This window comes from Accipiter gentilis, chromosome 8, assembly GCF_929443795.1.
Source record: "Accipiter gentilis chromosome 8, bAccGen1.1, whole genome shotgun sequence".
In the NCBI taxonomy this organism is placed as follows: Eukaryota; Metazoa; Chordata; class Aves; order Accipitriformes; family Accipitridae; genus Astur; species Astur gentilis.
In genome coordinates, this window is record NC_064887.1 from 10,737,981 (window position 1) to 10,877,559 (window position 139,579).

The window sequence follows — 139,579 nt, forward strand, 5'->3', positions numbered from 1 at the left end:
GAGAGGCTTAAGTGTTTCCAAGACCATAATGAAAATTCCTTTCTGTAGAAACTGTGACCCAGACATGAAACCCAACCCTCAGTGGGAGACTTCTAATTTCATAGGAGACAAAAGCCAAGCACACTAAAAAAAATTGTCACTCTCTTGAAGAATGAGGATTTATCATTCAGGTGTGAAAGTGCTCCTTCAGCCTTCACGCGTTGGTTTACTTAGGGATGTTTTTCTTGGGATTTATCTTAAATCAACAGAGTGGGTTTGGGAACACTTTCTGCCTACCTTGTCTGGACAATGGGACAGCCAACATGTTGGGCAGTTTTCAGCATCCAAATCTCCTTTCCGGTTTCATCCTGAAAGAGTTTATTTGGACTTGAGGACTAGTTTGTTGAAGATTTAGGAGATGGGGTGGTGAACACACATCACTTGCCTAGATGGTGCCTCTAGGCAGAGAAAATAACTGGGGAGAGCACATCCTATCCATAGAGATGGGGTATTCAGCTACCTCAACCATTAGCTCTATTTGTTGCTTACCTGATGGCAACTGCATTCACCAGAGACTGCTCAGTACGTCCAAGAAGCACCTCCATGCCTGGCTTGAGGTCAGGATGTATGAGCCCAGCATCAAAACTTCCATCACATAGAGAAGAGTAAAGATATCTGGGTATAAATTGTTATTTGATTTCACCCATGACAATGTTAGCTCTGATTTACATTTAGGTAGAAAAATATTCCCACAAAGTCTGTGCTTAAGGAAAAAAAGAGCCTGTAGAAATCCTCATCTCCACCCCCATGGGTTACCATGAGCTCAATAGAAAGCAGGACAAGCCAGAAAAGGGGCACGGTGGTACAGTCCCCATATAGATACTGCAGCTTTGTATCTTAGAGGCCCAATTCACGTTTTTTCCGTGAATTTGTCTAGTGACCTCTCTGCTATATCCCTTCTCTAGCGGGGCAGGCAAGAATGTGTCCGTATTCAAAATGCTGTAGAAATGGGTTACAAATTTGGGCATCCACTGTGTCCAACACAAGAGATGCTTTTGTATGACCAGGTTCAGGACTGATCCTGCATGGTCATGCTCAGTATGTTCAGACTGAGCACCACTTCCATGGCTGGATGAGTCCCAGGATCCCACCACATTCCCGCTCCCCTTTCCCCAGGGAAAACAGTTGAAGGGGAGAGTCGGAGGAGCGGGATTTGTGGGCTGCAAAGCGCCCATGTGCCACACAACGTGATCGCAACCACAAGGACGTCCTCGTGCTGGGGAGGCTCTCGCCCTTTCTCCACGCCAGACCATTGCAACATCAGCTTCTGGGAGGACTCTGCTTCTCATTTATTTCTCCTGGGCCTGTCCACGCTTCCCCCCAGTAACCTTGCCAAATTTTAGTTTGTTCTTAAAACAGTTCCAATTAAACAGCTTTTCAATCAGTTTGATCACAAGTGCTCTTGCCAGAAGTGCGGCACACCCGTGAAATCAGGAATTTCCTGCAGGACAGCTACTTTCTGAAAAAAATTTGGATTTTCTCTTGGAAAATGATCAGCTCAAAAAGAGAACTATTTGGCCTCATAGCCAACATTTTCCTTTTTATTTCTTCCAGAATTTGGAGTAGATTCTCCCCTCCCCCTAAAATTTTGTTCTCAAAAAAATGTTGCATGGATAAAAAGCAAACCAAAAGCACTCTGCCCTGGCTCAGAGTTCAAACAGGCGGGAATTTTCGCACAGCCCAGACCTGGGCTTAGAAAGGCTCTGGCTTCTTGGCAAAGCCTGTTCAGTAAAGTAGCTCGGAGTACCCACGTTTGTCCAAGGCACACCTCCAATGACTTTAACACTGGAGAGGCTGACCCAGTTCAAATAATTTCTAATATAGATCTGCTGAGGCCTTCCTTTCCAGTAAATATTAATTTTTTGTTAGCAGCAACTATTTGAGAGACATACTTTCAGGGTTGGTTCTCTCCCCCTTTCTCAGCCTCTTGAGGACCAAGTCACGATTTTATGTGCATCATGTTTTTGCCCTCGTGCAACACTCACCAGTCTAGAGGATTGCTGTGATTTATTCGAACAACAAGGGTGCACCCGGTTGTTTTTTCACCGGACCAGATTGCTGCGAGATAGAAGAGCTGGGCTGTGCTCCCCCCTGCTCCTAATGCTGAGAGATTAGATGGGGAAGCCAGATAGGCTGGCTCTGGAAGCAAGCAAATGAGCAACCCTAAATACCTTCCTAGACCCGGTGACCGTAAGTCCTTGGCGGTGACTGGTCCTTGTGGGATAATGCCAGGAATAGGCATATTAAGCACATGAATGTCAAGTCCTAATTCATCTCTTTAATGTTGTACAGTAGCAGGACTGTACCCCCCTGCTGTGGTGTAATTTCACGCTGAGGAATCTGATGGGGCTTCCTGCAGACTGATCCTTTATGGATCAGAAAACTCACTTTCTCTTTGTGTTACAGGGCCCAGAGATTATCTGATTAACCACCTCCATGCCAGTGCAGATTAAACACCAGGCTCTGACTCTTCTGAGGACTCCTTTTAGTGCTTCTTTCCCCCTCCTATCAGTTCACATCGCAGAGGTGAAGAACTTTAAACGTCCAAGCCTCTACCAGCAGGTTTCACACTTAGGTGAGCAGATGGGCTATTTTGCATTTTCTTGGCTCAGATGCAACACTGGCCTTGCTTGAACCTTAAATCAGTTTAGACAGATTGGTGCATCTACATCAGGGTTCCTGTATCCTCTTTCCAGGTTCTTGTGTCCTCTCCTTTCCCCAAAAGAGGCAATGTTTAAACTACTTCAGAGCGATGCCCTGCGGATACCACCAGCCCCAGAGCTGTTAGCTCAACTGCAGGAGCGGGTCCACCTTAGGCTCTACACTCCATAGGACCTGGTCAGCTGGAGGAAGGGCTTCTTCTCTTCCACCATCTCAGTCCACCAGACTGCCACTCCTGCACTAACTTCGCAAACATCTCCAGACCCTGCCATGGGGACAGCAAGATGCAGCAGTGACCAGTTAGGATGTTCCTGTGGCCTCTAAAGGTGTCAGGCACTGCACACAGGTCAGGAAAGGGCTGCAGGAGGGAAGGCAGAAACCAAATGTATTCTCAGATGCCTCTCAGGATGGGGGATTTTCCAAAAGCCTTCTGCTTTCACCACTAGACCACGACTGCCTCCCCGAATGATGGCAGAGGGCCACCCTGTAGACACGTCCCAGCGTGTAACAGGGGATGATAGTTTATAATCTCATTTTCTGGGCTGGCTGTCCTTCTGGTGCCACTCATGCTCCATGTAAATCATCTGGAGTCTGATTTCTGTGGATCATAGGGTTGTTCTTCTCTTGTCTGCTTCTAACAGGTTCCTGGCTGAGCTGGCAGCTTGTCAGTGAAGACAACCCCAGGATGGTCTCACCAAAAAACCTGCAATTCAGTCTTGATTGGACAAAATGCTGCAGCCAGAGCCAGGCTCCTGTCCGCATGCAGTTTTGGCAGATTGGGAGCGGCTCCAGCATGCTCGCATCTCCCATTCAATGCATATGCGCCTCCCGATCCATCAGCACCGTTTCCTGAATCAGGGTCACCCCATCCCTTTGTTGTTTCACCTGATGCAGTTAAAAAAAGCAATTCAACACAGCCCTTAGTGGATTTCAATTATTTTTAGGATATTGCTTGTATCTGCTCGTGCTGTGTCAAGCTACAGACCCAGTGGCAAGTTTCACCGCCACCAACAGCCTTTTTGCAGCTAATGAAAAATAACCTGCTTTTTATCTGCAGAAAATAGCATCGCCTGGGTCTTATCATGGCGAATTATTTAATGGCTCTCCAAGCATTAAATAGTTCTTACCTGTCTATGGGGCTGTGTAAATCTCTTTCCAGCTGCTATCCTGCTGCATTGCTGAGCTCCCTGACTTGCAGAGCAGAGCCATGGCCTCATGGACTGCAGTGGAAGCCGTCCCTTCCCTCCAAGCAGGGAGCCAGGGTGGCCCCTCACGTTGCCGGAGGCAGAGGGGGACATGAGCCCTCTCCCAGGTCCCTGGCTCTTCTTCTCCAACACAGGGCACTTGTTGCCTGGATGGACACAGGACAGCAGGAATCTGGCTTAGGGAGAAAAATTCTGTAATCCTGCTCGAGGACACAGCAGCATCCCAGTGGGATCCAAGTGGGACCCGGGGGAAGAGAGGCACGTGCTGAGCCTGCAGCCCACCTCTGCTGGGAAACGGTGAAGCTCAGAAAACACCGAGTCCCCAGATTTCCAATCATCTGTCCCCGTCTTGTTTGCAGAGGAGGGAAAGCCACCGATCCTGTTTACATTACAGTCTCCCCGGGAAAGGAGCTGTGCTGGGACCCAGCACCCCACATGATGCTGCAGCACCCACAGAGGAGCCCAGGGCAGGAGCCCAGCCTGCAGCTGCCTCTCCCTCTGCCACGGCCAGTGCCACGGCAGCATGGTCAGAAAAGAGCGACCTGTCAGAGGGAAATTGCTAAGTCAGGGGCTGTTTTTAAGAATTTGATCAATGATAGGGTGGCTGGGTTTTCTTTTCTAATGCAGGGAGAATAGTGAAGGATTAGTTGGTATAATTGCAATATTATTCTCGTTCTTATTTTATTTTTACATAAGGGAAGAAACAAGCTTGTCTGTTCTACCCCAGTTTCACTTAAAGTACAGCAATACAGCAAATGGACAGCAGTGAGAAACCTCTTCTCAAATTCTCTGGGAGGAACTGAACTATTTTTTTTTTTTTTTTTTTTTTTTTTTTGCAAACAACCTACCTAAGAAACCCCCTGGGGGAAATGTGTAACTTGAACCGTTTATTTTTGCATTTACAATCTGACAACTCTCTCCTTTGTCCATGTGAGCTGGGTCAGGTTTGGCTTGGGACTTTTAGGCTCTCTTTCCAGCCAAGCCTATGAAGGTGATGGGGGAAGGCTTATGAAAATGATGGGAGAAAGGTTTTGAATGTGATGGAGGAAGGCTTATGAAGGTGATGGGAGAAGGTTTATGAAGGTGATGGGAGAAGGTTTATGAAGGTGATGGAGGAAGGTTTATGAAGGTGATGGGGGAAGGCTTATGAAGATGATGGGGGAAGGCTTTCGAGGCTGTGTAGTGTCCCGAGATCCCACTGGATGGAAAGCAGAGCTTGCAGCCATGAGGCAGGCTCTCCAGCCACACAAGTGGAGCTGAAGCCACTCAACAGCAGAGATCACCGCAGGTTACGAGTGAAGCAAACCAGACGGCAGCTCCCCCCGGGAGGTGTTAGAGCGACCCAGTGTATGCAGAGCTGCTCACTTGCTTTTGGGCTGGAGCAAAAGCCGTCGGAGAGCTTTTGCCTCCTTGCACTGAAGGAGGGGAGCTGCAGGTGCCCACACAGCAGCGGGCAGAGTTAAGGGGACAAGCGGGGAAGACATCATCCCTGCGGCAAGGTCCGGGGAGCGCCAGGACAGGCATCCGCCTTCACCCTGCAACAGGGGAGATTTTTCAGCCCGAATAAATGCAAAGCCCCCTATTCTGCCTGGCACAGCCGGTTTCCCTGAGACTCAGCCCGTGCCTTAACGAAGGACCCTTTCCAATCCACGAGCCGTCAGATCGCAGAGCAGAAGGGAGGACTGTTTGTTTAGACCTATGTGGGTTAGGCAGCTCAGACTTTATTCTTGCACTTTGATAGGTTCCTAAATGAAAAATCCAATAATATTTTAAGCAGAACGAGTTCCCATGAAAGTCATTTCTAAATCGCCTGGCTCATCCTACCTGTCGGCTGGATTCTCCATCCCCACTGGCCTAAGCCCGGTGTAACATCACTGCTCCCAACGGCGTTACTCCCGGGAGCCGAGTCCGGCCCTGCCGCAGAGAGCACCCGCTGCCGCCTGCCTTTAATGAACATGTAAATAGACAGGAGGCTTCAGAGCAGAGTAACCCTGCAGTCAGGAAGTTCTCCAAAGCAGCTCGGGAGAAATAATACTTTATTCCTGGCGGTGCAAATAAGTGATAGGGACTGGCTAAGAAGGGTTCATGCAAATACTCCCGAATTAAGCTCCATCTGAAGTTAGAAAGGAAAGATGATAAACACACCCGGCTTTAAAACTGCAAAATATGCTTTGCAGGCATGAAACCGGAGGAGTAACAAAACTATCTGACATCATATTAAGCAGCAAAGCATTTCTCATTCTCAGGGCTGCAGTTACCTAAAACCAGAGTCCCATTAAAGAGTCCTAACTATTATTTACATTTCTAAATCTTAAAACCATTAACAAAAGCCACTTAATTCAATTACTTTCCCTGGGCGCCGATGTTATTACATTATTGTCACGAAGCCGAGTTTGGCTCTGGTTTTCTCTTTTTTTCTTTCTTTAAATTCATTCCTCTTTTCTCCGCTCCGAGTGCCTCCCCCCCACCTCCCCATCTTCCTCTCCCCCGATGTCATTGTGTAGAACTAATGGGGTAAACTGAAATGGTATCTGTCCTCATTGACAGGTTTATGAGAATTTAATAAAGCGTGGCGCGGATAAAATGAGATATTACAAGGCCACACAAAGCTGATTGACTTCTCCACGTCAGCATTTTTATTTGGTTATTTATTTATTTCTTTTCAACACAGGGGTGATCTCACCAGTCCTTCGGTAGTGCTGGCCCAGGAGAGATGAGAGGGGGAGGGAAAACATGGGTGGCGGGAGGGACCGATCAATCCATCGACTTGTTTGCTGCGAGCACGGGCCGTGATGCTTTGCAGCTTTCCGATCGCTCCGGGAAGGTGACATACAGGAGGGAGGGAGGGGAGAGCCCCCCCGCCACTGCCTGTGCATGTTCATGCCCCTCGTACCTCCACAATGTTGGGGTGAGCTCGCCAACAACAGCTTGCCCCCAGGTGGGGGTCCCCAACGCTTCTCCATCGGAGGGGATCTGAACCAGGGACCAGCTGCTGGTCGTGCAAGAGGCTGCACAGACACTCGGCGTGGATGGGGCAGGAGGTATATCGGTGTTGTGTGAGTTGTGTGACCCTACGCGGTGACATCTGCGATGACGCTAAAACGGCCTCCCGTAGCCCTCCTGGTGGACCCACTCCAGATCACAGGGATGTTTACACCGATCGACACAGAGCAATCACAGCCTGCAATAGGCCCCGGGAAGTCCTCAAGAAGAAGGATGCCACCAACCAGTTCCACCAAGGCATGGGCCTGCTCTGTGCCTCAGTTTCCCCTCCCGCCCGATGCCCACCCTGGTTCTGTAAATGTAAATCGCGGGTCACCCGGGGGCCTGCACAGACCAAACCTTCCCTCTGGGAAAGTCAGTGTGTATATATAAGTGTGTTTGCTCCCATCCCACAGCAGACAGGGAGAGCTGGAAATTTGGGCCGTGCAGTAACTGGCTGTCTGTCTCCCTCTCCTGGCCTGTTCAGAAAACAGGGCTCGCTCTCTTTATTTTTTTTTTTTTTTTTTTAAAAAAAAAAAAGCAGCAGGGTTTGTGTGCTTTCTTCCAAGCAAGGAAAACCACAGTACCAGTGGCCAAAGAGGTCTGGATTCAGCCCACTCATATCAGACACGCACAAGGGCTCAAGCCCCTGCTACGACTCAGGACCCCGCTTAAATCTTGACCCCAAGCTATCGAATAACATTACTTTGGATGAAGACTGTCAGGAGTAAACTTGGAGCTGCCCCTGTTAGCTCAAAACTTGGCCTGCGGGGCTTCAAACACAAATAATATTGTTTCCCCTTCTCTGCAATATGCAGTCAGAGAAGGTGGAGATGCCCTTGCTCAGTGGAAGGCGCACGGTCCTCGCCACTGCAACAAATCCTGGCAGCAGCAGAGCTTCAGGTCTCTTGAGCACTGACGGTTTGCCGAATCAAGCCCTGCTGGGCCATCCTCCTTAGCAAAACCAACCCGGTCCAGATGAACCAACAGCAAATCTCCCCTCATTTTATAAGAGCACTTTAACCCGTCTGAAATCAAAGCACTGCTCCCCACAAAAGCTCGGGCTGTCCCATCACCCAAAGAGCCAGAAAAGGGCTTTCTGCTTCGTTCAACACTCTTTGCAAGTACAGGGTATACAGTGCAGGGGTTTAGGGAGCAAAAACCTCCGAGAATGAGATTTCTGCCAGGCCAGCAGCTCAATCCTGCTCTCTGGTGGCTCCCATCCGAAAGGCCAAGTGCATCCAGCAGCGATGGTCTGGGGGAGCAGCTGGAGATGCACACCGGGCCTGGCCGGTGTTCCCCCATGGGCTGGAAAGGGGCTGCGCTCCTCTTTTTTTATTAATTTAGCTCACGGTTCAGCTCAGAAGGCAGCTACGCACAAGAAGATGGAGATCGCAGAAGGTTTTATGATTTCCCTGCTTGAGCGGGGCATGGGCCCATCACCGGAGGGGGTCCGGGGTCCCCCAATATCTCCTTGCTGAAGGGTCACAAGGTGTGGAGCAAGCTGGGGAGCATTTCTTCTAGATCTCCTCACCCCATCCCTGCTGGGATGTACCCATGCTCCCAGCCTCACTGATGTGGCAGCACGACGGGCTCGCTTGAAGCGCAGGGCACGAGCAGATGTCTCTTGGGGACACCACCTCTACGGTTCCCAGCAAACCCATCAGTCTCCCAGGGCTGGGCAATCACTGCCTGTGACCCCAGGAATGGTTTTATCAATTCAACACACCATGAGGCAGCATCCCGTAAAGCCTAGGCTCATCACTTGCTATTCTGAGGAGCATTTAACCATCTTCTCCATACTGGCTTCACCCTGTAAAGTTTTAAACACAGAGATGACCCCTCATTCTTCGCTTTGTAATGCACAATAAAAAAAAAGAAGGGGCAAAACTCGTTCCCCCCTCACCAGCTTTGCTGCCCTGGCTCTGCTCCCCCCTCTCTGAGCACCAGAGCAGCTCAGCGTGTAAATGTATGTAAATCTTTGGCGGTATCCACTATAGCCCCCTATCTCCTGCTCTCTTCCTCTGAACGGCTGAAGTAATTACAGTGTAGCAGTGCCAGCATGAGGCATTTCTGCTGATGAATGCACTCAATCTAAGCACAGTTTTATGTATCATTAATTTCTTTAGCATTCAAAAAAATAACTTTTTTGATGGCAGATAATACTGTAATCACTCACAATTGCCAATACAATTATCTTCATTCAGCTGTGTAAAACAACAACTACAGGAGTAATTTTAGCCACTTAAATTTTCTTTCTCTTTTTAAAAATTTCTTATTTTTTAATGTTCACCTGAAATGAAAATCTGTTTGGCTTTAAGATGCTGTAACACATGCAGTACTAGAAATGAGTCCCTGCTCCCCCATTTGTATAGAAATGAGGTTTTCAAAGCCTGAAACTACTTGCTCAAGGTGGCTTCGGCAATCTTAGGGATCTTCCAAAGGGTCCTCCCCATTCTGGGGACCCCACTGCTGTGACCTCTTCAACTTTCCCTTACTCTCCATCAAGCTGCCATGCGATAGCTGCCAGGTACACAAGGAACAAGAAAGCCTGTGCAAGTGCAAGTTGCACATGCAGGTCATGGTCCTCTTCCAGGTCAGCTCCTCCTCCGCTCTGCTTGTGGAGAAAAGAGGGGAGCATTCCCTAATCTGCTTCACAACAGACTCCACAAAGCTGACACAAACCGTGCATTCAATCTGCTTACTCAGGTACTCCAGCTTGAAGCGGATTTGGGAGGAACCAGTCCTCCCACTGGAGCACAGTGAGGAGGACAACCATCTTCTACAGGCAGCGGTGACTACAGAGTGAATAACAAAGGTGTCACTGAGTGAACAGCTTGGTTGAGACATGCAATTTTCTTGCAGGGCCAAAAGGAATCACTCCCACGTGACACTACCTCTTGCCTGAGCTGCTAGACAACTTTCTTGCAGGGGTTAAACTCCAGCTCTGAGAGGAGCTGCTTCACCTTCTTGCAGATCACGTTGACGAATCCCACTCGAGTGCTGGGAACCTACAAGGAGAGAATAAAATTTAGCAAGAGGGACAGTTGGCTGTTGTAAATGAAGCTTGGATCTTCTTTCAGAGGGCCAAATCCCGGGAAGGAGGCGACTAGCAGCTGGTGGCAGAAGCAAGCTGTTAACCTCTGGGAAACGGTCTAAAAGCAGTAGGGTGAAATGGAAGAACAGAAGTATATAAATTCCTGGGTGAGCAGCAAACAATTTCTTATTGCCTCTTCCGAAATAAGGGGCAGCAAATGAAATCAGCTGAGCGTAGCAAACAGGAGATGTCGCTTTCCTATAGTACGTAGATAAACTGTGGATGTCCCTTCTGCAGGACGCGTTGAGTGCCAGAATCAGATTCCTTCACAGCAAAAATATCTGTATGAGCACACAGCTATTAGTCACTGAAACCTAACATCTGGCTTGGGAAGCCACAGCCCTCTGGGTGCCAGGAGACAGCATTAAGGAAAACATTGCTGTGTGTTTGCCATGCTCTTGGCATCTGCTCTGGTGTCAGATGAACAGGGGTTAGCCGGTCCTTCAGCCTGATCCAGTCCAGCTGATCATGTGTGATGTGTCGCAGTTAGAAGATGACGCCTTTCTGCCCCTCCTTTGGTAACCACAGGGTTACAGCATCTCTGGGGTGTGGTGGTACCCACCCAGCCACAGCTCTGTGGACACAGGGAGGGGTGTGGGCAATGGATCCAGATGATTCTTTCTCCCTCCCTCAGCCGCAGGCTGCAGCCCTGCCAGGCAGTGGAGGAGGTGCAGGGGCAGGATCTGTCCTCGTTTCCAGCACCCCAGAATTCAAGCCCCGTTTGCTGCAGCATATGGGCAGCCCTATGGATGTAACAGCAGAAAAGCTCCACTTCCTCATCTGGCAAGGACACACCAGTGTCCCAAGAGGACGCCAGGGCATCACTTGCCCCACAAGCCACCAGTCAGCCCCCCCACCCCGGCTCGTGGGGAGCAAGGCCAGACTCATTTAACGCCTCTTATGTTGTCCCAGGCACATCCTGCTGGATAGGGTGTCCCCAGCCACCACCCAGCTATGCTGGAGCCCCGCCGTCCTCTGCCCTGTCCCATCTCTGCTGGCAGCTGGGTCACAGCAGAGACCCACTGCATTTTGGGGTTTCCCATGCCCTGACTTAGCTTCCTGGAGCTGACCAGCCCCAGCAGATCCAAATCTTGCCACTGTCCTGCCTGATCCTCAACCCCATTTATTCACACCCATACACTCGCCTGGGAGAGAGGAGAAGGGGGTCTCTGACAGCAGCTCCTGGAGGCACAGGTGCTCCAGTCATAAAGCTTGTATTTTTTTTTTCTTCCCTTTGACAAGTTGAATTGCAGAAGTTGAAAATTGTTCCTGCACAAGAGGTTTTAAGCAGGGGAAGAGGGTTAGAGAAGTAATTTTGTCTTCCACCAGAACTAATTTTTAGCTTCTGTTTCTGCAAGTTCACCACTTTTCTTGTTCCCTTGTTAAAAGACTTCAGGTGCACCTGGTTTTACAGCCTGCAGGGAAACAGCCCTATTTTGGCATTGGGCTGCCATGGGGTGAGATCAGTGCAGCTGAGGAGAGCGTGAAGCCTCCAGCATGAGAAAGAAGGAAGCAGGAGATTGGGATCACAGCATCAGCTCTCACCAACCTTGAGCTGATTCCATCCTCCTGGCTCACGGCAAGGGCACCCCCACCAACCCTGCTGCCCTTGCAGTTTCTCGTGTCCTGAACAGTCTGAATGCGTGGGACTGCAGTGTCCTTGGAAGCTCGCATTACGGTATAATCCTCTGAGCCCCACAGTCTGAAAGGTGGGGGGGAGGGAGAAAAAAAAACCCAAACAAAAAAACCCAAACAAAATGGTGGGGGAAAAAGGGCCGTTCTTGCGTGTAATTTCCTTGACCCAGATAACAGGGAGCTGCTCATCCTCAAATACAGAGCAAGAAGCTGTAGGTCACCAGTTCACTGAGGGCTGAATATTTCCGAGGCTTCGACACCCTTCAGCAAAGGCAGTCTCAGTCCCAGGACGCTGCGTACGTACAGCGCAGCATTTCCCTCTAGAGGAGCCAGGCTCTGGCACAAGCCGCTCAGGTGCTGCCAGAATAGCTCTGATGGCTTGAAGGTTGAAGTAAAGCCAGCACCCTGAGCAATAACACCAAGAAAATCAGATCTGGGGTATGTAAGTCGATCGCATTTTCGAGCTCAACATCTGCCTGGGAGCGCCTTAGGCACAGCTCATCTTGCTGGGATGCAGAGGGAAGGAGAAGACATCCCAAACCCTGCCCAACAGGTTTTCCACAAACTTATGGGCAGCATCTAAACTGGATAGCTTGAAATATTTGCTGATGAACTTTTGCAAGCGGTGAAGGTTTTTTAAGGACAGACCTCGCGTTGGGCTGGTGACAGATTATTTTGGAGTTTCCCTCGGAAGGGAGAGCAAGGCCACAGCAAACACTCCCCTGCCTGAGCAGGGACACCAGGTTTCTCTGTTGGAAGTTGCAGCACTTAGCAAAGCACAGGCACACCCATGCTCTTACCAGTGATGAAGTGGACTCCACCGGGCACAGCCTGGGACATTTATTGTTTCTTTTTCCCATACAGCTGCTCGGTCAGGAAACGCAAAGGAGCCGGGTATCGTTGGGACTCCCCCCCCCCCCCCCCCGCCCGCCCCGCCCTGCTTCCTTGATGCTCCCAGCCAAGACTATCCCCAGAGAGGCTGAAAAATTTCAGGGAGATCAAAGCCTCACGTGGGGGACGGCAAAATAAATAAACCTTATCAGAGGGAGACGTGAGTTTCCAACCAGGAGCTTTTCCTGCTCCTACATCTCCTCCTTCCCTACCCGTGCAGCTGCTCGCAAAGCAGCAAACCGGTGTAAAATCCTTTTTCCAGCTTGAACCCAACCCCTCCCGCTCGGGAATCCTCCCCAGGTTTTGCCTCCCTCTTCCCCACCGGCGAGCGGGTGCCCTTGGACCCGGCCCGGGAGCGGGGAGGCGGCGGCAGCGGGAGGAGCGGGGCGTCCGGCCGGTCTGTCCGTCCGTCTGTCTGTCTGTCGGTCGGTCGGTCGTTCAGCCAGCCCCGCCATGCGGGTCCCCCTGCCCGCCCTGCTCTGCTGTTCGGCCGCCAGCCTCCTGCTGCTGCTGCTGCGATGGCGGTGGCGAAGGGGGCTCTGGAAGAAGGTGAAGGAGGCTCGGCAGAGGCAGGAGCGGAGCTTGGTGCAGATGGAGATGGCCGTGCGGCGCTTTCGGGAGCAGGTGGGTGCGATAAACCGCGCTTCTCCCCTCCTTCACCCACCGGGGCTGGAGAGGCTGTGGATGGACAAGCCGCCTCCGTCCGCCCAGGCGATGGCTCCTCACCCCGGTCCCTTCTCCTTACCATATAGCCCCGGGGACAGCGGGCGTGCAGCCCCCCCCTGCGGGCTCTGGGGGGGGGTCTCCCTGCAAGGGGCAGCTGCTGGGCTGCGCCCGCAGAGCTTACCCGCTTGCGAGACGGCATTCCGGCTCCTAATACGGAGCTACGGGGATTTCGTTTTCTTTTTTTTCCCCTTCCTAAATCTACGTTGCACAGCCCCCTCCCCCCTCCCCCCCGGCAATGCAGCCATCCCCTCTGTAGCGGCGGGGGGAGGGGGGGGGCGAGGAAATGCTTCCTGGGGCAGCCGGTGCAGCGGGGGATAACGGGCAGCGGCGCAGGCGCCGGCAAACAGTCCCCGGCAGCGAGAAGAGGGAAAAATATCCCGGCCCCTCGTCTGAAAGCTTCCCGGCCTCTTCCGCCGCGGTCGGAGGCTCAGCCTGGCCGAGAGAAGGCGGTAGGAAAAGGCGAGAGGCAGCGCGTTATCAGCAGAGGCCGAAGTGCAGCCGCGCTGCCCCCGGGGATGGGACGCGAAGCCACCGGTGCCGAGGCGCGGTGCCCAGAAATCCGGCTCGACCGCACCGTGCACCCTGTCATCCCGTCAGACTGCCCCACCTGGGCTTGGAGGGGACTCGCTTGGGTTCAGAGTCCAGCTTGGGGGATGAGGTTTCACGATTTTTTTATTATTTTTTTCCGTGGTATTCAGTAGGTGGCGAGGAAATCTCTGCTGACCCAAAATCTCTGCTGCTCCCTGGTTTGCGTGCTTCCCTGTAGGATATCTTGGTGATACCAGGAGAAGAACTGGTGCCGGGTCCACTTTCGTTTCTTGCTGGAGCAACGTCTGTAACCGTGCCACCAATTCCCACTGTAATTCAGCGGAGAACGTTGCACCGAGCAGTTCCCCCAGGCCTGGCCAAGCCCTGTCTGAACAAGACTGCGTGAAAGGCTTTGTCTTAAGCAGTAGGTGCTTGGTGAGACCGGTCTGGCCAGGAAGAAAAGGCTTTAGAAAGCCTGGATTACTGCTGGCCCTGCTGGTTTCACACCATGCTCACTAGTATGGGGCAGGAGCAGGATTGCAGTCTTGAGGCAGATATTGCATTTGGCCACTAAATGGCAGATGTTTTTTGGATGGGTTACAGTGGGCACCAAGGGGACAAGAGGAGCCCAGCAGCTGAGGTAGAGGTGTGTCATTGCCTGTTCAACCTTTTCCGTAGCATCCTTCCGTGAACATGATTTCCATCCTCTCTCTGCCTTTGCCGGAGCTTTCCAAGAAACTCCAGGGTGGCTCCCTCCCTCTGGAGCATGTCTTCTATGCCTACGTGGGCAAGGTGAGGAGCGAGGGTGGTGGGGCAGCGTCTCACCCACAGTGGGGCTGGCTTTTTGGGGGGAGAAGCCCAGCACTAGGGTCAAGTGCTGCTGAGCTGTCGTTGCTTACTGGTTAGTGCTGGGCCCATCTGTGCTTTTCTGTGAGTGAAGGGAGAGCTGGGCGTCTGGCTGCCGTGGCTCTCAGCTTGGTTTGGAGCAAAAGAGAGCAGCAAGCTCAGCATCTGGAGAGCCCATACCGTCCTAGGGGGGCCTATACCATCCTAGGGGGGCAGGTGTATCTGTAGGGAAGTTGCAGAGTGCTGCTGTTGTCTCCCCTCCACCTCCAAATGTACCGGTAAACCTCAAAGGCTCAGGGTCTGCTTTCATTCTCTACTTTTTCCGTAATGCCCTGATCGCCTCCTGGGTTCCCACTTTGGGGTTATTATTTTATGCCACCCCAGAAGCTCAATCAAGAGAATAGCATTTGGTATTCTGCTGGGCTGAGTGCCTCTCTTCATCATAGCTGGTGCTATGGCCCCCCTGTGTCCAGACAATAGTTTGGAGTTTGGCATGAAAACGTCTTGGAAAGGAACAGAAAGGGCTGCCCCGATACCGATTGTCCAGATGGGGAGGTGGAAAAGGGAGAAGAGGCAGGTGTCCCTTGCAAAACAGAAGGCCGTTGTGCAATACTGCGGGCCGTGTCTCACCTGTGGGCTTTGCCTGCTTTCCCCAAGGCCCTCCAAATCGCCACAGAAACCAACTGCATCACGGAGTATCTGCAGGAAAGCGAGACCCAGCTCCGGAAAGCGAAGCAGACAGGGAAGCTGGGTTTGCTCTATGGGGTGCCCGTCAGCATCAAAGACTCCATCGACTGCGAGGTACTGCCAGCGTGATACTGTGGGTATCCTGACATCCCTGTGGTTTGAACTTTGGTGGCAGGGGGAGGTTTGACTTCAGCATCTTGCTTGATTTTGTCATAGCTGATGTAGGATGGCCTGCCCTGGCAGGTGATGGGGTTTGCTGCCCATCTCCCATATAAGCCAACGGAGAAGGCTGGTCAGATTTACTACCAATATACTATGCAATGTGTGGGTGATGGATGGGTTGTTAGAGGTGCATGCACATGCTTATATCTATATATAAATATATAAAAACGCAGAACCAGGGGGAATTTCCATTCTCCATTTGGAAACCTTGTTGTCTTGTGTTCCCAGGGTCATGATTCCACGTTAGGGTTTATAAAAAACCTCAATAAACCTGCAGCAGAGGACAGCGTGGTGGTGCAGGTGCTCAGGAGACAGGGGGCAATTCCGTTTGTCAAAACTAACGTTCCTGTGTCCCTCATCAGGTAGGTGGGTGCTCCATTTCCTCGGTGTGGCAGCAGTCGTCCTTCCCTCATCCCAAGTGAGGGTTTCTATCAAGTCTAATTCTCATTTCCCACTTCTTTTTAAATAACAACACCTGGTCCCCATCCTTAGTGTCTTGAAGTTTTACTTAAAAAAGTAAGCACATTTACACTAAGGATGAAAATTAACTCTAGTTCCAAATGGAAAAAAAGGAGAAGAGGAGAGAAATCGCTGCCCTTCTTTCCTGTGCTGGGTGTTTTTAAATCACTTTTTTTTTTTTTTTTTATTAAACCCTTAGACATGGTCCTGTTAACTATACAGTGCAAATGCATATCCGTGGCAAGGGAAGCTCATTAGCTAGTTAAGCTAATGACCTTAAATTATCCTGCCCCCAAACCTCCTGCTGTATCTTGGCGAGAGCATGCTTGATGTCATTGATATGGTGCTAGGTCAGGTGCGCTCTGTCAGACAGCCACCCTGCTGCTGTCTCTGGGTACTGACAAGTGAACTCTGGCAAAGCTCCTCCGTGCATGACTATTGCCCAAGCCGTATGAAATGCCTTCCTTAAGGCGACACGGCAATGACTGGCCATGTTTAAAAAAAAAGCCACAGAAAGAGGTTGCCCCAGAGATCATCGGTTTTTGCACCAGTTCCTGGGGGACTCCGATGTTCAAATATTGCTGCAGTTGGCGTTTGGCCTGTTCCCAAGCAGGGGCTCAGCAATGCCCCCCCAGCGTGGAGGGGCCTGGACCTGCTGCAGGTGGGCTGCCTTGGATGTCCTGTGGCACTCGGGACCACCTGAACAGGGAGGCTTTCCAGGAGGCTTGATGTATTTGTTCTGCCAGAGGGTCTGCCTGGGGAAAGCTTGATGACGCTGAAATTAGCTGGCAGTGAATCCAGGACATGGGACTGCCATGAAAAGGCTGGTGGTCTTCATGGGAGCTTTGGGAAGCTCCCTCAGACCAAGTGATGTCAATGTGACAGCTAGTGAATTATCTAATTACTTCTGAAGGTCTTTTTGTAGTGACTGGGGTCCACATCAGCAGATATCTACATTCTTCTCATTTGCAATCTCCCTCTCTCTCTTTAGCTATGACTGCAAGAACTTAATCTTTGGTCAGACGTTCAACCCTCTGCTCTACACCAGAACCCCTGGAGGCTCCTCTGGTGGAGAAGGGGCACTTATAGGAGGAGGTGGATCCATCTTGGGCTTTGGGACAGATGTAGGAGGGAGCCTGCGTTTCCCCGCTGCCTTCTGTGGGATCTGTACACTCAAACCCACCGGGAACAGACTCAGGTACTGCAAGTAATGCAGTGATGTCTCTGGTGAGACTCACCCGCCACCCTACTGACTGCTGTGCTGGGATGCTCCTACACCTGTGGGCAAGGGGAAACTTGGGAGGAACCGTGAAGGGCTTGTTTATCCCTTCTGCCCGGACATTTTCTGGGGCCTGTATGGAGGGAAGTGTTGTTTCCCGCAGAACAGAGATGGGGAAACCTCTCCATCTGCATGCTAAGGGGGTGGTTGTTCCTGACTGACAGGGCATAAACCGTTCTGGCGTAGGATCTCTCTTGGGCTTCCCCTTGGCCCTTCTGCCAACCTCTGCATCTGCAAAGGGAGGGCAGTGTTTTCATTACCACTTGCTACTGCTTAAAGCTTTTCCCTTCGATGAAAACTACTCAGCTGCTGTATTTTGTGTGTCTCTTTTCTTCACAGTAAAAAAGGAATAACTTGTGGTGTCGTTGGGCAGAAGGCAGGTAGGAATTGATGGTTGTCCCCCAGGGAGGGCAGTAGGGCAGGGGTGAGAAGGACCCTCAGCTGGTTATGGGGGACCTTCTCCAACACGTTCAGAGAGAGAAGCAGGTTCCCTTTCAGGGACTTTTTCACAGGGCCGCTCCCATACTGTGATTCCTGAAAAACTGAAATATGCATGAGCCGAGGGGAGCAGTTTGTGTAACGCATAAACCTCAACACACCCTGTAACCCCCAGGTTGCTGTGTTGTCTGCCACTGCTTCATGGGAGGTGTGATTAGCAGTCAAAGGGAGTGTCTTAAGCTGTCCTTGTGTTGTGATCAACAAAACTTTTTGTTTAAATTTGCAAATCAAGAAATGGGGACATCAGGGCACGTATTGATGGATAACAAGTCTGGGTCCATAACGGTGGGCCTGCTGATGGGAAGACACCAGTAGGCATCCCCAGCCCAATTCTCAAAGAGGAACTGTTGTGAAGACTAGACTAAGTCAAAACGATGCCAAGAGGTCCTGCTTTTGCAGGACATGCCCTTGAAAGACCCCTAGCCATGAATGCTCTCTTCTGGTCTCTTCCAGTGGTCACAGCAGTGGGGCCGATGGCAAAAGACGTGGAGAGCCTGGCACTGTGCATGCGGGCACTCCTGTGCGAGGACATGTTCAACCTGGACAGCACAGTGCCCCCCCTTCCCTTCAATGAAGAGGTAAAGGACCTCAAAGGGGGCGAAGGTCTCTGAGAAGAGCTGCCGTTGCTCAGGCCAAAAACGCCAGTGGCTCACGGGAGCCCTCCGGGACCTGTGGGTGGGCATGTGGGTGAGAGAAGTGCTGTTTTCCAGACTCCCCCTGCGGCATGGGTGTACTGATGGCTCCTGACGCTGCTGACATCCTTCCCACTGGCGCTCTCCCTTGCCCTGCAGGTGTACTCCAGCACGCAGCCCCTCCGCATAGGCTACTATGAAACCGATTTCTTCACCATGCCAAGCCCTGCCATGAGACGTGCCGTTCGGGAGACGAAGCAGCTGCTGGAGGATGCTGGCCACACGGTAGGATGTTGCATGAACCCAATAGTCATGTTGCATCTATTCTTCCTTCCTACCGTGTCTTTGGGATCCGTGGGTGAACATCAAGCAAATTTGGCAAGGAAAGGGGGCCTGGAATCCACTCAGCTTGCCACAGGTTTGATGAAAGTAGATAGCTGCTTCTGGAAAAGAAAAATTCTTTATATCGCAACTTTATTTCTCCTTTTGGCAGGGTCTCAGTGCTGTTTAGGTGCTGCTGAACACAAAAGGGAGCCCACCCCAATCCATAACACATGCTGAGGGGTAGATACACTGCAGTATGGCTTGTCTGTAGTGTGGGTGCCTTTGCTCACACCCTGGCTGAGATCCACATTGTGCTAGGTGCTGTACAACCAGGGTCCTGAGGCAGTGCCCGGAGGGAGCTTACAGTTCTGATGGTGTATGATTACTGTCAGGTCAGCGTGTTTCCTGAGCCTCATGGACCACCTCTCTTCAGTGACTGTGACGAGCTGTTGTCCAAGTACTTGTTTAGTCTATTCTCAAGCCAATTGCACCTCTTCTGCATCATATCCTTTAGCAAGCAGTTCCACAGATCTACTGCATGTTGCGTGGAAAGCCACCTCCTGTTTTTGTATCTGGAAACAAGAACCTAAGGAGAAAATAGATAGGTAGTTGCAGATGGCAGATCTTTTATAGCCAAGCAGTCCCCTGTTGACCCAGACCTGTTTCTAGGGTCTCAGGTTTCTGGGGTGCTGAGCAGAGGTTGTCTCCTTCATCCTCTTTGCCATTTCAGCAAGTCATCTCCTGTGCGTGAGGCATGGTCTGCGCACCTTCCCTCCCTGTACCCTTGCAAAAGAACGAGGAGTGAAGCGGGAAGCACAGACTCATGCTCTCTGTCACCCACTGCCAGTTTTGGAGGGACCTTTGTGCCTGCTTGGACTTCAGGGGGCCAAGCCCATCCTGTATCTCTTGACTCATCTGTTTGTTGCTCAAAGGGAAAATGGTGTTTTCAGGGAAGGATGGATGGGATGGAGAGGCCCTCATGGCCTCAGACGCTGGATGATTTCCTGAGGGCTTCTCAGGAAATCCTCTGCCCAGCTCAGCCCACTGAGAGCCCTCGATGGCTTCTCCCACACAGCTTGCTTGTGCCACTGACTCCTCTTCCATTTTCCTTCCAGCTGGTGCCCTTCGAACTCACAAATGTGGACTACGTGGTCTTTAACTTCTGCTTCAGGGGAATATTTGCAGATGGGGGCACCTCTTTTCTCAAGAAATTGTAAGTATAGCCTGGAACAGTTTGATGGGTTCAGCACCTTTCTATGAAAATCCTCCCTGGGGTCTGGCTAGCGTCCAGATACAGGTAGCAGATCTACTGGATGTAGATAGTGGCTAATATGCACTGGGATTTACTGGGAAGCTCACCATCAAGCAGTTCAGCTGAACTTTGGCTCTCTTGGGGGTTGTTACCAGTCTTGACAGATGAAAGGAAACTGGGTGCTGATATCCTATAAATACTGTGAGAATCAGAGGAGCCCAGAGGAATGGAGCAAACCTCTTTTTGTCACTTAGATATGCTGTTCAGAGGGGTTGGCCTTCTGAAAGCTGATCTACTGTGATTGCTTCCCAACACTGCTCAGCCAAACCCCCTTTTCTCTTTCAGCAAAGGGGAGCTGGACAAAAGTGTGAGGCTGTTCTTCTGGTTGGCGAAGTCACCAAACTGGCTAAAAACTGTCCTCTCCTGGATTGCCAAACCCTTTGTAAGGTCCATTTCTTTCTAGCATAGATGGAGTTAAGCAGTAGGTGGTGAAGAACTTGTCTCCCATTGCAGTAAGTCTTCATCACAGAGAAGTCTCTAGGCATTGCTTCGTGGCTGTGCTTAGACACATCTCCAAACTGGAGTCATGCTATTTCTGTTCCTCCTCTCCCCGCTTTGGGGAGAATCCACGAGTCCTTCCTGAGCACTGAGTCAACAGCTTGTATTTGTGATGGAGCTGTCTTGGAGGACAGGGCTGGGATTAATGTAGATTATTTTTCTCCTTCTCAGGTGCCTCGATTTTCAGATATTGTAAGAAGTATGACAGCAAAGTGAGTAAATCTGAGCCTGAGCAAATGTGTGAAGATCTGAGTTTCTCTTTTGGAGGGCAGCAGTGTTTGCTACATTAGGGATACTGCCCCAGCTGCATGCATTTGAGCAAACACAAGGCAGAAAACACAAGGGTGTGAGCAAACTGAGAGCAGTTTATGTCAACACCAGAACCCTGCAGGGTTTGGCAAACTGTTCTAGTACCGAGGATGGGAATGAGGGCAAGGGTTCACAGCCTCTTGCTTAGGAACTGGATGAAGCTTGTGGGAATTAAATATAATGTTGGCTTCAGCACCGGTTAATGCATCTGTCATACCATGAGGTAGGCACCCTGTAAGACAGAAGGAAAGTTAATGCAGAGGGAAGGAGGCTTGCTCTTCCTTGCTGTGATATCAATGTTGGGCAGTTAGTGGTGCGAAAGGACTCAAATCCCGTAGCAGAAAGGGTGTATTTTGTGCTGTGCCTCCAAGGCAGTACGTCTGTCCCCCCATCAAAGGATCAGTCCACCTCACGCAGCCTGGCCTTTGAGGAATCATGTGCCTGGGCTTCCACCTCCTGAGCACAGCAGCAGTAGCAGGGCTGGACACTTGTTAAGCCAAAGCAGCACTGCACCAATCTGCCTTTAGTCATCCCTCCATCATGGGCAGAAGCAGAAATAAGACCCCGAGCCCTTCAGAGGAAAGCCAAGACTTTGCCAAAGTCCTCTCTTCCCTTGGCTGCAGCTCCAGGAGCAGAGCTAACCTGTGCCCATCTTCTCTGCCCCTAAAGCTGCTCTTTGCAGGAGCTCTTGATGCCTTTCTTTGGTTTTGTTTCCCTTTTCAGCACAGTGGATGAAGTCTGGAGTCTTCATCATGAAATTGAGGTAAAGTATTACAATTTAGGGTTAGATAATTTTTGTTTTATTTCTCTTTGGGAAGAGGTAGATTCAGTACCCACCAAAGGTAGATGATCAAGTCACTGGTGATGTGGGGTCACTCTTCAACAGATCTCACTTGGATGTGCAACTTCTCAACACATTTAAAGATTAGGCTGACAGGTAGACACATTCATGATCCCGAATCAGACCTGAATTTGTCACTCCTACACTTGAAAATGTAGGCCATCAGCTGCAGCAGACTTGCCTCTATTTCCATTCTGGTTTCCTCAAGACCCGTGCCCCTTTCCCAGGTTGCCGTGTGCCCCCACACTCAATCTTTCCCCACCTCCGGTTTTAGCAGGGGGGGAGGATGCTTTGTACACCGGGAGGGCTGTTGACCAAGCAGCCAAGGGTTGCTGGGTTTTAGTGGGATCAGGCCTGATGTAGCCTGATGGCTGCTCCTGGGGAAGGGTCGAGAGCCTGGCTGGGCACCCAAGGAGAGCATCAGCCAGCTGCCATGGGACAGTACATCCATCCCACTGACCACGAGCGCGTTTCCTCCTCAGGAGTTTTGCCACCAGTTCATTGCCCAGTGGAAAAAACTGAATCTGGATGTCATGCTTTGTCCCATGCTGGGTCCGGCTTTCGGCATCGGCTACCCTGGGAAGCTCTCAGGTAGGACTGCCAGCGGTGGGGGGGGACACCTTTGCCTCCAGCGTGCCCCTGCTGTGACACTCCACCAGTGTCAATGAGAAGCATTCCTCCTCCTCCTCCCCTCACAGCCCACGGCACTGGCCGGCGGTGGGAAGAGCTCGGCTCTTGGGGCAGCTGCAGCCCCTGCCCGTGGGGTACACCCAGGACAAGCCCCCCCCCGGTGCGTGTGGGAGCCAAGGGGCAGGTTTCCATCCCGCAGCCCTTGAATTCCCAGTGCAAGCGCCCCGTTAGCTGGAAGCTTGCTTACGCGGAGGGGGACGAAGGCTTTCCTTGCTGCGGGCTGGTGCTGTGAGCTCCCCCTCTCCCCCAGTGGCAGTCAGCTACACCGCGCTCTACAACGCCTTGGACTTCCCTGCCGGCGTGGTCCCCGTCACGATGGTGACGGATGAGGATGAAGAGGAGCTGAAGGGCTACCAGGGCTACTTTCGGGACTGGTGGGACCGGACCCTGGCGAAGGTGAGTGGCACCAGGTTCCCCAGGGGCGCGAGCATCCCCATCCCTTCCCCTGGACACCCCCCTGCCCTCTCCCCCTCTGTTTGTGCCACAGGCTTTTCGTGGCAGCGTGGGGCTGCCCGTGGCCGTGCAGTGCGTGGCCTTGCCGTGGCAGGAGGAGCTGTGCCTCCGGTTCATGAAGGAGGTGGAGACCCTCGTCTTGAAGAAAAACAGGTTCGTCTGAGTCCTGCGCCTTCGCCCGGAGCAGGATCCCAGCTAACATCAGCACAGGTCATCCTTTGGTCTGACTCGCCTGCAGGACTCGTGTTCCACTCCACGAGGATGCGGTGATGGCTGGTCTGGCTGCTGGCTTTGGGGTGCAAGGGGAAAGCGAGGTGAGCTCCACAGTGGTGGAGCACTTCCAATCATTGTCTGAATACAGTATTTTTTTGTTATCAGAAAGTCTGTTGTTTCAGGTCTGTGTTTGTGTGGGGGTTTGGGGTGGATTTTAATAACCCTTTCAACACCCCCAAGGGAAGTGCAAAACCACTTTCTCTTACAAGTTGGGAAACTGAGCCATGGGACTGGTTTCGTCCAAGACGTTCAGATTCCTGCTTGGAGTGCTGTAGGAAAAGGGATTTTCCCCTCCATTCTCAGCTCCCTGAGGATGAAATCCAGCCTTTTCCCTGCCACAGACCAGCAATCCAAGGTCAAAGCTGAGCCTGCCTGCAGGCTCTGGCAAGCAGGGAGGGAGCTGGACCGCTTCACACAGCACAGGGCTGCTGGCACCCTGCACGCCATGGAAGGGAAATCTGGAGTCATCGTTAACTCCCATCTCATTCAGACATCTACTCCTGCTTTCCCCAGAGCAGAGATACAAAGTGCTTCAGCTCACGGTATTGCACGTATAAAGCAGCGTGCCAGGGCCAGACAGCCAGCTGGACAGTCTGCCCTGCGCACCCTGTCCTCCTGTTTGGCAGAGGGGGCCATGCCAGGTTTTCCAGGGGGGTTTTACGGCTGCTGGCAGCTGCTGATACCGGGATTGGCAGCCCCGGCTGCTCCCGGTAGGTTAAGGGTGTTCCGGAAAGAGATATCGCAATGCAAAAGCATTTTCCCAATGCAGCAATATCACAAGCGGATTGTAACAAAGCTCTGGCAGGATTTAAGTTTGGTTTTTTAAATGTATTATTGTTGTTTAAACCAGAGTCATGCAAAAGCATGGGGTCTTTTCAAGGGCTGGGCAGAGAGGTTTTTCCCAGCCTAGGAGAAAGCAGCCCCCAGGACCCCGATTCTTTATCAGCAGGCTTTGAAGAAAGGAGGGAGGGAGCTCCAGACATCCCAGGACTGAATGCTATGTAAAGCCAAGCCACAGAAGAGCTTGGGTGGGGGTTTTCACCAGTTGCAGGTGCTCCCTGCCCACACAGAAAATGCTGGACGGGGTTTATCTGTTTGCATTTTAAAATTCAAGCCTGGAGGAGCTTGTCACTCCTCGAGAGCCAAGCACTGCATTACTCTGTTAATTTAACTGCTTTCTCCCTGGCATGGAGCTGGGCAGGGTGCAGGACTCCAAATGACAGACACACCAGTGGACCTGAACTTCACTGGAAGAGCTGAGCGAGGACCTTCAGCGAGCCGTGCCCACTGCCACGGGACAGTGCACCAGGCAGGGCCAAAGCTGCTGTGTGGCTTTGGGGACTTGTGGTTGCCTAAAAGGGCCAGCTGCAGGCTGCTTCCAGGGGAGGTCAGTGTGAATGGCAGCACTGAAGCTTAAGGCTAGGATGGGGCAATGAAGACCACATCCTCACAGTCGGTGGGGAGAGGTTGAGTTATTTGGCTCTTTTTGCTCTCTGTCCTGGCTGAACAGGGAGGATCCTCCTCGCCTTTCCAGTCAGCAGCTAATTTCTCTACAAGGTCTTGCTTCTTCCCCAAGCTCCCTCCCTGCTGCCACAGGAATAATCCCGTGGGACGTGTCTGTAACAGGCAAGGTAACAGGATAGCAGCACAGTCACTGGCTTTCGGTCCCCAAACAAGACCTCTCCACCAGAGAGCAATGATTACCCTGGTTGCAGCCTCCTTACAAGCTCTGCTACCCCACTTCTTGGAGCAGATCCAGCATCTCTCCAGATATGGCAATGCTGCCTTTACAGCTTGGCAATGAATTGTCGGAGACATCTCCTGTTCCTTCCCTGTAGGTTTGCAGACCCTTGACATCTGAGAGAAGTTTGATTTTGCAGCCCTTCCTTTCTGTACTCTTGGGGACGGTTTCATGGGTGGGGAGCACCCGTGGCAAGGGGCAGCTCCTGGGGCTGGCAGGGCTGCATAGTTCAGCTCCTTTGCCTTGTGCTGGCTGGAAGATGGCTTAGAAAAACTGGAGAGCAGATAGGATACTGGGTCCATCAGAGAGGATTTCCCCGAAGTGCTCATCCCCTGATCTGGGTTGCCAAAATACTTTTCAAAAGGGCTTGGCTTGAAAATGACACAGAGCAGTCATGGTCCTTGAGGGCATCTTCAGATAGCTCCTTCCACACCGCCTTTCCAGAGTCACTGTGTCCTTCTTGCACCTTCATACTCTTGGTTCTCCTGAGCTCCCTCTTCTCCGATAGGTGCAATTTCACCCCCTGCACCAGGTTCCCCAGAACAAACAGCAATGTTGTCCCAGGCTCAAAGGGCTGCACATGCTGCTGCCTGAGGGACAGAGATGATGGCTGAGCACCTCTAGTTAATAGGCTTAAGTGCTAATTAATTATTAGACATGGGTATAGTAGGGATAGCCTGATCTGGGTTTTGCAGACTTTCAGCTTTCTAATCAGCTCTGGCCCCTGTGCGTAGCCAGGTACAGCAGCAGCCAGTGGCTTGGGGAGACACAGCCTTGGGGGACACCCCCCCAAACCCAGTGTGAGCTGAGCACACTGTTTTGCAGCCCAACCCACAACACTTCTCCAGCAGGCAGACCCTTGCAAAGTCCATGGTCTAAAAAGTCCATTCTTGGAGTTTGTTAATGTGACTCTGCTTCAGAGCTGATGTTGCACAGCAGGCAATCGCATAGTTTGCATTCATCAGCCCTCCTTAGGAGAAGGTGGGAGACCCAGGTGTCCATGTCTGGACCAAACCAGGAAGGACTGAGAGAGAAATCATGACCCAAGAGTGACTGTGGCAGGTCATAGATCCATCACTGGGAGGCCCTTGCACCCTCTCAGCTCTGCTCCGCAGTTCAGCTGCAGCCGTTGTACTACTGAAACGGCTGGGACGTAGGCAGATCCAGCAGAAGATGGAGGAGGCGAGGAGGAAACGGGATGTGTCCCTGGAGCAAATGGAGAAGGCAGCTCACAGGTTTAAGCAAGAGGTAATTTGGGGGAAAGTGAGTGTGGGAAGAAGGGATTGTATTTGGGGTAACCAAAGAAATGGGGGAGTGCTGGTCAATCAAAGTGAATGGTGGTTAGGGCGTGTGCAAGTTTTGGATCATCACCAATTTTTTTGAGGGTCACCTCCCTCCATTATCACAAAAAAGACTCCCATAAAGACAGTGTAAAGGAAGTATTTCTTAATACAGACCTGTTGAGGGAATCCTGAGGATGAAAGATGGATTGGAGTTGGGGACCTTCTGAATCAGATCACCACCCCAGACTTCCCTATGCCCTTTTCTCCTCATCTGTCCCTACTGTGAAGCCTTTCCTCTCCCATCCTCCTTACCCCTGCCCCTCCATAGGGACCTCCCTACCCCATCATCCTCAAAGTATGGGGAGGGCCTCATGTCCCACCAACATCTCCACACCGATGACCAAAAGCTATTTCTTCCTGCCCATGCCCAGGTAAAGAAGCACCTGGATTTTAGGAGGTCAGGTCCTTGGATTTGGGATTTGTCTTAAACCCCTAATAAATACCTACTGCTATTCTTTTTTGGGGGAGGACGTTGCAAAGAGCCTACATGGTTTTTTTCCGCCATGTTAATGATAAATTCTGTAAAACTTTAGCTGGTTGAACTGCTATTCAACACAATGCCTATGAGTTAGAAGGGGGGTGAAGGCCCGCAGGAGAGTAAACAGAGACAGGTCAAACCTCTCTTACAGGTTCATGCAACGCCCCAGTCAAGAAGCAGTTTTCTGCTTGTTTTGGATCTGGTTTTATGAACTAAGATTCAGCAAATTCCCCATTCCAGTACACGTAGTGCTATGTGGGAGGTCTGCATTTCCACAGGGAATGTCTCCTAAAATTCTCCATCCTAGGTCATTCCTGGGCAGATGTTAAAACTGAGCATTTGCAGCCTCAACACCAGCCTCTTCTGTCTTTTTCTTCCCTCTGTACCCAATTTCTTACCCTTTGCAGAATGCAGGCACTCAGACCGCACATCTTCTCGCTGCTGATGGGGGAGCTGGTGGAGAAGCTGAAGGAGGGGTCCCTGTCCCCAGGAAGTGTCCTCTACTCCTACACAGGCAAAGTGAATGATACTTCCAGTGTGGGATAGATGCTGCAGGGCTCTTCTGCAGTGGGGACTTTCAAATATAAAACCAGGTCATTTGCTGAAAGAACCGGCAACGCTGGGGATTACAATTTGTCAATACTGTGATGTCTAAACGGTGGTTTATGGGCAAATCTGTAGGACAGAGATCCAGGGCAGAAAACTATCCCAGCAAGAAACATCTAAAGTTTATAGGTAAGGTCTAAATAATGAATGCTGGAGGTTTGAGGAGATTGAATTTTCAGCTTGAAAACTCAATTTAAATACTGTTTCCTTCCTTCTCATCATTTACCTGTATTCTCTGTTCTGGAGAGGCTTTGGAGGTGACCCAGGAGGCGAACTGCGTGATAGACTTCATTCATGGCTGTGATGATCAGCTCCAGAAACTGAAGAAAAAGGGGCTGCTCTTAGGGCATTCCTATTAGCATCAAGGATCACATTAACTGCAAGGTACTTCCCTAATTCCCTTGTCTCTTGGCCTGAGGCTGGGAAGAGGCCAGGAGGTCCCATCCTCAGTAGGACTGGCTAAGAGTTCCTTCAGACAAGGATGTTCTGGACCAAATTTTGTGGGACCATCAAACCTGCTCCAAACAGCATCTTTCCTGGTACCTAAAGAGCTTTGCTTCCCATCCCCAAGGGCCACATCTCCTCTGGAGTGATGGTGAAGTTTCTCGGCCAAGTGAAGGAAGAAAGATAGTATCACCATCCAGGTTCCAAAAATCCAGGGGGCAATCCCCTTCATTAAAAGCAACATCCCACAGACGATGATAAAGTAACCGTGTGTTCATCTTCATGAAAATGCTATGACACGTGCCTCTTGCTCTCTGAGAGAGGGTGGGCCTGCATGCACAAGCTCCCACCTTTGTCCAAGCTAACCGTGCACATTGAGTTAATTGCCTCCTCATTTCAACCTGAAATTATTTCTTTTATATTTGATGCCTCTTTCTTCTTAAATTCAGCTGTCCCAACAAATCTACTTCATGCTGATTCTACCTGCTGGGATTAATTCCACACTCATCCCTGCACAGATGCTCTGTGCCCTGTATTTATGGTTTGCAGACAGAAGTACCTCGCTCACCTGCTGATCTTCTCCCCAGCTATGACTGCAGCAATGCCATCTTTGGCTGATGCTGAACCCTCTCAACCACCAGAAGAGCCCTGGGGGCTTCTTGGGAGGGGAGGGAGCTCTGATCACAGCGGGAGGCTCCATCCTGGGCATCGGGTTGGATGTAGTTGGCAGCATCTGCCTGCCATCCAGCTTCTGCAGGCTGTGTGGGCTCAAACCCACAGGCAACAGGATCAGGTAAATCCCAACATCTGTCCTCTTCTTCCACTCGCTGTGGTGGCTGTAAAGTGTCCCCCACAGTGCATCAAACTTCGCGATATCATCCATGGTTTCCTCCAGGCTTAAGTTAGCACCCTAACCTGCCTGTTTGCTTGTGCCAGCTAGGGCTCTATTAATGACATGTGATGCCCTCCATCTGTTAATACAGCAAAGACTTGTTCAACTTTTAATAGCCCTGGCCAGGAAGCTGAAAGCAAATACTACAGCATCATCTCCTCTTCAGATGTTTTCCAGCCCTTGCTTTGCTTGTAAGAGCTTTCTGTTTATCAGAGGTGGTTTGCTCATGGATAAGGAATTAGATGCACCAGGGAAAGGAGATGATAAAAACTGTCACTAGCCCCTAGCAGCTTACCAACCATGGAATTCTTCCTAGCCTAGAAAGGGTCAAATCTTTGCAGGACTTTTTGCCCACCTAGATGTTGACTGGGGGTAAATGGGAAGGCTGCAACTCAGCATGGTGACCTGCCTTACAGCGAGAGCTGCTGCTAATCTGCTTCTCCCATTATGTTCCTAGGAAACTGGGTGTGGTTTCTCCTACCATAGGAATGCAATCGCGTAAATCCATCCAGATGACATGTTATTACTGTCAAACCTTTGCTTCTCACATCTCCTCCTGCTGCTGAAATGCCAGCAAATGTGCTTGCTCAATTATGTGTCTCATGGCCAGTCAAAACCGGTAATCTATTAGACCAGGACCTGCCTTGCGCTATTACCTTTTTGCACCATTTATTCTGTTCTGGATGGTGGTAGGTGTTAGCTGAATCTGAGCAGAACTGAAGCAATACCCATCCAGGCAATGCAATGTGTAGCACTGAGAAATGTGAGATGCGCATCCCAAAGGCCTGGGGTGTTTCACTGGAGATGCTTCCAGGACACTGTGCTGGCTTCAGCTGCTGCCAAGCGGTATTGCTGTTGGCAGGAGGGCTGCAGCCCTCGCTCTTCTTGAGCAGCCCTTGTGCCTGAAGAAGCCTGGCCCAGAAGGTCAGCCTCATTAGGTCACCTCTGCTCTGAGACTTACGGATTGTCCCTGCTGGACCTCCTTGCTCACTTCTAGAACGTTACACTAGTTCCCCATTCCTCTTCCCTGGCCTGACCGAAACTTTTCCATGCTGGGTCCCTACCAGTAACTATGAGACAGCACCAGCCCATCTGCCTGCAGTGATAGGACCTTTGTGCTTGCAGTGACAGGGGTGCTGGGGCCGATGGCGAGAGACATGGACAGCCTGGCCTTCTGCATGAAGGCGCTGCTCTGCGAGGAGATGTTCTGGATGGATCCCACCATGCCCTGCCCACCCCCTCCTTTGATGAAGAGGTGAAGCTCAAAGGCAATCCCATGTCTCCATTTGCCCAGTGAGATCTTGGGAGATTCTTATCTGGTTTCATGTCTCAAGGTAGTGAAGGACCCAGGGAAGCAAGTGTTCTGAACAGAGGGCAGCCAGCATGAGCAACCACCAGAAGCAGCCGCACGGCAGGGTTGTCAGGCCTCTCTTGCCTTGCCTTGATGAGAGCTGCTGGATGCTGACCCCTTCCCTTCCTGGTGACATCCAGAACAAGCTTGTTGGCTCCATCCTGGCCCAATCCCTAAAGGAGTTGATTTCTCCTGATCAGAAGAATTCACCCCTCACGCCTTTAATTAGAGAGCCTGATTTAACAGTCACTGACCTAAGAAATCATTGCCCTTTGCCATTAGCTCTCTGCTGCTACCATCTGATCGTGTCTTTCTGCCTCAGGTCCTAGGATCCAAGGAACCTCCAGTTGTCCCTGACACCCAGACAATACAGACCAGTCGCTTACCCTAGAGGAACAGCCCCTGAACTCTGCCTGTAGCCAGGCATCCCAGGCACGTGGTCTGTACAAGTACTATCACACCTGCTATCTCAAAGCTGGGACATGTTCACATGGCAGAAGGTGGTGTCAGAAAGACCATGCCAAGGACCACTGCTGCTGACCTATCTTCTGGACAATACTGCTTTCCACCAGCCCTGTTGCTCCCATCGTTCCTCCCACCCAGGAGATCTCAGTTGCTGCCTCCCTGAGCCCTGGGAATGGTCCAATTTTGTACGTCTTACGCATGGAAGTGATGGCTCCTCATCTCACAGGTTTACACCAGTTCAAAGCCATTTTGGACTGGGTATTATGAAGAAGACCATTACTTTCAGCCATTGCCCAGCATGAAATGGGCCATCCAGCAGAAAAGAAAGCTCCTCCAGGATGCAGGGCATATGGTGGGTTTTCATGTCTGTGATTGCCTGGAGCTGTTATCCCGCTCCTTACAGAGTTTGGACAAGTCATTTTCTGTCTCTGCTTTTGCTGCCCACAAAACAGGGACCATCCCTCCCTGAGGCAAGTATAATGAAGAGGAAGGCAAATGCAACAGTTTGTTTCCCAAAGCAAAGTGATCTTGCTTATATTCCTGGCCTGGCAAACAGGAGAATGGCCTTCAGATATCTCCAAGTCTCTCCTTTTCTAAAGCACTGTTTTTTCCATCGTATTTGGTGTTACCATAAATACCAAACTCGCGACAGTTTCCATGATTCCTCAGCTGTTAAATGCAGTTTACAGATTTCTCGGTGGGTAAGTGAGAAGGAGGTTGGAGCAGTTGAGCCCCCAGGGACCTCTTATAGCCTAAATTATTCTGTGGTTCCACCAATGGGGATTTTATATGGGAGTGGTTCCAATGATACAGATTAATTAAAAATACTTGGTGTTTTGAAGCATCTAAAAATTCATCTCTAACATCTGGAGGAGTGGAGCCTGTGCCAGGTCACAACATGTGTTGATGCCTTGGAGACAGGAGAGGACAGTGGGCACATGCTGCTAACCCAGATTCCTTTGAAAATGGGGTCTTGCTGTCCTACAGCAGCAAGGAGGGCCTAAGCTTCCTACCACTTTCCACTCACCTCACTAGTGAGGCAGAGAGGTTCACAAAGGGCTCTGTGAATCATTCATCTTTGTTACCTCTTGAACAGGGATGGTTTTCTTGCAGCTCGTTCCCATTGCATCACCCAGGATTGACTATGTGGCAGATGAGCTGTTCACCAGAGGGATTTTAAAGGAGACATCATGGATCCTAACCTGAAATCCCAGTTCAATACTTAAAGGCTTCCTTCTCTGGTGAAAAGGATCTTGGCTATTATTTTGAAACCCATAGTAAATGTGTAGACATGTCCCATCTGTGTTATAGGAAATCTGCAAGGTGGGGAAGTTTCCGTGTGCAGGGAGGTAGGCTGCTTCATGTTAAGTGCCTGATGGGCTTAATAGTGAAATACACTTACATACACTTAGTCCCTAAACCCAGGCTGAGCTTATCAAGTGGTTCTGACAGCCTTTTGTGGGAGTTTTGCATGGGGAGGTTGAAATATGATTCGTTCTCAGGAACACGTGAGCCATACAGCTCATCCAGCAACGAGCTCCAAGAGAGTGGCAAGGGTCTAAGCAGCATCCCTGCATCCAGAAGATGCTCTCCAGGGCTAGCAGTGTGGTCTAGAGCCTTACTGGCATGGGTTGTTGTGATTAAATATATAAATTAATGTGGGAGTAAAACTACTTCGCTGGAAACCATACCTGTTCTTCACACCCACTTCTGCTACGGCAAGAAGTGTGCCCAAAATGCAATCACATGGCAGCCAGCTATTTCAGCTGCACGCATTGCTCTTGACTAATCCTAAATTTTTCTCTTCCCTCTGAAAGTACCCACGAATTGCTTGGGATCTCAGTGCTCTCTGTAGAGTGGGGTCAGATGCACTGAAGTAGCTCTAGAGAAAGGGGATGCACACAGATGTGCCCACCGGTTCATGCAGGTAGGTGCCAGCTCACTGTGCAAACCCCTGTCACAGGGCTATGTAGCAGAGGCTGAGCCAGATGAGTATGTGCTTCCTCGGCACCACCTGGGTTTAGCACCACCAGGGCTATGGAGCCAGAGATTATTTTAAGAGCCCAAGGATCCTCATCATGGCAGGGCTAGGATGTCTCCATGGAGATCAGAACAGAGAGATATGGGCTACTTCCCCCATCAGGTGGATTCTGGTACCCAGAGCATCACGTGCCAAGTTAATAGACAGGTCTCCACCTGCGGGTACGTGTGATGTGAAGTACCTGCCCCTCCAAGAGAGACAGAGACACACCAAAGTGGGAGCAAGTGAATTTAGAAGCCTGCCATGATCTTTTTCTAGGTGCTCTGGCACCTAGACATGGTGGCATGCTTTTAACATAACTTCTTTTGATGTACCTGTAAGAATGTGTGAACCCAGTGGACTCAGCTGGGTGATATTATGACTTGTTCCCAGAAGGGTCATGCTGTTTCCACAACAATGGGCTGTCTGTGCATTTTGTTGATTGTTTTCTGTTGCCACAGTCCCAAAGCTGATTAATTCTGCCACCTTTCCAGGTCTGCCAAAAACCTCAGGGATCAGCATAGAGCAGTGGTGGTAATGTGATTATTTTTTTTTTCCCCTTACTAAATATAGTGAGAGATCGCTAAAGTTTCTAAGCAATTGCTTTGAGCCCTGTGATGTATTTGGAGTTGGAAATGGATCATGTGGAAATAAAGCAGCTAGGCTTTTCTTTGAAAGTCAAGCTTTGCGAGAAGTGCTAAGAGCTCAAGGCAATACACGTTCATGTGGAGGTTTCTACTTACTGGAGGATAGGGAAGAAATATTATCCTTTGCATTTTCTAAGCAGAAATAGCATAAGAACAGCCACTAAAAATGAGGCTTCATTTTTTCTTCTTTCTGTCTCTTGGTGCAAATCCTTCATTTCAGACACTAGATGCTATTGTTATAAGACCATGCTTGAACTATCAAGCAGAGGCCTTAGGAGTCAAAAATTGTGGTTGTAACTGTTTGGCTTAGGTGGATTTCAAATGAACGCATTTGGGATCAGGAGCATAGGACAGGAAGCATTCTCCTGGACAACTGAGTCCAGTGCTGACCACAAACTGATCAGATTCCTCTTTAAAACCAGTTGAATTTCATGCTTGCATTTGTTTTTGTTGGCCAGCTCCTCTCCTCCCTGCTCTGATGGTTGGAAATCTTCCTATTTCCTGTGCTGTTTATTCACTTCCAGTTTATCCTCATTTTATTCCTGTCCTTGAGCTTAAATAGCACCTCTCTCCCCTCTGGTATTTTGCACTGCCTCCCTTGTCCTTGATCTATTTATAGAGAGCAATTGTATCCCCTTTCAGCTGGTGTTTTGCAAGGCTGAAGAAGCTGAGCTGTTTCGGTGTCCTCCCACAAGGCAGGATCTTCATTCTCTGGGACACCCTCGCAACCCTTCCCGAGAAGAAACGTGCCCCTTGCCTGCACCACGCAGCTTCCACCAGTGCCAGTCACTCGAGGGGCGTTGTGGTGGTGCAGCACCCTCCACAACACCCCCCAGGCACATTGCAATGTCAGGACCTGCCAACATTGTGTTCTTGTGCAGTGAGTTGGGACAATCTGGTGCTTTTTTATCCTGGCTATGGTACAGTGAGTTAGGATGATTAGGCACTCCCTAACTGTACCTGAAAATCCTGCTGCCTGGATCATGGCCCACCTTGGAGGGTGCCAGAATTACCTGACAAGAATTATGGCCAGAATAGAAATACACTGACCAAAGCCAATCATCTTGCAAACCTATAAACAGTGGTCCTACGTGAGACCCTTTGAGCTCCCCTGGACCGCAGAGGGCTGCAACGAGCATCTCCCTCTGCATGGGACACCTCTCAGAGCTCGTGAACTCTGCAGCTTGTGAAAAAATCGGAGGACTGTCACGAAAAGCTGACAACGGGACCTGGGCTGATACCCTTCACTCCTTGAGGCTCAACCCTTCGCCCATTCAGAAATGCCAAGACATTTGATGTGAATATTTCACTGAACTCGAGGGGAATTTTTAACAGGTATACCTCTGTTTTTATATATATATATCTCTCTCTATATATATATCTTTTTGTGTCTGCATGCGTGCGTGTGTGAATTGACCTAAGTATCCGATAGCAAGTATAGCACAAATATTGCCATTTAGAATCTATAATTAAGTCACTGTTGTGATTGTAGTAAATTCTATTGAATCACTTTGTAAATGTTAAATTAGTCGGTGATTAAGTGTTGCTAAATCTTGTGATTTGCCTTAAACTGTGAATGAACCTTAGACTGCTCCTACACACATATACTTCCTTAAAACATAAACCATTGACTAAGTCTGGATCTAGGAGTGGATCCAGCCACACCTAAGCTCTATCAGGAGTTTAGAAAGCAAGGGGGTCTTCTCTGAACCTCATGACTCAACGGGAAGGTCTTCCTTATTCTTTGTATTCCTTCCGTTAGACATAAACAGTTGCCCAAGTCTGAGACGAAGATTGGACCTAGCTGCCCCTAAGCTCCATCAGGAGTTTGGAAAGCAAGGGGGTCTTCTCTGAACTACATGACTCAACTGGAAGGTGTCCCTTGCTCCTTTGCGTCTTTGTGCTCTGTATAAATCATTCTAGTTTGATTTTAACTTGATTTTCTTTTGTACGCTTCATCCATGTATTAAGTAATAGAGTGAACCTTGCCATTGAACTTTGTGAAGTTGCACTTTTATAAACTCCTTTTAAATCACTTTTGCTAATACCCTTTACAGTGATTCTTTAAGCAGCCCAAACCACTCGTTCACAACAGACGTGCATGCTCACTTGCAGCAGGTCTGACAGATTATAGGGCAGAGGAAAAACTCCTACAAACCTACCTGCTCACTGGGCTGATGGGAGTGTTTGGAAGGAAATGGGTTTGGGTTTTTTTTAGGTGAAAACAGATTCCTCCTCCCACCCCACCAAAAAACCCAACCAAAAAGAAAACTCTTAAAAAGGTTTGCTGGCCTCAGAGATATTTTGAATTGTTTTTCTTCAGTGAAACCATATTAACATTTTTTCATCTACTGCAAACAAGAGCTGATTCAAAACTTTTGGCTAGCGACCAGCTTTTCTCTCAGAAAAACAATCAGGTTAGCTACACTGACTGTATTTCCTGGAAACCCATTTCATTTGTTGAACTTTCAGCAGGAAGGATTTCAGACTGCAGATGGAAATTGAGGTCAGACTGAAAAATAGCCTCGTGGCTGTGGCTTTTGTGAGACATGTGGAAGAAAACTTGGATTTGTACAGAAAACTTGGGAGTGAGAGAGTTGGGCGGAACAGGGGCTGGACCATGGGACAAATGGGCCCCTGTAACCAGGGGCAGAGCAGCCATACTGTGGTCCACCCATGTCTATTTACTAAGGCAAAGTGGACCAGCTCTTTGAGGATGGATTCATTCATTGCCTGATGTTCAGCAAAGCTGTGGTAAACCAGACTACAAATCTAGAACTCTTTTGGATCTACAGTATAACCCTGAAGCTGTGCCTCCTGTATTGCGGGGGGAAGACCTCAGGCTCGCCTAGCTGTCTCTTGCTGCTGCTTTTTATTACCTGTTTCCTGATGCAGAATGAATGAAGGTTTCATGGAAATATTCTGAACTCACATCTTCTAGATTATTCTACCAAAATAACCAAAGCTTTTAATAAATTTGACATTTTAGTCAGCTAGACATAACTTTTCAGACTATTACTGATCTCCATTCAAAAAAAAATCAAAGGCAAAAGTGTTCATAAGCAGGACTGGGCTAATACTTGAAGAAATCAACTCTGAAATCCCTACGTAGCATTAATGTCTAGGTCTGGGCAGCGCAGTATTCTCACAAGTAACCCAAGGGTGGAAGAACAAAATCCATTGGCTCTTTCAAAGCACAGCTCAGATTTTATTTGATTTTTCAGTTGTATCCAGGAAGTCACTGCTGTCCAACAGACATTGTTTGTCATCTCCTCTCTTTCCTTCTAGGTTTATGGCACTGAATTCATTGCTAAATGGAGAAAGCTAAGGCTGGATGTGATTCTTTGTCCTGTGCTGGGGCCAGCCTTTAACCATGGCTATGCTGGGAAGCTATCTGGTAATCTCCATTGAGGTGTCTCTGGATGCATCCATGGTGGTGTTTGTGGGCAGAGCTGGAGCAAGATATTTTGGTCTCTTGGACATTCCCCAAACCACGTGAGGTGTTTGGTCTTCCCTCTGGGGAAGAAAGCAAAGGAGAGGTCTCCTCTGGGTGGGTCTTCTCATGCTCCCACCTCATCTGTAGGCGTTTGGATTATTACGGGGCAGCAATTAGTGGCACATCTGTCCCAGTCATTCATGGGTGAGTTTCTCCTGCATTGTCTGTCCTGTAGAAAGCCCAAGAACTACTCTTGCAGCAGAGAGTGGCTGTGAGGACAGTTGTGAGAGGGGAGGTAGACTTTAGTACAAGGCCAGGCTCTTCTGAATATGGCAATCTTACATTTCCCAAGACTTTGCAAATAGCAGAAAGGCTCGTTGCCCATGACTTGCAGAAAAAGGCAATTTTTCATAGCTTACAGCAAACAGTTAGGGTCCTCCATGTCTCTAGCAATGGCCCTTTGGGATCCAAAATCCCCAAGATGGTATTACAGAACTGGACATCTGGAATATCTTGAAAAATAGCTGGGATTTTTCCCTGGGGTATGGGAAACGTAGATGCAGACTCTGAAGCAGATCAAATACCTGCATCTGTCTCTCCCAAAGCAGATCTAACCTCCACCCGACTGACAGGTGAAGGCATGTGTCTCTGGTCTAGCAGCCATGTGGCCCTCAAACCTTTCCATGGTCTCTTTAGGTCCCGCAACTCCAGTCTACAATTCCTGCAACCCAAGTTGTCATCCAAAAGTCATTGCTGGCCCCGCACACTAAATTTTGCCATTTTGCATGCTTTGTGTGATCTTCTCCAGCTGCAACCTCCTATACCAATTTATACAATGTCATAAACTTCCCTGCTGGGGTGGTGCCAGTCAGCACAGCCGCAAGAGCTGAGGAAGAACTGAAGCATTACCAAGGGCACTACAGAGACCCTTGGGATAAGAGGCTGAAAGACGTCAGCAGGGAAAGAGCTTAATGCTTAGCAGAAGGTTATGACTTGCAGAGTGACACCTCTGGCACATTGTCCCAAGGCTTGTCTACATCTCCTGATGAGAGTGGGAGCTTGTTTAGTAATGCAGTTTGCATCCACCTTGTTACTACCCTGCCTGTGGTGCAGCTAGGCTGGTGTATATCAGCCTGACAACCATCCCCTTGCACATCTTCCTTTGTCTTCTTTTCCTATAATGTCAAAAGGCAGCGTTCTCTCTTGTGCCTCCCCAGGTGCTCTGGTGCTCTGACTCAGCACCATGCTTAATTTGTGCAGGCTGTGGAAGGAGCTGCAGGGCTGCAGGTGGCCATCCAATGCGTGGCTCTGCAGGAGGACCTGTGCCTTCGCTTCATGAAGGAGGTGAAGACACTTGCCCACAGCATGAAGAGAAATGTGTGATTTCTGGGAACCTGCCCTCACTATGATGACTTTAAATTCCTTTACTCCAGCCACCTTCTACCTGATGCACAAAGCAAAGTAGATAGCGACCTACAGACTGTGAACCACAGTTTCGATAAACTGGCAATTAATGCAGTTTAAAAACAGCAAAAATCTCGTCTCTGTCCAAATTGTCCTTCTTTGTTAACCTGAGTCAAAAAAAAACAAAAGAAAGGAACGAGAGTTAATGCTGGACTAAAGGAGTCTAATAACTATAGTTATTTCATTCTGCAGCCAGATAAGTAACCGAGCAAGGTTGAGAGATTGAGTCATTGGACAATCCAGCTTTTTTACTTGGTTTTACTTTATTTTGCAGGGTTTCTTCTTTGGTTTGCAGGTTAGACTTTGTGTAGTCACAACATCAGGTGCAAATAAAACTCCTAGAAGAACTGATATCAGCAGAAAAATGAGTTGTTAGGACAGGTCAGTTGGCCTCCTACAGTACCCAAAGCAAACAGAGCTCTCTGGTGTAACAGAAGGTGGCAGAGGGCATTAGAGACACGAACATCCCCAGGATCTCAGACATTCATTTAAAACAACTTTCAAGGGAGAAGGTAGTTGAACTAGCTATAAGCAAATGTTTAAAAAAATAGGTGAAATGAAACACCTTGACATACAGAACAAGGCTCACCCTTGAAACACAAAAAAGCAAGAATTAGGGTTGGTATATCTTTCACTCTGAAACAGCTGTTAGCTGCACAAGTCCTCATCTTTCCAAGCATGGTCTCACCTGCTCTTTTTTTTTTCTTTTTTTTTTTCTGTTACTGTTCTCCTACTTTGCACTCAAATCACCTGGCTTCCCCACTGCTTGCCCGTGATGACACCAGTGAAAAGACCAACTTTGTGCAGTAAGCTTTGTGCCCAGCCATGGAGCAGCTGGGAACATCCCAGTCTTTCACCAACAAGGCGCTGAAGTCTCTGCTGTCACTCGGTGAGGACAGACCTGTGCAAGGCACCAGGCATGATGGAAGAAGTAGGAATGCTCCTGGAACAGCTCTCTGCAGCATCTTTGCTGACGGTGGCTCTACTTTGCTGGAGAAGTTGTAAGTAGGATCCATACAACCCACTTGGCTATGAAAAAGCCCAAGGAAAATAGTGCAATACCCACAAAAGTGGGAAAGATGTAGGGATGGTCAGGAGAGAAAGCAGCCCCCGCTGTCAGAGGTGTGAGGATTGGTACAGGAGGTTTCTCTCCCCATCCTATTGCAGTTTATTCAGGGAGATGCAACAGGGTCCTGGCTGAGCAATGCAAAAAAAATGGCTGATAGAAACAGACGCTCACCTCTCAACTGATGTTCTTGGTTGTTGGAAAGGTGCAGATTAAGCAGTGGCAAGTTTCTTAGCAGTTGTGATGTTCTGTGAGTGTTGGTGCAGTTGGACTGGGATTGAGGAAAGTCTCATGCTTCCAATAGATATTCCAGGCTGAAATGAGTCAGAAACTGGAGAACTCCCAGAAAACACTTATTCAGCCTTCTGAGTCAACTGGAAGAACTTCTCCAGAGGGGATCAGCCCATTTCACTGATTTCAGCATTTTGTGAAATGTCCTTAACGTTCTTTCAGGACAGCATATTTAACATACCTAATTTTGTAAATTGTTTTGAAAAAGCGCATCAGAGTGTTTGGTTCCAAAAACATGAAGATGAGATAGATACAACTGTCAGGATTTATTCTTTGCCATTTTAATCAAAATGGAGTTAAAGCTGACTTAAAAGTAATTATTACCAATTTAGAGTGTAGACAGTTTAGTTATAGAAAATTTCTGTCAAAACCCAGCCTGCTTGAGAGCTGAAGGTGTTGCGTGGGGTGTGATGACAGCAAGTCAGTGCAGGTTTGCTTTTGCAAGCAAAGACAGTGCAGCTCTTGCTGGGGACAGGAGTGGGCTGAGTTGGTCTGCCTTTCTTCTGTGATGGTGCAAAGCAAAGGAGGTGAGTTTGACCTTGGACCTGGATAGATTCAGGTGAGAAAAACGTTGTAAAAACGTTGCACTTGGCCTTGGTTGTTTAGCGCGCACCAGTGCAATGTGGAGGAGCGAACACTGATCTGTGAATCAGGCAGCTCTGTCTCCTCTGCTATGGACTTGAGATTTGACTTGGGACACCATTTGCTTCCCTGCCTCAGTTTCCCCATGGGGACAGTGGTCTCTTTCTGGGCAGATTTTTCCCCCAAGTATCCCTTTGCTTAGATGTGGGGCACACAAAGCCCCCCAGTTTGACCCAACCCATCTGCCTCTGTGTAGCTGCTCCCCTTCGTGGCAGGGACTCTTTAATTTCCTATGGCTCTTGGAGTACCTCAGCAGATCTACTTGGAGGGTGCAAAACAAGCTTGGATTTTGAAACCATCCCAGTCCTGAGGGTGGATTCAACCCTGGCTCCCTCCAGTCACACCCACTGCCTGCGTCCCTGCTGCAGGGACCCGTGGGGCTGCCCGTGGCCGTGCAGCGCGTGGCCTTGCCGTGGCAGGAGCCGTGCCTCTGGTTCATGAAGGAGGTGGAGATGCTCACCCATTGACAGGGAAAGAGCAGCAGCATCCGGCCATCTGGAGAAGCAGCCGCACCTGCTGATAAATCTGCCCTTTGAAACGCCAAGTCCGTCCGGACACAGCTGGCTCTGGCTCCGTTAAACATTTGCTAAGTGTCTAAAGGGCAGGATCGGAGCACATGTCTCAGTGCACAAGCGGATGTGGGAAGCCAATGTCCTGACGCTTCCCAGCATGGGGAAAAAAACCTCCCACGTCCGCTCGGCCCATCATCGAGGTTATGTTGCTCTCACATTGGCAAAGAGCCCACCTCTGCCTCGGGAAGCCCCTGCACAGATTCCTGGAGGCTGGGAGGCGGCTGGGTATTGCTGCGTGCTGACCCTGGACACACACACCTTCCAGAGGCACCTGCTGCAGCCAGCACCATGGGGCAGGAGCGGGATGGGCTGCAGGCATCTCCCCATGCTGCTCTCACCAAGCCAGCAGCGCCTTAGCTGGGGGGGCATCCTCTGAGCAAGGGTGCCACTGAAAGGGAACAGAGTAAAAGGCCAGCTTAATTCGTTACCATGCAGCTAATTGCTGCCAGCTCCAGACTGTTTCTTAGAGGATGCCAAAACCAATTTTCGGAGTCCTTCATAAATTTCCCTAGTTAAGAACAAGAAGAACGTTCCCTAGTGACACAAATTGTTACAAAAAACAACAGTGAGCTCTAATAACCGCTAAGAATGGACGTGATAATGGACTAAAATCACACATTACAGGACTACCTAGCCCTGATGGGAGCAGGCTCTTCACCTTCCTTTCCATATCCAGTTCCATACTCTATCGCAGCAGGATCAGGTTCTGGGCCTCTGGCCATCAAGTGCAACCTTGCAAAGTTTTGTAACGTACAATCTAGCTGCCCCAAAACCTTTTTCAAGGTGGGACCCATAGGAGGGGACGCATACAAAACAAGCAGAGAAGATCACAGGCGGACCATGGTGTTTCTTTTGGGGCTGATATTGACTGGGTTGTTGCCTTCAGCTCCGTGCATGGTTCTTGCGTGCTTGTAGTGAGAGGCATCTGTGCTGGAAAGACCTCAGATACTAGCTGTCCCAATGTTTGTTGGAAATAGTTTGCTTCTGGCCTGCAACCCTGTGGGATTTTCCACTTCTAAGGCAATACCAGCGTGCTCAGTCATGGGGTGGAACAGCCTCTCCTTCTGGCGCACGCAGGCATCACAGCAGGGCTGAGCCCTATCCCACAGGCCTCCTGAAACAGCCTCTGGCCACCGTGGGAGCGGCATAGGAGAAGGGATTTGGTGAGCGAGTGGGTACCCCATGGCTATGAATCTTCTCGTCATGCCATTTCCCATCCCCGTGCAGGGAAGTCTTGCGATTTCAAGCTGTTTTTTCCCCTTCTCCCGTTGCCTTCTCAGGCTACACAGGAAATAGGAGAACAGCTATTTCCTTGCTTCTTTTGTTCAGCTGATCCCACAGCCCTTCCTCCCCAGCGGAGAACTTCCCGCAGTCCAGAAAGCCCCTATAAACTCAACACCCCAAGGTTCACTGGCCAAACTTCACCTTTTCCATTTCACGGTCAATCATTCTCCACTGCACGCTCCACTGAAGGCAGCTTTGCAGTGGTCAGCTTTGGACTTACAACCTATTTGCTGACCCGAGGCAGTGGTTCTGGGAGGAGGGAGAGGTCTGGGGAGGCAGGGAAGGTCTCCTGCTCCTGCCTTGCTTTTCTTTCTCACTCCATCCCTGGAGACCAGAAGGCCACATTATGATCCAGCAACAGCTGAGACAGCTCCTTCCAGAGAGGGAGGTGGATCCTTCTGCTGCCCTTGCCCTGCTCGGCAGCTCGGCAGCAGCCGTGGTGGTCTGGAAATGGCTGGCCAAAAGGCAGATCCAGAAGAAAATGGAAGAGGCTCGGAGGATCCGGGATGAGGGTGTGAAGAAAATGGCAAAGGCTGTCCAGCAGTTCAGGGAGCAGGTAACCTGTCCTTCTGGGGGGTCTGAGTCCCACTGGGGTGTCTGCTGATGTTGTTCTTCAGCTCCTCCTTCCAGCTCATGCCTCCATAGCTTTTATAACGAGGAGTCCAGGGGAGATGTGCCAGCAGCCCTCAACAAGAGGAAAAGCTGCCTTGGGAGGAAGGGAGATCACTGCTCTCCTCAAGCTGGATGAGGTGCAGTGGGAGTCTACAGCCAGGAAGATGTGAATTTCTCACTGGGAAGAGGTTTTGGACAACACAGGTGATGAAGCACTGGACCTTAACTGATCCAAACCACAGTTCTTTCAGGATCTAGAAATGTCTCTTGCCTCTATGGGTAGAAGCAAGAAAGCTTCTTCCCCTTCCTAACTCTACACATCTGTCCATACCCCTATATCCTTGTCTCTAAAACCTGGCTTCTGGATGGCTCTTGGAGAGTCTTCAAAAGAGCTTTCACTAGGATTCCCAGCAAGTGAGACCTCCAAGCCCAGCAGGCTGCCCAGAAGATGCTTGGCCTAACTAACTTAACACTAATGAAGTACAGTGCATTCAGTGTCCCCTGGGAGCAACCAGGACCCCAGATGGGGATGAATGAGGCAGACACCCAACCAGCATGGATGAGGCCCTGAATTCCTACTGCAACACTGATTTCTAACCACCTTTCCTTCCTACTCCATTTGCTTCTGAGTAGGTACTGGTGAAACCAGCTCATGTTTACACAGGTAACGTACCTGGAGATAAGGCATACCAGGTACAAGTGGTACATATTTTTACAGCCTTTTTTCTTAAATATATATATCAATAAATATGATATAAAACCTTAAAAAAAAGCTGGTGGCACTGAAAAATGCCAGTCGTCTTCACCTGAGTAGACCTTACCCACCTGTGAGTCCTTCCTGACTTCTTTGCAGTTTGCTGGGCTTGGGCTATTAGATGTTTGTCTTCAGACCAGGCTGACCCACACTGCCTGTACCCATTCTGAGAGGTAAAGGGCCAGCCTCAGTCTTGTGTGCAAGGACTTTGGTACCTTCTGCCCAGGCTGGTGTTTGCTCAGCTGAGATTAACTCTTGGTCAGTGGGTAAGTCCCACAGTGCCAGGAGGAAGGCTCTGATGTGAGGCATTGCCTTGCCCTCTGCTGCGTGAAGCTCTTCTACGCCTTCAGATATAGCCGGGCTCCTGTGTTTGCATCATGTTTGTGACATCCAAACTCAGGATGAAACATTCAGCAGCTCAATGTCTGAACACCCACAAGCAGGGTCCACCTTTTCAGCAAGCTCTGTAGATAATGTTGACAAAACTTAAATACCCTCTGAGCCAAAGGGTAACTGAAGCTGCTGTCCTGGCATCCACTTCATCTTTCCCTTGCAGGTCCCCAGTGTCCAGACAGATGCCATCCTGTCCCTGTCCCTGCCGGAACTCACTGAGAGACTGCGGGAAGGGTCTCTGTCCCCCAGGACTGTCCTCTACACCTACTTAGAGAAGGTGAGTGCCTGTTTGCAGTGTGATGGGCAAATCATTTGTGTTCTCCATGCCGTGGTGTGTGGGCTGGTGGCTGAGAAGACTTGTTGGAGCTGGTGATTACGACAAGTCTTTAATATAGCAGTTATCAAGAGAAAGATATGAAAAGGCAAGGACGTCTCCATCTCCTGGGTCAGACCCATCACTGGACAGTCCTTTGAGATGGCTTGAGCTGGGATGCTCTGGAGAAGGAGTTACCATTCATGCCAAGCCACTAGCCCTTGCTTTGAAGATCCAGGTAGCTACCAAATGCAGCTGTGTAGTGATGCTGTTCTTAACTAATACCTATTCCTCCATGTGTTTGGCAAAGGCCCTGGAAGTGACCCAGCAGACAAACTGCTTGCGACATTTTATCCCAGAGTGTGAGGAGCAGCTCCAGAAAATACAACGGCAGAAGGAGAAAGGGCTGCTTTATGGCATCCCTGTCAGCATCAAGGATCACATCAGCCACAAGGTGCTTCCCTTTGTGCCCGTGAAGTGTCGCGTCGTGAGCTGGGTTGGGCGGTGAAGTGGTGGGACGCAGAGAATGGGGAAGGGGCCTGAGCCCTCCCTGCTTACACCATGGGAAGCCTGGCTGGGTCTGAGGCTATGGCCCCACATCTCGTTGGAGCTGCAACCCTGGCAGTTAGAAGCCTCCATCAGCAAAAAAACAAGGGGTGAATAGTTATACACCCAAATGATTTCTTCTCTGATATGTGAGACAGCACAGGCTGGGCTACATGGTTGTTTGGGCCATAACTCAGGCTTCTACTCAGAGGTTTGCAGTATCAGGGGTAAGAACATGGGTCAGCTTCTAGAAAGTCATTAGTAGCAGGAACCATTAACCTCGAATCTGTGTTGTGCTGTAGCCTGGCCACTGGGCCCCTTAGGAAGGAGCCTGTGCATGAGACACACCAAGGACCCCCTCACAGACAAGCACTGATGAGGATTGACCGCACAATCCCGAGCTGAATTTGTTAGGCAGTCTCCTCCATGTTGACTTACCACCACAGTTAAGAGGGCTCTAAGCCCAAAGCAAGACCCAAACACCAAGGCTAACTGAAAAAGGATCACACTGTATTTGCTTGGGATGTATATTCCCTTCCTGAACATCCACTGGTGGCTTCACTTGGACAGCAGGACACTGGGTTGGATCCTGAGCTAGTGCACCTATGGAGTTGCATCTGGGGCAGGGGAGAGAAATAGCATGGGAAAGAGCAAGGACAGCTTCAGGAGAAGGCTTAACCATGTAAGTGCTTGGCAACCCTCTGCCAAAGATGGAAGGAGAGGGAGTCTTTGGCCCTTCATGCAAAGGCTTGCAAGGGATTGGGTTAGTAGCCCCCTGCCTCCATCCCCTCTTCCCCCCGCTCCCCCCCACAGGGGACACCAGATCATCCTTCCAAAACTGCCAAGGAACTGCGCTGACCATGTCCGTTGTCACTTCTCCTCTCTGCAGGGTCACCTGTCAACCTGTGGGCTTGTGCAATGCCTGGACACTCTGGTGCAGGAGGACAGCGTCCTAGTCAAGGTTTTGAAGAGTCAAGGGGCCATCCCATTTGCAATGACCAACGTGCCCCAATCCCTCTTCAAGTAATATACATCATTAGAAATCTTCCCTCTGGTTGTGCTCCTGAAGATAAAACCCAGCCTGTAGGTCCCGGGACAGGCTCCTTCCTGCCTCCTGAGATGTTGCCTGGACGAGTCCCTCTTCTATCGGCTGCCAACAATCTCAGTTCAACTGAAAAAAGCTTTCAGACAAGATTAAGAGGAAAAAAACCTACCATGACAAAAGAGAAATCAAGTGCACTTGTGTGTGGGAGGGAGAGTGAAAGCTCATGGGAATAAGCCATGTCCCAAGGGATTTAGGGGATGAAAGTATGGGGTTGGCTATGCCACGTAAGCTCACTGCAAGGGAGAGCCAACAGCGTGAGGCTGTTCCTGACAGCCCGTTTGCTGGTTTTCTTTTCCCCAGCTATGACTGCAGCAATCCCATCTTCGGCCAGACCTTGAACCCTCTCAACCACCAGAAGAGCCCTGGGGGCTCCTCGGGAGGGGAGGGAGCTCTGATTGCAGGGGGAGGCTCCATCCTGGGCATCGGTTCAGACGTCGGTGGCAGCATCCGCCTGCCATCCAGCTTCTGCGGGCTCTGCGGGCTCAAACCCACGGCCAAAAGGCTCAGGTAGGTGCTGGGGTCTGCCCTTCCCAACCTGCAAGAAGCCTGCTAATTGTCAAACTCAGCAGAAGGGGCAAGGTACACAGTGAGTGCTTGGGGGGGGAAAGTTTCTTAAAGGCTGGCGTGCTTTGCTCAAAACCTCTCCCAAGAAGCAGCGTTGTTAGGTTTTGTGGGGAAATGGCTATGTTTTCATTGTAAATCTGGCCTGGAGTTAAAAAGAAAAAGGGTCTAAAGTGGTTAAATAATGCCAAAATGGAACATTTTTGGTTAAACAAAAATGAAGATTTGTGGGAGTTTAGGGTTTTTTTTTCATTTTGACTGAAATTTTCTGTTTCACATGACTCAGATCAAATACTTTTAATAATTTTCTTCTGGTTTGGCTCCTGAACTGAAGACCCTATGTGAAGACACTATGCTATTCAAATGTATTGGGGATATCTCACCATCACTGAAATGACAATATACTTCTTTTTCTTTTCTCACAGTCTGTCTGGAGTGAGTGGCTCAGTCAGTGGGATCCTGGCAGGTACATGAATTTTTAATTGCTTTTCTCTATATGCTGTGAAGAGTCCTATGTCCTCCTCTAGGCCTGAGGAAAGCCTGAGACAACCAAGATCCACCTGGAGTACATCTGAAACATTCCACCTCATTGCCTGATCATCCCTTGCAGCCAGCATGGCCATGCAGAGGGGTGGACCAGTGTTTTGGTGCACCCCTTTGCTTAACGTGGATGTTTGCTCTTGTCCCACTCCAGTTCCTTGGGTGCTGGGGCCGATGGCGAGAGATGTGGACAGCCTGGCCCTGTGCATGAAGGCGCTGCTCTGTCAGGAGATGTTCCAGCTGGACCCCACTGTGCCCCCCATCCCCTTCGATGAGGAGGTGAGTCCTTAATTCAGCAAGCCCTGGTTCTTTTGGGGGTGCTGCACGCTCAACGTATGCATTCTTTAAGGGTCCAGGTACCTTTACAGTACTGGTTTCTATAACTTGCTAACTCTCTTTGAGGGCACAATTCATAATTACTAGAAAAAAATAGGTTAATAAGTAGTTATCTGCCTTCTCAGCTGGCATATAGCTTATCAGATTGAGCGACCCCAGCAAAGGGTGGGGAGGAAGGCAACACTAGGAGCAAAAAGCAAAAGATGAGTCAGGATCAGAAACTCCGGCAGCAAATCTCTTGGCTGAGGGCATTTCCTTTCCCTCTGCAGCAGATGAACTTCAGATTTTTTCACCTCCATCCTTTGTAGCAATGGTTGAATCTACAGGTCTTGAAGGGAGAGATGAAGGGGAGGCTGGAGAAAAAGGCCAGGGCAGACTTTTGGAAAGGGTAACCTATGGAAACTATAAGCAGCAAACCAGAAAACTACTTACTCCTGGACCTTTTGTCCCCTACTGCGGCGGGCTTCAGCATGGGGGTGGTCCTGCTCCCGGCAGGGTTGGAAATGCTTAACTGGTGGCTCTTTGCTCCAGGTGTACTCCAGCTCTGCTCGCTTGCGGGTCGGGTACTACGACACAGACGACTACTTCCCACTGCCCCCCTGCATGCGGCGGGCGGTGCGGGAAACGCGGGAGGCTCTGCAGGCAGCTGGGCACCAGGTGAGCACAACCACCCTGCGCTCTTCTCCCCAAAGCGTCCCCAGCTTTGCTCCTCACTGCTGAAATCACCCTTCAGAAACCAGACATAGCCCCCAAGCCCCGCTGGGGGATAAAAGACCTACCAGAGATACGGGATCCAGTTACTATTCAGTTACTACAGCCACGTACACAACGCAGACACACGCCTTCCTGAGGTAGCAGTGCATCTCATGGGGGAACAGCACTAGCGATTAGCAAGTTTGTACCTTCAAGGGGCCAGGGGTGTAACGACTCCGTCTCTGCGGCTGTGGTCCGCACCAGACAGCAGTGTCCATGGAGTGCTGCCTTTGACTCTGGAAGGCTGCCCCGGCGTTTTCTAGGTCTGTTGTTCCCCAGCAGGGCTCTGAGAGGTGTTTTTCTCCTTTCTCCACAATGTCCATGGAGACTACTGTCCTTCCTGGACCACTGAGAGAAAAGGACCATGGGACATGGGATGGGAAACACCTTTCTCTCCTTGTGGAAACATGCTAGTGGTGCTCTTCATAGCAAAGCGAGTCCGTGTCTGAGCAGGCATTGATTCTGCTGGGACAGGTAGGAAACTAGTGCGGTTTCTGGCTCTGTGGCTGCCTGGAGCGGAACGGAGGAGGCAACAGCTCTGGAGAGATCTCATAGCTGAGGCAAACAGCCATCAGGAAGGAATGATCCCATGGGGAGATGCCTGGGCTGGTAAAGTGTTGAACCGGGACCTCTGTTGGCGTGTGGAGCCCGGGGAGTTGCTGCTCTGCCTTTGAAGTGTATCCACAGTCAAGCCTTGGAAATAATTCACATCCCCAGGCTGCCACATAACCTTGTGTTCTGGTGCAGCTGGTGCCCTTTTCTCCACCACGGATCCACTATGTCATGACTGAACTGTTTTTGAAGACATTTTTTGCTGACGGAGGCTGTGCTTGGTTGGACATGTTGTAAGTAGGAGCCCGCTGGCAGCAGCGGTGTAAAACACCTCCATCCCCTCGCCCAGGAGCACAACGCATGGGCAAAACGAGCCCATCTCCAAACGGGAGACACTCAGGTTTCTGAGAAAGGGCAAACAGCTTCTCTGGCATGATCCCCTCCTCTTGTTATCTCTCAGCACAGGAGGTATTGTAGATCCAAGCTTGAAATCACAGGTGAATTCCTGCAAGATCCCGAGGCTGGGGAAGAAGCTGCTGGCTCTGATTCTTAAACCTCTGGTGAGTCCCTGGCCTCGGGCTCAAAGCGGAGGCCTCAGGCTCAGCAAGGCCTTGAGATGCTTGAAAGCGTTATGGTACTGAGGGACACCTTTAACTAGAAACACTGGGATTTCAGGCCAAGGCGCATGCTACCACTTTGGAAGGTCTTTTCTACATCCCTGCTGGGATTTATCCAGTGCAAAGGGAAATGAGAGAAGGACCAGCCAAGAGCTCCAAAAGATTAATGCAGAGCCCACTGCAAGTGTTTCTTCAAATGCTAGACCTAGCAGTGCCCACTTGCCTACCAATTCATGCACTGGGATTACTGCAGCAGAAGGACTCGAGGTTGAAGCTCTATCCCCATGTTGGAGGCCTCCCCAAGGTCACAACTTCATGGGGACTGCTAGTGAGGGCTGGCCCTCACTGTAGCTCTTTCACCAGCTGAGCATCCTTCTGTAGGGCTTCTTTCCTTCATCCTCCATTTTCTCTGCCTCTCTGGCTGGTTGGGTTGTTCTCAGCTGACAGGATCAAAAAGGCAGCAGTGAGTGAGAGGCGATCAAAGTGCTTGTAGAGGTCTTATTTCTGTGAGATGCCAAGCTAAAAAATGTTTGATTTATCAAAAATGATGAAAGGTGACTTGGTTCAAGTCAGTGCATTCCACTGTGAGCAGGAAGTATTGGGCTGTAAGAAACACATTGGGTACCAACAACCAGAAGTTGAAAGCAAAGTAAATTCAGAACCATGAGGAGCATTTTTAATCATTATCTTTCACCCTCAGTGCAGCATCCCCAGGGATGGAGGCAGGATAGGACCGGGGGTTTCCCAGGATGGCACAGACTACTGCACCCTGGTGTCATGTCCCTAACAAGAACCTCTTGCCTTTCCAGTTTCCCCGCCTGGCTGACTATCTGAGCGCCTTAGGTGGAATGAGGTAAGATGGCATCGTCCCCAGGGATGTCCATGTAAATGAATGGTCCTCTAAGTGTCCATGGGGGGGCGGGGGGGGGGAACTGGATTCACAACAGGTTCTGACCTGCTCTCTGCAGGGGCTGTCCCTCCATCCTGGACATGGCTTCAGCCTTTAGGAACACATCTCCTCAGTGCTGCACTGCCCCTGGTATTATCCTGAAAGGATTGAGGGAATTGGATGGATAAGGTCATACAGGAAGCCTGTGGTGGTGTCGCGGTTTAACCCCAGCCAGCAACTAACCACTACACAGCTGCTCACTCACTTTCACCCCCCCACCCAGTGGGATGGAGGAGAGAATAGGGGGGAAAAAAGTAAAACTCATGGGTTGAGATAAGAACGGTTTAATAGAACAGAAAAGAAGAAACTAATAATGATAACACTAATAAAATGACAATAGTAATAATAAAAAGATTGGAATATACAAGTGATGCACAATGCAAGTGCTCACCACCCACTGACCAACACCCAATTAGACCCCGAGCGGTGATCCCCCCACCGCCACTCCCCCCAGTTTATATACTGGCCATGACATCACACAGTTTGGAATAAGCCTTTGGCCAGTTTGGGTCAGCTGCCCTGGCTGTGTCCCCTCCCAACTTCTTGTGTCCCTCCAGCCTTCTTGCTGGCTGGACATCAGAAGCTGAAAAATCCTTGACTTTAGACTAAACACTACTTGGCAACAACTGAAAACATCAGTGTATTATCAACATTCTTCTCATACCTAACTCAAAAACACAGCACTATACCAGCTACTAGGAAGACAATTAACTCTATCCCAGCTGAAACCAGGACAGTGGAGATGAGTACTAAATCCGGGCTCACAAGAGAAGTCTTTTCTCTACCACTTCCAGACATTTGTTGCTTAATTGCTTGGCCAAATACCAAAGAAACCTTTGGCCAAATTGTGAAAGATGTATTGTTTTAAGAAATTGCTAAAATCACCAAGGCTTATCAACCTGGAGAATTATTTAAGCAATTCCTCCTCCTCTTAAAGCTTAAAAATGTTGCTATGATTTCCACTTGCAGGTCAGTGAAGGAGATGTGGAATCATCACCATCAAATAGAGGTATGTTTTGAGGACTTTTCTCTCTGGCATCATGCTACAAGTCGAGGCTTTATGGCAAATGCCAGGTCGGAGGGTCATCAGTTAGGAAAGGGGTTGTGCAAGGTGTGCTGGGGAGGAGACAAGATGGAGGGAAAGGCACAAAAGAGACATAGAAATGGGGTAGGTGGGCTTTTGGCTCAACCCAGCCAGGACTCTACCAGTTGCCCACAGTGCTCATGCCCAAATGCCCACGTTTGACGGTCCCAGCACAACGAAGGCTGTCCTGGGTGTGGGGACGGCTAAAGAGGGACCTTTCCAATTCCTGGCCACGTGCTGTGGAGGCAGACACACACTCCCCTGCCTCTTCCCTCAAGCATGGCTGCCTGCTGCTGCCTCCTTGGCCGTGCCAGAGCCTGGTGCGTACCCTGGAGAAGCCGAGATGCTCCAGGCATGGATGTGGCCTCCATGTCATCTCCCCTCTCCTCCCCAAGGCGTACCGCACCGAGTTCATCGCCCGGTGGAGGGAACTGCGGCTGGACGTTGTGCTGTGCCCTGTCCTGGGGCCTGCCTTCACCACGGGATACGCCGGGAAACTCCTCAGTAAGTGAGTCTGGGACCTTCCCGGGAGGGCAGAGGACCACAGTGGTTGAGACTGGACAGAAACACCCACTACCGTGGAGCTTCACCACCCACCTAAGCATTTCATGGGCATTAGGAAGGAAAAATAACTACCATAAGGCTACCTGAGCAGACTGAGACAGACATATGGATGAAGCGATCTGGTGGCAGTTGTTTCTTGCAGTAGAACTTGGACCTGCAGATAACCAGCCCTGTGCAATCTCTCCTCCCAGCAGCAGCTGGTTCTCAGGGGCTTCAGTGAACATGCAATGTGCAAGCTTGAAGGAAGACGGGAGGCTGTGACTACCTGCGTTCTCTCTTGTGCTTCTCCCAGCTGCCATCTCCTCCACGATGCTGTACAACGTCTTGAACTTCCCTGCTGGGGTTGTACCCGTCAGCACAGTGACAGAAGCTGATGAGGAAGAGCTAAAGCTTTACCAAGGATACTGTGATGACCCCTGGGACCGGACGCTGAAACAGGTATGCAACATGGGAAGTGGTGGAGCAGAGACTGCTGGTGCATGTTCAAGTAATAGTTTCCCTGAAATCAGGGGCTCCTAAATGTCTCCAGCAATACGGGCACAGTGCAAAAAAATCACCTCTTCTTTATATACCCCTTGCAAATCCCTTTTCTTCCAAGCCCCAAAAAACGTAAGTCACTAAGCTTTGGGGGGACTGGGGGTGCACCCCCAGGCTGGATTATAGGCTGAAATCAGAAAGGAGCCATGCAGCAAGGCTTGTTTGAGTAGGTTTTTGTGACAGCCACAGCCCACAGCACAGCACTCTACTTTCTTCCTGCTCCATGATGCCTTCACCAGGCCCAGGCTGTCAGCGGAGCATGGATCAGGAACGAGGATGCTGAAGGAAAAGGGATCGGGCTGCAAGACAGCTCCAAGCAAAGCGGGCTGGAGGGGTGTGTGTTTAAACACGCTGCCCAAGAGTTGGCAACCATTTCTATCACGAGAACAGCAAGAGCCTTCCCTCTGCCCCAGCACGCTAACGCTGCTTGAATGGCAGGGCTCAGCCTCCAACTTCCCCACTCTCTGGACGAACCACGTGCCTAAACCAAGTTTCCAAAAGCTGCTGGAGGTCTGAGCCCCCCAGGTAACCCCTCACCACTTATTGCCCCCGCTCCAGGCCGTGGCAGGAGCCGTGGGGCTGCCCGTGGCCGTGCAGTGCGTGGCCTTGCCGTGGCAGGAGGAGCTGTGCCTCCGGTTCATGAAGGAGGTGGAGACCCTCAGCCGTAAGAAGACAGCGGCATAGCCTCCGCAGTCCCACGCTCGCAGTGGCGAACATACAGTGCTGCACGACTTCTCTTTTGCAACTGGCAGCGCGGAGATTACAGTGAGGAGGGAAGGAGGAAGGAAAAGCCATTTCCTGACCCCTCTCCTTGCCAATAAGCACAGATCCTGTAAGGAACCCAGATGCCACGCAGAGGGCAGCATTGGCTTAAGCTGGGTTCAAATGATGCTAAATCTATGAACTGCACCTTCCTGGAAGTATGGGCATGGATGGGGGTTCACCCTCACTTTCATCTATGCTGCCCTCTTGCAGAAGCAGCAGGGTGATGCTGAGAGAAAAGGACTACAAAAGCTCAATAGTATTTTTTTGCTGGCACTGGAGTAACTTCATGTGGATGTAACACTGTGTTGCCCTGTAAGGAATACAGCCATGTCTACCCTCCCCATCAGTGTATTTTGCTCACAAAAATAAAAATATAGCTGTTAAGCAACTCTTATCATGAGCTCTAGTAATGCTTCACTGATGGCTATGATTACATGCATGCACAGTTACTGCTCAAAATCATCCAAACACCTTCCCACTGGACATTAATGGTACCCAGCATGGGAGTGTTCACACCTTCCCTCTCAACCACGGCTTTCCTGTCTGTGAGGGAGGGCAACAGCCACCAGCCTTTCCACAGCACCAAGCTCTTTCCACCACCAGATCTCAAGCATCGCAAGCACATTTCCAACCTCACAGCAGGGGCATTGTTAGGAACCTCTTATTTCAGGATGTCAGGCTGCTCTTTCTGAAGGTAGGAGATAAGCAGAGACAGATGCAACTCAATTATGCAGATGGTGAGATCTGGGACAGAAAGGCTGAGAGCCCCAGATGGTGTTCGTTAACCCAAACCTGCTCATGTAGGATCAAAGCAGTCAGATGGGAGGGAGAGAGCAGCATCCACACAGGGCCATTTACCCCATCCTGAGACGGAAGGATAAATTGCTCCCTCTGATAGGACCTCTCTCTCTTTCCTAGATTAAACACCTCAGTCTCAAACAGATAAATGTTCAGGAGACTCCACAGCAGGTCTTTCTCATTTATTCTCTATGTCTGCTGTAAAAAAAGCAGGCTTCCTTTAGGACATTTTAGAAAGAAAAATAAATATAAAGCAGTTTGCTTTCCCTGGAAATTTGGGGTATTTCCTGATAGCCAACAGTCATAGTCTGTCAAGCCTTCTACATCCGACGTAATTTGCAGAAATACATAGGTCCAAAGTTGGCTGTGAGGTGAGGCAGAACAAGCTCCCCCAGTCGGCAATCCACGAAGAAGGAAAACGTGTCCTGGAAGAGTGTCCGAAAGTGGCTCAAGTCCTCAACATGGATACTGATGTTAAACTCGGTTTCTGCAATTTCTACTGCTCTCTCAATCACATACTCATTCTGCAGCGGGGAGAGGGAGCACGTAGAATACACCACCTCTCCTCCCGGCTTGGTAGCGAGGATCCCAGCCCTGCAGGCAAGTTAAACACACACACTGTCACGGGAAGAAGAGGAGTGTGTGGCACACCAGCATTCCCACCCACCAAAACTGGGAAGCCAGCACGTAACTCAGGAGGTGAGAGACAAATCTTGAACTCCACAGGCTCAGCAGTCTCCCTGTGTCACTGCAGCTTGAGGACTGTTTTAGACCAAGGCAATATGGGTCAAATAGGCGCTCAGACTGATAAAGTACTTAATATGGGAGAGACGTTACTGGAGAGCAGCTAGGAGGAGTAATCCTGCACTCACCTCCAAGGGAATGGGATACGAGTACGTACAGGGGAAGAGGCTCTTGCAGTTCAAGCACTGCCATGGGACTGTCTAATCTGTTTCCTTATTGCCCCAGCTCGCAGCCAGCCCTCGCAGCCAGCCCATCCAGCCTTCCCAGTGAAATGGGGTGACAAAGCACCATGTCCTCCCATGTGCTGGGAGATGTGGACACTCAGGAATCCTCCACTGCCAGGACCGGGGAGATCATCACACAAAAGGACAACACTATACCCATCCTGTTCCTGAGACTGTCCTCCCTACCTCCTGTGGCTACTGCTGGGGACAGTAAGGACATTTGATCTGACATAGAACATTTGCACCTTCTACACTTACTACAATTTGATGCGTTCAGCTATTGCCAGTCCAGAAAACTACACATGGTTTCCACATTTCCCAGTCAGGGACACATAAAGTAAGAAGAGGTTTCAGTGCTGGCCATGGAGAGCTGCTACCGTAACACAAATGACACCAAAACACAGCATCGAGCTCACTCACATCAGCAGCTGCAGCTGCAGCATGGGCAACATCTGACGCTCCTTCGTTCGACTCCTGTGGAAGATGTTGTTCTCCTCCTCCATGACAGAGTGCCTGTCCGTCGTGCAGGGCACATCCACCAGGACCTGCAGCAGCAGAGGTCCTGCATCAGTCCTGGGCCCAGGACAAGCTCAGCGAGTCTCCTCGTGCAGCCTGCCCCTTGCACAACTCCTCCACCCTTGCCACGCACCAAGCAGCTCTCAGTACCTTGCCTAGCTGATGCTCGACGTGCACCTGCACTGAACTGTAACTCGTCTGGCTGCTTTTGCGTTTCGGGAATGTGCAAACAGACACAGAAATGGTGGGCAGCATCACGCTCTCACACATGTCCCCATTTAACGTTTCTACTCCGTGAGTCTTCCTGGTAGGCGTTACTGCAGCACCTACGGCTGCAGCCACGCACGGCCAGAGCTCCTGCAGTGACCCCTCCCGGAGTAATAAACCCAGCTCCCATGGCTGGACACGGCTGAGAAATGAGAATTATCTAATCTTCACATTTAACCCCTTCTAGGTGATGGATCAGCACAGGACTTTTAAGGGATTTCACACAGGTAAATGAAGGTACAACTCCAGATGCCCATATGCACCAGATCCTGCAGGAAGGGTAGAGCAGGAGGAAATACTACTCCGTATGTGGCTTACTCTTCTCTCTTTCTCTGCATTTAAGACTACACAATTATACCACAGGATAAGCTGCTCTCTTCCTCTGAAACAGGAGGAAAGTGAACTAGATGGGTTTATCTTCACCGGTTCCCAATCACCTACCTTATGGAAAGTGCTGCCTTGCAGCTGCCCCCAGTCCCTTCCATCGTAGGACGTGACACTCACAGTCTCCCTGATTACTTTGGGAACATAGCTATGGAGAATCTGGTACAGCCTCTTTGTCCGGGAAATGGAGACGTCGTTGGCTGCCAGATACCCTGAGAGGACAAAACAGGCACACTGGGAATGTCACTCTTGCAAAAACACACCTGATTCCCAACTCTTCTAACCAGAAATGATTAACGGTCAGACATTAATGGGCACAGCACGCTCTTTCAGCCCTCTTTTACGCACGGGGACAAGGAACACCCACCTCCACTTACCACAAATCCCAGTCTGCAGCAGAGCCAGAGTCTTGCCACCCGGAGCCGCACAAAGGTCGAGGACAAAGTCATCCGGCTGCACATTGAGCGCCAGGACGGGCAGGAGAGATGCTGCGTCCATGAGATAATAGTCGAGGAGCCCCAGAGCATCCGGCCTGGAAACCACCAGTTTGTGTAAAAAAAAGCAAACATGCAAGGGGAAAAGAAATCAGCAGTTGGAAGTGAGGATGGGGACGTACAGAAGCAGCCCCCGAGGCTTGCAATGACAGTGGGCGGTCTGTCCCAGGGATGTCTCACCGTGCAGGGCGAAAGCGTGTGATGTCGCCCCTGGGGAAGGTGTAACACTTGATGTTGGAGCTGATGGAGGGTCGAAGCGGTGGTGACGTCTCTGCCTGTGTCATCGTCTCTGCCTGCATCGCTGTCCTGCCCTCCTCGCCAGACCCCTCCTGGGACCTGCTTTCCCCTCTCCCCGCTTCCTCTGCAGCTGCACCCCGCTGCGATCGCAGTACCTTTTTGGGGGCTTCGGAAACAAAATCGGTGGCATTCAGCAGCTCCAGCTCTTGGGTGACGTGGTCGACAGCGGAGAAGTTGTTGAGGAGGGCACCGTACTTCTGCTGGCAGAGCAGGCTGGCGCGGACAGAGGGCCACAGGTCCCTCAGCTGCAGGCTGTAGTTCACGTCGAAGTGGTGCAGGGCCAGCCGCGTGGGCGGGATGCGGGGGGCCGTGGCAGCCTTGGGGGGAAAAAATTGATATCAGAAATGTTAAACCACAAAATACCTCGACATCCCAGCGTCCCCTCCCCAGCCTCAACGTTTTTCCAGGAGAAATCCAGCGCCGCGTTCTGTGCTGCCAAACTCCCCGGGGCCTTTCTGCAGCCTCAGAAAGCGACGGTGCCCCCGACACCCAAGGGGCTGGTGGTCCCGGGGGGGGGGTGGTGGTGGTGGTTCAGGACCGGGAATGGCTGAATGGAACCGGGGGCACGGGGCGGGCACGCAATTTGGGGAACGGCTGGGTCCAGAGTGGTGTAACGGGGGCGTAATGGGGTGCAGGGACCGGCTCCGGCTCACGCTCACCCACTTCTCCTTGTAGCGGTACCGGCGCGGCCCCGCTCCCAGCCCCGCCGGCGGCTCCCCCGGCCCCCTCCGCCGCAGCAGCGCTGCCGCCGCCCGCCCGCCGGCCGCCCCCAGCGCCGCCATCATCCCCGCTCTCGCCGCCGCCGCCGCCTTCCGGGGCGGGACCGGCACCGCTCCGCCGCCCGCCCCCGGCTCCCCTCCTCGTTTTCCTGCTCCTAAAACATCCTACCGGGAGGAAAAGCGGGCTGAGCGTGAACTTGACCCGGCCGCAGGGCAGCACCGGGGCAGCAGAAGGGGCTGGTGACCCTCCCCGCAGGGGTTTCGTTCCCCCCCCCCCGCCTCCGGTGACCGTTCGGGGTCTGGGCTGGCAGAACCAGCCCCTGCCCACCGGCGGGCAGTCGCTCAGGGCAAGGACCCGAAGGTGACCGTGGCCGGGAGGCCTTCTGGCAGCAGTAGGTGACAGGGAGGGAGAGCTGACAGTCCTCTCTCGAGAAGGGGGATGGATGGACGGACTTCCCTCCCAGAAAAGGGTCACTCCCTTCAGTTTGAGTCAGAACTTACTGCACAAACAATATCGGTCTCGTGGGGCTTGGAAAGAAGCTTTGTGGCTCCAGCTGATAAATTCTGACCTATGGGATTGGGCTCCAGCCGCTGTACAGAAAGGACATTCCCGCAAGTGAGAAAAAGTTCCCCCCTCCCCCCAAACTGGGCTCTGACACGCACTAATTTCACCGTAACCCAGTGCAAGAACTAGTAAATACACTGAAGGCATTTCCATGGGAACTCTGAATGTTTAATATGGAAAATTACAGAACATCAACACGTTTTTTTGCGTAGCTGCACATTTTCCACGAGAACAGCTGCAGCGACACACTGACGCTCAGTCGCTGCCAGGAAGCCGTTTCGTTTATACTTGGCGTGGAGAATAAACAGGCGGGAAGCAGTACTATGAAACCAGAAACCGCCAGCACGCGCTGTGGAAGCAGATGGACAATCACGCCCGCCTTCACTTCAGGTTCTTAAAGAGTTTGTGAGCAACCTGAAAAGAAGAGACAAAGCACTCAGTAGCTCATAGTTTAGGGCTGGAAATCAGCAGGGTGTTACCAGCCGCCTCTTGGTTTTCTGGGCCACTAACGCACACGGCCCCACAGCCCTCCGCTCTTATTGTCTTGCAACAAGTCACTCAAGAAAACCAGCAAGCTGAGAGTTCTTACAAAGTTTCAGCTCAGGTCAAGAAGGTTTAACTTTAAAAGGGCAAATACAACACTAAGAGAGCAGAGTGTCATTTGCAGGGCAGAAACAATGCATTTGACTTATTTCATTGTTTAATAACCTACCGAATTCCAGCTGGAACTGTTGTAACAAGGAGGAACCAAACATTTAGCAAGAAAAAGCATCAAGGCTCGCAGTTCTTCCGAGCTCACTGTGACTGAACAGCTACGTGAGCTGTCTGCACTCTCAGAAGCGCAGCTAAAGGCAGCTCTGCTCCCAGCACCAGCAGGCAGGTTGCATCCACGGGTGCTGCACTGCTCCCAGCACCAGCAGGCAGGTTGCATCCACGGGTGCTGCACTTACGCAGTGGTCCCTGGCATGCAGGAAGTCAAAAAGCTCCTCTGTGCACTGCTCTTCCGTCTGGGACCTGGAGGACACCCGCGCATCACACAGCTCCAGCCGCTCCCGCGCCTTCACGCATTTCTCCGTCTGCTCGCAGTGCTCCCGGATCGTGGTTAAAGGATCCTGCAGACGCGGGGCTGCGGTGAGAACAGGGAGACCCCGAAACGCCGTCCCCCACCACCCCGAGACCCATCGCTTTAAGAGAGATCCGTCCACCCATATCGAAGCCCGGATTCAAGCTGTCTCCCCACTAAGCCTTGGATCGCCAGCACAGAGCGGCGACGGGGGCCCAAGCCCCTGCCAGTTTGCTTGTCGCCGCTGAAAGGCACCGGGCATCTACCCCTGGGTGGCCGCAGAGGCTACGGGCCTCCCCCGCCGCCACCGAGGCCCGCCAGCTCCCCGGGCAGGGGCGGCCCAGGCCCTGCCCCGGCCCCGCTTCCCGTCTTACCACCAGCTCTTCCTCCTCCTCCTCCTCCTGGGGAAGAAAAAAGAAAGAGCAGCCGTTAACCCACCGACCGGCGGACCGCTCGCCCGCGCCCCGCGGGGCTGCGGCCCGGCTCACCTCGGGCTCGCCGGCGTGGACGACGCTGTCGCGCAGCCCCATCCCTCCGCTCCCGCCGCCCAGAAGGACTCCGCAGGGTCACCCGCCGGAAGGGCCGCTGTCCGCCCCGGAAGCGGAAACGCGCCCGCAGCGCGTTGGGACCGCCTCCCCCGGAGGGTGGTGCTTCAAGGCCTAGGCGCCTCCCTTCCAAACACGGCAGCCGTGACCGTCTCAAGATGGCTACCTCCCCGTTCCCTGCCTTCTTTTTGCCCTTCTTCCTGGGGATCGCAACCTCGGAGCCGGCTCGGCCTGGCTGCCGCTGCCGGCCTCTCCGGCCCCGCGCGGGAAGGGGGCGCCGCTCGACGCGACCTCCCCAACATGGCCGCCCTCTCCCTCCACCTCCCAAGATGGCGGCGGCAGCAGTGGCGCGCGGGAGGGAGGGAGGGAGGGAGGGAGGAAGGGCTTGCGTCCCTTCCCAAGATGGCGGCGGCGGTGACGGGGGCGATGGCGGCGGAGGGGCCGCGCAGCCTGTTCGCGCTGAGCGCGGCGGCGGTGAGCCGCAGCATGGGGGCCCTGGAGCGGGACGTCTGGGGTAAGGCGCGGGCGGCGCGGGGCGGCGGGGCGCGGGGCCTGGGGCCTGCCCGCACCCTGCCGCCGTCTCCCTCTGGCTCTCCGCAGCGCTGCCCGGGCACCTCCTGCGGGGGCTCCTGCCGCTTCTCACCGTCTTCCGCCTCGAGCGGGCCGAGGGCGCCGCCCGGAGAGCAGGTGACACCGGCGGGGACGGCGACAGACCCGTGGGGGTACCCCCGGCCGGGAGGGACGGGACCCCCGGAACTGATGGGGTGGGCACACACACACACACACACACACACACACACACCCCGCACACACACACTGCGGGGGATGCCCCCCACCCTGGAGAGATGAGCCCCACACCGGAGGGACCCCCGGGTGGAGAGAGGAACCCTCAGCTGAGGGGACAAATCCCTCCAGGCTGGAAAGGGGAGCCCCGGGCTGGAGGGGTGAAGGGCTGGAGGGGTGACCCCCTCTACTGGGGAGGAGGGAGGGAGGGGACACGGCACCCCCAGAGCTTGGACACCCCTCTGCGTCCAAAACCTTGAGCCCCATCCCGCACCCAGGCAGGGCTCACGCCAGGGTGCGAGCCCTGCTGTACCTTTGCTCCTTTTGAGGACCGACTAAACCTGCCGGTTTTTAACCGGTGTCCCTTTACAAGGCAGTGGTCTTCCTTCTCCTCGCCGCAAAGCACCCTCCTTGCGCTGCAGGGGTCTGGGTCTGCCCTGCGCCCCTGCGAGCTCCGGGGCAGGGCGCTCTGACGGGGAGAAGGGGTGAAAGTGCCTGGTTGATTATTCCACACACACACCCCCCTCCCCCCCCAGGCCTCTCAACGCAGCCCATCTGGCGTAAGCTGTGGGACGACGTGATGAAAACCAGGCCGCCCAACTCAGAGGTGAGGGGACGCTGCCGGTGGGAGAAGGGCACGATGCAGGCACCCTGTTTCTGCCGTTTTCCGCGAGGTTTCCGTTTCTAAGCCTGCCAGTGCTGCTGGCTGCCTCCGAGCGGTTGTTGGCGCTCGCTTATAAGCATTCACAGAGCTCCGGATCAAGGTGTGACCCCAGTAGTACAATTATTTAGGGAAACGGGGTTCATAAAAGGAACCGTACTGCACAGCCACACCATCTCACAACAGTGAGTTTGCCAAAAGAATAAATACTGCCTTTAGAGATGTAATTCTTGGGAAAACGGAGGATAAAAACAGTATCTTATGTCATGCTTACACCTATGCTGGCAAAAAAATGTGCTGATGTCTTAGAAAACACTAGAAAAATACAGGAGACGGTGAGTTTGGAAGAATGGTTTTACGTAGGAAAACTGAAGCAGATCCATTGATTCAGCACTGCAAAAGAATCATTAACAGACAACTTAATCACAGCGTATAAAGAGACACTCTGGAAGAAGATTCCTGATGATGTGGTTTTTAACAGGCAAAAATGTGGCTTAGCTTCAAACCACTAAATATGTTTAAATGAGGCCAGAAGCAGGATGAAGAGAGAGCAATGGGAGTAGCTCAGTTTTTCAACAAATACACTGAGGAAGGATGTTGAGAACTAGAAAGGTAGTCTCAGTTGTGCTAGCAGTAGGGTTTTTTTGGATGCTACATTTGCCAGGTTAGCAGTTAGCAATAATTTGACTTAAAAAGAACAAGAAAAATTGTGGCTGACTTTTTTGTTAATATGGCCTTGTTGTTTAATTGCAGAATATAACCTGTTGGAGGAAGAAGTTCCTTGAAACATTCTTCTCAAACGTTCTTCACGGTGTCTTGGATGTTTCCTCTGACTGGCGTCTCAACGACCATCACTTTTCACCGCTGCTCCACAGCTCCCCGCACGTTTCTCAGCTTACCCTCTGCAACATGCTGCAGGGCGCGCTGGAGCTCACTGCTGAGCACAACCAGAAAGTGCTCGAAAACCTGGCTAGCTCCCTGCGGATCCTGAAGTTCCAGCACCTCCTCTCCTCCGACCAGTCCATCAGGCGTTCGCTGGTTTTACTTCTTCACCGGCTGATTCACCATGGCTCCGTCAGCCAAGTGTCCATGTATTCCTGGCCTGTTCCCGACACAGTTCTTCTCGTTCTCATTTTGAGCATGAGTGCTGGGTTTTGGCGCTCAGGAAACGCCCTTGCGTATCACAGCGGTCCGTGTGGCCTTTGCAGAGAGGAGGACAAAGCCCAAAGCCAGCAGTCAGCACAAGAGCAAGCGGAGAGGGGCTGTTATGATGAGAGGAAGTGGAGCGATGGTGAGAACCAGAAGGGATCCCCCAGGGCCCCGGAGGAGGTTGATGTGGAGGTGAATGGATACGGGGCTGACACTTGCCTGAACTCTGTCCTCTCCAGACCAAGAAGTCCTCCTCTGCAAAACCAGTTGTGTGAGGAGGCAAGCAGCAAGGTGCCCTGTGACCACACCAGCAGTCAGGGAAGATCTCCTCGTTGTGTCTCAGACCAGCTGTCCCGTTACCCTGTTATTCGAAAGACACGCAGACGGCTGAAATCTGCTGTGGGGAAGAAACGTCGCTGCCTCAGACGAAGCAGGGGACCATATGCTGACCCAGAAGACCTCTATGATTTTGTTTTTACTGTTGCTAGAGAGGATAATTCAGGGTTACTTGACAAAAACAGCACCACAGAGGAAGAAAATTCTGAGAACTGGACTAGTTCCTCCCCAGGATCTCCGTGCTCTGGCCATGCTGGCTGTAAGAAAAGAGGAGGATCTGCTGGCATCTTTTCTCTGAAAGCTGCTCACCGCTTCCGAAGCGTGTCCACGCTGGAATTGTTCTCCATTCCTTTGACTGGGGAGACATGTCGGACTCTGAGTAACCTGCTGAGCTCCTGGGTATCTTTAGAAAACTTGGTTCTGTCTTACAACGGTTAGTGGTGTCAACAGGTTGCTTCCTTCCAGCCTTGGTCTAATGGTCTGACTTATCGCTCAGGTTTACCCTGATTTTATTTTTACTGGAATGGGCATTGTAAGAGTATTGGTACCCAATCCTGAGAATGGTATCGGTAGAGATGTTTAATGAGCGTGAGGACTTGTCTGAGGGAGAGAATGGGGCCCTTCTGCCCCAGAACAGCCCCCAGCCTTGTGCTTAAACGCCATCCAGAGAGGGCGAAGGCAAGAGCCAGATCTCCCTCTCCCGTATACACAGTCTAGCTTAAGAACATGTGGATAAAGCAGTCTGTGAGTTTAGCCTTTGCCTTCGGTTGCTTGGCCGTTGGCGCAGCTCCAGCTGTGTGTGCGCTGGTGTCTGTACAGGCACAGCTAACACCTTTCTGTACAAATGCTGTTCCAGGCCTGGGTGCTAACATCTTCTGCATCCTCTCTGGGCTCCGGGCCCTCTCCCGCCACTCAGACTGCCACCTCCGCGTGGTGCGTGTGAGCGACGTCTTCTCCCACATGCCTTGCATGGAGCTTGTTCGCTGCATCCTGAGTGCCTTTCCCCAGCTCCACACGCTCTCAGTCAGCTTCGACCTCAAAAACCAGCTGGAGGGGAACAGGCCAGAGGGGAATCCAAGCTGCAGTGAGGTAGAAATTCCAGGTAGGAATCATTATTCTGAGTGATGACCAGGATGTGGCAGGCAGATAAAACTGTAAAAGCTTGGCACGCAGATTTGAACTCTACACTGTTACAGTGATGTGTAATTAAGCAATTACAGCCTCACCTTTCTGATTTAGATGGTGTTGGTTTGTTGTTTCCAGTCTGACATGCTCTGTGGAGCCCGAGTCTCGGACAAAGCATTTTACTGCTGTATGCCAACCTGCTGCAACATCAGCTTTGTACAGGGCCAGTCATAACCTGCTAGCAGTGACTGTCCATGCAGCCTGTGGGGAGTGTATCCCACCAGATCTGTAAATTGGTTGGGAGCTTCTGCTTTGACCATCCTATAGACTGTGAGGCTCTAAGCCTTAGACAGACCCTTAAGCAGAGGGAAAGCATCTCTTGATCATCACAATACCACAGGTGATGGCAAAGCACTGCCCAAGCCTCTGGATTACAGTCTGGGAGCTATAGCAGCATATTCTCAGCTCACAGGTCTCTCATCAGCCTTATTAGCCCTTCAATGACCAGAAAAGCAGTTAGCAAAGCCTGAGTGAGTATGGAGTGGGGTCAGTGAAGAGCTGTGCTCTGGGAAGACACTGAGTCATTTGTACATAAAGGGTGACCTCTTCTCAAGCGTTGTTCCACTGCCAGAATGCTGTAGAAATCGGTGGCCTGGCGGTCTGGCAGGAGTCCTGAAATGAGCCTGAAGTGATTCACATTACCGTAGGCCTGAGTTGTAGAGCTCTGTGGGGCAGGGCATGTTGCATAGGCACTTTCTACCAACTTAAATGATAGTTCTGTCAGGCATACAGACTTGCTTGCTGTAGGACCTAGCTGCTTTGAAGCACTCCAGACCAAGCTCTTTCATTGTTGTTTGTTTTTCTTCCCTTAAGAGAGCTGCCTGGAGCAGCTGGAGATCCGATTCCCCAGGGAACCTCTGCACACCACGTTCCTGCTGCCAGTGCTCAAGGCGTCAAAGTCCCTCCAGCAGCTGTCCCTTGACAGCGCCACGCTGCCCGGTTCTCAGGAGCTTGGGCTCCTTTTGGAGGCGCTCAAAGGTACTCAGCATCACTGTGACACACGGAGTGGCTTCCTTGCTGTGATCTTCCATCCTTTAGTATGAAGCCAGCTTAGGTGGGTCCGTTTTTTCATCCTTGAAGTCTCCTGAGAAAAGGAAATGGCTATCAGCCATCCCACTTTTCTGCGCTGAGCATGTGAATGATCCTACACAGCAGGATTGTTCATTTTTAATTACCCACAATCCAGCACAAAATATCCACAGTCCAACGCAGTTTCTGGGTGTTAGCTAGTAGCTGGGTCAGGGTCTTTTTATCCCAAGGCTGTACAGTACTTTACCTGAGAACTTGTTTTGCTTTTAGAGTGTAATCCAGATTTGAAGAGACTGAGCTTTCATGATGTGAACCTGGCTGAGCACCAGAAAGAAGTTCTGCTTTTGCTTCAGGATCCTGTCCTGCAAGGTACAGCAATCTCCTGGGTGCTGTTGCTTGGAGAGATGCTGCAGGTGGCTGCTTTTGGCTGGCTGACATTTAAGAGGTGATCTTCAGATGTGTAAGGTTTAGCCAAATGTCACTGTCCCTGAAGCAGGTTTGTAGCTGTTGACAGAGTGGGAATGTGTCTAGTTCTTTGTGCCAACAGGGCAGAGAAAGGAGCAGCTGCACAGCTGGTGTACGCTGCAGAGAAGAGTCCATAGTCTTGGCTATAACACAAAGATTTTTAACCTGCAGAGCACATCAGCCTTTAACTGGGTCAGCTGGCAAAGCCACTTCCCTGGGTGTGATCTCTGCTCTCTTCCTGTGACAGAGCGGCAGTGCTGTTGTATGCAATCCGCTGCTGGGGAGGCTTTGTTCTTGCATATGGATTAGGGGCTGGAGCTGTCTGCAGGATGTAATTATGGAATAATGAAGCACGCAGGGAGTACTAACATGTACTGTCAATGCATTTTTTTCTGTAGAAATCACGTTTTCCTTCTGCCGGCTGTTTGAAAGCTCTACTACTGAGTTTTTGTCAGAAATAATCAATACAGTGAAAAGAAATTCATCTTTGAAGAGCCTCAAACTGCCTGGGAATCGCCTTGGTGCGTACAGTGGATGTTGCTATGGGGCCTTGACCTTAGACCAGTTCTCTTGGAGATAACTTCAGGGTAGGAGTTAACGACTGTTGCTAGCTGGTGACCTCTGTGCTGAACTTAACATGTGCATGAACAGAGTGAATTTAGCTTACAAAATAAGGAGCGCTGAGTTCATTTTTTAAAGGCAGAATTTCAGTTACATTCAGCAATGTACCAAGAGCCCAGGTGCTGCATGGGCATTACAGTTGCTTTTCTCTGCAGCAAAAGCAAGTATCAGCGGGACTCCAGATTTGACTGAACACTGATCTGCTTCAGACTCTTTAACAGGAACAGATCCAGCAGCAGATGCACTGCCTGTCATCTAGAGGCACAGATTTTGCCCAAGATTGGGGATTTTATGTCTTAAAAGCTGTTGGCAGCCACTTGAGGGATGGGGATAAGTAAAGGAAGGGTTTGTGTCAAAGAAGTGGAACTGAATTTACAGAAATGAGAGGCTTTTTGGATCACAGGCCAAGCAGGAATGTCTTGAGAAATGAATTTCAGGTAAATCCAGAATACTGGGTTTTGTTCTTTTAATGAGATGAAATGGGAAAGCTTGGGATCACCTGAAATGCACCTAACTTCTGAGGTTTTGAGTTTAACTGTGTGCTATTGGCCATTTTTAGAACAAAGCTGCATATTGACGTCTCAAACAAAACCAGGATTTTTCTAGTGAAACAAACTGCCCTATCAGCAAATGTTTCCATTGCCTTGAACACTGTGCTCAGCAGGGTGATCTGCTTTAAGCCACTAAAGGGGGACAAACAGAGGGTGCAGAGATGAGCCCTTTGTGCTGCATGCACAGGCTTACAGCCTCCTTTCTGCACTATTATCCCAGCCATGTGGCCATTTAAATAATTAGATACAAACTGGGAACTGCCTTAACACCTGCATTTCTCCCCTCTTAGGGAATCACAGGCTGGTTGCCCTTGCAGATATTTTCTCTGAAGATTCCTCCTCCTCTCTTTGCCAGCTGGATGTCAGGTATTCTGCTGCTCACATTGAATTTCTTGTTTTGGGAGGGCCAGAGCTGAACTGGGCTCAGACACCAGGAGAAGCCTAAGCATGGTTTTGTTCCTTTCTCAAGGGAACATGTGCCCAGGAAAAGCTTAGAGAAATGCTGCAATGAGCATGTACAAGCTCAGGGACCTCCAGCATCTCTGAGGCATCTTACTGTCCCTCTTTATAAATGAGTCAAGCTCCATCTTAAAAGCAGCTTTGGTTTTCTGCTCACTTGGGAGGCTGCTTCAAGCCCTTCCTGTGCTGTAGGTTAAAACTAATATTCCCATGTACATTTATTCTTAGGCCTCAGTGTGAATAGCTCTGTTCCCACTGCCCTGGAATAGGGAGAGAATGCTGTCATTGCCCCTGTCAGATCCTGTGAATGCCTCTGCATTCCTTTCATTGTCTTTGGTCTTCAACCTGAACTGCTGCTCTCTTCTTAAGCCTGAATGGCCATAAAGATAGGCAGTAACTAACCTTCACGAAGCACATGGAGGATGGCATTTCTGCAATACTAATGACTGTTTTGGTTGATTCCCACCCCACCCCAGCTTTACATCCTAATGGCTCAGGTTGCTGAGAGGGCATAGGCTTGACAATTTATTTAATCATGGCCACTCCTTCAGCAGCCTTGAATCCTGATTGTTACTGTGCCTCTCACAAAATTAAGTCCAGCATGCAACTTCCTATTTATTTACACATCTATGCAGGTAAAATGACCTTTTAATCTCCTAGAAACACCAGGGCCTGACACATGCTCTCCTGATTTTCTGAGAAGGAAGAGATAAATGATCACTTGCTGCTGAGGCTTGCACTGGGACCTGTAGGTTAGGCCAGGCCCAAAGAAAGTTGTACTTTGCATTGAAACATCCTCAACTACCTGCACTGGCAGTTACTAGAAGGAACAGTAATTTAAACTGCTCAAATTATAGCCTAGACTCTTAATGACTTTATTTTTTTTTTCTCTCTTTCCCTGGAAAGCTCAAATTGCATCAAACCCGATGGGCTCCTGGAGTTCACAAAGAAGCTGGAAGGCCACATCCAGCAGAGAGGGGGACAAATTCAATTCACACATCTCCGGCTCTTCCAGAATTGGCTGGACCAGGATGCTGAAACAGCTCAAGAAGCACTTCGGCGTCTCAAAGCTGTATGCAGTGTGGTCAATGACTCGTGGGACTCCTCCCAGGCCTTTGCTGACTACATCAGTGTCATGTGATGGACCCAGGAGGAAACCCATCAGCTTGAACTAAGCCGTTCGGACCCTGGCCAATAAGACTTATTGCATAGCACAAGTGGAGTTCTCTTCCTCTGGTTCAAGCAGTATACAGTTGGTCTTGTCAATTTTCTATTCATTTGAAGAAGGTGTACCACAGTGAAGTGACACAAGATGCTGTGGGTCAACATCTGTATTTGCAGGTGATCTAACTCTACCCTCTTCTTAATTTGAATATTTTAAGTGGGACAGGTACCAAATTCCTGCAGATGTCTGGACAAGCAGTTATTTCACTGGGTGTTGTTACAGCCAATTTCTCATCAATAACTATCTCCATCATTGGGGAGACTCAAAAGCCATCTGGCTGTGGTCCTTGGCAACCAGCTGTAGGTGACTTGCTTTTGAGCAGGGGCATTGGACAATATGACCTTGACTTCAACCATTCTGTGAAATAAGAACTCCTCCCTCTGCTTAAAGGCAGTAGAAAACAAGCTAAGAAAGGCCCCAGTCTTGACCTTTTACCTTTGGAAAAATTTTACTTTATTAAAAAAAATTCTTTTTGTAACAAGTAGCCTGCTCTTTATTTGCAATCATGTTGGTCCTCTCCAGCGTCTGCAGTCATTTTACAGAGGTTTTGAATAGTTTGTTCTTTTGTAACATTTTAATTATATTTTTATTATAAAGACCCATAATGTACCAAAGTGTGAATTTTATTATTGGCTTGTAATGTGATCTAATTAAAACACTCTGCTAGATCTGGGGATCCTGCCCATTACAAAGCAAGTGGTTTTAAAAATGGAGTTACCTTAATAGAGCCTGATTTCCTACTGCCTGCATGATCTTTCAGGCCAGATGTTCATACAAGCTGAAACTTTTTTCCGTTGTACAAATCCTCTTGTTCCTGAGTAATCAGCAAGGTTCACATTTCACTACAGAAATGGATCCTGCAAGTTTCTGATCTACAGCTGTTAGCCAGAGCTGTCAAGGAAAAAAAACACAACTGTGCACATCTAGTGCTATAACACTGCAGCTTGACTTAAACCTGAAGAAAAACTTGGCTGAGTAGAAGGTACAGACACCAACAGCATGAGAACCAGTGCTGAATCTGATCAAGCGCACAAGGGCCAGTTATTCCCAGCTCCCAAAGGGCTGTTTTTCAGGTACACAATACAACAGCAGAGAAAAAGCCATGGACTCCTTGCTGTTGCAGTAGACTGACCAATGCTAGGGGCCTTCCAGCCTCTTGGAAAACATTCCACAGCCACACAACCACCCAGCATGTACTGCTACCGACTGCCCCTTTCCTTGAAAGCGATTAAAGTGGGGTGGACTGCCAAAGCAATCTGCCCTTGCCCCCACAGGGGACAGTAACCTGTTTGTTAGGGAATCCCTCGCTGCTCCTCATGGGAGTGATGATGAAAGGTGAAGGTGACAGCAGCATCCCACGCAGCCTTCAGTATGGAGTCTTGCAGCCCCCGCTTATCGGCACAGTGGTTCCACTGGGAGAGGTCAGAGGTACAGTCAGACCCTTCAGGAGGGGGCCGTACCTGGTGGCCATTCACACAGCGACGACACTTGATCCTGGAACAGAGCCAGCATAAGGGCAATGCAAGGTTCCTCCACTTCTTTAGCATATGGGCTGTTTAAAAAAATGCAGCCCAGTAACATTTGGATTAACACCTCTTCACCTGCAACACTGGCAACTGGATTTTCAGACAGGATTAATTACTACCAGATTTCATTAAACACACAACCACCTTCTGGCATGTGTGACATAAGGAATGACTCACATTTTGAAGACCCTGGGATTCTGTTTCCAATGGCACTCCCCCTCCCTGTTTAGCCCTGTGGGAATGGTCCAGCAGGACCCAGAGGAAGTTCAGGAGGAGTTTCCCTTGAAAGGTGAGGGATGTTGCTTAAAGCAGATCTTGAGTGAATACCCCTACTGCTAACACATTCTTAGCACTGCATCAGGCTTCCCAACTTCAAGACAGCACACCATGCTCCAAACCACTCCATCCTCGCTACCATCACAGCCACTGGGTTATGCTCAGGCTGTTCTGGAGATGCCCTACCAAGCTGCTGCATAAGGAGCAGCAGCAGCCCTGCCAGCAAAGTTTGTTGCCATGCAGACAAGATACCTACACAGACCTAAGCTTTGAGTCAGCTTAAAACTGACTTCACTTCTTGCCTGAACTAAGAGTCTTAACTTTCACAGTGAAGCATTTTCCTGCACTCCCTGTCCTCTTTCTGGTGGCTACAATAACCACAAGTTGCAGGGGTGGGGGAGAAGGGCAGACAATGGAGAAGAGGATTCTTTTAGTCCCCAGAACAGCACTTGGGTTGGCCTCAAATTCTTAGCAGATGCAGTAGCCCTGGCAGTGGATGCAGCTCAGCATTTGGAGATCACAGACCACCAGGAGAAAAGTGGCAAGGAAGGACCAAGTTGGGCTCCACTAATTTGAACAGCTCTGATCAATTTCTCTTTTCATAAGCTGCAGTATTTCACAGCCTCCAAACACAGGCAGCATCAAGATACATGGCTCACTTGTCCAGCCAGCACAGCTTTAAGACAATAAAGTGCTCATCTCCAGGTGGTTAACAGCTTCAGAGGCAGAGACACTTGAGGCCCTCTCTCTCCAAGTTTCCTCCTGCTGCCTGAGGAACCCCTGAAATAGTAGGCCAAACTGTGGAGGGGTAGGTTTTTTTGCTGACCCCATCCATTAGTCATTCAGTATACTCACTTGTCATGCGTGTCACTGGTGGTGGTCTCATTCAATGTGAAGAGCTCCTTCAGCTCCCCAAGTGAGAAGTGCCTTTCTACATCCTGCTCCTCATCCACCACACAGCTGCTGAGGGCCTTCTTGTGGGTCTGGCGTTGGAATATCTTCTCCTCTATGGTCCCAGTCTACAGAAGAGAGAGTCAGAGATAAAGCACAGTTGGGACACGAGTGTTAAAGGAGCATTACATTGGGGAAAGGTCCCAGATCAAACAGCAGTAAGCTGTCAGGACCATTTAGTGCCTTGCCAGACCAGTACAGATGACAGGCCAGTTTTACTAGCTGCACACCAACAACATCCTATTTGGTTGCTGACCTAAGCCAACTCTGCTTCTTTCGGCTTTCACCATGGCTACAGGAAAGAATCCAACTGAGATATGGAAGAGGAAGAGGTGGAGCTGCCACTTGTGGCTGAAGCTCGCACACTGCACCCAGTTGTGCTGCCAGGAAGGAAGGGAAAGGAGCTGAGCAGCTTCAGCCACTCCCGGACAAAAAAAACCCAAACAAACACAACCTCTCCCAAAAAACAGCAACAAAGGCTAGCCCTGGGTGACACGAGCATCAGCAGTATTTGCTGGTTCACCCACACACAGATCAATCACACTCACTGTCCAGAGGGAGATGACTAGTTCTAGAACAGATGTGCAGAAAGGCCAGTATGCTACATTTTTAAGGCAAAAATCTAAAAGCAAAATGTCTGTTTTGCAAATAAATGTAATACAAAGGAGGGGGGTGATTAGTCATGATTTGCAGACTGGTTTCCTAGTTCTAAAAGCAAAGGAGCTCCCTGCTTCCAGGTGCAGCCAGGTCAGAGAAAAAAAAAAAATAAAAATGGAACACCACAAGGAAGAGATGGGCAAAGGACATATGTTTTGTCAAAGTAAAATAATAATTGACCAAGGAACACAAGCTTACAAAAAAAACCCAAACCAAAACAAAAAAACAGTGTGAACTAATGAGAGGTGAAGGTGAACAAGGGCAGACAGGGGACATTTCTGAGCAGTAATCCCTACTGGCACTGCTGGACAAAGTGTTGCAGTAGCCTGAAATGCTTTTCCTTTACAGAGCAGCTACCCCACCTGCTAACTGGCAGCCCCATTCCAAAAACTGCTGTAATTCTGGGAACGTACTTGCTGTTTATTAAGTACACGTACACCCAACCAAAACAGACTGCAGCCAGACTGAAAAACAGCAACCTCAGCATCAGACCCCACAAAATTAAAGTCTGATGCCTAAATGTCTTCAAAGCAGCATCTTATCTGGAACGCCACAGTTGTTCCTATTTCTCAGAAGCCAGTCACCATTAGAAACAGAGACCTGCAGTAATGACCCTCCAGCTTGAACCTTCATGGTTTTCCATGGCAACACATCTAAGGGTAGGAAGCAATTAAGTCCCAATCAGTTCTGGTCACTGACACAGAAGAGTTCTTCCCCTTCTGGTCCCAATCACAGCAGCTGCAGCAGTTTGGGTTGGCACCAAGAATTCCATGTTGAGGAGGTGAGAGGAGTAGGACTCACTGAAAGCAGTCGATAGATGTAGCATGTCTTCTTCTGGCCATCCCGCCACACACGAGCCATGGCCTGCTCATCATTAGCTGGATTCCAGTCTGGGTCGAACATAACCAGTCTGTTAGCCCCAATTAAATTCAAACCACAGCCACCTGCTTTGCTGCTTAACATGAAGATAAACTCAGGGCTCTGTGGAAAAAGGCAGACTTGGATTAAACTACAGAGGCAGCTGTACTTTTACTCACAGCATTCAGAACTGGCAGGAGAGCTGCTCATATCTGGCAGGTTCTACTTACCGAGGGGCTGTTGAATCGCTCCACAATCTTTGCTCTCTTTTTAATGGACATGGTGCCGTCCAGCCGAACATATAAATACCTAGAATATACAGCATTTACTACAATCAGACTGCTGAGACCTTTACGAGCATCCTACTTGAAAGAGAAAAATCTTTTCACAAACAGCCTTGTAACAAGGCCCTGGGCTTTAGGAGCTTTTGCAGAGAGCCAGAGCTTTTCTGCTGAGTGACCCCAGTAGCCAAAGCACAAGCCACATTAGTTCCAATTCAGGAACATCTGAGGTAAAAGACAGATCACAAGTTCCTGCTGATAGAAGCTTTAAAAATAGCCAGTTTCTTTTACAGTGTAGGCTGCAAGTACAGTCTTGCAAGATTAAACAAATGAAGCCCAAAGACAAACCTTCTGTTCCTGCAGAGCTTTTCAAATAGGTCCAGTGTCTGAGTGTAGTTAGACACTAAAACCACCTTGTCATTACTGGTGCTTTTTGTAACAGCAAGGATGTAGTCCAAAACCAGCATCTTTCCTGGATAAAAAAAGAAAGAAAGAATAAAGCTAGAGCAGAAGTTCCCAAATTCCAGTCCTTAGAGGGGGACTTGATAAGATGCTAAATACAGTCTCGTGGTTGCCTGTGTTAGACAGCACATTTGTACTGTTGAGTTCTACAGCACCTGAAAGCTGGGGCTCCACAGATTTGGTGCTGTAGCCAGCAGGGAACAAGTCCAGGACTCCCATAAAACCTTCTTCTTCTTCTACACACTTATCATGGATAAGAGCAGGGTCTAGAGAACAAACAGAGCTCAGAGGCTGTGCAGTGAACAAGGGAGACACAAAAAAAACCCACCAGAAGTGCAAAAACCAAACCTATTGCATGAGTGGAACTACTCACGATTGCAGAGCTTCTTCAAGGAAGTGATGGAAGAGAGAGATGAGACACTGATTTTGCCCTCCTTCAGCTCTTCCACTGGCTTGGCTTGCTTCAGGAAGTTCTTGTACAGCTCAGCCTGCAGAGGTGTCAGTCTGAAACAGAACAAGAGCTCCGCAGTCTCAGCCTGCCCCCAAACCAACCCCGTCTTTCGTCCTCCATCTACACAGTGGGTTCCTTTTATTTTTTTTATTTTTTTTTTTTTTTAGCTACAGCATGGACAGCCTAGAACTGCCTCCAAGGCTGATGGTAGAGCACTGATATCTCAACCCAGAGCTGGAAGAGAAGCTTCCAGATACTCTGCACAGCCCCAGGGCTCTGCTGTACACAGCTGCCGAGAGCATGCCAGCTGGCTGGTGGAACCACCAGTTGCAGCTTGTCCACCCCTGCTTCGGGAGGAAAAGCAACATATTGACAATGGCTACAATCACGCTCCTAAAGGGAAGCAGTCACCACAAGCATTGGAGTGCTTTTTGCAACTTTTCAGTCCTTCCTGTTGCTCCTCCCGTTTCCCAGGCAGATTACATGCTTTCTGATACCTGCAGCAGACCACCTGCTCGATCTTCACTGGCAGGTATTTGGACAGGATGTCTGAAGTTCTTCGGATTAAACACCTGCAGGGAGGGAAGTTAAGGTCAGATGCTTGGATGACATCAAAACCCTGTTGTATCACTATTATTCCTCACAAGCTCCACAGAAAGTCCCTCTGACACCTTATCTCCAGAAGTATGTGACAGTCCAACACATGATAAAGGCCAGACACCCACCATCCACACTAAGAGGCTCCATCAGCCCATGCTACGGAGCCCAGTATAACCCACTGTCTTTGTGAGGCTTCCAAATTTGGTTCATGAGATTTGAAAGGATCAGGCATGATTCCACCTAACAGAGCACAGTCCCTTACGAGAGAAATTCAGCTCTTCCTCAGACTACCAATGGCATTCTCAGCATGAGCTACAACAGACCAGTGGCATGGACAACAAACAAGGACAGGATTTCATCACCACACACCATGGACATAACCCAAAGCACAAGAAGGCAGCTCCCCACGTAATAACTTAGCAGCCATCCTCAGCCAAGACGGGTTCTTTGTCTGGCCCAAGATTTCAGCAAAGGGCATATCCTTTGGGGCTACAGAAATGCCCCATGGAGCAGTTCTATCACACTTTAGAAAAGATGGGATGGATGAGAAAAAGTGCTGAACTGTGCAACCAGAATAAGAAAGAGGTGCAGAAACCCAGTTCTGCCAGGAAACATTGAAAATATGATGTTATGCAACCTACAGAAGAAAGACAGCAGGGATATACAACAGACCCAAAATCCATCAAAGGCTGTTAAAGAAAGAAATAATCTGGTCTCCAAACCCATAAGCAGTAGGATGAAAAGTAACAGGCTTAAACTGTGGTAAGGAAGATTTATGTTACACATTAAGAGCATTTTCTAACTGCAAAGACAGTGATGCCCTGAAAAAGGTGTCCTGGGGAATTTGTAAGGTCTTCAGTGCTGGGTGGGGGTTAAGTAAGGGATGGTTTAGGTCTAACACCTTCTACACTGGGACAGCAAGATGGATTAGATGCCTTCTCCAGGGCCCTTCCAGCCTTACACCTATGATTCCACATAGCTTTGCTTCACTGTCTCATTTGTAACTGCTACCAAATTCAACCAATTCATCTGTTACTACTTATGTACTTCATCTTCCCTATCTGTGTGTCATGACTGTTGCACAATAAAGAAAAGGACACAGAGCTCAACACAGCCAGGCACAAGCATTCCTGAACACACTTTTACACCCCTTTTCCATCAACTATAAAAATAAATAAATGCACCTCAAGAAGGAATATGCTCTTCTTCTCCCAACCTTTCCTTTCTCTTAGGCTTCTGCAAGCTGCCCAGAGTCAAGGTCAGGGCTGTCTCTATAGAGAAGCTGTACTCAGTGTGAAATTCGATTTACTGTGACTATGAACAGCAGGATTGTATTTGTGATGGTTGCAAAAGCTCAGATAAAAAAAGAGAGAGAGACAGACAGACACCAGTAACGATGAGAATTCAAAAGAGTATCTACTAAGAGTTCTTAAGAGAGAGAAAGAGACAAGCAATTGCCAGCAGATGCGGATAAATTGGTTGTATTCATGAACAGAAAAGAAGCCAGGTTTAAACAAATACCAAAAATCAACCAAAGAGAAATAAGACAGTATTTTACATCACAGAGGTGCTTCTTGGAGATCAAAAGTCAGATCTCACACTAGCCGTCTAATCCCATTAGCCCTACAGATCCAACACAGCTATGACAGTGTGAGCTGGACTCTTCTATGACTTGGGCAACCAACAGCAGAACTGAGCGACACTCCTTATACTCTTTCTGTCTGCCACTCGACATCCAACCCCTGGATGGATCTCAAGTATGACACAGTCTACACTGTAGTTATGTTAACACAAATAAAAGGATGTTGCCTGACTATTCAGATCCCAGGAGAAAACAGAAGCATAAGAGTCAAATCATGATTCAGTATCTAAGTACATTTGCTTGGTGATGACTGCAGCTAACTGTGCCACGTCAATGTGCTATTTTTCAGACTAAAGCTACATGCTATGTAGATTTCTTAGGCAATAAATACTTGCACAGTCACTTGCTGAATAGACATAACTGGCAAGAGAATTCATTACAGCTACAACTGTAATTTTAAAAGATACGAGTGTTCACCAAGGGTTTATGCAAAAGCTCTGCAAAGAGAAGAGGGATGAAGTTCACCTGTTCACAATGCTGATCAGCTCTTTAAGCCTCTCTTCTCCTTTGTGTCGCTCAGCTTCACTTGCATCCGCATCTCTGCCTTTCAAGATGGGAATTTCAAAATGTCTTTTAAATTCCTGTGCAGTCCCTGTACAAAACAGAAGTGAAAAGGTGACAACTACTACCAATTAACCTTTGATCAGCACCCCACAGCCCCAGTTATCACACCACAAGCATGGGGCCCAGCAGATAAAACAAACACCCATCCCATCGGTGTGATTGTTTTCCCTTCTAGCCAGGAAAGATTCAAACAAGGCAGGCAAATCTGTACAACAGACAATCGTTCTGTACTCCAACAACAATGCACTGCCAAAGGTCGTACAATTTTAGTTAAACTTGAGTCCAGTCAGGTATGTACTGGTTTTGCTTACATTCCAGCTATACTTTTACTCTCAGATTTTGTCCTTGCAAACAACAGTGCAGCATTACGTGTGCCTGTTCCAAAATTATCTGTAATCAGTTGCTTATTACTGGTCATAGGCTGAAAGAAGGAAAAATGACTACTGCATGCATGCAGTTTTGCTGGCAGTAGTTACAGTATTAACCTCATCTCAGACAGAATGAACTGGAACTACAGGGAGACTAGGCTTGCCCAAAGTACAGGTCAAGGGGGGCAGGGGAAATCACATCAGCTCCTTGTAATAAGTACCCAAAATTGAAGCACATGGAAAAAGCAGATGTAGAACATCCACCACCCCATCCCATCCTTTCCTTGAGAAATCCTGGGAGCAAAACAGTTGAACAGAAAAAAATATGGCCCAAATACTGCTTGTAAGATTAAGAACCTGATGAATGGTGTTTAACTAGAATTGTGTATGCACTAGAATTAATGAGAAGCCTCTTGGACTGGACGCCAAACAATCAGAGACAAACACAGGTGACGAGTTATAGCAATAAGGAAATGACTTAGATTGGTTTATTTTCATTCCTTGACAGAAAAAATTACCTCTCAACAAAGCCAAGCTGCTCCACACTGGAAAGCAGTAGACCTGCTCCTAACCCAGTGATGCAGAAGATGCAAAGACTACTTTACTTTCAAAATGAAAACAGAGCTTGCAGACATAAGCAGAGCATAAGAGCCAGAGACCGAATATTTCAGTCTGCTACCAACAACTGTAGAAGGTGTTTGATCCTGAAAACTCACACTTATCAGTATCTCTCCTCCAGAGTCTTTTCTTTCTATCTCAGGTGAAGTTAACCCCATATTCACAGGCCTCCTTTGCCTTAAAAAACAAGAGCAGTCTTAACTCCAAATGCTTCACCCTCAGCTTTCTCTCAGATTATCTGAAAGTGGGATGGCAGGCTGCCAGAAATTCAAGCTTTGTTGCCTAACTCTGCCACAAGGTACACCATTCTGCCTTGCACCAATCACTTCAATGTCCTGTGCCAGATGGATACAAGAGAGAGAGCAGGGAAAAGCTGTCTCCCAGGCTGCTTCTGTACTCCACACAGAGAACATATTATGTCAAACATTCCTCTGCATGGAGCCTCTCCTACACAGACATCATTCCTGGCTTAGATTTCTGGATTTGCTATAGCCTGGGAGTATTGTGGGAAGTACCATTATGAGCTAGCTCTTCCTGCCCAGCAACTCCTGTATAGTATCTCCAAGGGCTTATTGGTAGACAAACTCCTAGCCTATGTGGACATTTTGGCTGACCAGTATAGCTACACAAGATCAGCCATGTAGTACTCAGGGTCATATATTCATTTTACCTTAATTAATTCCCCTTCCAAAATACCTGTTAGACTGGTGTACTTTAAATCACAATCTTCTTGCAACAGAGCTCTGATGATATACAGCCTCTAGAACACGGGACCCTCATCTAGACTTTCTGGATACAAACTGAGGGAGAGTAAGTGTCCAACCTGTACATGACCTTTCCTCTCACTAATATCTTGGTTGCTGCTTTTGCTGGCACTAGTAACTAGGAGAGGCCTTGCCAGCAACTTCCCCCTCCCTCATGTCTCTCACACGTTCAACTCTTACCTAGGATGCCTGAATTGACGAAGTGCACCAGGCTGAAATATTCAAGCAGGTCGTTCTGAATGGGGGTGCCTGAGATAAGGACTCGTCGAGGTGTATTTAAGCTGTTGAGAGCCTGGTATGTTTGGTTTTCAGAGTTCTTCAGTCTATGGCCCTTTGAAAAAAAGAAAAAAAGGAATGAAGCTGATAAAGTCAGTGGCCCTGACAGGAAGCAACTTGGAGATCCTCATCAACACTGATACACTGTATCTCCCACAAGGCATCTCACCACTTTTCCCATTCCTGGTAGTGGACTAAGTATTGTACATGTATTCAGCTGTTGTGACAGACTTCTTTCAAAGGCAAGAATCTGATGGGAAACCTGAAGCCATTATGTGAGGAAACATGACATTACAAGCTTCCCAGACCAGGAACATCCAAGTCACATCCAGGCAAGAGGGTCTACCATGAAAATAACAACCAAGATGGGGTTTCCTGTTCAAAGATGGGGATGTTTTCAGCTACCAACGCTAGGCACTGAACTCTAGACCAGTAACATTATATCACCAAAGATCAAGATCACAAGCCATTCAAGACCACCTATATCCAGGATTGACAGGCCTTTGCACACTAATAAAAAGAGGTTGTGCACCTCTTACAGGGGTAATCTGAACATAGGCCCCATTTCCCATGCCTGGGAAAAGCAGCTTTATTAGCATCTGAGTGCTATGCTGTAGGATAAAGCATACATGATGAGATGCTTTTCGCAAGTGCCAGACCACTGCAGAACTGAGTATTTATTGGAAACATACAGAAGACACAAGGCCAAGGACCTGTATTCCCAGCCTTGCTAGCTGCTAGCCCCATCCCAGGGGCACCAAGAGGTGTGGGCAGTCATGGACTCGGCAAATAAAAAGTGGATGGGAGTTACACTTGTGAGGACATTCACTCTTTTTAAGCTCCTCAGCACTGTTCTAGTAAATACAAAATCAAACCACTGGGTGGCAGCGCTATTCAACAAATCCCCTCTAACTGGCAGCAGAGGACACCTCAACAGTGGCTGAGGCTCCCAGCCTGATCGTTACAAGCAAGCGGAGGGCATTTGTTTTATTTTGTCCTTCACAGTATCTCTGGCTCTCACCACCTATAACCACAAATAGGGAACGATAAATGAAAAAACAACTCCATTTCAGCCACGTGAAACCAGAGATTGACAACACAGCCTTGGCAAAGCTAGATCCAGCAGTCAGCAAGCAGAGAGTAAAGCCAGGTCTGCCTCTTCTTGAACAAGCAGTACACAAGGTAACTCTCACCCAGCTCTCCTGCCTTTGCCCCAAGCAGGAGACTGCAGAGAGCGGAAGAGACTCCTGCCATACAAAATCCCTCAGAAGCACAGAATAAGGTGGCCAGATAAAGTGGCTGACAGCAGCCAGCTCCACACACAAGAGCATGCTGAATCACACAATCATTTAGGTTGGGAAACCTCAGGAGTCTCCAGTCCAACCTCTTGCTCAGAACAGAGCCAAGTTAAAAATTACTCGGCAGAACACAAGGCCAGGCCAAACAGAAAGTACTTCTCACTTTAGCAAAGACAAACACAAACAAATGAAAACCAGATCAGTGAGCCAGGGCACTACCATCCCAATAGAGTGAGGCCTCTTTCAGTCAGAGGCAGGCAGTGGATCTCCTTGCTGCTACATATTTCACACTGCGAGGACCCTAGTAGGTGCCCCCACCCTGTCAGGGACCTACAAAGTGGTCACAGTTATCACCACCTGGATTTTCTTCATATCTCAGCTCCTGAAAACAGCCTCTCCTGCTCAGGCTCACCCAATATGGATAAGCCAGTTACCCAGAGCCTCTCAAACACCAGAAAGGGTGCTGTCCACAGCTAAACCTTGTTTCCTGCTGCCCTCCCCCTTTTTAAGAAAGCAGATCCAGTTTTGCCCGGATCTCAGGAAAATATCAGGAGCAGATTCTCCTTAAAGATTCCCCTGTACCTCATCACATATGACCAGCCCAACACTGCCCTTCTGTAATGCCTCAGCATGGAGTCTGAAGGTCTCATAGGAGATGATCAGGATGGGTGAAGGCACTCGTAGGCCACGCTGGTTCATAAAGCCAACTGCAGATAGAAAGGGGGAAAAGGAAAAAAAGAGGGATGAAGACTAATAGAAAAGGGTTCAAGCTCTGTAGTCACAACTTTTGCCTTAAAAAATCTAAGAAAACCTGTCTGTTTCAATTACTCTGTAGCATCCCTTCCACCCACATGTACCCATGCTCCTTTCTCCACAACTGTCCCCATTTCTATCCCCCTCCCACCTCTGCCCACTCCTTTCCGGGCTTCCGGCTGGAGTAAAGAGGAGGCACTGGGACTGCCCTAATTTAAGCACATGACTGGACTTGGATTATTCCAGAAGATCAACTATTACCAAACATGCAAGGGCCTGATCTAAATATGTTAGTGGAGAGACTTCCATCAGTCTCCAAGAGCTCTAACGACAGCTCAGAGATGTTCACATCAGCTGCTGTAGGCTTCTTCCAATGCATGATTTTGACCTAAGCCAGCCAACCGCACCATTTGTAAACATTTCTGTACCTAGTTTACGGTCAATCTCTTCTTTGGAGCCTCCATCAATGGCCAGTGGCTGGATCCTTCCCCCCAGCCATTTCTCTACTTCATTGTACCAGTTTCTCACCAGGCTGGAGGGAGACACCACCATGGCTTTCTCAATTTCCGGCTTGCAGTCTGGACTTTGCCGGAGAAGTGTCCACATGAGTGTGATGCACTGCAGGGTTTTGCCCAGGCCCATTTCATCTGCCATGATACAGCCATGACTCCCAGGGATCCGCCGGCTCGTCACACAGTCCCAGAGGAATTTCACTCCCTGCCAAAAAATTGTTCTTTCTGAGCAGGATGGGGACATCAGCAGAATGACAACTTCATTATAGCTGCATTACCGCAATGCACAGGACTGAATCCACAACAGCAAATCTGCGTAGCACATCCCTAGGGACATGCAGTGTTCTAATGAGACAGAGGGAAATCACTTGAGACACAGCTAAAATGCAGCCACATCCAGTTTGGAATGACATTACTGGTGCCAACACGTACCTCATAACATGCACGAAATCTTACTACATTTTAACTGTACAATTATAACTAGCTTACTGACATGAGTTCCCAGAAATTTCTACCTTTAGCTGCATTAGATAGGCCCAGGCCATCAGCTAACCTGCATCAAACACTGCAAACAGGTTAATCATCTTAACAATAAAAACACAGAATCATAGACTGAGCAGAATTGTTTCTGCTGCCTGATTAACTCCCAGAATACTATCAGCAGCCCTCATCACTTCTGCCTAGAAGTGCAATGACTCACCTGGGGACTCAAGGTCCAAAGCAGATTTAGCTTCAGAGAAGGCACAGGGCTGAGGTTATAGCCCACATCACATGGTGGGAGAAGAGCTCAGGCCCTGCATTAGGCTCTGACACATCACCAAGACAAATAATAGGGACAGACTCTGCAAAATGTTCTTCTATCATGTGAGGATAGAGGGTCAGAGAAAACTGGGGCACTATCCTGGGAACGTACAAGCTCCCTGCATTGTGTCAACAGAGCAGGCAGTGAGGGACACAACCTAAACACACCTGGACTGATTCACCCCTCTGTGCTCCACTATTTAGGACTGGTCAATGCAGCACCTTCTCTTGCACTTTCAAGTCCTTTTCTTTCTTTCTTAGGCCCTTAACAACAGACTAATGAAGTTTACTTAAGCCAGTTGAACAACTATGAAATACATTACTGACTAAAAGAGTGCTTTTCGCCAGGGCTCCAGTTGGGTAACCTCCCAGCAACTGGGCATAAGACATGACAAAGACAGAGCAAAGCTGTACAACAGTCTGGGAGCATCACCTGAATAAAGCAGCACAGGAATCTTAGCAGGCAAAGACTTATTAGTTAAACTAGAACAGAGACTGCTTTATCAGAGACACCTAGCTGTAAGAAACCAGTGTGTGTAGGACACCAACATAACTATCATTACTTGACAAAAGCACCAGCAGGCAGTATCTTACCCAAAAACAAAGTGTCTCCAGCTGTGTAGCCAGATATGAGCGTTACACTGGGTCACAGGTTCAGTAGCAACCCTGAGATAAAAGTACAAGCTAGGAGCAGCCTACAGCACTCTCGGAGCCATCTGAAGATCTCCCACGCAGGGACACATCCAGCTTGACCTGCTTAGCCTGCAAGATCAGCAATCACAGCTTCCATCTGTGCTGCCTCTAGGCTTAAATGATAATATACTGCATCTGTGATGAACTTCAAACTGTCCAGATACCTACATTAGATATTTGGAGATTAGTACCCACTGCTTTGATATTGTGATGTTGCACATATTTACGACATAAAATGTTTTTCAGCACTCTCCACTGGCGAATTCCCGGTCTACGTAGGTCACAGAGAGCTCACACCTACAAAGGGTAGCCTCCAAATAAAACACAATGAAGTAGGAATCTACTCCACAGTGTTGGGAACCACAGTACCAGAAAGAAGAGCTTCAGTGTTTCCTGACTCAGAGACTGTGGATCCAATTAATCCTGCTGACCAGCAAAACACAGTGGTAGACAGTCTGCCCTGACCAACTCAAGACTGGGCTGCAACATAATTTATTGCAACTATATACTATCACCTTCTACACTGAGTTCCACTCAGCAGAGCTACATGTTCAGACTTCAATATAAGTAAAGGCTGGACTTTCAGCCCTGACTCTGCAAGATCCCATCTCCCTGCAGAATCGGGCCTTTTCCTAAGGTATCACTGGTGACACGAATGTCAATCAATGTGCTTTCCTAGACCTGCGCAACCAGTGCACATGGTCACAGAAACTCCCCAGTTTCCACTATCAGCTGATCTGACCTACAACCCCACAGAGAACGCACCTGTGCATTAGGCAGCATCATGTTTAGGCTGGGAGTGCTCTGACCCTGCTAGATCAGAGGCAAGAGAGGAGAAAGTTCTTACCCACAAGAAAGCAGTAACTTTCCACATTTTTAAGGACAAACAGGACTGTTGTAATACTCACAGCACGTCCTCTTGCTTAACACAGGACAGAGAATATTTGCAGCATTCAGGCTTCTAAGAGGACGGTTAAAACAAATGTTTCACTTTGCATTTGCAACAGACTAGAGTCTGTTAAGCTGTCACACACTGTTAGTCTGTGAGGTCTATGTAGAACTCACAGTTGGTGGGTAACAATTCCAGCAGAGGAACTGCAGCTTTTTGAAAAGCACCAAATCCTCCAGCACCAAATCCATACCCTCAGGTCCTGATGGAAAACTTACTTCTCTCTGATGGGGCCGTAAAACACGGCTGAGGACAGGATCCACCACAACATGGACAGGTGCTTTGTCCCTGCAGGAGGCAGTCAAGGAAGAAGACACTGTGATTAATGAACTCGGCACAGCATATGTTTAGGTTTTTTTTTAAATCTCACTGCTATACTGAGGACTCCCCAGTGGCATGAGGGAAGCAACTGCCAACAAGAAAGTGAAAAATGGATTAATTCAGTTTTGAGAATAAAGTCACAGGGGCCTGATCTACAATCTAAAACATCAGTGAAACTACGTATTTGGACTGTGGTTAAAACAAGGGCAGAATGTGGTTCAGAGACACAGTTAAAAAGTCATTATTATTTTCTTGTTTCAATAACAATACTGTAGCTGCATTACTGGAGAGAGGAACCCCCTCCTTTGTCCACAAAGATCCAGCTGACAGCCCTTTTAAGTTACAACAACAGCACAAAAGGAACTACTTCAGAATAAAAAACATTAGGCAGCCTAACATTTGACTGTCAGTCATCTCCCTTTGTTTGTCATTAGATGCTGATGTTTCCTGACTAACGACTAAGCCGCAAAATTTTCTAAGCAGCTTCTCCATGTGTGCATTCCCTGCAAAAGGTTTAAATTTTTGATGAGTGGGAGATAAAACAGCCTGTGGAAGAACACAAACAATCTGGCATGGGTACATTTCTTCTTTGATTGTTACCATACCTGAATCAATTCAGAGGCAGAATACTTGGAACCAAACTTCCCTTGACGTTCAGACCCCAGCTCAGACACACTTGAGAAGAAAGCACACAAACCTACACATACAAGGTCAGAGCTGAAGCATTTGTGCCAGGTGATGACTCACTTGTCTATTTTCAGCTGGTCGTGGGCACTTAGCAGTGGGGGCTCATACAGAACCAGAGCTCCTTCCTCAAAAGGGTCATGGAGTGGACTCCTCAGCCCTGCCCGTTTGATACCCAGTGCACGCAAGCCCAGTGGCCCTGAAAGCAAACAAAGGTACAACTCAAAGAACAACTTCTTCCTGGAAGAAAGCATAGCCTTGCAAAAGAGTCTGATTAGTTTAGGAACAGTGAATTAATTGGGTGCTGGAGTGGAGATGCAGGCACAACTGGTGCAGAGAGCAAACCCACACAGGACAGTTGTTTGGCAGCACTCTGCCAGCACACAGCAGGTAGCTCTGCAACAGGAAAGAATACAATGAAGGAGCAGAGGCAAAGATGGAGCAATGGCACTGCCCACCACATTGGGAGCACCAAAATGGGCACAACTGGATGCAGCAGATGCCACACACGCTGGCACACAACAGTATAAGCTGTCTTGCAAGGTGACTGGTGGCTTCATCCCAGACCTGTGCCACTGGCATCCAACCATAAACGGGCACAGCATCTCCCTCAGCTATCTCTGGGCATTGCAGCTACTCCTAGTACCCAAAGGCGGTTGTTCTAGTTTTTTGAAAGACAAGCAGGATTCCAGAATGTACAGCTCAGCAGCTCAATAAATACATTCCCACATACATAGTATATACTGAGTCAAATCCTCTTTTTGAATCACCTAGCCCCAACTTAGCCAGAGTTGCGTCTTTTATGCAAAGTCAGGAAGTAATCTTTAAGAGCAATGAAGTTTTACAGTATCATAGTTAGCACCATATTGCCATTACCTACTCTAGGGTATTATTTTCTCTCTGCTGAGCAATAGTAGGTGTTTGGCCTTGGAGCCAATTTCAGTGAAAAGCAGAAACCAAGGATAAGTCCCTTTTCCTAGTATTGTATTTGAATGTCGCAGTTTTGGAATGGAGATGAACGTACAAAGAACATGCACAGAAATCCATTTTCCCATCAAAATTCAGGAAACCAGGATTGATTTTACTTGGGAAAGAGTCAAGCAGGGTCAATTTGCCCACTGCTTGCCAAAGCTCCTTGCAAAGCAAGTATCACAAGCTGAGGCAGCAGTGTGTACACACCAAGAAAAGAGCACATGAAACAGCCTCATCTCCTGGGGAAGATAACAGTCACAGAAAGCAGCTTCCCCAGTTACAGTTCTGTTTTAGCCTCCTGACAAATCTGCTTTTCCACAAGCTAACTTTGTCAAATTCTTTTGGGGCTTGTCATTTCATAGTCAGTGTCTGCTTACAGACATATTTTTATAACTAAAGTTTGAGTGAAACTGATTGATCTGCATTTGAATTTTTCAGCTGGAGGGTGAAGGGGAAGAAGGGGACAAGAACAGGTCTATTTATTGCTGAGATCTTGTGTTTCACTGATTGAAACCAGCTGAGGCTTTGAATTTCAATACTGCTTTGCTTTGAAGATCACCTTGAGACACAAAACATCAAGCCAAATAGAAAGAAAACTGGCACATACTATCTTTTTCACCTACAGCCTTCTGTCTGTTAGTATCATTAGGGTATTATTTAGATAGTAAACCTTCAACGCTTGGAATTCATCTTGCTTTTGTATTTGTGATATGGTGTACAATCTGCTGGCACTACATCAAATACATAGCAGTAAGAATACAAAATCCAATTCTGAAATGTAGGATTATCCAAACTAAACACTAGTAAGAAATATGAAGACTTTGCTAATGTGCCAGTATTTTTCTTTCAAAATTAAGTCAGGATTTCTGGAACATACGCATCAGTGCAAAAAATAACAATAATCCCCACAGATATATTTGACAGGCCTGAGCATCATCTGTTTTACCCGAGTCAGTCAACACAGACAATCCTTAAACCTCCTCATCTTACCTTTATAATTTGGAATGGGGACTTTGAAGGGTTTGGACAAAATGCTGCGGATAAAAGCCTCCTAGGAATTCAAAAAGAAAACATGCTTAAGAAGTCTGAAAACACAGATTGCTCAAGAAGGCAAGCCCAGGACATTTTTTGAGAACTCAATTTTCCCAAGTGCTGAGAGTCCCTCTATTCAATCTATTCAAGCTTCAACTCCAACTGTTTTCAAAAATATCCAAAAGGAAGACGGTAACAAACCAGCACAATTCCCCCCACCAACTCTGCTTTTCAAAACTATTTTCCTTTGGGTTTTCTAATGCATTAAATTGATTTTTCATAACTCTCATCTTCCCAAATCCACTGGCATTATTCACTTCTTTAAATGCTATTGCTTTCCCCTGCCTTGGTAATTCAGTCAGGCAATTGATTTCCTGTAAAGGAGCTGGGTTACCATTGTAGGAACATCCATGCCAAACCAGCGAGCACCCAGCCAGTCCAGCACACAGTTTCCAGCAGCGGAAACCCAGAGAGAACCAGGCAAGCAGACAGCACTTGAGCCATCTGTGTGGAAAGCCACCCACATCCCTGCGCACTGTGCTTCACCTAGACCCCAGAGAACTCTCTTATTCAGGATTTCCATTATAGAAAGTACCCCCACCACACCTCCTTCAATGCTAAATGGTTGGAGCTCGCAAAAAGCGTCTCCTAAAGACTCTGTGTATGTGTGGCACTTCTTTAATACCTCTGATTAAATGATTCCATGGAGGCATTTGGACACCCTTGATGAATGAGCTCCACGTGCAACCCACTTGCCACGGTATGCCAGCAGTAACACCCACTTACATGTTGACTGCTATCCAGGCAGTGAGGTCTATTGGTCAACTGAGCCAAGGGTTTCCGGAAAGGTGACCTGTAACATTCTCCACTCTCTGTCTCACTGACAGGCTTCTGTCTCTTCCGAGTCTGAAAAACAGAATCAAGACAAAACAACACAGGGGCATCCGGTGAGACCAGAAGATAGATGCATCACTGTTATGCTCAGTAACCACACGGACAATCCACCCAGCCAGCTGAGCGTCTCTAAACAGACACAATCATGATTCACCCCCACTGCCAAAGGGCAGAGCCAGCAACACCACCAAGGTCACCATGCCCTAAAGTTTAACTTGTATGAAGTTTAAAATACTGTCCTAGTTAAGAAAATAGCTAACACTTGCTAACCTGTAAAAGGGCAGGCTTGTCTGTGCTAAGATTTGTCCTGTCCCCACCCCCTGCAAAAAGCAGAAGGAAAAAAAAGGAAGGGTCAATAGCATGGAACAAACTACATGAAAGTCCCCAGAGGCTCCCACAGCATCTGTTGTTACACAGGTGAAAGGCCTCACACTGAAACCTAAATTTCAGACACATTGCAAGGCATGAAGATAAACAAGTGATTGATCTGTTTCCTGATTTAGCACAGTCCTCTTCAGATTGAGGCACGGTTTTAACCACCTGCCGGCACAGAAAAAGGGATCTGACACAGAAAGCACTAAGTGAGATTCGTTGACCTGTATGACATAAAGCATAGCATCCTAACAATCTGGTTTGTCTTAAACATCTACCTATTCCTAGTTACCAGCCCTCCCACAAAACACTTGGAAGCTCTCCCAGGGATAGTTTTTTCCATAACCATGAAGCATCACCTGTACACAACGAAGTTCTTCCACCAGCTAGATGCCCAGACAGGAGTTTTCTCCCAACTGGTGAAAACAGCATAAACTTGGGGCCTGACCCTCACTCCCCAGAAGACGGGGGCGGTAACAACTTGCGATCAGGCACCAGGGACTGACTGACTTGGGCAGCGGCCGGTCCCCCGCCACCCCGCACCCCATCCCCCGGCCCACGGCTGGAGAGCCTCCGGGCGTCACACGGGGCCGAGCCCGCCCTAACCCCACCCGGGCCAGGCCGGCCTCGACACCGAAGGGCACGGGTGTCCCCCCCACCGGCCGAGGCCGCCACATCCCGGGGCCCCTCGCTCACCGTCGGGGGATGCCGGTCTGCCTCCTCTTCCTCCTCCTCCTCCTCGTCGCCCGCCTTCCTCTTAGCCAGCTGGCTGGGGGCGAGGCTCCTTCTCTGGAAGAGGGGCACACACATACAAACACTGAGGGGACGGCGGGACCGGGAACACCCCGCAGCCCGGCCCAGCCCGGCCCGCACTCACCATCGCCTCACAGGGAAGGGGTGAGGGGGAGCTATAACCTCCCGCGCGCGCAGCGGTTCGCGCGCCCCGGGCTGGAGGCGGGAAAGGCGCTGGGCGGGCTCCGCCCCGCCTCTTCTCCAAGGCAACAGGCATGGCCAAACGAGCGCCGAGCCCTATCGATCCGCTCGGGAGTTCCGCTGGGGGAGGGGGAGGGGGAGGAGAGGGGACATGACCCACCGACGGACCGACTGACAGACCGACGGGTAGGCTGGCAGCGGTCCGAGGAGGGACGGGGCCTCAGCTGGGGCCGCCAGCCCCGGTTGGTGAATCACGGGCAGGGCCCTCCCTGCAGCCCCCCGGTAACGGGGCCGGGCGGCGGCCCTCGGGGCCTGCTCGTGGTGTCCCGGTAGGGCGGCTCAGGCCCTGTCAGGAAGATGGGCGCACGAAGGTGCGGAGGGCGAGAGCTTGAGCTTTAAAGTGAAGCGAGTAAGACACTGGTTCTGTAGGCAGAGCCCCGTGGCTGTCGTGACTCCTGGTAGAGGGAATTAAATTACGGGGTGTCGAGAAGCAGGCGGGCGGCCCTTGGCACCGAGGAATGAGAGCTGTGGAGAGGGAGGAGCCTTCCCTTTACAGTCGTGTTTCAAAATAGACCGACGCTTTTGAACAATTTTATGTTATTTTACGTACTTACCTGTTCAGATTATGGCTGACCCTAAAGCCCTGGTTATGGACCAGTGTCTGTTTGTGCACCCACAGAACAAAAAGACAGTCCCTTTGGTACAACCTAAAGGGTATCGGGGCGGGGGGGGGGGGGGTCAGGGTGAAAAGCAAACTCAGAGCGGCAGCAGGTTGCGTGTCAATTTGTTTTCCTTGAAAGAGATGAGTGAGCTAGTCCTCAGGAAAGAGCAAGGCTGTTCCTGTTCCATGGATCACAGCTGACGTGATAAATGAGAGCTGGCGCTCACCAAGCAATTTAAAGGACAGACTTTTTGCAAATTGCAAACCCACAGTGTTTTGGAGATACCCAAGCTAAATTATCCTTCTGGCTACACAGGGGAAACACCAAACAACTCCGTAAAATAAGCCAAGTCCTCTGATCCATGCAGTTAATTCTTCCATCAGCAGGCAGAAAAGGCACCCTTATGATGAGATTCCCACACAGCTTGCGATACCACGACGTGCCTCTCCCAGGCCTTGGAGCACGTCCTCCGGCGCCTGTGCGTTCCAGGAGGTCTCAGCAGCTGACAGCATTAATAGATCTTGGGAAACTCATCAAATCTCCAGACACTGTCCGTGGAACAGCTGGGGACAGGCAGGGAAGGAAACATAGTCTTCAGTGCAGTCCAGCAAAACAAACAAGTCAATGTACAATACCCTGCAGCTCTTAAAGGGACTTTGTCTTTCCTTCCTCCTCCAAGGAGGAAAAGGAGAAAGGGAAGGATAGATTTCCCCTTTGTTGGTTGTTTCACTGGTAAACCTGGGAAATAAATGCAAAAACTTACTTCAGTCACTTCCAGTTGCTCAGCTGACCTTCTTAAACATCAGGAAACACAAGAAGCCCCTTTGGCAGTATCCCTACCTCAAGTTACATACTATTTTTCTATTCAGTTTATTAAACATCTATGTTAAGACAGTTATACATACATATATAATCTTATACATACATATACAGAACATACAATAGAGTAGATACAAGACAAAGCCAAATTCTTGCATCTGTAGGATGCAAGGTGTAAGTGGGCATAGATTCCCTGCAGCCGTTTACACCTCCTGAATATCTAGTACCTTAACTTTACTTTTTCCCCTGTCTTTTTCTTTTAAGTCCAAATCCATTTGTCAGTATTTTATTCCTGAAGTGCTTTCAGAGCTCGGTGGCGAATGTTAGATGTTGCAATTACTGGCTCACTGGGTAGAGAGTGGTTCTATAGGAAGGTAATTGGCTACTTTTCCTGGCATGAATAATACTCGCATTAATAGCCTCCCTCACCATGGCTTTGAGAGCAATTCTGCTGCGTGCTTTTTTGCCTGCAGTGGGAACAGACAGGTATTCTGGCCCAGGCCAGACTAGGTCTGGGAGACCTAAGACCCTAAGAGGAAGGGGAGGTAAAATGCTCTTTCCTGCTCCATGTAGAGCAATAAGAAAGATTTTGGTCATCTTACACCCAACACAGAACCACTGAGGACTCCATCCTGCAACAGCTTTTCTCTTCTAACCATTTGTGACAAGTCCCAAATTTGGGGTGATGCTAACGCCTGAGCACGGCCAGTCCTCTCATAAGCCAACCATGCTGCAAGCCTAGGGCAAGGTGGACATGCACAAGGGAGATCCCCTTTCTTCCCAAAGAAACTGGCTGAGAAATAGAGCAGAAAGAAATATTTCATTCTTTTTCCAGGGAGGAAGACTGAAGGGCTTGCCCAAGGCAGCAGGAGCAGCCAGGGACAAGGTCAGCAATGGCCCTTTCTGGTGCTGTGGGTCCCAGTGCAGATGTCGCTTGGCGTTCTGTTTTCCACTCTTCTCTCCAAACTGGTACTTTCAGGCAGAGGTTAAGTCCTCCCCTCTTCCCCCTTTCTAATTACACAATTTACTCCTTTTCTAGCTGTAATCAGTTCCCATTTATATAGCCCTGAGAGATCACAGGATAATCACCATGGGGAATAATCCTGTGATTTCCCTTGCAGTCTCTGCAGGATGCTGAGTCCCTCCAGTACAAGCAGGGAGAAGGGAGGATGCCAAACAACTTCCTCAGGGACTCTACAGGATTAGACCAGAAAACCAGTAAAAAAACCAACCCTAAAATAATCAAACAGAGCTTGTTTTCCAGTCACCACCATGGTATGAACTCATGTCACTCCCTCAGTGTCAACCACCACCACACCTCAGTGGGACCACTATTCCACCCAGACCCTGGTGGATGCAGTGGCTCTCCAGTGACCGCCCTGACGTGTGGAATCTCCCTTCTTTTACACTCCCCCCCCCTCCCCTTTCTTTTTTGAGGCTCCTTCCTTTTGCTGTGGAGCACAGGCCCTCCCCAGTTCCCCACAGAAACTTTTAAGAAATGCGTTGCAGGAACTGGGACCTCGTATCCAGCTCTTTGCAGGCAGGAATAAGGACAGGTCCTGCCCAAGAGAGCTTGTGACCTTTGTAGCAGGCAGAAAACAGCATGAGGGAGAGATAATGTGAGAAAATGTCTCCTGATGGAAGGACACCTTAGACCTTGTCTAACAGCTTCAGCCATTCTGTAATGAAAAGCAGAGGTGAAAATCTGTAATCATGATAAGAAGGGCAGAGCTACAGCTTTAACAAAATTCAGTGGTGCCACCTGGATCTTTTCAAGTGAAGCTCTGAAGGGACCAGGACTGCAGGATGAAGACCCCTGTGTACCAGCATAGCTTGGCCATATTCAGCTGGGAAGGTAATTAGTTAAATATCCTTCCAGTTTATTCCTTTGCAAACCACGAGAGGGAAACTGAGTATGATCATACCAAGTTGCTGTCAGCTGGAGTTGTGATCCCATTTCACCACCGTCAGAGACAGCTCAACTGCCCACCACCAAAGCCACCTATTGAGAGAGGAAACACTAAGTGCTTTAAAAATATTAATTTCAGGGAGAAAAATGTTTTTCCTTTCTGGAGGTCAGGTGCCGTTCAACACACAGCCGGACCGCACGCTGGGTGGAGGCAGAGGTTCAGCAGCAACGATCCCAGCACTGCCACTGCTTCTGGCACATTTGCACGAATACCACCCAAAAGAAAACTGAGTCATGAGTCCAGACTGATGCGAGTCGGGCAGCTGATACGCTTCCCACCCCCGGCCGTCTGGCTGCGGAGCTGCCACAGCGCTTGAGCACTTACGGCTGGGCTGACAGTGAAGGGCTGTGGCTACAGGGCTGACCCACGTCCCACCCAGCCATCCCTGCAGTACCCTCCATCACAGCCGTAGCCGTACAGCATCCGCTTCAGCCTGAACCCCACCGTGCGGTGAGCACACCCGAAGGCACAGCTCTCGTGTCTCGCAGTGGGGTGGCACAGCTGGGCAGTCGCTGCCCGCTTCGGTCTCAGAGCCCTTCGCCATCACGTACGTTACATACTAGATTTCACAGTTTCTTTTGATTCATTTATGACTGCTGTCCCTTTGGCCCCAGTGGTACCTAATCCTTATTACTGTTAGAAGAGAAAAAATAAATCTTTGCTAATCTTGTTTATTTACCAAAAAAAGACCCACAAAATCCTATTTCCTTAAAGCAGCAAAGGCAAAAGGAGCAGGGAAAAATCTCCACAGCTGCTACTCCAGTGAGCTCTGAGCCCCAGAAATGCTGCACACCCGCTTCCTTCCTCACGGGTTTGGTGCGTCCCTTTCTGAATACATCCTTGCCCCCTGTTGGAAATCAAGATGCCCTCCCCTCAAGGGCAAAGACCTCTGCACCATGCTGAGCCACACGCCATGGCTTGAAAGCCGTGAGGTGGAGGGGGCACCAGTGCCATAGAGACAGGAGGAGGACACGGGATGAGCAGGGAAGAAGAAAGAGGGGTGGCCTCCGTGTAATGCAACAACCTCCTGCAGAGACAAAGCCCTGACCTTTCTCCTTCAACGTTGTTGCTGCATCCAGCACTAATCACAGTCTCTCTCACTAACTTGACATTAAGCAGCTGATTCCTATTCAGGCTCATGGCACTGGCTGAAGAGTACCTGGAAGCAGAGGCTCACCCACCAACCTGGGTTTAGCATTGCCCACTTACAAAGAGATATCCCCCCCCACCCCATTCCAAGAAAAAACATCAGTGACTTGAGTGCTTCAGCCTTTTCCCACTCCATGGGACTGCTTTCAAGAGCCAGCCCTTCATTCGAGAGCAAGGCTGTCCCCGTGGGGTACTTTCTTCCTGTACCACCTTTGCTTCTAATCTAACTTTTTTGCCAAAATGTTTTTAAACATGCATGAGTCTGACTCAGCAACCCAAAATATTTCATGTGATGCAAAGCAAAATGTTCTATTTTGTTTACAAGCTAATTAGCCAGTCTTATCTCGTTCACCTTTATAAGCACAGGCAAGCCAACAGCAAAACCTGCAAACATTAAAAAGCCTGATTTTCGGAAACATCAGAGTCAAGCTGTGTTGGCACTTCCAAAAACATCCCTCGTTTCTCAAGGGGAGGCCGAAATGACTTCCCAAATTCAGCTTGATTTTACAAATTGATTTAGCCCTGCTGAAGGTCCATTTTTGCAAGAAATTTACAATCAGCTGCAATTTTCCATGTCCAGCTCAGACATTTACAGAGCACTCAGAGAGCTGCAGAACAAATCCAAGGGCAGTTCTCAGCCTTATGGACCAGGGACAGCCCCTGATCCCGCTGGGTCCTCACCACTCACCCAGCACTGCCAGCGGAATTCTTTGGGGCTGCATTCAAGGGAGCTGCTCATGGGTACAAATACGCCTTTATGCAAATCCAGTTGCAGGACTAGAACTGAAATAAATAGGATTGCACCCATCTTCTCATAACGGCTACCTTCATTGTGTCACTTTTATGATCTACAAAGAGGCACCCACCATAGTCAGTCTGGGTGTGAAAGCTGAAAGAATATATATGAATATATAATATACAGACACACACTTACTTTCTAAGCAGTTAATCTACCAAGCACCCTCCACCACATTTAAAAAATCTTTGCTTATCAGCTTGCATGACCAAGAAAGACTTTTCTGCAAATGGGTTTTTCTCCAGGGCAAGAGGAATTGCTTCCCTCCCTGCTGTCCGAGCTCTGCAGAGACCAAGCGCTGGCTCCCTTTGGAGAACAGCTTGCCCCCTCTGTATTATTTTTTGTGATTTATACAACCTCCAAGGGCCAGGAGTGAGGCTGGCTGGGAGCAGAGGTGGTCTCTATGCTGAGACCTGGGTTTGAGGAAACCATCTTGGTGGGTGGTGAAGGTGCATCCCTTGGAAGACATCTTCTGAAGTGTGCACAGTCCCCAAACACTTCAGCTCCTCTCTTTAAAGGGGGGTTGGCAGGGGTTGAGTATAAGACACAGGCAACAGGGGGTTTGTATTATTTTTGTGGCAGCACATGGTCCTTCCTTCCCAGACCTTCCCACTATGGTACCAAGTTGCCTCAGGTCCTGTATGGCTCTAGTGAGCTCCAGGACCAGCTTGGGAGCTCACAGGATGGACCACGCAACCTGAAACACACACATCTGGTCTCACTGGATGGGCGGACCATCATATTGCTCAGCTAATAAGGGATGTGTCACCTCTAACCGTGTGTGACTGCTCTCCCCAATCGCTTTGTCTTTGCTTACAGAAGTCCTTCCTCTGGCAGGAGGCAAAATATTATTCTCTCTGCCCCTAATTAAATCTCAATAGAAAAAAAAAAAATCTGGCTCCTATAAGTAATGGCTCAGGACAGAAGAAACATCATTTCATTGGGGCAATTAGCACAGTCTAATTAAACCCTAGTCTTCTGATCAGGCTCTGCTGATTAAGTGGGTTGCAGACACTCTGGATTATATTAACAAAATGAATCAGTTAATTACATGACAATCAATAAGAAGGAAAAAGTAGGACAAGCAATTTGCCTTTAAATGACCATCTAAATTCATCAACATTATACATGTTTGTAAGTGTTAAGGGAAGGGGCAGACATGACAGATCTCTTAGGCACTAAGATAATAATTTCTGATAGCTGCAATTCACGAAAAGCAGAGAACTTACAGCATCTCCCTGAAAAAATAATTGTTTTTTAATAATAGTTTACAAAACAAGCAGGGCACCAGCAAACTCAGCTGCTGAGGAAAAAAACACCTTCAAACTTAGCTCCATAATAAACTCAAAGTCTTAGTTTGGAGTTGTGACCTAAAATGGTCAGCATTGCTTTGAACCAGAGACATTGTGGTCTTGCATGATTATCTGACTTAGAGCTCCCATCCAAATTGAAAACCTTGGTGAAGTGAGAGCTGGAAAATGACATTGTTAAAGAGGCAATTTTTGCCCTGAAAAGCTTACAGCCTGAATGGATGGACTTAAAGGGGAAAAGCTATTTTGTGAAAAATCCAGAAATATCTGTTGTTCTAATTTTTTTGGGTTCAAAACAGGCAGACTGTAAGGGATTTTCAGCATTTGTAATGAGTGCCTTTAATCGTTTGTGTTTAAAAAAAAAAAAAAAGAAAACGTTATCAAGATGGCTATTGAGAATTTCTCCTCTCTGAAAGCAGGCTTTTCAGTCAAGCTAAAAAGCAATAACATTTTCAAGAAAAAAAATTCAGTGAAAATGTCATAAAAAATGAAACGTCTGACAAGCACAACAATCTTCCCACCCTTGAAAAAAGGGATTGGGTTTTTTATTTTTTACTCTTTGCTTTATGATTTTGGATGGATGGATAATGCAGAATTAGGAAGGTAACTTTTCCTTCTTCCAGAGACGGAGACCTAAGGACCAGAAAGATGAGTCTTACCCCAAACCATTCCTGCAATCACAGACTCATTTAGTTGAGGAGGGACCTCTGGAGGTCTTTGGTCCAACCCCATGCTCCAAGCAGGGCCAACTTCAAAGATTAAATCAGTTTGCTCCGCACTTTGTCTGGCTGAGCTTTGAAGATCTCTGAGGATGGACACTCCAGTACCCTCATCCCAGTCACAGAGAAATTGCACCCAACTTTTCAGCCTCCACCTTCAGTGCTCTGATGAAAAAATGTCCTAATGCCCCTCACTGCCTTGGGATTGTGATGGAAGAAATCCAGGAGGGTTAGCATATGCAGTGGCATCTACAGTCATAGGGGAAAGCCTCAAAAAGAGAGATGTGAGCCAGAGCTTTTTGAAACCTTCAGGCTCTGACCACAGCCTTCAGTAGGGACATGAGTAATCGAGTGTGGGTGCTCTCCAAACCAGCCTCATCCAAACCAGCCATGCTGTAGACACTCAGCCCCACCCCACCCCAGCCTCCAAGCTGTACTCCAAAGCTGTGATAACCTAGTTTGTCATCCTTGTTTGTTTTGTCGCCCTTTCAGTTTGCTAGCAATAGCACTTCTGGGGGCACAGGGCTCATTTATGAGTCCTTGCAGCTATAAAACAAAAAGGAAGAACCTCAATGCCACAACCTGGACTGCCAGGCAAGGAATTTGCTTGCCATTTGGGGGCAATCATTTGCCATCTTGCACGGGAATTGGATCAAGCTATTGGGGGAATTTCAGCTCCAAAAACCACTAGAAAAAAACTGAAACTGTGAGGAAGCAGAGGCGAGCGGATTGCAGTGAGATGGCTCGGCTGTCCCAGCAGCAGGTTTTACTGATGCTAAGAGCTCCGGGCTCCTGGAATTGCTTTCCCAAAGTCTCTCCAGCTGGCTGCTGAGGTAGAGCCTGCAGAGAGTTGAGGCAAATACCTTTCATCTTTTTTAAGCTTTATTTCCAAAAGAAGCAGAATTATGCCGCTGTTCTCTTCTCTTTTTTTCCTAATAACTTTTAAATCCTTTGGCTGCTTGCACCAAATTTTTCACAGGGGGATCAGACGTGCAGTTCTGACAAGTCTGGAGTAAACAGGCAGCTGGGGAGAGGAGAGAGAAACTCCACTAGCACAAAATGCCTCTCCTCGACAGTCACAACGGAGCATGAAACATCTCATTTACTGGGCACCGTGGAGTCCAAGCAGAACTCGGCCTCTGGGAATAACTCCGTAGGAAACGGGCTGTGCCAGTTTGGCCCATCTGTCTCCCAAGTAAGTTGTCCTGGTTTACAGCAGGGTTTTGCAGTTTCCTCTGAGCAATGCTTGTGTGCAAGCAGCAATAAAGAGTTGATTTCTAGCATGGAAGGAGGTTGTGCTCAGGGCTTCTTTAGTCCTGAGCTGCTGGAGCCACCCCATGTGCAGCTGCTAAAGTGCTCTGCTACATCCTGGGGTGTATCATCAGGCATAAGTCATCAGATGCATCAAGGCATCCTCCCTCTCTACACAGCTGCAATACCGTGCCCCATTTAGGGTATCCAGTGTCAGTGTGTCAGGAGGTGAGAAGAGTGACCAGCATTATCAAGAGCCCTTGAAAACAGGAAGTGCAGAAGAAGACTGAAAAGGCTGTGATTGTTTTAGCCTCGGAAGAAGGAAATAGGAGAGCAATCTGCAAATTTGCAAAAAGTTCTTGTGAAGAAGGGAGTCTTCTCTGGGATCACAACAGGTAGGAAAGGAAGTGGCAGGCTTCAGTTGCAGCCCAAGAGGATATGGGTTAGCAATTAAGGAAAACCTTGCCAAGAGGAAAAATAATCCTGTCTGGACAGCGATAGCATTCCACCTTTGCAGTTTTTAAGAGCAAGCAATATACCCTTCAGCTGGGTTATGCTTTGGGTGGAGGTGACCCCTAGACGTCCCTCCTAACCTAATTTCTAGTTTTCCATAAGGAAGCCACCATCACTGAGGAGACTACTGGCAGCTTAACAGAGTGCCTGAAATAGATGGGCGGGATACAAACTTTAGAAGAGAGGATGCCGGTTTGTCAGCTTGCCTGGTGTGCTCGGTGCTGCACAAAGCCCAAGGACAACTCCTGCCCCATTCCTCTGGACAATAAGGATGCTGCATATTCCAGATTATCAATCATGCCTAAATTTCCTATCTGTATTCAGGAAAACCTTGGGGCTTTCTTCTATGCCACAACTAAACTACAGTGAATTAGCATTTTAAAAGCTCTGCTGAATCTATGTTCGGTAAGAACAATGCAACAGTTAGTAATGTAAACTCAGCCAAACCACTATCCCACTATATAGTGGAGTTTTTCAGCCTGGGTCTGGACTTTGCCATTTCTGCTTAGGACATTTGACTGCCTGGAGTAAATCGGCCCTTTCAGCTTGAATTGTAAAACTGTACTCATAGGAAGCACCTATCACACAGACTAAAAACCTCTCTGCTTGCCAGAGCTAAGAAGCCACTGCACATGTCCAAAATATATGTGCAGATCATAGGGATGCACATGCTGGACACTAGGAATGCTCCTCTGAACATCAGGAAGAATGCTTTTCCCCTTCAAAGGAAGCCTACTAACTTGTTCTTCTTGGAGAGTCTCTTTTGAAGGCACAAGGACCCCAAGTCAGCTGATAGTGCCACACACAGTCTAATCAGCAAACCTGGCACGTTCGTGTGCAGAAAAGGAAAAAAACCCTTGATCAGTACTTGCCTTTTACCTTAACCAAGCTTGCCTTGATCTCACAAAACCCAGGGTGCCTGGAGTACAGAGGCACAAGTTCAAAGAGATAGCAAGAAGTTAATCTGAAAGCAAAAGGTGCTCTTCAGGCAGGTGGGAAGAAGTAATTAGAAAGCACAGCTATTCCAAAGCATCAATAAATGACATCAAGGCAGCCATTATACACTCACTAGAGCACGAGGGTCCTCTACTCTTGTCAATCAAGAAAAAAACCAAGACTGTAGACACATGGGCCAGACTGCAAAAACAGGAGCTGGTAGGGCTCCTCGCCACCCCGCTCGAGGAGGCAAAGGCAGAGGCTCTGCAGGTGAGGTAGGAAGCAAGCAGCTTCAGGAGTCCCACATCTGTCAAGGCTTTTTTTTGTTTAGTTGTGCCCCTTCTATCCCTTCTACCATCAACATCCACTGTGCTCTGTGAGATCCATGGAGTTTCATGAGCTTCACCTTTCCGTAGGCAATGCCCCATTTTGGTGTTACCCATCCAAAATGTACTGATTATAGACAGGCCCACTCTGGTCCTGGGAAGTCTGATGACAAATCAAAGGGCACTTATGCTTTCATATCTCCCAGTCCCAGGCAAATGTAACACTGGATTCAGGATCCTGTTGGTTCAAATCTGCAGAGACAGAAGGGGATTCCCTTCTGCATAATTCTTCCACCTCTAGCTTCTCATCTGTAAAAAGCAGCTAATCATTGCGCAGCTTTTGTCTATTTAGGCTGTAAGCTCTTAGGGACTATCCAAGGACACCATGCATGAGAAGTCTCTCCATTAGACAAACACAAGACGACTTGCATGAGTTGAATGCAGGCCAGGTTGGCAGTGAGAGATGGCATCTTTTATCAGAGAAATTGATTCACAAAAGCCAAGAGGAGCCGTTTTCTTTCCAGCAAGCAACATCAATACACACATATGAATCCAGAGCTAGTGTTTTTCCCCAGCATTTGACCACCCCCCTTTCAACATCCCTCTCTACCCCTGTCCCATAGCAGCATGACATTCAGACGACTGCTCCCTGACTCAGGCTTTTCACATCCTACAGCTAGGCCTGAATCCCACGTGCCAGTGATGCAAACCCAAAACCTCTCTCCTACGCCAGATGTGTGCCAGCTGCAGCTGAGCAGCGCGAGCTGCGATCCTCCGCTCAGCTGTCTCTGGCTGAAGGAGCAGGCAGAGGTTGTGGTACCCGGCTGCTGCCGGGGGACAGAGGGAAGGGATGCTGCTGAGCCGCACAGCACATCCCTTCTGCAGATCAAGAGCTCCCCTCCCTCCTTCTCCCCCAAGCCCAGGAGTCACTGGCCACATTGTGCAGCACGATGCAGTTTCTGATCCTCGAGGGCTCAGAGAATTGCCTGGACACTGAGCAGGCTTCTGCTGGAGTTTGGAAGATGCCCGTGTAAGTGTGTGATCCCTGCTGCCACCCTCTGCTGTCAGTTCTGCTCACAGGCAGATCTCTATAAGCCTCCCAAGCTGCTGTGGAGCTGGGGCTGCCAGCAACAGTAGGAGCCCTTTCCCCTGCTGTAAGCACTGATCCTTCCTAAAACCTGAAGCGATTGCATTAATCAGTTTGCTTCGAAGTAGGCCATGCTGAATGTGTTTGAGCCTGGCTGATAAAATGGGGAAAGGAAGAAATGCAAGGAGATTAGAAAGGAATCGTGCTTAATTTGGGAACGTCTCTGAAGATTTATTCCAAAGCATGAAAGCCATGGAGAATGCTCCTGCCCAGAGATTAAAGATGCTCTGACTCACATCTCTGAGGCCTGACAATAGCTTATTCGAGAGAGCTGCCTGCAGCCACGAGACAGAGGATACAGTTTTCCCAAAGCACTTCAATTTTCAAGAGAAAAAAAAAAAAAGACTAGACTTCATTAGTTTCATCAAATAACGTGAGATGCCATGGTCCCCATCTCTCCTAAAGCTGGCTATAGATCCCTGCACTTTTGCTGGCCTGAGAAAAAACACAGCCAGCAGTTGGTGACAATTTCTGAATTGCCACTTTCTGGCATTTCCTACCGCATTTGACCTCCAAACAAAAGCAGAGCTAAGAAGCCAGTGGAAGGCCCTTGCCAATCAGGGGGGAATGCAACGACCATCACACCTTGCCTGCTGTGCCCCTCCATGTTTCCTTCTTCCACAGAAGTGAAATCCAGGGGCTAAAGATGTTCAGCTGTTTTATCATGTTGACTTCTTCCAGGCCACCCGGTTCTCCCTGCTGCACAGCCAGCTCAGTGAGGGCCTCATGGCCCCTAAGCAAGTGTCCCTGTTCTGTGATCCCATGGGTGGCCCACTGAGCACTGGGTGTGTGGATGGTGCCAGGACCTCAGCATTTCTTTCCCCACAAGGTCATGATGGCCCTACTCTACATGCCAGCTCTGGGGGAGCCTCCAAAGGAAAGAAGATAGCACCTGCAAGAGAGTGTGTGTAGGAATTGGTCTTGCATTTTCTGCTTTGCTGCTCTCATCAGGTGCAGAAGGGAAGGGGAAGGTGAATTTGGGAGAGGTGGAATGGCAGTTATAGGGAACAGGGGTATTGCTGCCAACAGACTGCCCACGCTGGAAACCCCTTGGGGAGTACTGGTATAAGCAAGCCTTGGGCATGAGCAGCAGGACAGCTCCAGGGGATCGGGAAGAAGGAATCAGAATCAACGCTTGGCTGATGGGGGCACGACTTCGACATCACCTCTTACAACTAGTGTAAACACAGCCCTGTGTTTTTACTCACAAGGACCTTTTGGTAGATAAGCTGGTGAAGAGTTTGTGGCTGATGCTATTGACATCAACACCATCAAGGTGAAGGCTGGGGTGGGGTACAGTGTTTGGGTGGTGTCAGCTCTCATCTAGGGAGGTCAGGATGCTGCTGCAGAGGGTGCTGCCAGCAGGGTCCCTCCGCAGGACCCTGTGTGGGACTGCACACCAGCAGCTCAGGGGACAGGGGGACCAGAGGACAGGGGAGCAGCCAAGGCACCGTGTTGCGGATGCACGAGAGGTTCCCCCGCATCGCTGTGCAGCAGACCGTCTTTGATACAACATTACAGACAGTCCTTTCTGAGCAGCTGCCACTGCTGCTCCTTGTTCTGTTCTCCAAGATAGCTGGAGCAGAGACAAGCCCAGCCCCATAAGAGGCTCTGCAGAGTTTGTTTTGATCTTGCTGCTGATGGGGAAGGACAGCCAGAGCCTGCTGAATAGAAAAGGCTGTGTACCAGCTCTAGGCATTCAGGTAATTGTACTCATCTCCCATCCATCATCCTGGGAATGGCAGCCTCTGTTGCTGGGCCTAATGCCCTTTATGCCATTTCTTTCATGGAATGAACCATCTTGAAATTGATTTTGAAACAGAAGCAAGAGGCTGTATCAGTTTTCCCCTTGGAGGTGTGACAGCATGTCTGCTTTCTGCCAGGTTAGGTGATTTTTGTTCTCCGCTGTATGTGTGTATGTTCCCCTGGCTCTGTTCACTGAGACAGGTAGAAAGGATCCCATCTTTCCAAAGCCAGGCTGGTGGAGGAGAGGAGGTGACTGATAACATGACATAGCAGAATGACAGCCAGCCCCACACTTCACACTGTGTCCATCAGCTGCACCCTCACCAGCTTTGTTTGTCAGGGAAAGGGTTCAAGGAGGAGATCTAAGGCAGATCCATTCTCTACAGCTCAGTCAATCCTTTCCAAATCATGAAATACATCTGCCAAGCCATGGAAGAAAATTGAGTTTAAAGGCTAATGCACAGGGTTTCCTCACCTGTGGCAAGGGGACCCCATCAAAAGGCACGCCCAGGTTTCTAAGCAGTGCAAGGTCATAGGATTGCTTTTTGATGTCTTTCTTGAGGTTCCTTCTTTAGAATTTGTCTCTCTAACTAGAACCTGTAGTGCTAAGAACATGCAAAGAGGTGACAGCCGTGCCTATAGGTCCCCCTGCTCCTCTACAGCCGTGCAGCAAAATTACGATCTTCTGAGTGGAGATGGAGTTGTGGAGGGGATCCAAAATCAGGAGGGTGGATGTAGGGGTTTTTTTTCTTTTTGCTTTCCACATAGCTTTCAGTTTAAATATTGACAAAGCAGTCAAGATTTCCCCCATTCTTAAGCAGAAATCTTATAGCACCATCTGATCTTGAAGATTCCTGTTAACAGCACAGTGTCATTCAGCAAACACAGCTGCCAGACCTGGTCCACTGGCAGTTTGAGACACTGCCAGTTGGTGTAGCCCTTGTGTGAATGTAGTCCCCTCAGCTCCAGCCAGGATCCAGGCAGGGCTGGAGGAGCCTTCAGAAGGTTAGTCCGTCCTCCTAAAAGAGTCTGAAAACATATTTGTTCAACCTGCTCTTTAAAAACTCCACAGAATTAGAGAGTCACAGAATGGTTGAGGTTGGCAGGGACCTCTGGAGGTCATCTTGTCTAGGTGGCTCAAGCAGGGCCGCCTAGAGCTGGTTTCCGAGGACCATGTCCAGTCAGCTTTTGAGTATCTCCAAGGACAGAGACTCTACAACCTCTCCGGGCAACCTCTTCCAGTGCTTGGTCACCACGATGTTCTGGTGGTGCCTGGGGCAGTTCCTCCTCAGGTGCAGGACTTTGCACTTCTTGTTGAACTTCACGAGGTTCCTGTCGGCCTATTTCTCCAGCATGTCAAGGCCCCTCCGGATGGCAGTGTCACCCTCTAGTGTATCAACCACTCTCCCCAGTTTTGTATCATCAGCAAACTTGCTGAAGGTGCACTCACCCCCATCATCGAGACCATTAATAAAGATGTTGAACAAGATTGGGCCCAATATTGACCCCTGGGGTACACTGCTAGCTACTGGCCTCCAACTAGACTTTGTGCTTCTGATCACCACCCTCTAGACATGGCCATTCAGCCAGTTTTCAATGCACTCCACTGTCTGCCCATCTCCAGCAACGGAGAGGTCTTGCTTTCGTCTGCAAATCTGTTGTCATGCTTCACTATCCTCCCTCTTGGGATTTTTTTTTTCTTCCTCACTGCCTTTTGAAGCTGACTTTCAAACAGTCCCTCCTTGCACCTGGCTAAACCTTGGTGCCAGGTACAGAGGAAAGTGGGGAGAGATGCTGCTGTTCATGATTTGCTCTGTCACTGAAGGGAATAGCCCTGGCTTGTAGCACAGGCTTGTTCTGCTGTGTTTCATGTCTATGCATCTGAACCTCTTGTTTTCAGATTACTCTGGGACTGTTTTTATTAGTGGTTGATTGAGTGGTCTCAGCATGGCTCTCGTGGAATACCCACATCTTCCGTTCACCACAGAGCAGATGGAAATGTTCTCAGGGAGACACTCATACATATGCAATACCCACAGAGGAAAACATCTCAGCTCTTATTGCTGCTGCCAACAATGCTGCCTGTCAGCTTCTGGGTGAACTTGACTGGTATTTCTTTGGGCAGTATTAGAAAGGAGCATTGGCGGAAAACTCCCCAAGTCATGTAAAAATGCCATCAATGCTTCTGGTGGAAAATCTTCAAATGCTGTAAATACCCTACTGAAATTGCTTTTTTTGTCACTGAGTGTTGAAATCTTGACAAAATGCTTGAAAAAAATTTCCTTTGGAATGTTTTGACCGCCTTTTCAAAAAGAGTGTGATTAATAAATACAATGGGCTTCTTTCCACTTGAGCAGCCATTTATACCTGCTGGAGTCTTCTGGGTGAACAAGATTAAGGTATGAAAGACTTCAGGAAGCAAAAATACCAATAGATTCGGAAAGGAGAGAGCATAAAAAAAGAGTGCCAGACACTCGCATTTAGGGATATTCTGGAACTGACATTAAGCCATTTTCGTGCTGCCCAGGGGTTATATGGCTAAAAAAGGACATATGAAGCAGTCTAATGATTAGAGAGTCATGATTTTCATGCTCTCGTGGTAGGAGAAACAAGACAGTGAAGAAAGCAAGTGGAACTGCTCTCTCACCAGCTGGAAATGGATGCTCTGGCTAATGCACCTGCCTAGCAAAAACATATGGATTTATAGGGTAGCTGAGTGAATTATGACCCTGCATATTTCTGTTTGTAACACAAGAGGCCAGCTCTTATGTCCCACCTGCCATTCTTAATTACTGTTGGGGTTTTTTTTAATATTAAAAAAGTCATGTTTGCTATCAGTCATGCTTATTCTCTGACCGTTGTCCTGGATCCAGACTGTCCCTCCACTGACCACAAACATCCTACAGTCAAAAATCAGGTGTTCTCAGCAAGATCCAAAAGCCATAAATGTTTCATTTTAGTAGAAACTGAGTTTTTCTTGATCTTTCACACACAAGCACAAGTTTCTGTAAATGCTATCCTGAAGCCTCTGAAATGCTGAATGGCCAAACAGTGAGGCACGGGGCTCAGGCGGTGCTTGCATTGATTAGCTGAGCCCTGATTGATGTGTGGATGCTTTGTGCTTTGTTCTCTAATGTACTTTCAGCAGCGCTAATAAAATTTCCTTTGAACAACTGGGAACAGGTGATCACACAATTATGTGTGTCTTGTCTGTCTGGATGATTCAGCCTCATGTTGTTGTCATAGCAGCATGTCCCCATCGCTGGCTCACACGTTGAGGTAGGGCTCTTTTGTATGTGCTGGTTTGCAATTTGCAAATAATAAACAAAACCCAGTGCCCTGCTTTGATAGAAGAAGATTTGCTGTGTTGTTGGAATTGCAACTGCATTTAATTGTGAGAAGAAAAATGGAGCCGATTGTCAACACCCTTAGGACACCCCTGTAAGGATTTCCAAGGATGAAAATGCAGCCTAGATTTGACTTTGATTTTGGGAGCCAAAGAAAAGAGCTGTTAAATTTGTTTCTGTATCCTCCAGAGTGAGAGTCGGGTTCCCTCTTCTTCTAAATGAAGTGTGCTCTTTGGCAGTGCTGTGTCATTATTCATGTAGCATGACCCAAGGAGCAGGACTTTGGTTATTTAACCAGTCCTGGCATGTGGTTCTCTCCAGCCCCTGAGCCACAGGTCCACACCTTGCTCTGAGTCTGTGCTGACCACCAGTCATCCTGGCACTGTGCACTGAGATCAGTAGCTGGATCCTAAGTGGGATGCAAGGCTGTGGGGTGTGATGTCATGTCATGCAATGTCACGCAATGTCACGTAATGCTGCCCTGATCACACTCCAGCTTGGTGGCTAATTGGCTCTTTGCCATGCTGGCCCAATAGGGAGCCACACAGCTCTGGAAGGGCTCTTGTACCTCTATCACTACAGTCCAAAGGTAGCATGGGTTTCTAGAGGAGATCTAAACCAGCAGTGTGCCAATGACCCATGACAAAACATGCCACAAGAACTGAGCCTACTGAAAAGACACATTTCTAGCCTTAGTTGTAGAAGTCGCCAAGTCTGAAACCTGCAACTCTTCCATTGTTTCCCACTTACACGTAGGTGAATAGTCAGTGGGCCATTAGCTGTCTGGAGATGTTCAGACATGGAAGAAGCCCACAGCCAGTGCCACAGCTGTCTTGCAGAACTGACCAACTATAACCAGTAAGAAGGTCCCACAGTGACAGAAGGGTTGTGCCAGCCCCAGCCAGGAGATGTCACCGGGCTGTGACAGTGCACGTGAAGGACTCAAGTGAGTATTGGACACACATCCCGAGAGCCAGCAGGTCCTTGGGGTAGGCAGGGGGAGTGCCTCTGCTAGGCAAGTCTCCTGTTAATGCTTTTGAAGAGGCATCTCTCCTTGCATCTGATCCCTGTGGCTTCCTGCAAGTTCAAACTGACATCCATAGAGGCAGATCCTCAGTCAGGGTGGATCACCATCTGACTAATTCAACTTGCTCCATACAGAGAGGGCCTGAGCAGCTGCAAGTCCATTTGAGGTTGATTTGAGCTAGTTGTGGTTTGGGGCATGTGTTAAAACAACAGAAAAAGCCGACACACCCACACACGCGCAGAATGGGTAAGGAAGAGGAAAGTGAAGATCCTAAAAGAACTCGACACCTAGGACCAATCTGAGTGCCACTGATTTTTCTTCTTTGTTTGCCCTGGCAGACAGAGCCCAACATGATTCAGGTGTCTAAGGAAATTTTCAATCATCATATTTAAAGAGAGAGAGAGAGGAAACTAGAAAATTTGTTGCACTGCGGTGCTGTGACCTGTCTGTGCCCAGAGCTCTGCCTTAAATTGGAAGAAAAGTGCCAATTAATCTGACACTGAGGAAGGCATAGGCAACAAAACCATTTCATGTCTGCTCATTTCCCCCCATGACATGTAGTCCTCTCCACCTTGCTAATTGGAGAAACCTTGCTAACAGGTCTCTGATGTGGGTTTAATTAAATACCTTTTGAATGCCTCTAAGCGGTGGGAAAAAGACGGTAGAATCATTCCAAGTCTGACACACTGAGGGATGGCTTCAAATCCAGGGCTTCTCACTTCATCGCCGAAAAAACACAGACACTGTGGGAGCAGTGGAGGATCTCTAATACCAACAGAGCTAGAAACTAAAGGCTGGCAACATCTGGCTGTGGAAAGGAGGAGGATCTTCCACATCCCGGCAGTTCTTCTAATACTACAGAGAAGATGCTTGGTCATCCTGCGGCAAAGGAAGGGCTCCGAGGGAGGGCAGACACCTCTGCAAGGGATATATGCAGGGTGAGGATGCTGCTGTTGTGCCCCAAGAAGGGCTGCAGGTCCATTAAGGGGGTGGAGTAGTGAAGGGTGGAGGAGAAGAGAGGAAGAAGATGTGCTCTTGAAGGGTACAGCAAAAGAGAGGAGCAGCAAGCACCAGATGTGTTGGAGCACAGCTCTGTCCCAGTTCCACAAGAGACACTTCAGCAGGTCACTTCTGTCTGGTGGGTATGCACTGGTCTTGGTGCATTGCCTGAAGAGAAGCATTCCTGACTAGGAATTGGGGCTGCCATGTGCTGAGGCCATTTGTGCCCTAAATAGGAGGGCAAAGCGTGATTGATTTTCTAAAGGGTGAGCTTTGGCATGTGGAGAAGGAAGGGGGAGGGCACCATATGTACCAGGTAGACTGTGGACCAGGTAGATGCCCTCGCAGCGAAGCCAGAACCTAAACCAAAGCCTCAGCTATGACACAACTTTTCCTATTTCTTTAAAACACCCATTCTCCCCCCTCCCCATCCCAGAGGGAGGCTGGGAGTGCTGCATACAGGCTGAGTGCTGCAGGAAAGAACTTGCAAATAATCTGAGAGCAAGAGAAAAAATTTCAACAAGACTTTGAAAGAGTCTATTTAGCTTATCAGAAAGGAGGTCAAGAGGTGATTTGATTACAATGCATAAGTGCCGTCAGCAGAAGAAAACACCAGTTTCTAAAGCGCTTTTTAATCTGTCAGAGAAAGCCGAACAAGAGCCAATGGCTGAGAGATGAAGCCAGACAAATGCAAATAAGACATAGGGAGCATATCTTTAGCAGAGGGGGAGATAAACGGGAAGAGCAAACTCAAGGAGAACGGCATGCGGTATCTCTAGGTGCCTTCAGCTGGGAGTTGGATAACAGGCTTAAGCCAGAGAGGAGCTGGGTTGGTTCCAAGGTGGCATTTAGGAGCCTGTGGTACACGGGTATATGTATAAAGTGGTCTGGTGATTCCTTGTCTCTTAATAGCAAGAAAATCCAAGTTCCTTGCTCTTGTGGGGACAGAAAAATGTTTGAGCACAGGCTTTGGGCAAAACCTGGTTCAGTCAGCAGGAAAAGCTCAGCTCAATGTTCATGGTTTCTAAGTCAAAACCATATCTTGGGGGCCTGGACTTCCAAAGGCTGGGTGGTCTGAGCCTGTTTGGTGTTCCTCCTGTCAATGGTCTGGCCACATCCTGGTGAGAAATTCCAGCCTAGTGGAAAGAAAAGCTCTGCTATGGGTAGGAATTAAGGCATTGCCAGTTAAAAGCATAACTTATAAAAACTGATATGCCAGAAGTCCATCTCATCATGCACCTGTGTCTGGCACTGGTAGGGGACACTAGCACGGGTTTAGGGGGAAAAAAACAGGTCTGGAGGTTCTGGAATTTCTTCCTCATTTCCCGCAATTTGTGGCTGGTGGACTCCTGAAGTGGAGGTTGACACACAGCTATTAACAGGCCCTGAAGGATGCTTCTCCCATTAAATTCTCAGGCTGCTTTTGGATCTGCTACACTTTTGCTTGGAGCAATAACATTCGTAACGTAATAATACAATGCGTGAAAAAGTACATCCTTTTGTTTGTTTCAAATCCTCTGATCCTCTCACTGGTACCCTTTTTTTTTTTTTGTGGGAGAAGCACAATATACTTACTAATTGCTATTTCTTTGTACTATTCAAGATTGTTCAGGCTTCTCTCCCATCCTCCTGTATATTTAGGCCAGAGTATCCTGATGGAGTCAGTCCCCTCCTGTGCTCAAAGTAGCATATTCGATCCATCGGCAGATGTGTCACAGCCAGCCCGCCAATGAGTTGTTCAGCACCAGAGGCCCAAAAGAGACACATGCTAGAGCCATCATCCAGAGTTGGATTACAAAGGGTGAGGAGACTATATATAAACAGTATGCTAGAAAATATGGTTTATCTTGGGTTGCCCAGGAAATTCTTATTTTTTATTTTTCATTTGCTCTATTTCTAACCCCAGCATCTCTGGGCATCTCTGGGAGCATGGACACTAAGATCAAGCAAAAGAACTTCCCAGCACTAATTTCTGTGTTTCTCATCTGAATCCCTCCTGTTTGATGATAAGAGAAAGTTTCTAATCCTGGATCCTCCAGAGGTGTCTGGGCAGCTACCTCTTTGTTATTGCCGTGTTTTCTCCTTTTTCTCTGTAAAGCTGCATTCAATAAAGGAAAACTTTTAACAAATAAATCAAGCAAGCCCTTTTGGGCACAGGGGCTATTTACTAGTGAAACTAGTATTTAAATATTTACCACTTGAATGTGAAGGAATTTCCTGGGTTATTCTGTCTGGGAAATAAGGCAGCTTATTCAGTGTTGAGTTAAAGTCCTATTTAAGTCTTGGAAATAATTTCATATCAGCAATGGGTGTTTACTAGCAAGTAGGTAAATTCTGCCATGACTGAACCCATCTTCATTCTCCTCAACTCCATGAGCTGTTGTAATAAGGGTCCATCCGCAGGTGGGAAAAGTGGGCCAAAAGTGGGTCACCCTGCCAAATGTTTGCCAAAGCCTGCTGAAGGCAGCTGTTTTGTCTGAAACAAACAAACAAAAATCCAACAAAAAAACCCATGAAAAAACCACTTTGATTCAGTCCACACTTTTTTTTTAATATGATTCTAAAAATAAAAAAATCCAGTTTTACACATCAGCTTTTTAAAAAAATGATTAATCTTTTTTATTTTATTTTATTTTATTTATAAAATATAAGTTCAAATAAAGGTTAACTAGCTAAAAAGAAAATAAAACATATCAGAGTATCTAAAGGAAATATATTATTTGACCCATGCTGAGAGTTAAGTAGTTTGGGAGTGCAATGAAAGTCAATGTTGAGCTTTCCAATCCAGCCCATGCTCGGAAAGATTTTTCAACTCTTGAAAGGTATGTTGGTTGTGACAGCTGTTTCCCATATTTGTTTGGGTGGGTGTCATGGTTTAACCCCAGCCAGCAACTAAGCACCATGCAGCTGCTCACTGACTTCCCCCCCACAGTGGGATGGGGGAGAGAATCAAAAAAAAAAAGTAAAACTCATGGATTGAGATAAGAACAGTTTAATAGAACAGAAAGGAAGAAACTAATCATTATAATAATAACAATAATAAAATGACAATAATAATAATAAAAGGATTGGAATATACAAAACAAGTGATGCACAATGCAGTTGCTCACCACTCACTGACCAATGCCCAGTTAGTTCCCGAACAGCGATTCCCCTCAGGCCAGCTGCCCCCAGGTTATATACTGAGCATGACGTCACATGGTATGGAATACCCCTCTGGCCAGTTTGGGTCAGCTGCCCTGGCTGTGTCACCTCCTGCCTTCTTGTGCCCCTCCAGCCTTCTTGCTGGCTGGACATCAGAAGCTGAAAAATCCTTCACTTAGTATAAATACGACTTAGTAACAACTGAAAACGTCAGTGTGTTATCAACATTATTCTTATACTGAACCCAAAACACAGCACTCTACCATCTACTATGAAGTCAATTAACTCTATCACAGCCAAAACCAGGACAGATGGGAAACTGGAGTTAATAATCCTGCCTATGCAAGTCATTAGGGAGGTGTGGGAACTTTCTTTACTGTTTGTTACAAAACAGTATGTGCCAAGTTTCCATCTGAAAATTAGACCACCATTTCCCAGCTGGACAAACTAGGAGAGAGTCTTGACGTGGAAGAGTTTGCAGTGTAAATACACAGACCAAAGATTGTTAGTCCTGGTTTACTGAGTGCATAATAAAGCCCAGAGCCTTAAAAACTGGAATTTAATTATTTCAGTAAGGGCTAGAGAGTCTGCACAGAACTCTAGCTTTGATTTTCTGAATCTGTTTCCACCTTTGAGTAGATCATCCTTCCTCCAAGAGGGAAAAAACTTGCCCAAAACATCACTTGACATCACAGACTTTTTCCTCAAGTACCTACTTAGGGGTGAGGGAAACACACTGTTAAATGTGGCTCCTCCACAGTTGTGTTTAATCACTCCTATTCCTTGGAAGCCATGTGAGGATGTAAACATGTGACTACAGCCACCTGGAGATGATCCTGGTCCAGCCGGACTGTCCCCATTCCCACTCACCTTCACAGCCATGCCACCCATCCCAAGTGTGCGGCAGGAACGGTACGGGATCCTGAGCACAGGTCAGAGTCATGCCTGTTGGGATGCACATAGGGCTGTTTGCTCAGCACCATCAGCGCTGCTTTTCTGGAAAGCAGGAGTGACAAAGCCTGGCTTCATATGTGTTCATGTCATCCCGTCCCCACGGCGCTCATGCCATGGTGACCATCCCTGTGGGTAGCGACAGGATGATTAAACAAACAATATATGGTGTTAAAGCCCCCAAGATACAGGCTTGTCCTGCTCTGGGGAAAGGAACAACCAATCTTGAGTTTCCTCCCTTTCCTCACCCCAGAGAGTGAATTTCAAGGGTTCAAAACACACATGCCTGGCTTCAAAAGGAAATAATCCACTTTGCTTCAACCTTTTTTTTTTCCTCTGAGCCTTTTAGGGCCATCTGACCTCATTTCCCAGTTTGGGGCTTCATCCCCCATCACTATGGAGCTGTAAAAACCAAGTAGAAAGGCAAGGTGGGATTCTCAGCTCACCCCATGACTCCCAGAGGCTTTACCCAAACCACTGGTTTTCATGAGACTCATGCTACAGCTCTCAAGGAAGGCAATGCCAGCAGCCACGACATGACAGCATCCAAATGCCATTCATCAAGCCAGTGTGATTTGCTTTCAGCTGCTTTTAATCTTTCCCAGGCTTTCTGAGGGAACAGCTTGGATCCTCCTCTGAATTGGAGAGTTCAGTCTCCCTCAGCAGACCCCAGACGTGGGCAGTTAACAGCGACAGGCTTTTCAGCAGGCACAAAATAAAGGGCTGGATTTTTTTTTAAATGGATGCTATTAGTGTTCTGGGAAGAGCCTAGACTCGTACTCATTAAGTCTGCAGTCTCCAAAGTATTTATAGAGAGAAAAAAAGCATAACTGGTTGAAACTCTTATTGTTGTAGCAAATGATCAATGCACTTATTCACAGAGCCGTAGTGTCTGTGATTAATTCATAGCCAGAAATAATAGCGGAGTACCTGCTGTGTTGCTATTACCTTATCTCTGCCTCACTGGTTGATTCTCAGGTACAAGCGAAACCAACCCTTAATTACTTGGTTAAAAACCTGTCGGCTGCAGGGGAACAAATGGAATGATACAGCCACCTCTGCCGCTGCACTTTACAGCTCCTAGCGATAATTGAATAGAAGGAAACACACTTCAAAGTCCCCCAAGAGCCAGCACTGACAGTAAATACCTGGATGTGCCCCAAGGAATGGTCAGGGACCAGGGAACGGCCAGCCAGAGGGATGACCTGCACTAGGAGCAAAATTCACACACTGGTGTAGAGCTAGGTTACTTCTATCCTGCTTTCAGGAGGACCTTTACTATCCCATTCAGTTACCTCTCACCTGTTTTACAGTCATCTGTGCTGTTCTCCATTTTTTAGAGAGAAGCTGATATGCCATGAGGCACTCCTGCTGTGTCTGGCCTGAAGCAGGAGTACCACTGTTTTCAGGCATTTGTCCCTGTAATCCTGCCTGGTGCTGCTGCAACCTGCTCCTCCTCCAGACAAGAGAGCAGGCAGTGTTGCCTACAGCCCAGGCAGCAAAGCTCAAAGAAGGCCAGCCAGCACTCATCACATCTCTGATACTAGCTAGGGAGGCTACAAGCATCCCATGGCCTCAGCCAAGCAGACTCAGTGATGGCTCTGAAGTCCTCTGAAGTTTGGTACTACGTGGGAGCTCCAGGGAGGCACAGGAATACTCTGACCCTCTCTCTAGTGGGATGTATCCACCAGCAGGACGCTGGGGCAAATATTCCCAGATGTCCTCCAGTTGTGGACAGCCTTGACGATTAATGCCAGGACTGTATCCCTCAGTCTTGCTGGTGGCATGCCCAGGCATGACTTGTTCATTGGGTTACAGAATAATTTAGGTCAGAAGGAACCTCTCTGGAAGTCTCTGATCCAAAACCCCTAAAAGCAGAGCCAACTTAGATCAGGTTGTCCAGGACTTCGTCTAGCCAAGTCTTGAATATCTCTAAGGACTGAGATTCCCCACCTCTCTGGGCCCCTGTGCCAATGTCTGACCATCCTGAGGGTGAATTTCTTCCTAATTGGAATTTCACTGGTCACAACTTGCATCCATTGCTCTCCTCCTTTCACTTGGCATGTCCAAGAAGACCCTGGCTCCATCTTCTCAGGACCCTCCCACCCTAGTCAGTGGCTCTGTCCTCAAAATTCATTTTCATCCTCCTTCCCTTGCTGCCTTGCTGGCTACGCCAACATCAGAACAGCCATCTCATATGGAGATATGCCTGCACGGTGGTTGTCCAGGTGAGTTAGGACATCCTCTTAGAGCCCAGGCTTTCAGGGCTGTGTAATTATGGAAGAGACATTCAGATGCCCTTGACAGGGCAAGCAGCCGGGCTTGTTCGCGCTGCAGTAGGACACTGCTGCGGGATGGATGTGATTGCTTCTGAACTACTCTCTTTAAGGACACAGGCAAATAAAAATGCAGGAGAAAATCAGCCGTGTTACATGGTGATGCTTTTAATTGCCTTGGCTAAATGGGAAATTAAATGCTGGAAACTTCAAGTCCTGTTTGATGTTTAGCATCCACATCCATGCTCCAAAAGGACGAGTTCTCCGGGCACAGCTTTGGTATGCCCAGGAAGCGTGAAATCACTCCCAAATTGCTCAACGTGTAAGGTAATTGGCCTCCATTGCCTGAAATGCTCTGGCTGCAGACTCAGGGAGCAGACACCATCTCCCATGTGGAACAAACTCAAGAGATAAGACAGGGGCTGTTTACGTGGCACCTGTGTGCCAGGCATTCAGGGCTCCTTGTCCGACTGGCGCAGAGACCATCTACCGCTTCTCTGGAGGAGTTCAGTGCCTGGCAAGGCTGAGGAAATAAGTCCTTGAGACAGAGCAAGAGAGAGATTTCCTATCATCAGCCCTGTGCCATGCACTTTCCATTTTCTCCTTGTTATGCTCAATCAAGGCGCATTTGATTTCATATTAAGAGAATCTGAAAAGTGAAAAGATCACGGGTTGAATGTGGCACATGTTAAAGCCTGTTTCTGCCAACAGAGAAGCACGTGCTCGCAAAGGCTGCCATGCTTGGAGCTCTTCTCCCCCCAGGCTGGAATTTTGGTTCTCTGAAAGAGGATCCGTGATAATATCTCACCTGCCAGTTTTGTTTGCTGGTGGCCATTTCTACCCTCTCCAGCTCCGTGATGACAATCTTCTGCTTGTCTCCATTGATAACACTATGGACTCTGCACATCTGTTGAGAACGGCGGTCACAGGGTCAGCCATGGTGCGACCACTGTGTGCAGCAAAGATGCTCCAAGGCCAAAGAGTCCTTGTTCTTGTATTCCCCTCGTTCTTTGTACAGACACATCGCGCACTGGCAGCCATCCTTGCTGCCTCATCCAGTTCTGCCATGCCTTTGGAGATGAGCACTTTGGATGTGGGGTTGAAACACAATCTTCAAGATTCATGTTCATGGATTTATACTTTTGTCCTTTCCTAATAACCTGTTGCAGGAATAAGGGAGGTCACAAGAGTGCTTTGCAAATGTGTGCAACTCCCCAGGACCACAGAGCAGGGCTGAGATCCAGTTCCAAGCTCACAGGCCAAGCTTCAGCAGAAATCCCCTCCTCACATTTCAGGACCATCTCCCCACAGCTTCTGTAATCTCCAGAAGCTCAAAATCCCCCCCGGGAAGGTACAGCAGCTCCTGTCCTTCCACATTTCAAAGCTGTTTCATTAGCAATATTCCTGGGCACGATCTGCTGCCAGACTGCAGGAAATCTTGGCAGGCTCATGGGATGTCAGCGTTTGGGAATTAGCACAGTGGTCCCTTTCCACACACCTCACCCCTATGGTTCGATGCTGTTGCCCTCTCCTTAATTTTCACTCTCCAAATATTTACTTAGACGTTAGGACCACAGGATCAGAAGACAGCCTGCAAGACCCATACGCAGCTGTGAGTCTTTTGGCAGGAGAAATGCGCTGGTTGCCTTGAGAGGAGCTGTTATCCTCCAACCAAAGGAAAGAGAAAAAGTGATATTTGCAATCGTGGATATTTTTTTCCCCTTTTCTTTTCTTTTCTTTTCTTTTTTTTTTTTTTTTCACTCCAGGCACAAAAGGCCAGACTCTGGTGTAAATGGCTGGAGCTACATTAAAACCTGTTTATAGCTATTGAAAAAATTCAGGTAATGAGTTGGGGGTTTTTTTAATGTTTCATCATTATTACATTGGTCATTAGGAGATCAGGGGAAGGATCTTTGTATCAGTACGCTGAAGAAAACAAGAGGGGAAGGCATCCTGAGAGATCACCCTTCCCTGATGTGCTCCCCTGGCACGTCCTCAGTGCATAAATCCACTTCTCTGGGGCACCAGGATTCATTTTTCTGCATTCACTACTCGCTTCAGCTGTCTTTTTACATCCCTGCTCCTTGGGATTCATTCTCTTAGCAGCCTTCCTCAAGGGGGAAGCACCTTGCCGCTGGGCTGAGTGGATGAATGAGCAGGAGGAGGGGAAGCCTTCATCCACCTCCTGCTCCAGCTGCCTCTGGGCAGTCCCCTCTGGGCAGGCAGAGCTGTGCCCCACCACCCCAGCCTGGGGGGACATTCCTTTTCTCATGACCCCAGCTGGAAAGAGTTGGAGTCAGGGTGATTTGCCTTCTGGTTTACCAAGTCCTGCCAGGGCCACTTTGTCACCAGATTATAAAAACTAGGGAATTCCGATGGACACCTATGACATCTCCTGCCCTTTAGCAGGACCCTGCTCCACCCTGTGCACACCTGATGGCAGGGTGTCTAATATCCCTTCTCCAAAACTTTTAGAGAAGGTATATCCACCTCTGCCCCCAGGAGATAGGAGGCATCAGTACCCACCACGCTGGTGGGAAAATACAGATTAACAGGCAGCGTGCACTTGGCAGATAAAACCCTGCTGCCAGGGGAAGGGGCCAGCTGCTGGCAGGGGAGGGAGGTATTGGGAGCAAGGATGCAAGCTCCTCCGGACACCAGGCACTCGATGTGCAAATTGCTTTTGCTGGCTGGCAGGTAAGACACCAGGGAGGCAGCAGGGTTTGCCCAGTCCTACTCCACAAAGGGTAGCTCCAGCTGATTTCAGCAGTGATAAAGATCACCTCATTATCTCCAACAAAGGCCACACAGTTACAGAGTGTCTCTGATCAGAGTGGCGATCATCACCAACGGGGAGCTCACCTCCTCCCACGCTCACTTGTTTATTTTGGAGGTTTCTTAATATACCAAAAGCCAGTGAAACTGGTGCTAATCCACCTCCCAGCAGCATCTTGGCCGGGAAAGAGGAGCTGTCACCACGACCACATCCTTCCAGACAGACACTATAGACGTTAACAGCTTTGATACTGCAGGAAAACTCCCAAAATCCTCTCTTGGCACCACTGTCTCCTGCCTCCTCCTCCCTGCAGTCCTGCTCTTTGCTCAGCTCCCTGTAACCAAATGGTCACCCTCCACAGAGTAAAATGAGGTGTTCTGCATGTCCCATACAAATACCTTTCCAGGGCTATAGGGTCCAGCAGAGAAAGGGGCTACAAGGGCTGCATTTGAAGTCAGAGAAATGTAAATGTGACTAGAACGTTGGGTTTTTTCCCCTAGTATGGATCAACCACTGGAGAAACCTGCCCAGGAGAGCAGTGGAGCCTCCGATTTTTTATGGCTTTAAGTCACAGGCAGATGCTTTTAGTTTTTAATGCGAGGGACGTTTTAGCTGGATTCAAACAACCAGACTCAGTACAAAGTGGGACAGATGAAAGGTCCTCCTCAGATGATCTCTCCAGCCTCATAGGCTTGTCACCTGCTTTCACCAGGAGGCCAGCACCCGAGCAGGATCGGACCTGCTTAGAGCCAACAGGAGCTTAGCTGGCCATGCTCCCGTGGGCGTCTCAGCTCCACCATGGGAAGGTCTCTTCTGCTGTAGCTGCTCTTCCCACAGTCCCTGGTGTGTCACCAGTGTGGACCAGTGAGAGCATCAGAGTGATGTCTACATTGTTACTGGGCCATACTGGGAGGTCCCTAGCTGGGGGGTGTCCCAGGGGCTGCTGAGAAATCCTCCACTGGGTTCCAGGTGGGTATGTCATGTTTGGGCATCTCTGGCTCTTCACTGCTCCAGTTTGCCCAGAGCAATTCCTCAGCCTAGCTGACACACATGAAGCCCTCCTCATCTCTCAGCCTCTCCTCGCATACCAGGACAGGGATGAGGGCTTCATCCTCCTCCTCACATCCCCAAACCCTACTATTGCTAAAGACCAACCCTGGATGGGAGAGGGCTGAACCACAGAGAGGGCTGGCTTCACAACCCATGTTCTGCTGAGCTGGGTGATTTTCTGAGTGTGAAGGGGGTGAGAAGGAAAGGCCTGGCAGGATACAACCAAGGTATTTCCTTCATATCCAAGGAGTATGTCATCATCCTCTTTTGTGGCTCTGGTTTCTTTTTTGAGGCCTCTGGATTCATTTGGTTGGTTTATTTCATTCAGACCAGGCAGAATGAGTTGTGTTGCCGTCACATCAAAGACTGGAGCTGGGAAGGGGAAGTCTTAATCAAGCTGTGAATTAACCCCTGGAAGGAATAGCTATGGAGACTACAGCAGAGCTCCCTGGTGTAGGGGTGGGTGGGGAAGGATGGCAGAGACTTATTTTCAGAGCTAGCTGGAGAAAGCTCTGCTCCCCCTTCCTGTGGCTGGACCCACCTCCTTTTCCCTGCGTGGGAGCTGAGCCCTGTCTCCTCCTGTCAGCCAAGTGCCAGGACCCCCCCCCACCAAGGACTGGCAGATCCTGCGAGGGCTCTGGTGACACTGGTGCTTGGTGCTTTCCTCTCCACCCCCTCTGCCCTCCCCTCTCAGCCTGAATCCTTTCAAGAGCAGGTGGGTGGGTCTTCCCAAAGCCCCCAGGATTTGTACGGCTGATCTGGCACACAGCTGGTGGGGGGCACATCCGTCACACATTTCCAAAAGCCCACAGTGTTTTTCTTCTCCTTGCTGTCTTCCTCCTCCTCCTTTTATTTTTTGTCATCTCAGGTGAACACAGGATATTTCAGAGAGATCTCTGCCAACACTGAAGCTTTGAAGCCAGCTGGTGGAACAACCTCAGGTGACATGGGGAAGGAGCAGGGCGCAGCTGGGTGTCTTCCCAGGAGAACTGAATCGAAGCCAGAAGAAATGACAGCACAAGCTGGTCTGACTCAGTCTGGCTGGGGGTTTCTCCCTTCCTTTGTTACTGAGCCCAGCCCGACGGCCCTTCCTGGTTTTAAATTAGCAAAACCTTTACTAAGCTTCAGATTAAGTTCCTGGGTCACCAGCAGAGATGGCCTGTAGCAAAGCCCTGGATTTTATCTTTAATTTTTGGCAGGAATATTACATTCTTACAGAAACTGAGCTGAGAAAAAGACAGAATCTGTGATCCCTGCTATGGAGCTGAGCATCTGCTCAAGGGAAGGCTGATAATCAGGAAGAGAGGGGTCAACAGAAGATGATCTTCTAAGTCTTCCTCTATAGACTGAATCTCTAATATGTTTACTTAGCCAGATGCAAATCCTTTTCACAAACTCATGACTCTGCCGAGTACAAGTACACACAGAAAATTAACAAAACTGGAGCATCAATTCCTCGTCTATCACCAGTATGAAACTCCTGGTGCCTGCATGGGAGGAAGGAAAATGTTCTCTCTCCAGTGTCAGGGGAGACAAAGCTGAGTTTCCAGCAGCGTTCTCTGATTTTTAACCAAGAGATCCTGTCCAGCACCTCGCTGCTTCACTCTCTCCTGGCTGCCCTCCTTTCCTGACCTGCTCCTGGGCTGATCCTTCCCTGGGTCCCCAGGGTTTGACTCTTGCCCTTCTCCTTACCCAGCAGCAGAGTCTGTCCATGGCCAGTGAACTTGCTAAGGCAGGAGATCTTCAGAAAACCGGTAATGGCATCAAGTGCAAAACCATCTCCAAGTGTGGTGAGGAGCAGATGGAAGAGTGTAACAGAAGCCTGGTGTATAGACCCCTCACCTGGGCACCCTGTGCCTACTGAAGACAATCCTGCCTCTTCCCACCTGCTGGCTAGAGGTTATTTTCCTTGATGTGGACTAGAGCAGAACCCTAACGACCACTCGTCTGGAGTAGAAACCTCTCATGACCACCTTATTGCCTGCTGGGCAAACGGTCACTTGGAGTGGGGACAGTCTGTGTTTGGCTGTTTGTGTATGTTTGATCTACGGTTGAGGAGCAGAAGGAACCGGAGGCCAAGCCAAGTCTTATTACATGGTTGTAGAGCCACCAGAAATTCCCCATATAGCATCCTGTATTGGGCTGGAAATGGTGCACTGGCTGGAAGATGAGGCATGAGCAGGAAAGGACAGGAAGACAGCACAGCATGAGCCGAGCTGCTCACAGCATGGACAGCCATGGGTTGGGGCAGGTCAGTGTATTTGGAGCTTATCTTTTCACAGTTCATTTTTCTCTCTGCTCTTGGCAAAACATGCACAGGTGCATGTGTGGTGTGTCTCAGGGTCAAGGTTACCTTGTATTCAGCACAGCACAATAAAATCTTAAAGGAATGGGAAATAACAAAAGAGCCGGGTGGCTTTGAGCCTCTCAGGGAGTGATGGATCTTGAAATAGATCACAGCTACCTGGAGGTTAGAAAGCCCTACATCCAATGCCTGCATGGGTTGCTTCCTAAGATATCCTGCTCCTGTAGGGCAGAGGTCTGGGGATCCCCTCTGAGCTGATGGTGACAGCTAAGGAGGAATGAGACTGGCTTAAGCAGAGCCTGTTTAATGCCATTCCAACCCCAGCCAGCCAGGTCAATTAAAAAATAAAGATGAAGGCACTCAGTCCAGGTCTGCTGTCCCTATCAAATTCATTATCTCCCCCCGCCAACAGAAAGAGGGCAACTGTTCACGTAAGACACATCTAATAATATCTGAGTACAGGACATTGCTGCTAAATTATAGGGAGGGCTTGGGAAGGGAAATTAGTGTCATTTGCAAGCCCAATAATAGGGGCTGTGCAGCATGAATGCCGATGTGGGAGCTGGCTACAGGACAGCGTGTGGCTTATGAAACCTTCCCCATCCCCATCCTCCTCTGGCAGGCAGAGCCAGGCTGGCAGGATGCATGCTGGAGGGCTGAGGAGCAGGCTAGCAGAGGAGAAGTGGGCTTGAAAGCCAAAGGCAGTTAAAAACAAAGGGCAAAGCAGATGCCTCTGTCTGAGGGACAAGGCATCAGAAGCTGCTCCTAGGGGAGAAGGCTCAGCCCTTCCCTCCCAGCTGAGTTTTGGCAGAACACAATTTAGGTGGCCCTAGGGCAGCAGCTACCAGGGATGGTTTCGTGGTTTAACGCCAGCAACCACGCAGCCGCTCACTCACTCCCCCCACTACCCAGTGGGATGAGGGAGAGAATTGGAAAAAAAAAGTAAAACTCATTGGTTGAGGTAAGAACAGTTTAATAGAACAGAAAGGAAGAAATTAATCATGATAATAATAATAATAAAATGACAATAATAATAATAAAAGGATTGGAATATACAAGTGATGCACAATGCAATTGCTCACCACCTGCTGAGTGATGCCTAGTTAGTTCCCAAGCAGTGATTCCTCCCAGCCCCACTCCCCCCAGTTTATATACTGGCCATGACGTCACACAGTATGGAATACCCCTTTGGCCAGTTCGGGTCAGCTGCCCTGGCTGTGTCCCCTCCCAACTTCTTGTGTCCCTCCAGCCTTCTTGCTGGCTGGACATCAGAAGCTGAAAAATCCTTGACTTTAGACTAAACACTACTTGGCAACAACTGAAAACATCAGTGTGTTATCAACATGCTTCTCATACTGAACCCAAAACACAGCACTATACCAGCTGCTAGGAAGACAGTTAACTCTATCCCAGCTGAAACCAGGACAGATGGGAAGTCTGGTGGTTTCAACTGGAGGGTAAGTTCTGGGCAGCTTCTAGAAGCAATCAAACCCAGTGGGGAAACTGAGGCACGGGGAGACTGCACAGCCTGTGCTGTGGCTTGAATCTTAAGGCAGTTCTTGAGCACTTCTCAGTGATGTTAAATATGGTGCTGCTCCCCAGGGAGAGCTGCATTCCGGCAGCAGGCAAAGCATTTCCCATTTCAGATTACAGCCACGTCTTGAGCAAAAATGTGTTACAGAGAAGCAGAAGTGCTCTCTGACCAAATGCTCCCAGGCTGCTAACAAACCTAAAGTACCAACACCATGTTCTTGGTCATCTGTGGAGTATCTCTGGCTCTGAGCTCAAAATTCACACCCCATCAACAATCCAGCAAACACCACAAACCTTCCAAAGAGCCCCCACTCTCTGCAGTTCCACCATGCTCTCTACTGGCTCTCATAGACACTCAGTTCCTGGGCCAGGAAATAATTTTACAGCAACATTATCAGGGCGCCTAAACAAAAATAAGGAAGTAGAGCAACTTATACTGTGTCCAACACATGCAAAGAGCAGTGTCCCCTTCCTCTCTGCTGAGTTCTTTCTCAAATTCCTCGACACTGGGCTACTCTCCAGGGCCCCTCCTGCAGCTGATTAGAAAATGCTCCATTCCCCTGATAAAGAGGTGAAGCTGTGATTATACTAATCAACTGCTCATTAGTGTTACTTGCCTCTGGCTGATCATACACCAGCCCCATGGTGTACAGCCACCTCTGTCATCAGGGGATGTTGAAGTTCCTCAGCTCTGTTGCTATCCCCACCTGGTTTTGCCCACAGATGGAGAAAGGCTCTCCAGGGCACTGCTGAGATCTGGCAAGAAATCTCATCCCAGCAAATAAGAGCCCTCTTTCAGACTGTGGATTGATCACCACAGCGCTGTGCCTCTGAGTCTCAGATAGGGATTTTGGACCCTGAGAGGCTTCTAGGGGACATCCAACTGCCATCAAGGGCTGAAAGCCATGCAAGAAGTGCTACAGATCTCAACACGCTGAGACAGAGAGGTCTACGAGAGCCACTTCGTTTACCCACCAGCACAGCCTCCACAGAGGACCCTCAGCCCAATCTCCAGTGAGCTGTAAATAGCCACAGAGCCAACAGCTTTAACCCTAAAAACAGCCAACGGGGAAGCCAGCTGATTATAGAAGAGCAGCATGACCACCATCACTTTCATGGCAGCTTTGGGTCCAGCCTTCCAGCCACAGTACAGCTGCTGCAAACCAATATTGATGGAAAGGGAGAGTTTTGCCAGCGGGCAGAAATCAAAAGCCAGCAAATACTTCATAACCTGTCCAAACCTCCCTTCAGGTCTCCATGTAGCCCCCATTTCCCCCCCCCCTTTCCTGGTTCACACCTCTAGAGCGTGCTTCTGTGTCCTCTCCCATCTGCATCCTCACATCACTCACAGCCACTCTGAAACCAATCCCACCTACCTCCATGGCAACTTGGCTTAAACAGCCCTTGGGCAGCAAGTCCCCATGGCCACTGCCTTGCCTCCCCCACCACCAGACTTCCCAGGTCTTTGATGGAGTTAAAACTGCTCCAGAGTGTTTCATCCCCAGGTCTAACAGTCTAGCTGCAAGGAGGAGAGTCAGGAGAGGGTATTTATGTCAATGAAATTGTATCCCCTCAGGAAGCTGAGACAGAGGATTGTGCTCTGCAGGTGCCATCCTTCCCCTTATCCTCACACCCCCAGGTCCAGCCAGCCCCTGCTAATTCACACAAGATAATTAACCAGTGCTCCATCAGCTGCTTTCATATCTCAGAAGAAGGCAGAGGGATATTTCTGCACATGCACACACAGAGCACCCGTGTATTACCAGCTCAAAATCAAAGAGCAGGACAGAGCCTGGGGAGACCAAAGACCATGGCAGGCTTGGGGGCACTAGGGGACAGTGACACAGGTGATTTGCCTGGTGCGCTGCAAAGCCTGGTTGCAATGTGGGGACCCAGACACCCACTCCTACCAGCAATGGGGTGGGCTACCTCCGTTTGCATGAGACATCTCTAAGATGTCTGAGGATGGGCACTTGGAGACACCTGACCCTTCGGCTGGAGGGAGCAGGGACCCTCAGTGCTGGAGCCAGAGGAGGCTCCAACTCCTGTCTGTGTCCCTGTGGATGTGGCAGCTCCAAGAGCCAGGCCCTGGGCAGGCAGAAGAGTCACCACTGGTCTCATCCCTCCTCCTTCCCAGCTGTGACATGGGACAGAAATTCCCCTGGGTTGCCTGCAGTCCCTGGGGACTCGCTGCAGAAGTCACTGCTCTTCCCTTTAGGTCCATCATCCTGACAGCTCTCCCCAAGGAGGTCTCAAAACTGAGACCCCAGCACAGCAGAGTGCCAGGGACACATGTACCACCATGTCCTGGCAAGTCTCAGCCTCCTCCAGCCTTCTTCACTGAAGGCTGGGGATGCGGCCGTGCTCTTCCCCTTCCCTTTCCTCCTTTGCTCCACCCCGTCAGTCAGTCAGGCTCTGGCTCAGAAAGGTTTCCTCGCACAACAGCTACACTGGCTTTAGAGAGATGCAATTAAGATGAAACCCACTTATTTAAAGCAGCTCCTCTCCCAGCAGCTCTCTAATGCCACCTTTGATCACTGAAACCAACCCAGCTCACAAATTGCTAGGGATGCGTCCTTTCATTTTCTCTCTCTCCCTCTTGCTCCATTCAGACAAAACCAGTTTCTTTCTTCCTGCTGGTGCTCCGGGCATTTTGCAGAGCAAAGGACCTGTCATTTTTGCATTGACCAGCAGGAAAAACAGAGCCAAACGCCCTGGCTGTGGCCCATTAAGGTCTGAGGGGTCACGTAGATGATGCTGCGTGTTGGGCTCAGACAGGCTGGGCCCAGGCACAGTGCTGCCCTGTGGCTGTGCTGCAGATCAGGATGCCCTGCAGCAGGGTAGGGACCCCTATACTATTGCATCTGAAAGGAAATACCCTGAATTTATTGCGGGAGAGCAATCACTGATGGGGGAGGCTGGACCATTTCCACCACTTAAAACAGTCAGTTCTGCTCAAACCATCCCTTAAGCACGGGCTCAGCTTTAAACCCCCAGGCAGGCCTTGCTCTCACATGCATACAGGAACTGCTGGATCAGGACTTTCTTCTCCTCAGCAGTCCCCATCCATCCACACATACATATTTGATTGTCAGGCATTGAAACCCCGGATCTCTTTGCCGTCAAATGCTTCCATCAGGTCGCATTTTCTATTAGACTGGAGGTTTCCTGGTTGTCAGTGCTTCCACCCACGCAGGCAGCTCTCTCCTGAACTCCGTCTCGCTGCCTCCAAACCTCCCTGCGTCACATTTTCTTTGGAAATGGAGAGCAAATATGTGTGTATCCCTCTCCTCTCCCAGGGAGATGGCAGAGCAATTTACAGGGTTCCCTGGGTGGACAGGCTTCTTCATCTGAACTCCTACTTCAATCTATTTTGTTTTGATCTGCAGGAGAGGTGTCTCTTCCCACAGGTGGAGAGAAGAGTGAGGAGCTGCCCCATTATAAAACACCAGTGATTTGCAATTCGTTACCAGCCCAGGGCCAGATGCACTCTCTTCTGCCATTGCAGGGTGACACTTTAATGCTTAGAGACAGAAGTTGTCATGCCAAAAGTCTCAGCACTGACATTACAGGTTCCTGCTGATCTCCCCAAAGATCTCTCATTTAGCAGCTTCTGAGGATTTCTGAGCACAGAGCAGGTTGTTGCCCTGCATAGGTGACAGCCCCAGGGCCAGAGTCTGGGTCCCTGTCAGAGCTGGTGTAACTCTACAGTGAGGGACCCCAGTCCCTGGCTCATTTAAATCATTTGGTGACCCCTGACAGGGAGGAATTTGTCAACCCTCAGCAAAAGATACAGTTTTAGAGGCATCCCACTCCAACAGACTGATGGGGAGGCTGCACCCCCCATTCCTGCTTTGGTTAGGAGCTGGGGGCAGCCAGGAAAGATTAAATGCACCCTCTCCCCCTCCAGGTCCGTGATGCTAGTTGACCTGAAGCTGGCTACCAAGATCTTGGTGCTTCAGTGGAAAGGTGTCAATGATGGTTCTGGGGAGGACAGCAAAGAACCAGCCCAGGTGCTTCTTCTGCCTGTGAATCAGTACAGAAGGGCCATCACTAATGTGCTGTGAGTTGGGTCCTCTTCAGGGCAGCTGGTACAAAGATGAGCTGATCAATCGTGGCAGGGCTTCCTCAGCACACTCTGCTGCTAGCAGCCAGAGAGGGTTAAACACGAAGCAAATGGTTTCTCAGGAACGCTGCGAACTCAACAGCACAACCCACTCTGCCCACAGCCACGGAGCTTAAACAGCGACTGCCTGAGAGGTTGTCCCTGCCTCCTCCAGGTCTCTCCTCCTACCCTCTCACCATACGGAGACTGGCTTTTGTCACTTAAAGGTGCGATCAGGAAATGGAGGGCTTTTAAAAACACTGCTATTAAGAACAATAAAAACAATAGACCAGGAACATATGTCTCTCTGCAGGCCCATCACCTTCTGCTTGCTTGGATTGAAGTGTTTTGCCATCAGAGCATGACAGCATGCTGATACATCAGAGCTGCAAAGCTGCTGGCTTTATTACTGTTATTAACCACGTTTTCTAAAGAAAGGCAACAGCACACCATGTATAACTGCCTGTGTGTCAGCCTACCCTCATAACTTTTTAATCGGTCAGCTAATTTCAACCCACACAGCTCAAAAGGTGGAGGTTGCCAGAAGACTCAGTTTGTGCACGTGCCACTGGAACAGGCAGTGGGACAGGGCAGAGCCCCAGTGACCACCCTGCTGAGACAGGCTTCGAGGACAGCTCAGCCCCTTACTAGACACCACAGAGCACCCTGGGAGAGCATGCAATGCCCCACCTCATACCTTTTTAGACCCCAGGAAAACAGAAAAACAGGAAGGGGGGTTGGGGGTTCAAGCTCTGCTGCTCAGGGAACATCACGCTGGTTCTCTGGTCCAGGACGGAGCCAACACCAAGCTACAGGACCCAGGGGAGGTTGGGCTGAGCTTTCTGTCCCCACTTGTCCTGCCATAGTGCTGGCAGCAGGCAGTTCCCAAAGCCTCGCTTTGAGATAAGTACTGACACATCCCATGTCCCAGAGAGATTCCCAAGGGCTTTTTCAGGACCTCCAGACCAGGCTGGCTAAACAGCAATAACTGGTCACCCTAACCCAAACTCAGCAGCTGCACAGTGCTCCTCTCCAGGAACCCAGCTCTGGTTTGAACAGTCAAGCAGCATCTCCATGGTTATTCCTCCAACGCCACACAACTCAGCCCCACTACTAACACCACAGTTCCCAGTCAGACCTATTTGGGCACTAACTCTCAAAGGCTTTCTATCTCATCCCTCCATATTCTTTGATTAATTGTCCCCAAGGACTGCTGGTTTTCTCATGGGCTGCTCAGGGAAGCTGGTTAGCTTTTCTCTGGGGAGGTCAGAGCTGCCCATCTCCTTTAACAGCCCAGTTTGGGAAGAGCAGGGAATATGAGCCTTCACACACAACTGCAGGCAATGCTGCATGCCCAGGAGCACAAGACCAAGGTTTTATTGCCTGGGTGACATCCAAACCACCATCCATCACCCCAGCACTAACCCAGGCAAGCAGCCAGACTGACAAGCACAGGGAGGGTTTCCCATGGAAAGCTGAAGTCAGTCCAAGCCACGGGCACACTTCAGCCAAGAGTCCTTGCTTCTCATGCTGCAAAACCCTGAGGAACCAGGATATCAATCCATCGATTACCTGGAGCTTGAACATGTTTTAGTCTGTCACTTCAGCCCACTCCCAGAGAGCTGTGACTAGGCTTTTCACTATGAGATCACTCTATTTAACAATAGAGGTACACAGGCTCTTAGCTAAACAGCAGATCTGGAGCAGTTTGTTCTTGCTCATATTTTCTTCCTTCATTACTAAGGCAAATAATCTGTTTAAGTAAGCAGAGGGGCATTGCTCTTGCTACTTTACATGCTTCTTGTGAAAGCATGATTGCCCTGATACAAGTCTGTGTGAGGCAGATTAAGACCTTCATTACTGCTCCTCCTCTAGCAAAATCTCAGTTGTTACTGCCATGATTAAGGCTCTTCTGTCCCCTCAGTGGGGGCAGGAAGGGACAATTTCACCCTGTCCAGCAATTTAATCCCTAACCCACATCAAACTGCTGTGTGTTGTGCACAAACAACAGTGTTCAAGGATTGACCAACTTCCTTATGGTGAGAAACCCCAAGTGCCCAAATCACCTCTGGGGTGGAGCACGTCCCAGCACCAGGCTGTTTGGACTGGCAATAAGAAACTATAAAGAAAAAGGAGTGGGATCTAAAGATCAATCCACACCAAAGGCTTAAAACTGAGCTGAACTTCTGGCCATGGTTTAAACTATACAGCAGCATGCCCTTAAAGTAAAGAAGCAAAATAAATGAAGTCACCCCTACAGTCACACTCCCAGCATCTCCAAGGTCAGGACTTTCACACCTTGCTCTCCTGTGTATTGGTTTCAGAGTCCATTTTTCACAGGTACAGACAGTCACAAGGCTGTGAGGAAAAAAAAAAACCAACACACACACCAAAAAACAGGGAAGTGACTTCAACCCTTGTCATTCCCTGTCTCCCAGCAACAACTGTGTCTTCTCCTGCTTGCTCCCCTTCAGCCTCTCACAGCTGGCAGAGATGTTTTACAAACAAACAAGGCTCCTTGCAGTGAGTGTTGCCTGTGAAGGTCTGATGCTTCAGTCTAGCATGAGGATGATCTCTTCACCTGCAGAGGTGATGGCTCTTGGTTTACTCCCCAGCCCCATTCCAGGGCTGAGCAGCTGGTGACAGTATCTGGGCTGATGCCTAAGTGTCAACAAGGCAGCTCTGTGTTTCCACCCAGACCTAATCCCGCTAGGGGAGATGGAACATAGGCATGTGAGAAGACACTGTCACCTCACCCTGTCTAACCAGTGACAGCAACCCCAGGACGAGTTCCCTGGGTTTGCGTCATTAATGTTGCCTCAGCTACACTGAGGGAGGGCTTCCCAGGGGGGTGGATTTTGCTCTAAAAGACCTTTCTGTACCTGTCTCAGGAGGGAAATAAGCAGTCTAAGCCTCCTCCAGAGCTTTTTCTTTTTCCAATTAATACATGAATAAACAGCATAATTTCATGCCAATTGTTTTGTTTCTACACCATAAAGGTTCTCTGCTCCTCTGCTACCCAAGTGTAATTGACGACGTGCTAAACCAAAACTTCCACATCCTCAAAACCATTCACACAACAAGCATTGCAACAGCCAGGCAGAGGCAGAAGCACATCAGAAAGCCGTTGGCACATTAAAGTCAAGCACAATCAGTGTTTGAGGACTTCCAGGAAAGACTTATTGAGAAGAGGTTGTGGCTGGGCACCTCTTCTGAGGTGGCTCTGAAAGGACTCCACCAGCTTACCCACATGCGTGGTCAACCATGCCTGCCTGGGGAGAGCAGAATTTGACACCTCTATAGATGTGTTTTCCTGACATTTTCAGCTGTCCTCACTTCAGCTGTCAGGAAATGCCAGAGGAAGGACAAATAATTCTTCCTGCCTGTGCTGGAAACATTGCCATCAAACACTTATTTCAGCTTCCAGATGGTTTGGACTGCCTGCATGCTGGGGAAAACCAGTTGCTCTCTACTGTCTCACTAAAACCATTCCATAAACATATTATGGGTGTCCATCCATTGCTTACTGGTTTCAGTGATGATGGGGGACTGAAAAGTTTTTCTTCAGAGCATTCATGTGGGCTTTACGCCACCCCTTTTTCTATCCTAGGCAGAAGGTAGGAAAACATGCTCTCTATGCCATGAGATTTCCTCTAGAAAACATCAGGCCAAAAATGCACAGACAAGGGTAGAAAAATATCTTTAAGTAGTTAAGTCCTAGACAACCATTGAGGAACTCCAGGACCTCAGTAGGTACCAGGTACACATGGCTAAAGACAAGACGAACGTCTGTACCCCTGAAGGCAGACCTGTCTAATCAGCTGTTCATATTGCCACCAACCTTGGAGCCTTTGTGTGCCACCATCAGGCAAATAAAGAATAATAACTATTAGCAAGTGCATTCAGCAGGCACTAGTGATGCAGCACCTCAGCCAGAGGACGGACTTCAGGATCCCTGGGGAACAGGGGAGCAGCAGCAAAGTTGTGTTCAGAGGAATTGTGATCCATGCTGGATTTAACCAGGGGAGCTACAAGGATTTATGGTCCATCACAAATATGGGACCAAATTTGAGTTCACTAACTCTGTTTCGATCCCAGTGGTATATTGTGCTTGACTTCACAATCTTGCAGAGAAAGCAGGTTGGGCCCTGCTCGTACCACATATGAGCCATCCCCATTAAACTCAAGAGAATCTCTTCATTGTTGTCCAGGGATGCTGGATCAAGGCTTCCATAGATGCAAGGCTGCCAGGAGGAGGCCAAGGGCTGTGAGCCAGGGAGGTACTAGGTCCAGCCACTAGGCTGCAGTGGCCCAGAGCCATAGCCACATACAAGCACAACAGGTCTTCAGACCCTTTTCCTCTGAGTGCAAAACAGCAGTAGAGTTATTAAAGCACCAGCTGGGCTGGCAAAAATAAATCTCTCAAATCTGCCTGCAAAGCCAGAGTGGTACAGGATGACTCTTGACTTCCTCTTGGGTGCCCCTCTGGGCTCTGGGGCACCTGCCATCCTCCCTCCCACATGTGTTTGTGGGCATATCCTCAAGCTGTGTTTACAAAGGGATTTCAGGCTCTTTTAGGATAAGAGGTTGCTATAGAAACAGCAGATAGGAGATTGAGCTCACTGGGAGAAGGCCTGGACTCTACTGGCTTAAACAATAGGAAAGCCCATCGGGGAATAGTCTGGCTGGAGTCTGGGCGTGAAGCACAGTCTGTTTTAATGAACACATCCTCCTTTGGGAGAAAGCAGGAGACTGCATTTCTGCAGCCCTCTAGAAGACCAAAAAGTTTCCAGTGCAAGAAGGTGGTCCACTACACAGGGAATACCAAGAGACACTTCCAGCCTCAAGGTGGAATCTGGCTACCTAACAGTGTCTTGAGCTCAACCACCCTGCCAGAAAGCTTCTACCCAGCTGGAGCTTGGGCTCATACCTCACCACTGTTGTCACAATCTAATGCCTTTGGGTCTGTGGGCAGACAGATGGAGGTGTCACTCGTCACAGAAAATGCAGAGGAGCAGAGTCAGGGTGCAGCTGGATAAATGAAACCTGTTACAACAGACCAGCAAGGACAGAGCTGTGAAGACACCTGCACCAGAATCATTAAAAAGGTGACCAACTCTGATCCAGGTGAGAGCCATTTCAAAATGCAAGCTGCAAACCAAGAAAACAGTGAGCCAGTCCCAGGGGCACATCTTCACAAAGGAGGAATCTGATCATGGAAGACAAGACAAGACATTTGGCTTGCTGCTTTTCTTGTTTCCTCCTGCAGCCAGCCTCAAACGGGGGGGGGGGGGGGGGGGGGGGGGACAGAATACAAAAAACACACACCAACCCCACCCCCCACCCCCCCAAATACCTGGAATAAAAACCTTCCAAAGAAAAACCTCTGTGCAAAGCTTAGCCAGGGCTCATCAGCAGAAGGCCATGATTAACTGCTGAAATAGCAGGGCATTTCCATTTCCAAAGGCAGAGCTACCACACAGCCCTGAGAAAACCTCTTCACAATCAGCCTGTGTTGAAACAAACCCAATCAGTTAGACACCGAGAATGAGTGTCCCTCCATGGATCCCTGCGGGGAGCTGATCTGATTATAGAGTGAGCTGGGGAGGCACTGGAAAGCACCCAGTGGGGGGTTGCGGAGAAGAAAATCAGAGAAGAGTCTCAGACCAGAGAGCCTGCGAACAATAAACTCAACTGGGTGCAAATAAGAGATGGTGGGGGAAGAGTCTGCCTTAAAAAAAGCTGCAGATCCTCATACAACCTGCCTACTGAAGCGGTAGGCTGGGAACAAGAGAGCACATGAGTCTGATCTTCACAGTGGTCTTTGTGGCCTGAACAGCTGACAACCAAAGGAAGGAAAGCTCCAGCCCTTTTAAAACCTGGTAACTGCAGCCCTAGGAAGAGAATTTTTCTGCACCTACAAGCCACACCACAAAGCTTTCAGAGCCAATAAGCGCTTCCTACACCCTGGATGGCTGAAGCCTTTGCATGGTCACAGAGTGGAGGTGACATTTCCTTACCCTCATGAATAGGCAGGGTAAGGGTGGCACCTGGCTCCCCAGGGACTCTCTCCCCAAGCAGGCAGCCTGGTCACCCCACCACCTGGCAGGCAACAGGGCTCAGATGTAGCAGTCAGCAGTCCATGTCTCACAAGCATCTCTAAGGTCAGGTCCAAGGAGACCCCTTTAGAAAGAATTTGACCCCATGATGCACGGAAACCAACATACCACCAGCTGACCCTAAGCCGAACACCCCAGAACCTCTTGTATGTTGTCACTTGCCCCTCTCCCTAGGACTATTTCCCAGGCAGACAGAATTTGCCCTCCCCAATAGCTGGGTCAGACAAACCCTGCCAAAATTCATAGCCTCCCTCAAAAAAGAGGCAGAACTTGTGCCCCCAATTCACCCACTTCTGCTACCAGTGAGGTCTGAACTCAAACACATCTTCCAGGAGACCCCTAGCTCTCCTCAAAAGGATTTGGATCCACTGCCCACATGCTTAGAGCTAAGCTCATGTGTAGGACTGGTTCTTTGGATGGGGTCCTCTGTTTCCCCATGTTAGACACTCTCAACAGCAGAAAGGGCCTGGAGCTGGTGACTCAGAGCCCACCGACTGTCGTGTTGCACATCACAGTGCACGGTTCCTCCTGTCACACTACATCTGGGAGTTATGAAGAACCTTATGAGACAGGCACCAGAGGGAAGCCATGCAAAATAATCTGCAAACCAACATCTAATAATATTGCCAGGTCCCCAAAGGGAATGAGGAAGAAAAGCAACCTGAAACCAACTGTCAAAACAATACACTCCCCAGTGTGGATAGGGAATGGGTTTCTCACTAGGTGCCAGAGTCACTGGTTTAACCTTTCTGCTCACCTCTGTCTTCTCACTTTAAAGTAAAATCCTTATTTAACAGCAAGAAAAAAGAAGAGCAGAAAAGAGAGTTACAGCATCCCCTGGAAGTGGGGATCAAAGCACACCGGAGGACAGAAATAGACACGAGAGAAAGGCAGGTGCTTTGGTGAGGAATGTGTGCTCTGCTAAAGGTCAGGACACCCTCCCCTTGGCCAGATCCTCTTACAGGCAGCAGGATTCAGAGATACACAGAGAAATACAGAGATAAACAGAGAAATACAGAGATACACTGGTGGTAACTGAACAAATCGTGCTGGAGTCAGGCAGGAGTTTTTCCCCCAGTTACTTCAGGAGTCTTAAACAAAGTCCCAGCCAACAGCCCCTTAAGTGGAACAAGAGACCCTGTAACTGATTGAAAGGCCTTGGTCTGTCTATGCCACACTTACCCTTCTACTCATACATCATTCCTACCTTCATTCCTACCATCTATCTTTCCACTCCTTTATTCCTACCCACATCTATCTGACTGTCTGACGTATCTACTTACAGCACAGTAATATGAAAACTCAGGAAAACTTCCTGAGGCAGGACTCATCCAGTCCCCAAACTCTCTGGGAACAAGGCATTCCAATTTCCCAAGTCCTACATTTGGAAAAACACAACTTGCCCAGAGGAGAAATCCACGCCAGGGACCTTGGAGAGGGTGAGGTATCTGTAGCTTTCCTTAGGACCACCCATCTGCAGGCAAGACCGCCTGGGTGGAAGCCTGATCTTGTAATTAAGAACATTTTTCAGTACTGCTGTTAAAGGACAGGTAGGCATATCCCCACCCTCCTCCATTTGTCTTTTTAATAGCAAAATGAGCTAGTGGTGCAGCAGAGAAGGCAAGGGCTGTTGCACTCACTGCCTGAAGAGCAGAAAAACCTCCAGAAATGGCGTTAGCATGACACACAGATGGAAGAAGCTCTCTAATACTGATACCAATGCACCAGGACAACCTCTTGGCCGGGACCAGCTCAGTTTGTATTTCATGTAGGGGACAGTTTGGGAAATTTTAGTTAAGAAAAATGACATTTTAGGTTTGGAGTATGGAAATATTAAGGGCTGTCTGGGATAAAGAAAAACTGGAGACTTGATCCAAATGTGTGCAAGCACAAAGAGGCCCTGACTACAGCCACACCCAAGAGCACTGAGGGGTGGGAACACAGAGGTGATTTCCCCAGGCAGAAGAGGAGAATCTGTGTTTCAATGATCTCTCTCCTAAAAACACAGCATGGCACCAACTCCTCTAAGCATACCAAGTTCTGGGACAGAGGAAGCAGCAATCAGGCTACCAGCAGAGACTATTTGTGCAAAAGCTGTAGAGGTCAGCCCATAACCTCTTTCCCCTGCCTTAGGGGGCACACAGCACTTCAGGCCAGTGTAGAGCTCCATAGCTTTGGGGAGGGAATGTGGGAATGAACAAGCCCCAGCTGCGATCCTTGGTCCCAGCCTAAGGCTCGGTGGAGCAAACAGGAGGGTAGGGAGTCATGACCTTCATAGCTTTGGGACACTTCCACGTACTGCAAGCCCAGGCATACACCCACTCCCATCAGCCAGGGACACAATGATCCATCAGGCTGGCCCTGTCCCACAGTTGACTCAGGAGGAAGATAAAAACCCACTTGATCTTTCAGCTCCCAAAGAAGAATAACCAGCTTTGGAGGTCAAAGTCCAGCTACTGCTCCCAGGGGAGGGGCAGGACAGCACCCATTTAACTGGCAAAAGCAGCTTATCTAGAGCCATATCAGGTAATGCGATAGAAGCAACCAAAAAAAGAGGAGGTGGAAGGACACTTAATCTCTTCAGTAAATACTCAAGCTAACATTTATATTTGTGCATTTGCGAATCACAATTCAGCTGGAAAAAGAAGCAGGCTGCCTGTCGGAAAGCAGCAAGAGCAAGGCTGCTTCTGAAGGAAAGCAAGCTGGGAGCAGAGGTGGCCCTTACAGAGCAGGGCAGGATGCCCCAGCACCTGAACAGGGGAGGCAGAGCAGGGTGCTGATGGCAGGTCCATTGACAGCCCCAGGTGAGTCAAAGTGATAAATCAGGCCCAGAGAGACAAGCAAAGATAAATCTAAAGTAGCAAGGTGTGTTTCCAGATCTTTTTCTGTGAATAGCTTATTGCCAACCAGCAATAAAAGGGAGGGAAGAATTCACTACTTATCATACCTTCTCAGAGGTGTTGAGTAAGGTAATGAAATAGTAAATTCATTTCCAAGATATATTCAGCCCTGAAATCTGAGCATCTTTCCCTGGATTGTTGGGAAGGGACAAATAAATAAATTCTGACCACCGTCACCCAAGGTCATGGCAGAATTTGAGGTGTTCATTTTAAAAAAAAAAAAGCCGGGGGGGGTGTTTCTGGAAGAATTCATCAATAGGACTGGTCATGTTGACACTTGCCAGGCAAATTCATCCCACAGGAGGCCATGGCAATGAGCAACTGGAGATTCTTTGTGGTTTAGCCACTGTTTGAAATGAAACACAGGATTTGGGGATTCAGGGCAATACCATCTCTCAGCTGTATTAAAAGCCAATGTTCAGATGCTCCCAGTTGGCTATATTTTGCACAGCCTGTGTAGACAAAACACTCTGCATATCTGCAGAGTTGGAGCATGGTACAAGCACCAAATGAAGCATCTGTCTAGGGACTATCTAGGGAACTTTGCCTTCACAGTCCTCTTGCCTTACACCTCACTGCTGAGGCTACAGATAAGAGAAGCAGGTACAGTCCCCAGGAATAGTAACTTGCACTGCACTGCAATGACAGTTCAGAGTTGGATCCTGGATTGCAAGATCCTCAAAGCCATTCAGACCTGCAGACTGGAGCAAAGCTCCCAAAGGACCACAGGATGATAAGAAAGGTACTACTAAGCCCACGTGTGATGAAGCTAATCCCAGTCGTTTTGCTGGCTATGAAAAGAGGGTCCCACTAACAAGAAAACTGAACATACTTGAGCAGATCTTCACACTCCGTGAAAGTCCCCTCCTGCTAAGCCCTGTCACCAGAGATGTCTCCAAACAGGGCAGGGAGGCTGTGTACCCCAGCCCACAAGCACTGCCCAAGTGTCCGTCCTCACCCTCCTTAGACAAACCTGGCTAAAAGTTGTGATGATCTGGGCTTCATCAAGCCCAACTCCTGCCAAGCCCATCTTATCCCAGATCAAATGGCCTCTTTTGAGTCCCAGTTGACTGCCAGGACACTACTCTCCCCTGCCTCCCTTGGACAGGTCTTCACCCTTTAGTGCTTCTCTCCCCTTTCATGCTATATTGCAGGTTACTCTCCTGATGAAATGTGCTGAAAAGCCCATCTGTCTGCCTGCAGGACAGGCAGCTCCTGGTAGATGTGTTGCCAGTGTCCACACTTTCCCATCACCCTCCTGTCTGCCACTGCCTCTTGGATATTAAAAATCACCTGGAGTGATGATTCTTCATTGCTCTGTGCTCCCTCCTCCGGTCTGTCACCGTGTAAGCCACTTGACAGGTGATTATTCAGTCACTGAAGCCAGGGAAGCCAGGCTGAAAGAAATTAGTGTCTCCTTAAATAAACATGCAGGCTGAATTAGAGAGGGTTTCTCGCTGGACAAGCAGGCTATTTTGGGATCGCATCACTAAGCTGCATTATGGCTTTCTGGATAGACTCTGGCTCTGTGCAGCTGGCCTGCTGGCCTTTTTCACTGCAGATGGTCACCCCTTGTTCCTCCCCTGAAGCAACGAAGTACTTCTTAGCCTGAGCCATGGCCGGACTCCTGCTGGCCCGTGGCCATGGTTTCTCCATGCTTCTTGGTACCACATGTGATAGTACTGGGTCGGGGCTCTGGTCGAGTTGATACACCCATTCAGGACTCTGCTCATCCACACAGAGGTCCAGACTTCAGGGGACCACAAGACCCAGTCCCTGGATCAGGGCCTCAGCTGGGACACCAGCAGGGCAGAACTGTCCTGCTCTCAGACTCCTGGGCTCTTCTCCTGTATGGTCACTAACTCAGTGTCCCTCTTCCAGGAAACACCATTTCCCGCTCCCCACCCCCCCATTATATAAGATGGATAATAAGCAGCTAAAAAAATGTAGTGCCAAATGCTGAGAGTCCAAGATGGTTCTTTGGATATGCATTTTGTTGTCCTGATAAAGGCACTGCATTTTTTGGCTTAAAGAACTGATTTTGGGAGCTGTAGTCTTTGGTGGTCGGCCATCGCAGCTGGAGACATCTCTGCCCCCCACCACACTGCTCTATCAGAGGGATCTTCATACACACAAGCTGTTGTGGGTGGACCTGGGTCACTCCCAGCAGCAAGGCACGCATGTTTGCCAGTGTCCTAGTGCCACAGGGCTGCAGCATTGTGATATGGGACACGGAGACCTCATGGCAATTCTACTGCCCACCAAACCAAGGACTTTAGCTCACAGCACCCAGAGTGTGACAACAGCCTGTGCTGACAGCACAGTCAGCTGCATGGTTGTTACTGGATCAGTGATGGACTTTGGTTTGGCTGCTTAAAGGCACCCAAGATGAGTCTATAGCACTTTAGGATTTGCTGACTTTCCCAGAGCCACATCAAAGCTCTCGGGACTGTGATGGGGTGGCCCTTAAGAGCAGATCTTCAAAAGCTTCTCAGTTATGAAAATTCACTGCCTGACCTATGTAGGAGTTTCTGCTGATCTGTTATCTGCATCTCCAGGAACCTTTCAGTGTCATAGAAAAGGGATTGAGTTTAGGCTGAGTTTACATGCAGACACCTCAGCAGAAGTGTTCATAAGCAGTGTGGAACCATGCCTGTGGTTGGTGAGCACCTCACCATCTTCAAAGTGGCCATGAGGAGCCGTGCAAGAGTCATGTCACCCTCCAGTTCTTTGCTTAAGGATCCCTTCAAACTAGATTTCACTGGGAGACAAATACTCGTTATGCTTAATCCAAGACCCTCTACATTCCTGGCTGTCCTTCCTCTGATAAGGCACCCTTTTCAATGCCACCCCTCAGAAAACCCATATAATAGAGAAGAGCCAAGAAAAATCAAATTCTGCCTGTTTTTTTCAGGCAGCTTGGCATTTAATAAGTATGCTTTACAACTTGAAAGTTCACCTAGATCCATACTACTGCTGTGGCACTTTGTTATGGATTTAGATAACTAATCTGAACATGGGTACTACAGGGGAATTATCTTCTACCCCCCCTGCACCTTAATCACTTGTCCTCTGAGACACTAAGAAAAAAAGAGACAGAGAGAAGATGGCACCTGAAAGAGTAACAGTACAAGGTTGTACCCTCATCTGCCCATCCCAGTAACCAGCATTAATGTAATAATGCAAATTTCAGCCTCTACTAGCCCACAGCTTGCTGCAGGGACAGCAGGGCTGCTGAGCGATATTCACAGCAGGTCTGACACCCCAGCACCGCGTAGCTGTGGGAAGTGGGGACAGACCAGCGTCCTCCACAAAACGGACCTCTTCTGCCTTGGTTTCATGGTGCGGGAAACACCCCAAGATGGTGTTCCCAAAAGGCACTTTTTTGGAGAATTTTTGAACTACAGGGAAGGAAAAAAAAAAAAGTTTTTCAAATAAAAAAGCATAAAATAAAGAAAAATAACTGAAATACCCTGCAGATCAAAAGTCTTCCTGGTTGTGCAGAGACATGCTGGGTAAGCAGTGGGATGAAAGTGAAAAGATTACTTCTGAGACTGTGAACAGGCTCATTGGAACAAAATTATCATCCCCTTTCATGTTCATTTCCATCCGTATTTTTATTTGGTGGTAGGAGACCCAACCTGTACCTCTCAGTAGCTAAGCCTCCCATTCACTGGGATTCCCAGTCTCATGGCCTTCAAATTTCCTGGGCCTCCCACTCCCTTGGCCTCCTACTTTCCTGGGCCTCCCACTCTCTGTAGCCTCCCACTTGCTGGGCCTCCCAGTCCATGGCCCTCTTGTTCACTGGATCTACCATTTTTGTAGGCCTCTCAGACCTTGGGCCTCCCACTCCCAAATCTCTTGGACTTGCACTACCTTATGGCCTCCCACCACTTCTCAGCCTCCCGCTATCTTTCACCCTCCATTTCTTATCTGGCCTCCCACTACTACATAGCTTATAAATACCTTTCAGCCTCCCACTGCCTCTCAGCCTCCAATTTATTTCTCTGACCACCCACTACATTCCAGCCTCGCAATACATCTCAGCCACTCAATGCCTCTTGGCCTCCCACATTCTTTCCAGTTTTTCCACTACCTCTCAGCCTCTATTTCTTTTCTGGCCTGTCAATCCCTCTCAGCCTCCCATTACCTTTTTGCCCTTGACTTTTTTTCTGGCCTCTCACTATGTTCAGCCTCCCACTACTACCTCTTGGCCCCTATTTCTTTTCTGGCCTCCCACTACCTTATGGCATCCCACTACCTCTCAGCCTCCACTTTTACTCTGGCCTGTCACTACCTCTCAGCCTCTGCTCTTCCTCTGAGCTCCCACTACCTCTTGGCCTCCCACTACATTTCAGGCTTTCACTCCCTTTCAGGCTCCATGTCTTTTCTGGTCTCTTAGTCCCTCTCAGCTTCCCATTCACTCTTGGCACCTCACTACCTCTCAGTCGCCATTTCTTTTCTGGCCTCTCTCTACTTCCTGGCCTCCACATTTTTCCTGGCCTCCCATTCTGTCTCAGCCTCCCGTTACCTTTTTGGCCTTGACTTTTTTCTGGCCTCCCGCTCGCTACCTTCTGACCTCCAGTACCTATTGGACTCCCACTAGGTCTCAGCCTCCTAATGTTTTTTCCAGCTTCTCACTACCTGTCGGCCTACAACTTAATTCTCTCTCCTTCCACTACATTACGGCCTCTCACTACTGGTTGTCTCCATTTCTTTTCTGGCCTCCCACTACCTCTCAGCCTTCAATTTATTTCTTTGTCTTCCCACTACATTTCAGCCTCCCACTACCTCTTGGCCTCCCCTTACGTCTCAGCCTCCCCTTTTTTTTCTGGTCTCCCACTATGATTTGAACTACAACTACTTTTCAGCCTCATCCTTTTTTCCTATCTCCAACTACCTCTCAGCCTCCAGTTTGCTTCTCTGACCTCCTACTACCTCTTGGCCTCCCACTACATTACAGCTCCCACTTTTTTTCTGCATCTCTCTACCTTTCAGCCTCTCACTAGCTTCCAAACTACAACTAAGTTTCAGCATCATCCCTTTTTCCAGCCTCCTGTTACCTTTCTGCCACCCACTCCCTCTCAGCTTCCATTTCTTTTCTGGCCTCCAACTTCCTCTCAGCCTCCCACTCTGTCTTGGCCTCTACCTTTTTTCCAACCTACCACTACCTCTTGACCTCCCAGTTGCTTTTGATCTCCATTTTATTTCTGGCCTTCAACAGCAATTTAGCCTCCCACTACTTCTCGGACTACCACTGCCAATTGGCCTCAACATTTTTCCAGCCTCCCACTAGTTTTGGCCT

At 49.1% G+C, this 139,579-nt stretch overlaps 7 protein-coding genes across 12 annotated transcripts; 4 read left to right on the plus strand and 3 right to left on the minus strand.

The window, feature by feature from the left end:
- The first annotated feature begins 12,925 nt into the window (after positions 1–12,925).
- Positions 12,926–23,195, plus strand: LOC126042153 (fatty-acid amide hydrolase 1-like). The gene is made up of 15 exons (XM_049808860.1): positions 12,926–13,134; positions 14,443–14,556; positions 15,268–15,411; positions 15,748–15,881; positions 16,970–17,176; positions 17,597–17,637; positions 18,209–18,333; positions 18,547–18,672; positions 19,827–19,924; positions 20,309–20,405; positions 20,693–20,733; positions 21,554–21,593; positions 22,154–22,262; positions 22,612–22,757; positions 22,849–23,195. The coding sequence occupies exons 1-15, from the start codon at positions 12,964–12,966 to the stop codon at positions 22,975–22,977; spliced, it is 1,722 nt and encodes a 573-aa protein (XP_049664817.1). The 5' UTR covers positions 12,926–12,963; the 3' UTR covers positions 22,978–23,195.
- Positions 23,196–25,866: 2,671 nt separating this feature from the next.
- Positions 25,867–37,961, plus strand: LOC126041966 (vitamin D3 hydroxylase-associated protein-like). Its single transcript, XM_049808411.1, is given in 20 exon segments — positions 25,867–26,076; positions 27,057–27,073; positions 27,075–27,168; positions 27,504–27,599; positions 27,601–27,639; positions 27,827–27,880; positions 27,882–27,961; positions 28,287–28,312; positions 28,315–28,492; positions 29,049–29,089; positions 29,717–29,820; positions 29,823–29,846; positions 30,634–30,759; positions 31,521–31,578; positions 31,581–31,684; positions 32,225–32,268; positions 32,922–32,961; positions 36,363–36,471; positions 37,319–37,461; positions 37,771–37,961. Coding segments are annotated over 20 exon segments (1,710 nt in total). The 3' UTR covers positions 37,894–37,961.
- Positions 37,962–42,163: 4,202 nt separating this feature from the next.
- Positions 42,164–52,985, plus strand: LOC126041965 (vitamin D3 hydroxylase-associated protein-like). The gene is made up of 15 exons (XM_049808410.1): positions 42,164–42,385; positions 43,752–43,865; positions 44,212–44,355; positions 45,337–45,470; positions 45,853–46,059; positions 46,539–46,579; positions 46,808–46,932; positions 47,521–47,646; positions 48,490–48,587; positions 48,755–48,854; positions 49,721–49,764; positions 50,830–50,869; positions 51,340–51,448; positions 51,801–51,946; positions 52,604–52,985. Exons 1-15 carry the CDS (start codon positions 42,176–42,178, stop codon positions 52,727–52,729), a joined length of 1,764 nt encoding a protein of 587 aa, XP_049664367.1. The 5' UTR covers positions 42,164–42,175; the 3' UTR covers positions 52,730–52,985.
- On the minus strand, positions 52,985–57,316 carry NSUN4 (NOP2/Sun RNA methyltransferase 4). The gene is made up of 6 exons (XM_049808409.1): positions 57,194–57,316; positions 56,418–56,851; positions 56,121–56,275; positions 55,801–55,955; positions 54,997–55,121; positions 52,985–54,202 (listed from the first exon to the last, which is right to left on the minus strand). The coding sequence occupies exons 1-6, from the start codon at positions 57,314–57,316 to the stop codon at positions 53,929–53,931; spliced, it is 1,266 nt and encodes a 421-aa protein (XP_049664366.1). The 3' UTR covers positions 52,985–53,928.
- A 648-nt stretch (positions 57,317–57,964) lies between these two features.
- On the minus strand, positions 57,965–59,486 carry LOC126042243 (cytochrome b-c1 complex subunit 6, mitochondrial). Of its 2 annotated transcripts, none has more exons than XM_049809076.1 (4): positions 59,370–59,486; positions 59,256–59,282; positions 58,769–58,930; positions 57,965–58,232 (listed from the first exon to the last, which is right to left on the minus strand). In XM_049809076.1, exons 1-4 carry the CDS (start codon positions 59,409–59,411, stop codon positions 58,200–58,202), a joined length of 264 nt encoding a protein of 87 aa, XP_049665033.1. In that variant the 5' UTR covers positions 59,412–59,486; the 3' UTR covers positions 57,965–58,199. The 2 variants fall into 2 exon arrangements, with proteins under 2 accessions (XP_049665033.1, XP_049665034.1); XM_049809077.1 differs by having other exon boundaries at positions 59,256–59,279; positions 59,370–59,481.
- A 347-nt stretch (positions 59,487–59,833) lies between these two features.
- On the plus strand, positions 59,834–68,212 carry LRRC41 (leucine rich repeat containing 41). 4 transcript variants are annotated; one of them, XM_049808078.1, is made up of 10 exons: positions 59,834–59,940; positions 60,027–60,113; positions 60,746–60,816; positions 61,624–62,788; positions 63,212–63,457; positions 64,354–64,518; positions 64,840–64,938; positions 65,433–65,555; positions 66,497–66,572; positions 67,572–68,212. In XM_049808078.1, the coding sequence occupies exons 1-10, from the start codon at positions 59,853–59,855 to the stop codon at positions 67,804–67,806; spliced, it is 2,355 nt and encodes a 784-aa protein (XP_049664035.1). In that variant the 5' UTR covers positions 59,834–59,852; the 3' UTR covers positions 67,807–68,212. The 4 variants fall into 4 exon arrangements, with proteins under 4 accessions (XP_049664035.1, XP_049664036.1, XP_049664037.1 ...); XM_049808079.1 differs by lacking the exon at positions 63,212–63,457; XM_049808080.1 differs by lacking the exon at positions 67,572–68,212 and having other exon boundaries at positions 65,433–65,621.
- RAD54L (RAD54 like) lies at positions 65,014–88,433 on the minus strand. 2 transcript variants are annotated; one of them, XR_007507000.1, is made up of 19 exons: positions 88,343–88,433; positions 88,162–88,254; positions 86,986–87,105; positions 86,158–86,218; positions 84,259–84,394; positions 83,409–83,478; positions 80,664–80,952; positions 80,065–80,189; positions 78,089–78,239; positions 76,060–76,186; positions 73,850–73,924; positions 73,275–73,405; positions 73,057–73,167; positions 72,788–72,911; positions 72,389–72,467; positions 72,102–72,281; positions 70,548–70,711; positions 68,609–69,384; positions 65,014–65,356 (listed from the first exon to the last, which is right to left on the minus strand). XR_007507000.1 is itself a non-coding variant. In XM_049808083.1 (18 exons), the coding sequence occupies exons 1-18, from the start codon at positions 88,343–88,345 to the stop codon at positions 69,183–69,185; spliced, it is 2,241 nt and encodes a 746-aa protein (XP_049664040.1). In that variant the 5' UTR covers positions 88,346–88,433; the 3' UTR covers positions 68,518–69,182. The 2 variants fall into 2 exon arrangements, 1 of the variants encoding a protein (XP_049664040.1); XM_049808083.1 differs by lacking the exon at positions 65,014–65,356 and having other exon boundaries at positions 68,518–69,384.
- Positions 88,434–139,579: the final 51,146 nt, after the last annotated feature.

Bases quoted from the DNA above. Each gene is read 5' to 3' on its own strand.
- LOC126042153 (XM_049808860.1), top strand. From the start codon at position 12,964: ATGCGGGTCCCCCTGCCCGCCCTGCTCTGCTGTTCGGCCGCCAGCCTC. The intron at 15,882-16,969 runs GTAGGTGGGTGC...CTCTCTCTTTAG, and splicing joins GTTCCTGTGTCCCTCATCAG to CTATGACTGCAAGAACTTAA. The intron at 22,758-22,848 runs GTGAGTGGCACC...TTTGTGCCACAG, and splicing joins GGGACCGGACCCTGGCGAAG to GCTTTTCGTGGCAGCGTGGG.
- LOC126042243 (XM_049809076.1), bottom strand. From the start codon at position 59,411: ATGGGGCTGCGCGACAGCGTCGTCCACGCCGGCGAGCCCGAG. The intron at 59,283-59,369 runs GTGAGCCGGGCC...TTTCTTCCCCAG, and splicing joins TCCACGCCGGCGAGCCCGAG to GAGGAGGAGGAGGAGGAAGA. The intron at 58,233-58,768 runs GTAAGTGCAGCA...TCTTCTTTTCAG, and splicing joins TGCATGCCAGGGACCACTGC to GTTGCTCACAAACTCTTTAA.
- LRRC41 (XM_049808078.1), top strand. From the start codon at position 59,853: ATGGCGGCGGAGGGGCCGCGCAGCCTGTTCGCGCTGAGCGCGGCGGCG. The intron at 63,458-64,353 runs GTAGGAATCATT...TCTTCCCTTAAG, and splicing joins CAGTGAGGTAGAAATTCCAG to AGAGCTGCCTGGAGCAGCTG. The intron at 64,939-65,432 runs GTACAGCAATCT...TTTTTTCTGTAG, and splicing joins TCAGGATCCTGTCCTGCAAG to AAATCACGTTTTCCTTCTGC.
- LOC126041965 (XM_049808410.1), top strand. From the start codon at position 42,176: ATGATCCAGCAACAGCTGAGACAGCTCCTTCCAGAGAGGGAGGTGGAT. The intron at 46,060-46,538 runs GTAGGTGCTGGG...CTTTTCTCACAG, and splicing joins CCCACGGCCAAAAGGCTCAG to TCTGTCTGGAGTGAGTGGCT. The intron at 50,870-51,339 runs GTATGTTTTGAG...CTCCTCCCCAAG, and splicing joins ATCATCACCATCAAATAGAG to GCGTACCGCACCGAGTTCAT.
- RAD54L (XM_049808083.1), bottom strand. The intron at 72,468-72,787 runs GTTTGTCTTTGG...TGTATATTCTAG, and splicing joins AAGCTCTGCAGGAACAGAAG to GTATTTATATGTTCGGCTGG. The intron at 70,712-72,101 runs GTGAGTCCTACT...TCTCTTCTGTAG, and splicing joins ACATCTATCGACTGCTTTCA to ACTGGGACCATAGAGGAGAA.
- NSUN4 (XM_049808409.1), bottom strand. From the start codon at position 57,316: ATGGCGGCGCTGGGGGCGGCCGGCGGGCGGGCGGCGGCAGCGCTGCTG. The intron at 56,276-56,417 runs GTGAGACATCCC...GGTGGTTTCCAG, and splicing joins ACACGCTTTCGCCCTGCACG to GCCGGATGCTCTGGGGCTCC. The intron at 55,122-55,800 runs GTAGGTGATTGG...CTGCTGCTGCAG, and splicing joins AAGGCAGCACTTTCCATAAG to GTCCTGGTGGATGTGCCCTG.